At 28.2% G+C, this 144,179-nt stretch overlaps 9 protein-coding genes and 3 pseudogenes across 10 annotated transcripts in view; 7 read left to right on the forward strand and 5 right to left on the reverse strand.

Annotated features, from left to right (window-relative positions):
• Positions 1 to 12,179: 12,179 nt before the first annotated feature.
• On the forward strand, positions 12,180 to 16,247 carry LOC107170618 (RNA-binding protein squid-like). The gene is made up of 8 exons (XM_089216966.1): positions 12,180 to 12,325; positions 12,970 to 13,010; positions 13,081 to 13,208; positions 14,284 to 14,562; positions 14,620 to 14,728; positions 14,834 to 14,878; positions 15,978 to 16,064; positions 16,122 to 16,247. Exons 1-8 carry the CDS (start codon positions 12,180 to 12,182, stop codon positions 16,184 to 16,186), a joined length of 900 nt encoding a protein of 299 aa, XP_089073092.1. The 3' UTR covers positions 16,187 to 16,247.
• Positions 16,248 to 19,715: 3,468 nt separating this feature from the next.
• Positions 19,716 to 21,324, forward strand: LOC149059908 (uncharacterized; annotated as a pseudogene).
• Positions 21,325 to 25,095: 3,771 nt separating this feature from the next.
• LOC107170619 (membralin-like) lies at positions 25,096 to 44,079 on the forward strand. The gene is made up of 12 exons (XM_089217650.1): positions 25,096 to 25,284; positions 25,357 to 25,637; positions 28,406 to 28,539; positions 35,522 to 35,622; positions 35,686 to 35,785; positions 35,878 to 36,124; positions 36,218 to 36,308; positions 38,700 to 38,757; positions 38,867 to 38,947; positions 39,344 to 39,473; positions 41,588 to 41,687; positions 43,971 to 44,079. The coding sequence occupies exons 1-12, from the start codon at positions 25,096 to 25,098 to the stop codon at positions 44,070 to 44,072; spliced, it is 1,614 nt and encodes a 537-aa protein (XP_089073776.1). The 3' UTR covers positions 44,073 to 44,079.
• Positions 44,080 to 49,619: 5,540 nt separating this feature from the next.
• LOC107170620 (cationic amino acid transporter 2-like) lies at positions 49,620 to 57,692 on the reverse strand. The gene is made up of 12 exons (XM_089215698.1): positions 57,587 to 57,692; positions 56,446 to 56,683; positions 55,185 to 55,313; positions 54,163 to 54,318; positions 53,976 to 54,080; positions 53,725 to 53,880; positions 53,499 to 53,623; positions 52,294 to 52,391; positions 52,089 to 52,228; positions 51,736 to 52,005; positions 51,375 to 51,643; positions 49,620 to 50,360 (listed from the first exon to the last, which is right to left on the reverse strand). The coding sequence occupies exons 1-12, from the start codon at positions 57,632 to 57,634 to the stop codon at positions 50,124 to 50,126; spliced, it is 1,971 nt and encodes a 656-aa protein (XP_089071824.1). The 5' UTR covers positions 57,635 to 57,692; the 3' UTR covers positions 49,620 to 50,123.
• Positions 57,693 to 61,009: 3,317 nt separating this feature from the next.
• LOC107170621 (transcription initiation factor TFIID subunit 7-like) lies at positions 61,010 to 67,151 on the reverse strand. Of its 2 annotated transcripts, none has more exons than XM_089215923.1 (9): positions 66,844 to 67,151; positions 66,493 to 66,615; positions 66,265 to 66,345; positions 63,735 to 63,938; positions 62,936 to 63,047; positions 62,648 to 62,775; positions 61,751 to 62,012; positions 61,502 to 61,671; positions 61,010 to 61,421 (listed from the first exon to the last, which is right to left on the reverse strand). In XM_089215923.1, the coding sequence occupies exons 1-9, from the start codon at positions 66,904 to 66,906 to the stop codon at positions 61,392 to 61,394; spliced, it is 1,173 nt and encodes a 390-aa protein (XP_089072049.1). In that variant the 5' UTR covers positions 66,907 to 67,151; the 3' UTR covers positions 61,010 to 61,391. The 2 variants fall into 2 exon arrangements, with proteins under 2 accessions (XP_089072049.1, XP_089072048.1); XM_089215922.1 differs by having other exon boundaries at positions 62,903 to 63,047; positions 66,844 to 67,148.
• A 16,886-nt stretch (positions 67,152 to 84,037) lies between these two features.
• Positions 84,038 to 85,912, forward strand: LOC149059909 (uncharacterized; annotated as a pseudogene).
• A 5,378-nt stretch (positions 85,913 to 91,290) lies between these two features.
• On the forward strand, positions 91,291 to 95,947 carry LOC149059910 (putative small nuclear ribonucleoprotein Sm D1). Its single transcript, XM_089216020.1, has 4 exons — positions 91,291 to 91,611; positions 94,482 to 94,558; positions 95,408 to 95,611; positions 95,788 to 95,947. Exons 1-4 carry the CDS (start codon positions 91,598 to 91,600, stop codon positions 95,892 to 95,894), a joined length of 402 nt encoding a protein of 133 aa, XP_089072146.1. The 5' UTR covers positions 91,291 to 91,597; the 3' UTR covers positions 95,895 to 95,947.
• A 317-nt stretch (positions 95,948 to 96,264) lies between these two features.
• On the reverse strand, positions 96,265 to 97,293 carry LOC149059911 (uncharacterized). Its single transcript, XM_089226863.1, has 4 exons — positions 97,181 to 97,293; positions 97,066 to 97,105; positions 96,814 to 96,930; positions 96,265 to 96,410 (listed from the first exon to the last, which is right to left on the reverse strand). Exons 1-4 carry the CDS (start codon positions 97,187 to 97,189, stop codon positions 96,265 to 96,267), a joined length of 312 nt encoding a protein of 103 aa, XP_089082989.1. The 5' UTR covers positions 97,190 to 97,293.
• A 3,027-nt stretch (positions 97,294 to 100,320) lies between these two features.
• On the reverse strand, positions 100,321 to 103,521 carry LOC149059912 (uncharacterized; annotated as a pseudogene).
• A 22,499-nt stretch (positions 103,522 to 126,020) lies between these two features.
• Positions 126,021 to 126,782, reverse strand: LOC149059913 (zinc finger MYM-type protein 1-like). Its single transcript, XM_089226883.1, has one exon. The coding sequence runs from the start codon at positions 126,780 to 126,782 to the stop codon at positions 126,021 to 126,023; it is 762 nt and encodes a 253-aa protein (XP_089083009.1).
• A 367-nt stretch (positions 126,783 to 127,149) lies between these two features.
• LOC149059914 (staphylococcal nuclease domain-containing protein 1-like) lies at positions 127,150 to 131,390 on the forward strand. Its single transcript, XM_089226892.1, has 13 exons — positions 127,150 to 127,162; positions 127,340 to 127,365; positions 127,740 to 127,845; positions 128,196 to 128,314; positions 128,491 to 128,634; positions 128,709 to 128,873; positions 128,943 to 129,271; positions 129,376 to 129,562; positions 129,621 to 129,762; positions 129,904 to 130,202; positions 130,271 to 130,517; positions 130,589 to 131,007; positions 131,078 to 131,390. The coding sequence occupies exons 1-13, from the start codon at positions 127,150 to 127,152 to the stop codon at positions 131,186 to 131,188; spliced, it is 2,307 nt and encodes a 768-aa protein (XP_089083018.1). The 3' UTR covers positions 131,189 to 131,390.
• A 7,316-nt stretch (positions 131,391 to 138,706) lies between these two features.
• Positions 138,707 to 144,179, forward strand: part of LOC107172048 (staphylococcal nuclease domain-containing protein 1-like) — a 7,086-nt gene continuing 1,613 nt past the window's right edge. The window contains exons 1-10 of the mRNA XM_089215945.1: positions 138,707 to 138,824; positions 140,163 to 140,272; positions 141,725 to 141,900; positions 141,989 to 142,140; positions 142,528 to 142,695; positions 142,872 to 143,015; positions 143,090 to 143,254; positions 143,324 to 143,652; positions 143,758 to 143,944; positions 144,003 to 144,144. Of these exons, the coding sequence (XP_089072071.1) occupies positions 138,750 to 138,824; positions 140,163 to 140,272; positions 141,725 to 141,900; positions 141,989 to 142,140; positions 142,528 to 142,695; positions 142,872 to 143,015; positions 143,090 to 143,254; positions 143,324 to 143,652; positions 143,758 to 143,944; positions 144,003 to 144,144 (1,648 nt within the window). The 5' untranslated portion in view covers positions 138,707 to 138,749. The remainder of the gene's footprint in view (positions 138,825 to 140,162; positions 140,273 to 141,724; positions 141,901 to 141,988; positions 142,141 to 142,527; positions 142,696 to 142,871; positions 143,016 to 143,089; positions 143,255 to 143,323; positions 143,653 to 143,757; positions 143,945 to 144,002; positions 144,145 to 144,179) is intronic.

The following is a 144,179-nucleotide window of genomic DNA, read 5'->3' on the forward strand; positions in this document are numbered from 1 at the left end:
GTAAACTCTAGATACTTTAATTTGATTAAATACCAATTAATTTCATTCTCAAATAGTGTTGAACATCTTAACTGTTTTATGCCTTAGTCACAAATAAATAATTTATTAAATATTGTCTATTGATAAGATATTGATATTTATTACAATTGTATTTACTTTAAATGGATTAATAATACTTAAACAAATGCATTTCAATAAATAACATATTGAACGTTGAACAATTTAAGTATTCGTATATTTTTTACATGGGCGTACCTAGTTAGGAAATATTTTCGGAGGGGTTTTTTGTCTAAATATATATTAATATGATAAAATTAAGAATCATTTATTTGTATGTATTAAATAATATAATTATAATTATAATTATTTATAATATAAATACAATATTTTGTCCATATAATTTACAAATTTAAAAAAATAAAAAAAAATTATAAGATAAAACTTTGTTTTCTTGGTTAGGTTAGATTGTTTTATTTAATTTCGGGGGGTGTTTGAACACCCAAACCCCCTCCCCCCCATACCTATGTCCATGATTTTTCATTCAAGTTCATCGCTAAGCCTTTGGATTTACCTACTGTTTATTACAATTTATCGATAGGTAGTTATTCACAATTCAATGCCATAGGTAATAGAGCAGATTAGGTGCCAATAACTGGAAAAAACGCGTTATTATTATTATCTTTATTAAAAAACAACATATATAAAATTTTGAATTGACAAAGATATTATAATAAAATTAGTTACGAACAATATAAACTTCACATTCATTCATATAACAAAGAACATAATATTATGGGTTACCTATATAATTGTATAGCCATTATTAATTATTAATTAAAATTAATATCCATATTGTTTCCAACATAAGTATATTTGTAGTTGATGATTTTAAGTATATTTTAGAAACACTATTGGTTAAAAAACTTTTTTGTTTTATGGTGGGTTTGGTATTAATTCGAAAATTAAATCGTTCCATTAAATAAGGAATATCTTGGTATTGAGTTTTTTAATAGTTTTAATAAAAATGAATAATGAAGGATATTTCTCCTTGTATTTGGCGAATTAAAATATGATGATATTCCATTATAGGTAATCTGAATGTCGTTGACGTTTGACTATAAATAATTTAAATATTAAAAAACGAAAATAATTCTTATGGTATTAATAATTATTTAATAGTCAATAGTGTATACTTTACCCTACTGTAAATTAGTTTTTTTGGAGTTTGAGTAGTTTGACATCAAAATAAAAAATCGATTTTGTCGAAATTTCACTTTTGAAAACTACTAGAAATTTTACCTATACTTGTGCCAAGCAAATAGCAGTTAGCTGACATATTAACTAAGCCAACTCCACGACAAAGATTCTAGGAACTCAGCGAGATGTTGGGAATTAGATACGTATATTAATTCTTAATTAAGGTATTTGTTTAAGGGAAAGTGTTAAATGTAAACAACACACCCTATATTATATAGATTATAAGTGAATTATTCACACCGTTGTACATCAAACGCTGAATAGGCATTTTGTTTTACTATAGCGTATTCGTTCTGTATAGTAAGCCTGTAGGACGATTATAGTCGTTGATATATATTACGCATCGGAGCACTATAGTTATTCATATCAATTATACATATTATTTTATTATTACATATATCCGATCTTATTATTATTTACCTTTAGCTTCTGTGTATCTGTGTACTTCAACAGATACATATGAATCAAAACGTTTGTATAAGAACATGACACGAAATAATAGAAACAACTCAACCAAGAGTGGACTGAGTTCTTGAAGGCTAGAGTGGACGTACATTTTTTATCTCGATGAAAAAAATTACTTCAATCAAATTCTTATTAGCATCACTACAACTGGCAGTACGTAAATCTAATCATTGCAAATACTCGCCATACCTTGAAAAATATTTACTTAAATAGTTAAATCAATAAAAAAGTAGATAAAACTAAACTAGTTTATGAATTGGAACCTATGATATCGACTCATAGAAATATTATAACATTAGGTATATATTATTATATTAAAGGCTCGCTATCTACACGGTATATAATGACTGTAAAATAATTTTTTTTACTCGTCTGTCGGTAATATACATAAAGTTCGAGTTGCCCTCTTTATTTCACCTCGCGCGGTCTTCACCATTGCCACCCTTGCTACTCCGTCGTCGCCGGCTAGTAACCGCGTGACTCGCCCCAATCGCCACTGAAGTGGAGGTATATTGTCCTCCTTAATAACCACCATTGATCCCTCCTTTAGATTTATTCCCTTAGACTCGTATCCATTTTTGACGGCACTGCAACTGCGACAAGTACTCGGTTCACCATCAATGCCATATCTGCTGTGTAAGCTGCACGGTTCTTTGCCACCGGCGCAGTCGATTTGATGACATAGTTGATATGTCAGCTTCTGGTATACAGCTAAGAGAGCTTCCGATAAGGAAATGACCCGGCGTCAGAGCCTTTAAGTCCGTAGGATCGGATGAGAGGGGCGTGATAGGACGTGAATTTAGACAGGCCTCAATACGCACCAACACAGTATACAATTCTTCATACGTTAACATTGCGTTACCTTATATTTTGCGTAAATGCCCCTTTGCCGACTTTACGGCTGCTTCCCACAATCCTCCGAAGTGGGGAGCGCGTGGAGGAATGAACTTCCATTTGACTCCTAATTCATTAGTCACTTCTTGAAATTGCTGATTATGTTGATCAGTCAATAGTAACAGATTTTAGTTTTATGTTGTTATTTATAATATTAATTCGAATTTCGTTTACAATGATATGATATAATTTATCATTAAATTCAAATTTAATATAATCCATTATACAGAGACCCACTTGTAACCTACTGTACAGCAAAGCAACCTACACTTACTCTTGTTTTAATTTTAATTTTATCTAAGTTAAGTTACTTTTTTATATTTTACCTATTATAAACTTGTAAGAAATATACTTTTTAATATATAATAATAAGCGTAAGTATCAATTAATGTATTCCTATGACATATTATTATAACTACTTATAATTTTAACTAAAATTTCTGAACAATTTAATTTTTGATTACGATTAGTACCTTGTATATATATACATATATGTGCGTGTATGTGTGCTTGTCTATCGTTTGATTCGTTTGGTATAAAAATGAGTATGGAATATGGATGTACATTCTCTTACCTTGGCCACACACAAATTTCACTAATTATTTTTTGCAAATATATATTTAGTATAAAATGTGTATGATTATTTGTACAACTTCAGTTTATTCTCAACAAAAAAATAAAATTAGGGTGGAGCTGCAGGTTTCAGAACCTGCTAAAAGATGTTAAGGTGACTTTTTTTGCCATTATTAAAATTTAATAAGAAATTTTAAAAATTCTATATTTAAAAAAAAATTACCTATGTAATTCGTTTTTGGTGGTACGTGTAAGAAGGTAGAATGGAAACGTATGTAATTCACCATTTCTACTATAAATTATTATTTAACAAATTAAACTGTATTATAATTTATAATATTTAACTATAATAATATAATTTACAACTTAAATATCGTCTTAAAAAACCGAAGACGTACATATAATATTTAACTATTAATATATTATGTACAAAAAACAATAATAAATATGGATAAGGATGGTAATTAATAATTATTAACTACTAATTAAATGTATAGGTATGCACGTATGTATTTATTGGGTACCTATAGAATATAATTATTATAAAAATATTATATAGATATTGATTATACTTAAGTTTCATTGATTGAATAGAAATTATTTTTTTAACGTTCGAAAATCATGCACTTATATCAAAAACTTTTTTCTAATCCACATCAGTTTGATTTAACCAAATACATAGAACGTATTTAAAGTACAGCCTGTATTACAATCATATCTTTAGTGTTAGGCTGTAAGTCCATTTGTTGAGTCACAAATATGTTTTTTTTTCTAAAATTATGCAAACTTAATAAAAAATAAAAAAAAAATTTTCTAATTCACAAGTGTATGGGTTTTTCTGGCAAACCAAATATGTTACGACTAAAGGCAATAGAGGTAACAATGATTAGGTGGACAGTTGTGATCAGATTCACATGACAAAATAATTTTTTTTACAAAGGAAAGTAGCTGGGATTACATTTCAGCTCCCAATTTTCAAAGTTGGACAACTTTGGAAGGGGTTGAGCACAAACGAAGCACAAACGAATGGAGTTAATTTTGTTTTGAAATTCCAAAGTGTGGGGCTAAGCATGTTCCCAGCCTCCCGACTTTTCTAAGTTGAATAACTTTGGAAGGAGTTGAGCACAAACGACCAGATTAAAAGCACAATCGAATGGAGTTAATTTTTTTTCGAAATTCCAAAGTGGGGGGGGGGGGGGGGCGGAGACATGGAGCTCATGTGTCGTTAGTCATAACATAATTCCAAAAATTAATAGAATAATTATTTTCATAGCCACCGCGGCTGCAGTCGGATTGTCATGGTCCCAGTTGTTTTATTTTTCTAAATTGCTTATTAGGTAGGTACTTTCGTTTTCAGCTATCGTTAACAATTAGGACGTGGCCGTGGCATTGAAAAAAAATATTAAAAATATCATATAAAGCTTGAGACCCATACAAAATTTCCAGAGATTCTAGGTGGGTATGGCCACCAACCCACCCAGCATGTCCACACCTGAGCTTAAATTTTAAGACAATATAGTTCCTAGTTGTAACTAGAGAGTCTTATAGTACACGTGTATTTAGTAGACGCATAAAAAAAAAAGAAGTAAATAATAAATAAATAATACTTCAATAATAAAGTAAATACGTGTGTATTAAAAATAATAATTTTTATTATCAATTTGAATTTGAGTTAACACATTTATACAATTACGTATATATTGAGTTCATATAGTTGAAAATTCGAAATATATGTGATACTAAAATATAAAAATTAAATCAACGTTGACTTGAATGTTGGTACTTGTCCAATATTATATATCTACCGTAATTTTATGATAGTTTAGTATGATATCTACAGTATGTCCGTATGCTGTATATAATATATACTTATTCATTTTGTAATTGATGATTGATTCATTTTGTAATGTATATCACTGAGTAAAATTTTAAACAATTATTAATTTTAAAATAAAAATATAGAATTTAAGAATTTTAAAACTGTATTTTTCTCTACCAACTTTTCCCTAGATGAAAACGACATCCCTTAATTTGAGCTGCAGGTAATACATGTCTTACAGCAGAATGTATTGCGGATTCAAAATCAATTATGTGGACATAATATAATGTAGGAGAAAACAGGTAACCATTTGTATCACAATGATATAATACATGTTTAAATAACTGCACCTACGTTTCAGTGTGTTTGTTTTATAGTAAAAAATATATTAAAGGCACGTAATTATCATTATGGAGTCCATGAATTGTAAAAACTTGCATAAAAACTTTTGGAGGCGATTTAAATGTACCATCAATATAAATATGTTGTACTTTGCATAATACCTCTAAATTTGATATCGTTGAAAAACCAACCATGCCATTTTGTTTGTCATTCACCAATAAAAACTTGTGGTAAAAATATGGTTTTTATTTCATACTTACATAAAGAATCGTGTAGTTCGGTAAGGCTATTTGGTAGTTTTGGGTGAACAGATGTACGTGCATAACGAATATTTCTTTTGATTAGTGCTACATCACTAGTTGTTATTGTTTCTACGTCATTATTTTTTAATTCTACAAGTAAAAGTTTCGATGGTTTTGACGAAATATCTCTATAGCATTTCTTTTAAGAAAATTACTAATATTTTGTCGATTTAATAATTTTTGTTCTGGTTTTGGTTGATTATGCTCTTTAGATTATTCAATTATATTAAAATTATTTTCACATTAAAAAAAACACTTACAAGATTTTATACAGCAGCGCACCAACGTTGTATGTCATTTCTTAATAGTTTTTAGAATCGAAATTTAAAACCTTCAATTATAACTATTTTTTTATTTTTTTCACTTATAGAAAACTCCATTTAAAATTAATAATAAAATAATTAATTAAACTGTATACTGACGATTGACGACTGTGGACTGACGGACGACTGCTTGTCAACTGTATATGTTTGGAAATTTGAAATCACAAATATTATATAGTAATTATATGTTATCGCAATTATTGCCGTGAACGGTCGAATATAAATGTAAAAATATCTCATGTGAGATAAAATATTATTTAATTCTAGGATATTCCGATAAATGATATAAATACAAATAAAATAAAATAAAGGTTCTGCAGTAATATCGCTTAGAATGAAATATTTTGTGTGTAACATTTTAAAAAGTAGAAAGTAAGTGTCGGGGACGCAATTCACCTACTCGGAAAAAATATTGGGGACGCATTTCACCTACAAGGAAAAAACATCGAGGACGCAATTCACCTATCTGTGTATTAAAATTTTTTTTTGGGATGCAATTCGCCGAACCCAGACTAAATAATAAATAATCAAAATTACGGACAATGAATTCAAGGGCCATGGATTTTTGGTTTGTGTTGTAAGCATGATGGCATTTTAGAGAAACGATTTTTAAAGTTGAAAAGCTTGATCAATATACCTTACTACTAATAGAGGGCCTTAAAAAACAGTAAATTATTTTTCAGGAAAATTAATATCAGTACGCTATTTTATTTGAACGATATTTTTTATGAACACTATTCAACAAGACTTTTATTTAATGGAATTATTATATTTAGTGTGAACATAGGTGCAACTAGCAATTCAAAACTACTGCAGGCATAATATTAATATTTTATTTTAGTGTAGGTATTATTAATAAAGTTGAGAACACCGAACAATACGCATTTTTCCACCAGTTGTTGCTTTTTAGATCATTATTTATTGACAAAATAAAATGAAAATGAAACTTAAGTAAATGTATATCTTATATTTTTAAGTGAATATATTTGGGGGTGTGAGTTTAACGCCCCAACGGATCATATTTCATCTAATATCAGGGGGCTAAGCTCTCCTATAAACCGTCTTTGTTTAGAATCATTTTTCGTATACAATGATACCTATCATTGCATTCAAATTTAACCTACCTTAGTCAGAGGTCCACCCCACCTTCAATGTACAGCAGAGCGATACCCACTTTCCCGCTTTTTTTTTGTTTGTTTATTTTTTTGTGTCTGTGTACAGCATAACTAGTCGAAATAATGCTTCGATTTCAAAATTTGGGGGTGGTTTCCGATGTAAAAGTGAATATCTTTGGTGCACTATACAGGTCAAAAGTAATCATTTTCCAACAGTTGTTAAAAAAATCGAGAAAAACAACAAAAAAAATGACAGAAAAACGGGAATTTTTACGCAAAACCAGTTATAGACCAAATCGATTTTTTTATATGGTTATAATTCAAAAACTAATCATTATAAATACTTGACGTTTTCACCAAATGTTTATGTTAGCGATATCTATATACAGTTTAATTTTAAAAAATGTTTGACTATTTTTGAGTTATTTATAGACCACTGAAATTTTCGATTTTTTTTTAGAATTTTTTTTTGAAGTGTCGGTAAAAAATTGTTGAATGACCAATAAACCTCAAAAATTGAATACAAGGTTCCTTATAAGTTGTTCTTATTGTATGTAAAAAAAAAAATTAAAAATCGTTAGTCACAATTTTTTTTATAAGCGTTTATAGTTCAAATTTTTACGAAATCTGTCGAAAACGCGAAAATTTGCAAGTAATTTTGAAGTTGAAAAATCATAAAATTTTTTGTGTTTATAACTAAAGGTTAAAAATACAACTCTAAGTTTTCCATAAGTTTTTATTCAAGTAGCTATAGAGCAATTTCGAAGCATCATTATAGGAAAAATTTTAAGTGCGTTTGAATTCTAAATTTTTACGAAATAGCGTAACGACAACGATTTATCCTCAAACGAATTTAAACATTTGTTATTATTCAATAAGTATAAGTCGTAGATACTTGAAAATTTTACCAGTTATTTAGATTTGCATTTTCTTTATATGATTTAATTTTAAAAATATTTTGACTTTTTTTGAGATATTAATAGACAACTGAAAATTTTTTTGAAGGGTTGATAAAAATTTTTTTGGCCCTATCAAAATACTTGACATTTTAATACATAGTTTCTCATAAGTTATTCTTATAGTGATTAAAAAATTAAAAGAATACATAGGCACAATTTTTTTTTATTAGCATTTGAAGTTCAAATATTGACAAAAATTCGTCAAAACCATGAATATTTGCAAACTATTTTATAGTTCAAAATTCATAAAATTGTTTGTATTTATATCCAAGGTTAAATAATTCAACACTAAGTTTTCCATAAGTTTTGCTTCAAATAGCTATAGAAAAAATTTGAAGCGTCATTATTGGAAAAATGTTTTGAACGTTTGAGTTTTAAATTTTTATGAAATCGCGTAATGATAACGATTTATCCTAAAACCAGGTACATATATGATGTATATCTATGATAATTAATAATATAAGGTATTATGAATTATGATAACTACATGCAATGTTTTTGGAGAAATTGACTAACCATGCCTTATGCAAAATGCGTCTTAATTGAAAAATAAAATATTTGTTTCAAAATAGAATATATGAAAATATTTAAATATAATATATATCCTAGACTGATAAATCATCTCCGTTCAGAATCGTTTTTCGTATACAATTACAATGATACCTTATACCTATCATTGCATTCAAATCTAACTTACCCTAGTCAAAGGTCCACCCCTAATGTACAGCAGATCGATACCACTTTCCGGCTTTTTTTTAATAAATAATTTGTAATATAAGAATAAACTAGTTAGTTTTTGAATGCTTCATATAAACAATTCTGATGCAGTTCATATAATTAGGAACTTAGTGTTAAAATTATAATAAGTTATCGAATTACGTTGTACATTAATTTTACTCCAGTCACTACATTCAACATTTTTTATTTAGTATGGTGAATTAAATTTTATACTTGGTTGTTAACCGTTAAAAAAAATAATTGTATCATCGAATTTTCTAAAGGTTTAAAAAATTAATTATTTAAATTGTAATTGTTTTAAATGATTTATAACAATTTTAGGATTTGAGATTTTTAATTTGTGTAAAATACGGTGAGCAGAATAATAATATACGTAATAAAGAATTCGATATGGTATTGTGAAAACTATGATTATATTCTGTCACCAGCATAATGGTTTTCGTACTGACTATTTATAAACAGCAAGTTATCGGCCCGGTCGCGATATGAAATCCGGTTTTGACCTATGGTGAGGAATGGCTACAGTCTTGCGCGGGGTGGTGGTATGAACACTATTTCTGAATGCTGCCGCTATTGTCAGCAGAGCAGCACACGACGGCCATAAAATCTTATTTTTCTTACCGAAAACATGATTTCGTACTTCAAGTTTTCCTCAGCTCTGGTAAGTTATAGAAACATGATTTCTTCACTAAAATAAACGTGAGAAGTTCCTCTAGTTTTTGCCGAGCCAGATTTTTGATATCTATTTTTGTCTATTTTATATGATTTTTTAAAAATTTTGAAAATTTCAAATGCAAATATAATCGGTTTGAAAACAAATTATGCCGAAAATCCGGCATGACAAAAATTAGAGGAACTTCTCACGTTCATTTTGGTGAAGAAATCATGTTTCTACGACTTACGAGAGCTGAGGAAAACTTGAAGTACGAAACTATGTTTTTACTGCTGATTTTTGGTACCATAACGGCCTCTTAAGAGAAGAGCTTAATTGGCAGATAAATGTGTTAGGAGGTATATTTAATTCAACAAATTTGAGAATAGTGAAGTATACTAACCTTGATTATAACTTATAAAATTTTTTAAATAATATATTATAAAATATGTGTAGAAGTTACATCGGAAAATGACGACAATAACCATGATGCTATAGCCATTTATCAATTAAATAATTCAACAACCACGGATAAAAATGTGACAAATTAACATATCCCTAATAACATGGTCGTGCACAATTATGCAACCGGTGATGAGATTTTTGTAGTTGATTTTAATATTTAAATTTATAGCAATGGTACAATACAAGATTAAACAGTCTTATATTATTTATAAAACTGAATTTAGTAAATATATAATATTACATAACATAAATTTTATTAAACTATATTTTTTTTAGATTCAGATGGTTCAGAAAGATCGAGTCATGTATCAGGCCACAATGTAGTGGCAACAAGAACCACTTGTTTTGCTAGGTATAGTTTTAATACACTTATTTTAAAACGTATAACTTATATTCAAGAAATGCATTAATTTTGTATGAAAATTAATATATGATTCCAGAAGAAGTGGACCCAATTGAAACAGAATATGTGGAAATAATAGCTGCAGAAAGGGAGGAAGACAGATAGCATTTATCATATGCGCATTACAATCATAATGAACCATTGCAACCATTGCAATTAAACCACCTAACTTGCATAATTTGTAACTAAGCAAGTACACGTGTTATAATGCCTTGCGGACATAAAGTTGTATGTGGAAGTGAAGAATGTTTGGCTGGGATTCAAAATAACTATCTAATTTGTGCAGTTCTTCTCATTCTTATTATGAAAGTTTATGATTAATGTTAAGTAGGTAGTTAGTATTTTTTTTTTTTTTTTTTTTTTTGTATTAGGTACAGTGACAAATTATAATACAATTTGTATTATAGTGAGATTCTCAACGTAAAGTGGTAAACATATTTGTTGCATATTTGCCACTTAGTTAATTATTATTATTTAACTATTAATAACTATTATTATTTATTAGTTTTTTAGTTTTTAGTAAATGTGAAAAATAAATTTATTTTGTATTATCAGTATTTAATATTACCACTATAAATGATAATGTACAGCAGCTGGTTTTTGGTTATATTTTCCCGATTAGTACTAGGTATTCTGTAATAATATTTTCCTGAGAAAACCTATCCTGGAAAGTACGGTTCCTTCCCAATATTAATTCCAACAAATTTTATCCCAATTTATAAAATTCATTTAAATGATACTTCCAAGGACTTATCATTCATTCATCAAAGTTATTCCTTGATAAATTCTGTCCAGAATAGTACGGGCCCCAGTAATTATTATCCTGATTTTTACGCGGGCCCCTACCAATTATATTAAATATTATTGAACAAGGTACTACTATATATTCCGATAAATGCGGGGAGTGCGTATTCTACTTTAATTGAGCATAGTTTATTGGGCTTATCTATAAAATGGTTAATCATTCAGAAAATTTCATTGATCCAATAACTGGTGCTGATACCCAAACTATAGAAACTTTTTGGAGACACGTAAAGTATAAATATAACATTAAAACCCCAGAGTGACTAACATATTACCATCCCAACTTCAAGAAGAGTGGTGACGCTCGATACAAAAACCAACTGAAGACCTGTTCGAATCATTCTTCAAAGCGATCAGAAATGCGTAGGTACATAACTACACAGTATAAAAAAATGACAAAGAAGAAATTCTGCATTATAAAAGTAAGACAATTTACACGTAAATACGTGTTGATATCATATTTCACCAACATAAAATGACGGTACATAAAATATTTACGGTAGATAGCATACTAAACTATCAAACGTGTGGTAGATGGCATATTGAACGAGTACCCCTGAATGTTTAGTTTTTTTATCAAGTGAATATAATTGTTGTAACCACGCACATGCACGATACGATACACTAAGTACCTGTGAATGTGCTTTTTCTATTATTATTATTATATATGCCGGGTAAATACACAGGCATGTCTAAAGTGATAGTTTGAATTTACTCGAGACAGAAATTTATTCCCGCCAAATACATTCAGCAAAGAGGTTATAATTTTGTTTAGTGTTGTAGCCACTTGTTGCTGATATCCGGTATTGTGGTACGCCTTAGTGCATCACTCGGCCAGCTACAGATATTCCAGCTACCATTGTTGTTTTGATTACAAGGCACTATTTGGACTCGACTTGTCCATTGACATTCTATACCGTTTTCTCAGTCAGTTATCGTCTTTAATTTCTTAAATTATGTTGTCGTTCTTATTTTTAGAGGCATACATTTTTATTTAAAATAATATTTGTGCATTTTTATATATTATCGTTTTAAATATTTAAGATTTGTACGTATTACACGAAAATAATGGCTGATGAAAAGCTACAAAACAGCTCTCAATGGTTGAAAAATGGCGTCGGCGAGCGGCAGCGACAACAGCACCCCAAAGGTCCCACCAAAATGTCTACAACAAACAATTCTGAACAAGTTGAATACATCCGAGACGATGTTAGGTAAGACAAAAAAATGTTTGACGTTGAATATTTGAATGAATACTACCGAACCAACCTAGAAATAACGACGAAAGGTACCCTATTTTTTCGATATTGATTTCCGGTCTGTCTAATACTCATTTACGTTCGATAATTTTCCCATCACCATCTGTTTTAAAGTGTTTCCGTTTTTCTTTGGTAATTTTTGGGGCTATCAATGTTGGATTAGGATTCGAAGTGTGCTTCTCCCGTCGGTTTTGGTTAGAGTACATGCACCACTGGCGTTTCCAGAATTTTTCAATTGGTAGATAGGGGGCTAAACAAAATAAATCAGAATTGGATATACCTACGGATATCCGTACCTTTCACTATATCATTATTTCAGTATCCTATAAACCGTAATAGCCTCTACAAATAATTAATAATATTTATAATTTTTCTTCAATACAATATTCAAAAATATCATGGTTTATACTTTACTTCTCATTAAATAAAATGTATACCATAATACAAATAATGTGGGGCTAAGCCTCAATAGCCTCACTCTCTAGATACGCCATCGACTTCAACCATGTGTTTCTTTGTTACCCTGACGATGATTCGTATTGCGTTCTTTATTTTGGTAGCTGAATGTTTTAAAAACTAATTCTATTATTGTGTTGCAGAAAAATATTCATCGGAGGGCTTACAAGAGAAACTACTGAAAGTAAGTTTGGGGTGAACACCTGTTAATAGTTTGCAAGAATTGTAATCGAATACTGTTTTGTATGTTTTAGGAAATTTAAGTGAACATTTTAGTCAGTTTGGTGAAATCGAATTTGTTAATGTCAAAATAAATATTGTCACTGGTAGAGGCAGGGGGTTCGCTTTCATTGTTTTCAAGACGACAAAAGGCCTAGACAATGTAAGTATAACGTTTTGTTTTTATTAATTTAGGTAAATCTTAAATTTTAGCAAAATTTTTAGATCAAATGTTTGTAATATATTAGGATAATAAATTAGATGTACCTAGTTAATTATTTAGATGTTTTGTAGTCAATTTTATGTCGAGTTTCTATTTAAGTGGAAAGTTATTTTAATGTTAATGTGAAAATAGTATTCAGTATGTTAGCATGATATTGATTTGTTTATTTGTACACGACCATATAATATACATTAAAATTGTCATTGCTACTATATTACTACTACATCACTTTTCATGCTACGCCAAGGTAATCTCCATATAGATGAATAGTAATGATGGTGATATACTGATATTTGATAAAGATTCAAAATACAGATACATGATGTAAATTATATACATAGGTATATTGAAATAAGATTCTATTTTTCTAAATATTTTTTACTCATATAATACACAGAAACTAATTACAAGAAAAGGGTATTTAAGTATTTTATTGCTAAAAAAAGGAAATAGTTACAACTTTGTTAAGTTGTATTAATGGTTGATAATTTTTATTAATAATTGAATAAGTAGTTGGATTAAGTTTTTTTAAACTTACAATCATTTATTCTATATTAATAAATTATTTGTTTGGTTATTAAATTAATTCAACTCTCGACACCTTGATGCAGACCTTAAATGCAATCAAAATAAGTTAATATTGGTTTGATATTAAGCTTATTATGATTGGTGAAGTAATCAACAAAGTTCTATAATATCTGATATTTGTCTATGAATCTATGATAGATAAATTATATAAATAAATACATTGTTTTAAATAATATGAATTTTAGTATTTTTGTTTTTATTTATTATAATCTACTTTATTTAAAGTTAAATCCCTAAAATTTTTTATTTAATAATTATGTGTGTAAGTGATGTTCTATTTTTAGTTTTTGGTAAATAATTTATGATAATGAATAATCTGATCTTGCTATTCTATGAATATATAGATGCATTCAAATTTTATGTGTAGATCAAAAATGTTAAAAATTATTTTTTACTCTAGTATTTTTTATTTTTTTTTTTATTAAAGGCCTTGGCATGTCCTAATCATGTAATCAATGACAAGGAAGTTGAAATCAAAAAAGCTGTACCACGACAAGTTAAGTTATTTGTTGGAGGATTGTCTCCTGACTTAACTGACGATGACATCAAAGATTATTTTACACGCTATGCACCGCTTGTGGTTGCTGAAATGCCATATGATAAAGTTAAAAAGCAACGAAAAGGTTTTTGCTTTCTTACATTTGATAGCATTCAGGCAGTAACTGAAATATTAAAATTTCCAACACATGTGATTCAAGGAAAACAAGTAATTATTTGATACATAAGGTTACTTAGATTATTTTATTATCATTATACTTATTAGGTTCATGTAAAAAAAGCAAAATTTTTCAAAGATTATCGTATGAAGTTTCGTTCTTTAAGACCTATGAGAGGAATGCGAGGGCATTTTAGGGGCCGACGAGGTAGAGGAGGTAATTATGCATTAATAATAACTTCTAAATACATCATCGGAATAATAATTTTCATATATAATTTAATAGTAATTTATCGTTATATTATTTTTAATATTTTAACAGGTTTTCCACCTCAGTCTGGATACGCTCCTGGTTACTGCTATGAAGGTAAATTAATTTGTTGTCAACAGTTTATTGTAGGAATCAGTTATAACGACACTATTGATTGAGGAACCATTTTTTATTATGTTAAAATGAACTGTAAATTGTACAATAATTAACAATATATTTACTTTTTCATATTATCTTTAAAAAAGCAAGAAATGAGTAAATTGATTTTATTGAGTGATACAATAGATTTAAGCATGGACAAGAGCAATTTATTTAAAAAATTTACAATTTGTAATAAATGATTTTTTAAATTAATATAATTTATGTGTTAATACTTTACATATTATTTATATACATAGTTATTTTAATATATATTAAAATACCAATGAAATATTAATATATTTTATTTAACAAATAAATTGTTTACAACATTTATGATTAAGGCCTGGAACTTGATCTAAAAATATATAAAAAAAAATGAATAAAATATTAAAATGACGTAAACATTTTTAAAAATGACACGAAAAAATAATATTAAAAATGTATATCTAACTATAAAAGTTGATAAATATTGTTTTGATGCAAAAATTATTAAAATAAAAATATTAAAACAATTATATTATATTATTATTATTATTTATTACTAAAATTATTTTTATTTAACTAAATAAAACTATATGTTGAAAAATACTACTTTTAGTAAAATTGTTTTTTTTTTTGTTGAATTTTTTGTTTTTGCAACAACAAAAAAAAAGAAAGATAATGAATGTTGATAATTGAAAAGCTTAAAGAAACTGCATGTATAACTTTCAACAAGAAAAATGTAAATATATGTAAAACAAAAAGTGCAAAAATGAATAAAATGCACCAAAAGTCTAAAAAATGATCGTAAAGCATAAAATTCCCTAATAATTTAAAAAATGAAAAATAAAAATTGTACCAATAAATTCTATACTTCATGAATCAAATTTCTGTATAAGTAGACGAGAAACATAAAAAAAAAGCAAATGACTCAAGTTCTGGGCTTTATTTATGATTTATTAATCATAACAAGTTTTTTCTCAATCCGTAAAAAGTCATTATAGCCAATTTATACTGTATAAAATTATAAACACCAGCCCTGGATTTTACATTTATTTTTTGTTTGTTTCTTTAGGGTATTATCATAATCAATACATGGGATACAGACCTGACTACAGCTATACTTACGGTTATCCAGGTCATGGTACTGGTATAAGAGAACGTTAGTATTATAATTTTTATTATTTTATAAAGTATTTCATAATTATTTTTTTTTTAGGTAATCAGTATAAGGGCTATAAACCATCTGCACCTCGTGGTAGCCACAGAAATCAAATTATGTAATAAAAGGTAAACTGTTATTATTGATCCCATTTCCAGAATAATTGAACACAGGGTAAAATCAAGTATTCTTTTTTGAATTTATAATTATATTTTACAATAATTATCCACTTCTTATATTTATTTATTTTAATATATTAGGTACTATTTATTTTATTACTTACTTAACAAGAGTTAATTATTAAATAGTTTAGCTATTATATAATTAAGTTTAAAAATACATATTAATGTTCAAAAAGAATAGGGAATTACTTGAGATGACTTTAAAACTCAAACAAAAATTAATAAAAATAAATAAAGTAAAAATCAGTTACATTTGTTCAACTTAATGTAATACAGGAAATTAAATTTTGGTTGTAGATTAAAAATATCAAATTATTGTATAAATATATGTTTGCTCCAACATAAACTTCAATTTACATACAATATTAATGTGTTATGTTGTTGTGTATATATGTCATACAAAGTACAAGTTTAATCATAATCCTGTTGACATAGTTGCTCCTAAATTTATATTAAATATTTTGAGACAAATAAATGCAAAGAATATTAATTGATTTTATTTAGACATCTCAAAACTTTTAAATCTGTTCTTGAAAAAATTCAATTAAGTTATTTGTTACCTACTTATAGGCAGTGTTGAATCCAGGTATACTTCAAGGGGGCGTTTGACCCCCTGAAATTTCTTTCGCCGCCCCTGACAAATACAACTTTCTGACTTTCAACAAAATGTACTTATTTATTAAATGCACATACTAATACTAATTTAAATATAAATAATAAATAGGTTTCTAAATTATTTTTTAATTTTTTCAATATTTATAATTTCTGAATTCTAATAAATTCTAATAATACAATTTATAATATGTGACGACCTTAGATTAACCTTAGATTGATTTAAAAATGTAAAAATTAGTAATTTGTTTTATAACTTTTTAAATATTTATAATTTCTAAATTGCAATAAATAATAATAATAGGTACGATTTATAATGTGTGACAACCTGCTTAGATTGATTTAAAAATTTAAAAAAAATAATTTGTTTTGTAGTTTTATATACATTTGAAATGTCTTAATTATAAATTGTAATAAGAATAACTGCCTATTAATAGATATAATTCATAATACTAAAATGACGTATCACCAATGAAAAAAAAGTGAGTCCGCCCAAAAAAGTTGTCTGGATTCAACACTGCTTATAGGTAGGTATTTTAAATTATAATTGTTATTTCCTCCAATGTTCTCAATGTTGATACATAATTATTAATGAAAAAAATCCCAAAAAATTTTTTTTTGGTATTAGGAATATTGAGTTTCATAAACAAAAAAATATATTCTATGAAGGTGAATTCTTCTGGAGTTAAATTTGTAAATTGGTAAAAATCAAAGTTTTCCAGTGTTCATCTTTTAAAAATATATCTATGGACTATAGGTTTATAAATGAGAAGATGTTTATCAGCTAAATTTTTTACAAATATTGTAGTATTGAATGTTGGCTAAATTTCAGGGGATTGTGATATTGTTTTTTTTTTTTTGTCAGCAAAAATATGATTATTGAATTTCTTTAGATTTCCTCAAAGGAAACCTGTCTAGACGTCAGGTTAAACACCATAAACACCAATCACTGAGTCATTTACAGTTAACAATCATTTTATGTCATACACTAATATATAAATAATAATCCAAGTAATCCAAGTTTCATTTGCGGCTATCAGGTAGGTTTGTTTATTTAAATAAATTTTATTAATATGATGATCAATGATCATGCACCTATAGTAAGTAAGTATATTCTTTAATCATATTTACTTGCAATAATAATATAATATATTATGGTTAATTATTTTGAATGGTCATTTGGTCATAGTCAAAGAAAAACTTCTGATCTTTTTGAAATTGAAAGATTCATAGATTCTTCATAATAGATATTATTATAATCATATATTTTATACTCAAGCAGTTGATCATAAAATACATTTAAACATAACATAAAGGTTTAAAATAAAATAAAATAAAATTTCTGTAATATTACAATTAAATTCACATAATATATTATGATTGTGTTTGAACATAAAAAGTCACAATTTTTTTGGTACACTAATGAATAAATTATTAGAAGGTATTATATATTATTATTATATTTTATATTAGATATTATATGTTATAAATATTATTATATTATATTATATATTATTAATTATTATATTATATTACCTACCTATTGTAAAAATATTGATTGACAATTTAATAAAAAATAAATTGAATTTATCAAGAATTTTTTTAAATACCAATCAATTAAACCTCAAAATTAAAAAACTATTTCATTTAAAAACAAATATTATAATGACTTTTTGTTAGATGCAATATTATATGTCACATAAAATGTATAAGATTATTAAAATATTAGTATAACAGCATAATCATAATAATAATAGTTAAACATATTATTAAAAATAAAAATAATTTAATATAATATCTTAAGAATTATCTAATTATTTAGGAATCAAGGATATTCACATAACCATTAAAGTTGCTGTTCTGTGATCTACTAAAATTTAAAGCTATGAAGAAAAGTTCATTTTCCAAACAACATTTTAACTGTTTTGTTAAAAATCAGTTAAACGATTTAAACATGACATTCTAATATATTTTTAATTTTAGCATTGAACCTAAGAACAGTAGTCTAGTTAGTTCTGATGTCCCTTTATTACCATCTGATATTACTTCAACTAATTTGTCTCCTGTGCTGGACTCTAATGCAGATGACAATAGCCACAGTGTCAATTCTCAATATATGGAAAATATGCCTTGTGTTTGGAATAGTAGTGAATCGTTTTCACAACCATCTAGTTCTAGTGATGAAAGTATAGTAAATTGTGAGATGGATAAAAATTCTAATAATAATTCTAATAGCAAAAAAATGAATAATGAAACTTTTCCTGAAAAGCTCAAAAATTGGAGTATTGAATTTAAAATCAACCATAACGCCTTGCAAGTTTTACTATCAATTTTAAGGGAAACACCAACATTTCAAAATCTTCCTAAGGATCCTAGGACATTTTTAATGACACCTAAAACAACAATTATGCGAGTTGTAAAAACAGGGTTGTATTATCATTTTGGCATGTTAAATAGTTTGAACAATATTTTTAATAAACAATTATCTGTTTCGTCGATTAAGTTAGCAATAAATATTGATGGTCTTCCTTTAAGTAAGTCTTCAGGAAGTCAACTTTATCCTATTCTGGGAATTATTAAAGATTATAAGCCATTAAATAATATTGTCTTCCCTATTAGTATTTATCATGGCCAAGAAAAACCTTGTAGTTTTAATAACTTTCTAGAAGAATTTGTTTCTGAAGCTGTTGGTTTATGTGATGAAGATATTATGGTTGCTGGAAAGTTAACCCGTATTGAAATATGTATGTTATTATTTGATACAGTAGCTAAAGCAAGTGTGTTGTAGATAAAAGAGCACGCTGGTTACTACTCTTGCTCTAAGTGTACAGCTGAAGGAGAACATATAAATGGTAGAATGTGTTTTCCTGAAACAAATTTTACTAAAAGAACAAACAAAGATTTTAGAAATCAAACTGATGAAAACCACCACATAGCAGAAACTATACTGACTCAAATATCTGGTTTAGATTTAATATCAACAGACAACAGTACCCCTTGACTATATGCATTTAGTCCTTCTCGGTGTGGTAAAAAAAAACTATTAGTTGGTAATTGGATCAATGGCAAACCACCTAATAAATTTACCTCAGTGTTAGTAAACCAAATATCTGAACAATTACTATCATTTAGGCAATATATTCCAAGGGAATTTTCTAGAAAGCCCTGTTCGCTCAAAGAAGCTAAAAGGTTTAAAGCTACTGAATATAGATTATTTCTTCTTTATTTAGGGCCATTAGTCCTTAAAGATGTATTAGATACAGAGAAATATGATCATTTTATAACCTTACATTTGGCCATATCTATTTTAATATCAAATAAAGTATTTGAGTTTCAATATGTTGACTATGCTGAAAAGTTATTAAATCACTTAGTGAAAAGTTATGTTTTAATTTATAGTAAAAAGTTTATGGTTCATAATATTCATAATCTTTTACATTTATGCAATGATGTGAGAAAATTTCAAAATTTGGCTCATTGGATAATTTTAGTAATTTTCCTTTTAAAAACTAACCTAACCACTCTACTAACAGTCTAAAGGAGGTATTCTCAATAGATATGTTTAAAGCTTACCATAATCCAATATTTGACGAACCCATATCATTGCACTGACATTAAACCCAAAATTTTACAGTTTCTCAATAATTTGATGTAACAAATCTTGTGTCATTGGAGTATCATAACCATACATAATCGGCTGTTTCCAATTATTTACCAACCCTGTAAATTAATTTTACATTAATTTACTTATTATCTAGTTATAATAATTTTGATAGTAACATTATTGTATGTATCTCGAGCTATAACTGTTTGTACACATTTATGGGGCCCTATAACTCTCATTTTTTTTGTCAAAAAAAATTCTACTTGAAATATAGGTTTCATCAAAACAAATCACTGTTCATTTGTCAGCTGTGCTTATAAGATCTCCTTTCTTTAGACATAGGTACTACACAGTTTTAGATGACCTTTTAAACGGATTAGATAAACGTTTTAGTCAAGAAACACTTTTACTAATAAGTGCAATTGGACGTTTATTACAGTTTAACCTGCATGAACATGACTAAATTTTACTTTCCAATAGGTCTAATTTAAATTACAGTGAACTTGAAGCAGAACTCAGATTGTTAAAATCGTTACCAGAATTTGAAATTGGTAAAATTAACAAAACTATTTATCAGTGGTTAAATAATCTGTCCACTAATAATTTATGTAATAATTTTCAAAATATTTACAAGATATTAACTCTTTTTGTAACAATGCCAGTCAAAAGTTGCTCTTGTGAGAGATCTTTTTCAAAATTAAGTCTGGTAAAAACAAAGCTGAGAAGTTGTATGACGCAAGATCGATTGAAGTCAATGATGTTGGTATTTGTTGAACAGGAATTGGGATTTGAATTAGATCCAGAAGACATAATTGAAGAGTTCAAACATCTTAGCAATACAAAACGGCGACTAGAACTTTAATTATTTTAAAATGTTGTAACTGACACATATATATTATATAATATTATATTTATTATTTATACATGATTTTATTTTAATTATTTACATACTAACATCTATTATATGCCATCTGAAATAGGGACAACATTTTTTTTTCATATTAGTCATAATAATGACGAATTTGAAATTAACAAAAATTTTACAAAAAGGGGGAGGCTAAGGGGCTTTGGCCTGGTTGCACCCTCTGTGTCAAAGGTTAGATTAGGTTAGGCTATGGATATTTTAATTATTTAAAAAAAAATATATTGATAATATGAAGTGTTTTAAATATTTAATTAAGTATTTTATTACTTTTTATTTTTAATTTAAGCTCTATGCTTGTAAATAGTAATACTATAAAAATGTACTCCTAAAATGATTAGAATAAAAGAAAAATGTAAAATGAATAAAGAAAAAGATATGATACTTGAGGAAGAAAATAATGTTTAAAATAAAAAAATATTACTTTTGAAATGGACAAAGTAAAATATTATACCTAACAATTTTATAAATTTGGAAGATATTCGTTTAAAAAGTCACTTTGGTAATATATTATCACAACTCTTTACACCAACCCGAATTCAGCTTCTTCTTCATCCAAAAAAAAAGTTTTTCAATGGACCACAGAAGATATTTCTTCGGTGATTACTTTAAGCCCTTTTAGGAGTATATTATAAAAAACATTTTCCACTGCCAGGAAAATAATAAATTACTTATTGAGTTAAATAAATAAATACAATTATATGTTCTAAATATATTTTGAAGTCAATCTACTTTACGAACTTGGGCAGTAAAATTTCCAATTGACGATGGAATATTGACTAGTGTTTTATCTTTGATGAAATCTAAAGGTATTTTAAATTAAAATTTGTAAACAATTTTCTATGTATTTTAAGTATTGAAATATTTAAGAATATATTTAACTACAAAACAAAATAGGTACACAAAACATTTCATTTTTTTGGTTTTTTGTCAGAGGTAAAAGGTTGAATATTGTTGCTGTCAATTCGACTAGACACTTTTCTTTGTTTTACATTTGGTATCTCTATTTTTTGTGAACTACAAATGTCCAAAACTTAGTCAAATAATGTTGAATAGTTATCTTCATCAGTTCTTAAGTCAGTTAATAATTTCTTTAGTGCTTCAACAATTGATAAGGCAGCTAAGAGGTCTAGGTCTAGTGATTGCAACTTTGCGCTAACTATGCGAATTTGAATCAGAATAGGTTTTAAAACAGTTTAAGCAAATATAAAATTGAAACTTTTTAGATTGTGGATAAGTACATTTACATCATGTTGTCATATGGAGATATCAGTGTAGTAAATGAGTAATAATCGTTAGAAACATATACTGAACGCGCATGCGTCTAAAATAATAAGTTTGCAACTAGAATGAACTAGTGATCTGCCAGAACAGTTTTTAGCTGTGAAAAGTTTTGGTTTGTGGTTATTATCATTTATACTGTTAATTATCTAATATTATCTTATTAACAGCATACAAACACTAAAAACACTTTATAATTTCCTTTATTTCTCTTTTTTATAAGTTTGTAAAAATTTGGTTTTTATTCTAATATTAGTTTCTGGTGGTTATGTAAACTGTAAAATAATAATGTATAATGAATATTATGTTATTTTTAATTACCTTCAAATTATAATTTACAATGTATGTAAATTTAATTAATAGTTATTAAACAATTTAAACGATTAACTTACTTTATCACAAAAGGCTTTGGAGGATTTAATATTTATTTTAAAAGAAGTATGTACATTACTTTTGAAATGATGAACTATTTTCCATTTTATTCTCTAAACTTTGATCTAGAGATTGAATTTCAAGATCATCAAAAAGGTTAACTCTGTATTTTTCAGTGGACCTAACAAAATACAAAAAAAACATATTGTATTATTATTAAGTAGGTACTCATGTTTGTATTGTGTAGTTACTTATGGTCTGCAGAAGCAACAACAGGTTCACACAATTTTTCTATAAAAAAAACATAATATTTATATTATAATTATACTGTTAATTGAGTAATTTGGTAATAGATTTTATTGGCATTTAATCATACACAGAGAATTTTCCAGCTAAGGTGATTATTATAGGTTCATACAAACTATTTTTTTGAGGAGTAATAAACTCTTTAAGACACATATCATCAATTTTGCTATGTATACATAAATAAATACAATTTATAAAAAAATAAATGTATACAATACATGATGTATTTATGTAATTAAGAAATCATAATTTTTAAAAGCTTACTTCAAAGGAATAGCATTTGGTTTTAATACTTTTCTATACTTTATTCCTCAAGACAATATGACATTTGCAAAATGCTATGAACAAACAATCGCTAAATATAATTATTTCATGTTTGAATAAATATGAAATTCAAGTAGAATACTAAAGCAAATATTATTCCTAAAAATGATTTGTTCTTTACAGAATTAAAATGTATGGGTTTTCTATCTGCTTTTGTTTGTCCCAATTGTATTTGTTTTTCCCAGCAATCCCTTAAAATTGGAATTTTTGGGAATCGATGTAAAATAATCTTAGGATTTTTCACTAAACTTTTTCTTTTGCTACCAATATCACATCCAAAAAACTCACAAATTGGCATTTTGTGCGCGAAAATGTAAATATTATATATATATATATATACACGAGTATTTTACCTAGTGTATGTAAATTATTTTATACAGCATTAAACAAACACAATAAACTTATATGAATCTAGAATAAACAATTAATAACAAATAAATAACAAATTGATTGTATTTGTTTACATTACAATATAATACATTGATATTGATGAATACCATAAAAAAGTAATCACGTCAAACGTCACACAAAATAATGATAAAATGTAATTTGCCATAGTAAAAAGCTCGTATTATTCATAATTTTCAATCTCGTCGTGATATTAATATTACAAAATTGTATTTTTGGCGGGTAATTTAACGGCCAATGAAATGAGGCGAACCACAACTATGGCTGGGAAGCTGGGGTGCGCTAACCGGTCCAAAACTTGTATCAGTAATTTTGTGGTGCGCATTAAATGGCGGCCGGCTTGCGCGTGTTATTAATTATTCCATGATAAAGTAACGAATAATAACCTAACCACAAAATAGCTGAAATACCTGTTTACTTTATTATGAGTGCCACTACGAATTTTCAAGTTGAACCTGTTCATCGTTCTATCGTAGTCGTGTATTCGTGTTTCCATTTTATCGTTCGTCGAACTGATTGGCACCAACCTTATTATAATTATTCTGATTCCCCGAGATTAATGCGCTGCTGCCCGGCCAAATAGCTCGTTCGATTACCTACCATAATAACATCGCCGATCGTCGTCGAGTTCGGCCCATCCGTCGATAAGGGTGAGTAGGTATGCTTTTTTACTACTGATTTTTATAAAAATGTCTGTTGGCCCACCATTCACAGCATGAGTTCTGAGTACGTGACCCCTTCGCTTGTCAGGTTACCTGTAATATCAGTTTGTGTGTTAAGATCTTTAAATATGTGCTTGTCCATGACGACAAGTTCTATATTTTCGCCAGCCTTTCTGTTATGTTTCAATTTTGTTTTTTAGCTTCTAGTGGCATACAGTTGAAATGTAAGGCGATCCGAATTCTGTCTTTATAGAATTTATTGGTTTTTATTCTCTACCAGGTGGTGATGCACTGTATATTCGTCAACATTTCCTGCTGATGTTTTGTTCATTGCTGAGTTAAAGGAACTATTTTCATCATGCCCACCAACGGTCACGATCATGAAGAACTACCACCAAGTTCCTGGGATATGAGGACAACAGGAGTGAATAACAACAACCAGCCTATCTATGAAATAGACCAATTATTCTATGTAGTCTCCCTGGGGTATGCTTGGATTTTTCCAAGATTTTTTAGGAGGCTTATAGAATTTGTATTTTTATTTGTGGTAAACTTTTGTTCTATATCGAAGGTCGATGTTGAGAATTTGGATTTTAATATTTATGTTTTTTGATTTTAGGCTGTTTTGTCATTTTTTGTACTTGTTTATTCGCACATGAATTTCTTACAAATGCCGGCCAATTGTTTAGACCATGTTAAAGATGTTTGGCCTAGAGATGGTATACTCCGAGTGGAGATTATTCAAAGTTACCAACGTAGTCATGCAGAACAATCAGGAACAATCAACGAATTGTTCACGGTTGAAAAATCATATGAACGTGAATATAAATTAAAACCTCTGTATACAAGTGATGAAAATGCACCATTGTTTAACCAATACACTAAAACTAATAACCTTGAGTAAGTACCAAATAATTATTAAATATAATTATTCTAAACATGCAATTCATTTTAATACCTTTTGAAAGTTAATATTCTGACAATGTATCTATTAATTGAAAAAATTTATATATATTGATATTAAAATGTATAGAAAAGATCCTTACCTAAGTGTTAATTATTAATCAACTAAATATTTGTTTTTAAAATTAACGTTCTTTTAAACTGTTGAGTATATTATGTTTCTAGACTTTTCTTAAACTTTTGAAGTTATTTTTTGATAATTTGAATAAACTCAACAAACATACAAACAAACAAATTTATATTTTTCATACTTTTAATAAAATTTTTAGGATTGATATAGATACTATGATAAACTAAATATTTGAAATATCATATTGAACATAATTAATCATCTAAGTAAAGACTTTTTTAATATCTTTAAAACCACTCTTTAAGTGGACTTGATACCTGCATGCATTTTATCCGTCTTACAATTGTGTAAAATGGCAAATTGTATGCTCATCAGATCACATTTAGCTTCATTAGTTAAGAATTTAGAGTGAATTAACTACTTATAAAACTTAAATTAAGATTATAATTTAGTTAATCTCATAGAATTTGTATGTATCATATATTAATTTGAAAGCAAGTTATGAGTATTTTAAAATAATTGTAAATTGTTTGTACCTACATTTAAGATATTCATAATTTGAGTTAAAATTAAAATGTGACAAAAAGAGATTATTACCTAGTCAATACTAGATAATAATGTTACCTTTAAATTTTATGATAAATCAATTCACTCTAAATTTTAAACTAACTGAGCTAAATGTGATCTGATAAGCGTAAAAATTGCTGTTATGCATATTTTGTAAGACTGAGATAACACATACTGGCATCACAATCTCTGAATGTTAAATGCAAAAGTTGTATAGACAGGATACTTTTAATAAGTAAACTCTGTTATTTCGTATTGTATAAGAATTATACTATAAGCATATGGGGTGGTACTTTCAAAACTCAAACTCATCACTAAACATCAAAATTAAGTACTCTTTTAATAATATACAGGGTGATTTTTTTATCGAAGAACACTCATTATTTAAAAAAGTATGAGTGTATGAGTATGAGTGTTCTTCGATAAAAAAATCACCCTGTATATCTTAAAAAAGCTATTTCTCACTCCAACTAATGTAATATATAAACTGTTTCATGTTAATAATCTTAAATTACTACCTAGAATTCAAATATTATTATTATGTAAACATATCTTTAAACTAATGCATAATTTTAAAACTAGACTATAAGAAAAAAGTAATGTAAATCCCTCTATATGTAATAAATTATTTGCTGCAATGTCTCCTTTAAATATTGTTACTGATTTTTTGCATACTAAAAATATTAATACTGATTCTTTTTCTACATTTATTATATAAGAGGACGCACACCTACAAGCACTGTCTCCGTCTTACAAATGCGTGATGTGACAAGTTGTAAATTCTGAATAATCAATTTGATTCTGTTGGAGCATATTAACCTGCTACTACCAAATTTAGAAAATTATCTAGTTAACTTATTCATAGGTTTTTTTTTTACTATAATTTAAAAAAAAATGAGGTTAGATTAGGTAAGATAAAATGTATGAACACATTGCTTTTATTATTATTATTATTTTTTTTTTTTGAAACGAAAACTACAATAAAACTTTATATAATATATAACCTTCTTTATAATTATACTTTATACTATCATATTATTATGACCCACCAATTTAAAACAAGTTTACTTAGAGTTTTGGTTAGAAAGTATTTTGTTAATAAAATGCCTAATGTATTTAAATATTTATAAAATAAAGTACTATTATTATTATTATTATTTTTATCACTATGATTTTAGTTTTTTAACATGTGCTGGTATAGAGTTCTTTTAGTTACTTTTTTGTAATACGGTTACAACCATCAACCATCATAGCTAATTTAAAGTGTTGCAACACATCTTGGTAAATCTCAACTATTAAACTTTTGAACTCGAATTTGTAACTTATTTGATTACTGAATAATTTTTCCATTAATGATAGAAAATCTTTTTATATACAATTTTATTTTGAGTTAATTAAAAAGACGTTGGATAAAACCTATAGATAATTAATATTTAAAATAGTTTAGGTAACTTTTATTATTTTTGTATTTTAATATTTCAGTTAAAAAATTATATATCTCATTAATTATATAAATTATATAATATTTTTGCATGTATTTGATTTATTTATTTCTTATCAAATGTCTTTCAACATAATGGAAATACATAAAAAAAATTACTTAATAGAAGTAAGGAAAAAAAGAAAAAATATAGGTTGGACTTTAATTAATGTATTTTAAATATTGGATAATATAATTACGCAATAATTACTTATTAGATTATAATACATATGTAATAACTTAAGATTGATGCATAACGCAAACAATTATAATATAGATTATTAAACCATATTTAGTACGGAGGCTCATATAATATATATATATATATTTATAAAAAATGTCTTAAATGCCTTTTAAGTTTTTTAGAATATTTTAATTTTAAGTAATTATATGTAAAGCATTTTATAAGTTGCTATAATGTGTCTTTATCTATTATCTACATTTTTCTTGATTGTATAATTGTGTAAAAGTTGCTTGTCGTTGATTATAATAAATAAATAAATTTACACTAGAATATGTTTATTGATAATATCAAGTTTAAATTTAAACATATTTAAAATAACTGTATGACAAAATATTTTTTTTCAGGAACAAAGGAGAGATTGATATTGAACCATTTACAGAAGAGTTAGTTGAAAATAAATTTCAAGAAACATCTCAAAACAGCCAAAAACCGAGCTTATTTAACTATTTACCATTTTCAAATTACATAAACTTTGAAGGTAAAATATATTCCAAGTAAACATAAAATAAGAACTACACAATATACATATTTGTTGGTACTATGGAGGGGCGTCTCGATACCTTGGATAAGGAAGGGGGGGTGGTAAATAATAAAAACTTTTTTATTTATATTATAAAGTATAAAAGATCATAAAACGATTGAGCCTATACCTTTGTAGCAACACGATTGAGCATAGAGTATTTTATTATAAATTGATATATATATGAATTAATATAAAATTGGTGTTAAGGAATAAACAATGAAGTTAATTCAGTTGAGTTTAAATATTATTTAAAATTATAAATAATATTTCTAGATATTTATTTAATACTCCTCATTTCTCTAAAAATCAAATGCATATAAATTAAAACTATTTTTATTTGAAAACAATTATTCAAATCAGTTAATGTATGTATTTAAAAATATATTGATACATTAAACATTGGCGAATAAAATTGCATCTATGGATAATATGGATTTTATACTATAACTTATTGAAATATTTGTAGTTTTTTATAACTTATGGTTTAATACAGTGGCTCCCAAGTAGGATGAAGCCTGGGATGAAAACTTAAATTGGTTTGGGGATCTTTTATTTTTGTAAATAAGTACTTACTTTTCAATTTTAATGACTAATGATTGTGACGACAAATTTATCGATTATCTTTTATGCGAAAATCGAATTTCAATGCCTAGTATTAAATATCTGGAATTTCAAACGACTATTAATTTATAATTTCATTAAAATAAAAAATAACATAATAATGAAAAATCCCCGCTGCCCTAACATCAACATTACCCCCGGGGGTGAAATTATTTTTTTTACATGTTAAATTAAACAAATTAAATATAGCTTTGCTTTATATATCACAATCAGGGTTCGGATTTTATAGCATTTGCTACTTATTATAGGATAGAGATAAAAATAGCAGAGTGGGCTGTAAATTTGTTTAATGCACCACGGACTCTAAATATAAAATTTTATTTTGCTATTTTTTGCATATTTGAAGAATTTTAGAATCTTAGTGCTACTTTTAAAGTTTTGGTGCCATGTTTTGCTAATATTCTTAATTCAACGCTTTATTTTATATTTTTCATTAATCTCGTGACAAATGGTAATCATTAATGCGAATCAATAAAAATTGAAATTTTATTCTTATTTACTCAGATAATTTTGAATAGTTACGTACAAGGTACAAACGATGTCATAATTCAAGGTATCAATAGTTAATCAGTACATACAAAGTTTTTTAAATTGTATACGGAGATTTTAGTTTTTTTTATAAATATATGATTTAATAAAGATATATGATAAATTGAATAACATTTTGATTTGTATTTATTTTTATTTGTTGCTATTTTTGATTTTTTTAGGGACTATTTATAGAGCATAATTTACGGTTTTTTTGGGTCATATTATAGCGCATATTTTAGGATTTTTGATGCTATAAAATCCGAACCCTGATCATAATTATATAATTTGAAAGATTAATAATTTATCTATTATAATTTTGATTCTATATTGCTTTGAGCAGTTCAGTATAATATATTGTATGTATTTTCTAATTATTATTCTTATCTAAATTTTAATTCATAAAATTATTAAGAGGACGTTATACCCGCATGTGTTGTCTCCGTCTTACAAGTGCGTAACATTGCAAAAACTATTTCGCGCGGGAAAGAACCGAGAAAGCTACAGTTATAACTAAGAAATTAAATTTTCATCATATAAAATGGAGAATTTTGTCTATGCAATATCGTTTTTATTTTTCGATATCACTTAAACAAAAAAAATTTTTATTGTTTCATAATACATTAATTTTGTGTTTTTGAATTATGAATAACTTTTTTTGTAGTTTTGATATCGAAAAAATAAAAACGATATTGCACAGACAAAATTCTCCTTTTTACGTGGTGAAAATTTCGTTTCTTAGTTATATCTGTAACGTCCTCTTAAATCATATTTCAATTAAAATCCAAATAAGTTAAATTAAACTTAAATATGTAGAATAAATTTTCATATTTTAACATTGTGAAATCTAATAATGATAATCATTTTAATTTAAGTCTGAACACTAATTAATTTTTTTAATAATTAGATTTTTTTTTATAAAGTTAATTTTATTGCTCATCAATTGTTATCTTGATTTTCTATGTTATTTAAAATTTTATTGTATTCCATCTATTTTTGTTAAATTATTTGATACAAATATTTTAATTTGTTTTTTAAAATTAAGCCACGTATGTTTAAATATTAGTTCATTTCATATTTTACAATTTTAATTTCTGTGACAAAAAAACAGTGACAGCTTATATTATAAATAATCTTTATTAGTAAATAAATATAGGTACTATAGAAATTAAATATTTAGGATATTACCACTGGGTATCCTCCCTAATCACACGATTCATATTACTTACTTATCTGTCACTTATCAAACATATTCATTGTACAAAGATTATGTATAGATTGAAGATTTAATTCAATAAAAAAAAGATTTAAAAAAATTTATGATCTTAAGATTTATCACACTTTAGACTTCCAGTAACTGTGCATATTATACACCATGAGTTTTATTAATTAATATCTTCTTAAAATAAAATAAGTTAGATTATTATTAGTAAGTTTAAAACTTTTAGTTTTAAATGGTAAATGTTAAAATAAAATAATGATATATTTCAAACCTTTTATAAACTTACTGCCTCCAAAACTAGTAAATATAGATATAATCTAGTTTTTACAATTTAAAAAGAAATTCAATATGATTAGATCTTAATTTAGAAGTTCTCAACTTTTCATAGTACAACCGACAACCCATATTAGAAAATATTTAAATATGACAATTGCCAAATGATATTGTAATTAGTATCTAATAATAACATTGTATATTTTATAAAAAACGTATAATTATTTCAATTTCATTTTTTTGACCAAATTATTAAATATTAATTTTATTTCACAATCATCATCATAACAAATATTAATTAAAGGATATTACAAAAAGTATACTAAAATATGTTGTAGCACATATACATACAAAATATATTATTTTCTAATCATCTAAATATTTCTTTAACTTTTTTATCCGTAGAAACCCTACTTTAAAAATTTTTAATCAATAGTTTTTTTTAATTTAGTTTTTCAACAATAAGTTATTACAGCTTAACAATATTGTCTAATGTGTCATTATTAAATGTTAAATATTATTTATCGTCATTATTTAATATACAAACATTTTTCCCCCACTAGTTGCTACTAGTTAGACTTTTAAAAGTAATTTTCTTAAAAATTAAAAAAAAAAAAAAAAAATACTGAAGTTTAGCATAACCTTGAAGTGATCTCTTTGGAACACCAAGGTTCACACATTTTAAGAGATGCTGATCTGATATATGGTTAATATTAAAAAAAGCGGGTAAGTCGTGTATGTCGCTCTGCTGTACAGTAGGTTACAAGTGGGTTACTGTAATGGATGGAATTAAATTTGAATCCAATGATATTATATCATTGTATACGAAAAACGATTCTGAGCGAAGACGGTTTATCTGTCTAGGATATATTATAGATTATTAAAAATTTTCAAATCTTAGTTTTAAAAAGAAAAATTTTTATGAATTTCTAGTTTGAAATAATTTGCGAATTTTCGTGATTTTTATATATGTTGTCAAAATTCAAACTTTGAATGCTTGTAAAAAAAAAATTGTGACTACGCATTTCTTTTATTTTTCAATTTTTATTGTAAAAATATATTATGAGCCTTGTATTAAATTTTCAAATCTTAGATATAAAAAGAAAATTTTTTATGAATTTCTAGCTTAAAATAATTTCTGTATTTTCGTGATTTTTACATAATATGTTGTCAAAACTCAAACTTTGAATGCTTAAAAAAAAAATTGTGACTATGTATTCCTTTTATTTTGCAACTGCTATTGTAAAAATATGTTAGGAGCCTTGTATTCAATTTTCAAATCTTAGAATTAAAAAGGAAAACTTTTATGAATTTCTATCTAAGATAATTTGAATATTGCCGTAATTTTTACGTATTTAGTCAAAATTTGAGATTTAAATGCTTATAAAAAAAAATTGTGACTATATATTTCTTTTATTTTTCAATTGCTATTGTAAAAATATATAATGAGCCTTGTATTAAATTTTTAAATCTTAGATATAAAAGGAAAATTTTTTATGAATTTCTAGCATAAAATAATTTACGAATTTTCGAGATTTTTACATAATATGTTGTAAAAATTCAAACTTTGAATGCTTATAAAAAAAAATTGTGACTATGTATTTCTTTTATTTTTCAACTTCTATTGTAAAAATATGTTAGGAGCCTTGTATTAAATTTTCAAATCTTAGAATTAAAAAGAAAAACTTTTATGAATTTCTATCTAAGATAATTTGAACATTGCCGTAATTTTTACGTATTTAGTCAAAATTTGAACTTTAAATGCTTATAAATAAAAATTGTGCCTACGAATTTTTAATATTTTTTAACTTCTATTGTTACAATGTGTTAGAAGCCTTGTATTAAATTTTCAAGCTTTTCTACCGAACAAATAAATTTTTATCGATATTTATAGAAAAAAAAATTAATAAAGTTGAAAAATTTAAATGTCAGTAAACAGCTCAAAACAAATCTAAATATTTTGAAAATTTTATCAAATATATAACATGCCTATATAAACATTCAGTCGAAATTTCAAGTATCTGTGGTAATTTGTTTTAGAGTTACACCAAAATAAGGAAATCGCTAAAAGTGAAAATCCAATGTTGTAAAAATTTAAATTTCAAATGCTCATAAAAATTTAATTTGAATTTCAGGTGAAATTTTTATTTGTGATAAAGATTGAAAACTTGTAAGGAATCTTGTATTAAATTTTTAAATCTTAGATTTAAAAAGAAAATTTTTGATGAATTTCTAGCTTAAAATAATTTGTGAATTTTCGTGATTTTTACGTATTTTGTCAAAATTCAAACTTTGAATGCTTATAAAAAAAAATTGTGACTATGAATTTCTTTTATTTTTCAACTGCTATTGTAACAATATGTTAAGAGCCTTGTATTAAATTTTCAAGCTTTTCTGCCTAACAAATAAATTTTTATCGATATTAATTTAAAAAAAACTAATAATGATCGAAAATTTGAAATGCCTATGAATAGTTCAACCTAAGTCGAAAATTTTTGAAAATTGCCTGGTGGATAGGATATACTTATTTAAACATTAGATGAAAATTTCATGTATCTATGGTCATTTGTTTTAAAGTTACATCAAAAACCAAAATCGATTTTGTCGAAAAATGAGTGTGCGTAAAATTTCCCGTTTTTCCCTTAATTTTTAGTTTGTTTTTCTCAATTATTTAAAAAAGTATTAAGAATTTTGTACTTTTGACTCCCCAAAGTACCAACTAGATTCACTTTCTGATCGAACGAGGTACTGAAGTCGAAAATCGAAGCATTTTTACTGCCCCAAAACGTGATGACAGACACAAAAAAAAAAAAAAAAACAAAAAAAAAACACACATCATGGTAAAATCAATACATTCATCGCTCCGCTCAGAATCTAAAAAATAAAAATATTTATATAATTTTATGAGACTTATCAAAAGTTAAATAATGACACTGAGTGTAGGAACCTCTTTATTTAATACTTTGTCCAGCAACAAATAGTTTTAAGTACTTATCAATAGGTGTTTATTTAGTATTAATTTTTTATTTTTTTTTGTTTGGTATATTCAATCTGTTCCTTTAGAAACAATAAAAATATTTGATAACAGAAAATAGATTATATGATGGGAGAAGCCACCCAGTGGTACACTACCCTTATTTGAGATTTCATTTTTTTTTTTGTATACCAATAATTTAGGTTAAACAGTGAGAATGACTTGATATCATTTTCTTTTGAGTTCCTGGTATGAGAAGGAAGTTTTGAATGGAATCGTTTGTTAAAATTTGATGCTTCTTCATGGACTGTTTTGATTTTTAGATCGTTATGTAAAGTAAGTTTTGAGATGTAGGGTGGAGAATTTGTGATTTTATGAAGGATATTTTTCTGGAAGGTTTGAATTTTATTAGTGCTGGAGTTTTTGTCATTGCCCCAAAGCTAAAGACTATAAGTCCACATCAGCTTGAATATGGATTTATAAATTAAAAGTTTCGTATTTAATGGATGTATTTGTTGTTAGAAGTTTTAAGAATGCGAAGTTGAGCATTTAAGGTGAGTCTTTTAATTTTAATGTGATGTGACCATGTGAGTCATCAGTCAATTGTTAGATCTATATATTTAGCTGTTTGAGAGGAGGGGATTTGATTATTGTCTAGCTACATCATAGCACAAGGAAGAAGGCGAAAAGTGAATGTTGTATGAAGTGATTTGGATTAGTTAACTTTGATATGCTATTTTTTATACCAAACAGCCATGAGGTGAAGATTGAAGGAAGCTATATGTATTCTGGAGATATAATATCATAGTCTTGTCATTGGTAAACTCAGCAACTATTGTTTTTGGAGAGATGCATGTATGTTGTATTATAATGGAGAAAGAATGCCCCCTGTGGAATGCCTGCACTAATTAATATTAAAATAATTATATTTTTGTCAATGTATACTAACAATTTTTTCAAACTTTATTTTTAGTATAATATTATTATGTTCAATGGGAATTTTTCAGTAGAGTCTTAAGATGAAATTATTCTTAAATTCATATTCATTTTAAGTATAGAAAATTAATTGTTACTTTAAGTTATTATAAATAGTCCTTTACTTTAATTTTTCAAAAAGTTTCAAAAATTATAATATGGTTTTATTATAATTGAATAATTGACAGTCCCTATAAAATACTTATTCTTAGTGTTAAAGATTATTTTATCCAAATCAAAAGCTCAAAGGCTGTTCACAATTGGTATATCTAACATATATTTTCATAATATTTCATTTTATTTATATTTATTTTTTCTTTCCTGGTTTTTTTTTTTTTATTTAGATGAAAAAAAAGAAATTTTTAGCACTAAGGCAAATCGTCATACCACCAGTAAATCAAATTTTTCGCTAGAAGAAGACTCGGCACAATTTTGTTCTACCAAGGTACTTGTTCTATTATATTTTAATTCCCTTTTATAAACATAAAAATATAATAATCTTTTTCAGTATCCACTAAACAGTTCTATTAGAGGTGTATTGGGAATCAATAGTAGTTCATTATTCCAGTCGACAAGTACTGAATCACCTCCGATTGATGAAAATGACGGTATATATATAATATATATTTATTTTACAAGTTGTAAAATGAGCTTGAATGAGATTTTTCAATGAAAATGCATACATTTTTTTATTTTGTAGTAATATTTTATGAGAGTTACATTGTTGAATATTCATTGGATTGGAGATTCTTGTTTATGTCGCCCAACACTAGAAATCAATTAGGCATTCCTGTTATGCTAGTAACCTTAGAGCCTACTCAGAACAAGTGTTTTGGCGATTCAATTAGTCAGTTTTTCTTGAAATTTTACTATGGCTACGATGGTTTACTGATGTCTTCCGTTAAATCACTAGTTGAAAAAAATGAACAAAACAAAGGATTTATAAGGTAAAAATTCTCTCTCGAAGACCTAATGTTTTGTTGTAAATAATTTTAATTTATTGCTATTATGTAATTAATAATAATTATTTATCATTTCAGATACGTCATTACTGAGAAATATTACAGATTTATGAACATTGAGATGTCTAGAACGTCATATATTGCATCATTCTTTGTAATGGTTATATTTGTGAGTATAAAATTATTGATTTTTATGTACAGTTAACCAAAAAGGGTATGATTTTCAACAACCCTATTATGAAGTGGGGAATATTATTGGTATCGCAACAAGGTAAGAGATTGTGGTAGCAAAAGTAATCTTCTTATTACTTAAGAGTAAAGGTTCGTAAGTAAGGGTTACTGTAATGAATGAAGTTAAATTTACATCCAATGATATTATATCTTTGTATACGAAAAACGATTCTGAGTGGAGACGGTTTATCTGTCTAGGATATAATATTATAGATTATTAAAAATTTTCAAATCTTAGATTTATTTTATTTTTCAACTGTTGTTGTAAAAATATGTTTAGGAGCCTTGTATTAAATTTTCAAATCTTAGATATAATAAAAGAGTAATTTTTTATAGTATTCAGCTTTTTTAAATCACCTCAAACTACTACTGACTGGCACGTCAATAAGTAATTTATTTCAATTGAAAATCAATTTGACTCGTTTAATTACTCGTGTAAAGTATATAGTCGGTAAAGTATATAGTCAATATATGTGATATACTATGATCCATTTGTAATGAACTAATGAAATAATCGCAATATCTATATTTTGTTTCATTTTGCACTATTGGCACTCGTATAGTTTATTGCATTATTTATTATATAAACTAATGCAATAAAGGTACCTAATTGTATGAAGGTTGAACTTCTAAGTGAGTAAAAATAGAATTTTATTACAAAATAAGATTATAATTAATCATTTGTTTTATTCTTTTGTTTCTTAGGTTTTATAAGGTATCAATTTCCATATAAATGATGTTATTGTTGTAATCTAGTTTATATCATAAAATCAATATGAAAATTCTAAACCCTAGATTTATAGCCCTATATTCTACTAATCATATTTTTGTGTGTAAATGCGTCTAATACTTCACGTATGTGTACCTATACATAAACAAGTAATACTTAATATAGATTAGGTATATAAATTTAAAAAAAAATAATTATTAAGTATAATAATGTAAATAAATTAATATGAAGGTAAAACACTGATTTGGAAAAGAATTTAAATTATACATGGTTGACGAATTTATAACGTTACCGTAGTATCCGATAATCTAACGCAAATTTTGAATAAGGTTGGCACTGCACATTGTACTATCAACTAAAATCTTCATGGTTTTAATTAACTCTATAATATAATAAACTATCTATTCAGGTATTTATTATTATTTTTAGTTACCTGATTCGTTTAAAAATCATTTTTCAACGTTTTAAATCTAAAATAATTGATTATTTTTTGTGTTGTAAAAAAATTTGTATTCACAATTTTCAGTTACAAAATTAATTTTATAATTGCGTCTTTATTCCATAGATATATTACAGAGTGTCAGAGTAAACAATGAACTGGTGTGTAGATTCTAAAATTGTCCTCAAATTCGACAGAATTAATATTGTGTGTTATACTTTATACTACTGGTAATAGAATTATAAAAATGCTTGGTAAATGCATATTATTATTGTGTTGAACATTGTATGGTAGTAAAGTTATTGTTTATAATCATAGGTACTAGCATAAACATATTTAATTATAGCCGAGGCTGTTTATTCCCATGTTTTTTTTGTTACTTTAGTTTTGTTATCTTTAATCAATATCTTTTTTTAGTTTCCCTCGGTATGGTCATTCGATTTTAAATCATTTAAATGAGTATACATGTTTACAGAATTTTGGTTTTAAAGGATATTTGGAATATTATTACGTACTGAAATTAAATATTTCATAATTACTCGTACTTCGAGGACGTTAGATAATCTTTAAAATATTTTTGTAAATTTCTATAAGTATCATATTTTTTATTACTTATAGACTATATATATATATATATATTATATTATGTGATTTTATTCTTGAGTTAGATACCAAGGAAATGTGTGTACCAATATATGTATTATAATGTATTACTTATTTTTTATGATAAGTTATTTTTAGATTGATGTTCACTTTAATAGTGTAAAAATGTTTACCAATAAATGACAAAATATTAGGTATACTGCAGCTGGATGCTGGTATTGATATAGTTGTAACCTAATATACATACATATTACATACACATATATACACATACAATTATAGATTTATCATAATACGAATTACAACAAAGGTTAATTTGAAATTTTTTTATCACCTAATTCTAATAATTGCATTAATTAAAAAATAAGTAACTTTAAATTTAAAAACGTGTAGGTATAGTGTGATCTCATATTTTTACAATTTTAAACTGTTTTTTTGGCACATTTAATTTTTGATAACTTATTTGATACATTTATAATATAGTATAATAGTATATATAATATATATGTATGTATGTTTATTGAAATTAAACGGTTTGTATTTTTTTTTTCTTTCAGACTGCATTGATTTCAGTCCTCTCGAGATACACACACTATCATATATTTGCTTTACTAGGTAGGTAATTTATATTATTATTATGCCGTAAACAAATAAATATACAGTAACTATTATTACGTATAATTTTTTTACATTTTGTTTATTTATCGCTGCTTATTTTTTTCAGAGGATTTATGGCAGCTATTTATTTATCGCCGTTCGTTCACTTTCCAAACGGCGCCTTTTTTGGCCATTATGGCTCTGGTCGGTGAGTAAAATAAATAACGACAATAATGATAGTAATAATCCGTCCGTGTGATTTTTCGTCTCATCCGAATATTTTTAAAACATTTAAAACCCTGTCAGCTTATGCGTCATCGGAGTTAAGTGACGCTGCTGACGTTCGTTTCCCGAAAACATAATTTTATGCATTAACAATTAAGAACTTAGTCAACACGATAACACTGTGCCGTGTCCTGCACTCTTTCAGTGTGTATGCGGTAATAATAATAACGTGGATAGTTGGGACAATAACATGGGGGACCCCCACTGGGGGTTATCGTGCATAAAATAGCTTTAGATAATAGATGTCGGATGATAATATACGTTCAGTTCATTTATTTATTCAATTTATAATAAATAATATTATTTAAATTCACAACAGGCATAAGGTCCATGATGTTGACATTTTTCAACGACATCAACACGACATTGTTTGTCATATTGATCGTGTGGATAGCTGATCGATACATCTCCGTAGTATGCCATCCGATCACGAAAAGGCATTTGCGAAAGTGAGTACTTATATAATATAAAAGCTATTATTATTGTCGTCGTATCATATATACCTATATATCCTAAGGCAGGGGGTCTTAGTAAGCAGATTGGGTGGTTGGTACTTCAGAGAGAGAGAGAGAGAGAGACAGGGGGTATGGATTGGCGAAGGAATTACACGAGAAAGTTGTCTTGAACACGACTGCCAAGCCCGGATTAAGATAGTTTTGAGCCCGGGGCCAAACAATTTTAGGGGTCCATAGGCCATAACCATAATCAAAATTTTGGTGACCCATAAATAAAAATAATTAAGACAAAAAAAACTATATTTATTAATTTTTTAAATTTTTTTTAAATACCTACAAAAATAAAAAAAATTATGAGTATAAATAAGTTTTTATTGATTTTTGGGCAGCAAACTTTTTAATTATATCATCGGTATTAAATACCTCCAAAACATCACTCTCTGAACACAAAACCATAAAACTATTTAAAGTATCTTGAGAAGAGCTTGTTCTATATTTGTTTTTTATTCAAGCTAATTTAGAGAATGCTCTTTCAGACGAACAATCTGCAATAGGTATGCTTAGATATATTTTAATTGCAGTATATAAATTAGGAAAAGAGAGTAATAGATTTTTTTCATTGAAATGCTTCCAAATATCTAGCAGATAATCTTGTGTGTCATCATATGAAGGTTTACTGATAGACCAATATTTTTTGAATTGTATAATTTAATTTTGTATAGTATTGTCAATATCTTTTTTATACAATAAAATAAAATTTTCAAGACTCTTATTAACTTCTTTTTCTTCATCGTCAGTATCTTGTGGTAAAACAACTTGTAATTTTCTGATGAACAAAAAATTGTTTTTTAGAAAATTATAACTTATAAGCTTCAATTCGCTTCCCTAATTGTGAACAAAAACTATTTATAATAACATTATAAGTCTCTATTCTAAACTTGTCATAAACATTTAAAGATACGTTAATAATAATGATATAAGTTTATATTATCATTGAAAATCTTTGTATTTTATCTTGTATAATATTATATATATATATATTACAGTACATGTTTCTTTTGATTTACAAAATATACTGTTATAACTAAATCCAAATATTTCTGATTTAATAAAAAAAAGTACTGTTCGCCAGGGGCCCACTATTATTTAATATCCGTTATGGGCCCAGGGCCATGACCCTCCCCCCCTTAATCCGGGCTTGACGACTGCACCACAGTTTTACATGAGGTACGGAAAATAGGAGGAAGGATGAAAAAAGGGTCCATTGCATGATGAGGAAATACGAACGTGACACTGCAGATTCTACGGGGATTCCATTGACCGCCCGCCAGAAAGTGTAATTAATATATCAGAATTGCACTTCCACCCACTTTCACTCCCTCAAACAGGTATTTACGCGTGTGCGTAAGTCTGCCGGTCGTCTCTTAAGGTGCGTTTACAATGTTTACATTATAGTCTAAACGCGAACGAACACGAGCGAATCATATACCGAATTCAGTAGTGAAAACGGTTTGCCGAACGCTAGCGAATTGGCGCCGAACGATTCGTTCGCGTTCGGTGACGCTCGCTCGGGTGGCGGAAAACGCTCGTTCAATTCGAACGATATTCGACTGTCATTTCTGATTCATTCGTGTTCGTTCGCATTCGGACTATAATGTAAACGCACCTTTACAGAAGTATTACTCAATGGCTAAAAATAAAACTGTCTGATATAAATACAGCCATACAGGGTGTTCACACCCTCAATATAACTTATTTTCAATTTAATTTATAATAGGTACCTAATTTTTGGCGTTACCTGAACTCGATATGAAAACAATTTAATCTTTTTTTTTCGTGTTTTTTAACCGTGTTTTAGATAGCCTGATTTATTGAGTTAATTTATTTAGGTATTTTAAAAGTTGAAATCACTCAGCAGTTATATTAAGTATATCATTCAAATGATTGTGTTTACCTATAGGTACTTTTTGAAATTTAGGGTAGTGGTGGATAGTGTTTATACAGCTATACATCCTGTATAAATTATATTGTAATATTTATAGACGCATATGTATACTAAGTATATTGTATATTTGTATAAATGTAAATCGATTATGTATCTGTTCCAGGTTTTTCTATCTGTACCAATTTTCGTTCTACGCTTACCATAATCGGTTCGACGGTCAGAATAGCAATTTCGCACTCATCTGTTCGTCTCTTTTTACTCTGGTAATATGATATAGTTTTTTTTATTGTAATTTTTGCTTTACAACAGGTTTCACGATGGATTAGATAATAATGTGTTGTTGTATATAAACCATGGTCTATTTTACATTCTATTAGCGTTATCGATTGATTTTGGTTCGATATCTGCGGGTAATATAGTGTTGTTATAATCACTATAGGAGTTTTGTTTTTTTAATTATTCCGTTCAAATTCCAATGGGGTGCTTCACTGAAAATCAATTAATTTTAGATTCTGAACGGAGTGATTACAATGATGTGTGTTATTTTATTTGTTTTTTGTTTTTGTGTCCGTGTACAGCATAACTAGTCGAAATAATGCTTCAATTTCAAACTTTGGGGGTGGTTTCCGAAAGAAAAGTGAATATCCTTGGTGCATTATACAAGTTAAAAGTAAACATTTTCCAACAGTTTTCAAAAAAATCGAGAAAAACAAAAAAAAAATGACAGAAAAACGGGAATTAGTACGCAAAACTAGTTTTCAACCAAATCGATTTTTTTATATGGTTGTAATTCAAAAACCAATCACTGTAAATACTTGAAATTTTCAACAAAAATTTATTTTAGTGTTATCTATATACAGTTTAATTGATTTACAGTTGATTTTTTACCAATGAAATTTTCGATTTTTATGAGAATTTTTTTTGAAGTGTCGGTTAAAAAAATTTGGATGACTAAAATAACTTGAAAATTTAATAAAAGGTTCATTATGAGTTGTTCTTATTGTAGCTAAAAAAAAAAAATTAAAAATCGTTAGTCACAATTTTTTTTCATAAGCGTTTATAGTTCAAATTTTTACGAAATCTGTCGAAAACGTGAAAATTTGCAAGTAATTTTGAAGATGAAAAATCATAAAAATTTTTTTGTTTATAATTAAGATTTAAAAATATAACACTAAGTTTTCCATAAGTTTTCCTTCAAGTAGCTATAGAGAAAACTCGAAGCATCATAATAGGAAAAATTTTAAGTGCGTTTGAATTTTAAATTTTTACGAAATAGCGTAACGATAACGATTTATCCTCAAACGATTTTAAATATTTGTAATTATTCAAAAAGTATAAGTCGTAGATACTTGAAAATTTCTCAAGTTATTTAGATTGACATTTTCTTTACATGGTTTAATTTTTAAAATATTTTGACTTTTTTTGAGATATTTATAGACAATTTTTCTGAAATTTTTTTTGAAGTGTCGATAAAATTTTTTTGGCCATATCAAAATAATTGAAAATGTAATACAAAGTTCCTCATAAGTTATTCTTATAGTGATTAAAAAATTATAAGAATACACAGGCACAATTTTTTTTTATTAGCATTTGAATTTCAAATATTGACAAAAATTCGTCAAAACCATGAATATTTGCAAATTATTTTGTAGTCTAAAATTCATAAAATTGTTTGTATTTATATCTAAGGTTAAAAAATTCAACACTAAGTTTCCATAAGTTTTTCTTCAAATAGCTATTAAGGAAATTTGAAGCGTCATTATAAGAAAAATATTTTGAGCGTTTGAGTTTTAAATTTTTATGAAATTGCGTAACGATAACGATTTATCCTCAAACCAGGTAGGTATATGTATATATCTATGATAATATAAGGTATTATGAATTATGGTAACTGCATGCAATGTTTTTGGAAAAATTGGTTAACTATACCTTATGCGAAATGCGTCCTAATTGAAAAATAAAATATTTGTTTCAAAATAGAATATATGACAATATTTAAATATAATATATCCTAGACTGACAAATCTCCGTTCAGAATCGTTTTTCGTATACAATGATACCTATCGTTGCATTCAAATCTAACTTACCCTAGTCAAAGGTCCACCCCACCACCTAATGTACAGCAGAGCGACATCCACTTATCCGCTTTTTTTATTTAATCTTTTTCAAAAATTAAAATATGTCAATTTTTTAATTACTCTGTTTTAATACATCTTTTTATAGGATTTTGAGGAATAATATAAAGTGGTCTAAGGTTAAAGTGGTAGTGCGCCAGTAATGTCGGGTTTGACGCATATTTTGTTATGAATGTGATGTTAACGTCGTGTTATTTGCCAATCATATTTATACAGATGGTCAACCGTAAAATTAAAACCCATTTTCACGGCCTTCTTCACTTTTTCTGAGCGTTGGTGCACGTACTTTGATTATTTATTTATATTCTGCAGTATACTTGCGAGTTGCATAATCGTTGACCCGGACGCGTTTCTACAAAATATATGAAATTTTAAACATGTTTAAACATTTTTTTCCTGTCTTTTCCGCAGCATTCCCTGATTTACTTTTATCACCACTATGACCTGCCGTATGTGCTACAGCGAGCTCAAATGCAGCAGGCGATGTTCCAGCGGTTACAGCATCAACATTAGCACCAGCACCAGCCATCCAGTGGGGATCCATTGTCCCCAGCCAACCAACAAAACACTCCTTTACAGCCTACGCGAAGGCCTTCCACGACGCTCGACGTGACCAGAAATGTCGATTCGGAAAACGTTACAGCAGCGACGCCCACAACTCAATAGTGCGCTTTATACTCGCGATGAGCTGCCAAACTACCTATCACCTATACCTTACATACCCATTTTACTTATCTTATAATACTTAAATTACAACAACAGCAACAATAACAATGTTTATAGGACAATTGTTACTAATGTTCCTACTACCTACAGTTATTGTAAACAGTTTTTATAATGCCGAGCAGATTATATTTTATTATAATTAATAAATTTACGCCCTATAATCTGTGATACATGATACACGTGTGATAACGGTGGTGACGAAGACAAAGACAATTAAAACAATGTATATAATACATAAATATTTCAGGAATTGAAACGGCGGCGGCGTACGTATAGCGATCGTTTAATAATTTAATATTATTATATTGCTTTTGTTATTATTATGACCATTATTTTGTACTTTATGTTTTTTCTTCGGAAAATGGTTCGTGCGAGATCTTAATCCATCGTTTATACGATAAATAATAATTTATTATTATAGTGATAATATTATGTTTATCGTTATTCGTTTGTGCAACCTCGTTTGTGTGATTGTGGCGATGAACGTGGCATCGGAAATTGTAAGTGGTGACGGAGCCCGAGAACGTTTTTCTTATTAGTTATTTTAGGATTACATTCGTTTTTATTTTCACTCTACCTAGTTTGTAAATTACGATTGTATATATTTTTTTGTTCTATAGCATTTGTAATTAATATACATATATATACATATATTAATTATTATATGCCATTTATTATTTTAAAATATTGATATTATATAATTATAATACCGTTGTACTATAAGATATCGTGCAGTGTATATGTTGTGTATGACGTGTACGCAAGTTTTTCGGACATTTAATTATGTTATGTAAACATGTACGAAGTTTATTGTATTGTTCAATATGATTGTTTTCCATCTGCATGCTTTACACTAAGATACACTTAATTTCCTTGCCATCCACTCGATTTTAACATTAGTATATACAGTAAGATAATTGAATAAACTTATAAAATAATTTTTAAATTACATTGCATGTAACCTCGATTATCCGAACTAATTCAATCCCAATTGTGGTCCCAACCACACCGGTTTGGGATAGACGAAAGTTCAGATAATGGAAATTTAAAATAATATTATTTGTACTATGAATATAAAATTATGATTGCATATTATTATCGACTTATTATACGTAATTATTATTATACATTAGGTACATATTGTGTTATATTACTCATTATTCATGTAAGAATACTACTAAATATTATAGACTTATTATAAATGTTTGTATTATTATTTGCAACTGATCGATGTACATTTTTTTAATACTGGAATAGAACTGATTTTTCTATACCAAGTTTGACCAAGATAAAAACAACAAGCTTTAATAATAATTAAAGGAAATACTTCTTTAGAAGCCTTGTGAGCACGAAGTTCAAAATTTAATAGTAAGAGCGAAGGCTGGAATACACTATTGGGCACTGGCATAATTTAAACATAAAACTTTTATTGTTTCTCACGTTTGTTTATAAATATTTTTTTGTTTTTAATGGCAAAAAATAAAAATCAAGTGGTACGTAATATTGTTTACAATCACCGTGAATGGTATATTGTTGGTAAAAATGTTTCGGGCAATAAGTAAAAGTGCCGTCTGCTAATATAACTTCAATTTCATTATATAATTCACCATTATTTGGTGTGATGTTTCAATGTTTGATTCCTTTACCTTATTAAGAGCATCTAAGAGTGGCACAGGTCCGGGGAGCGTATTACCAAACCCTATAGAGCCCCAGCGCCGTATTTTAATCCAGCACTACCATTGGTCCGTTTGAATTTTGCGCCATAATTATATTATCAATATTAAATTAATATCAATTTTTAATGATAATATTATAATACTGTATAATATACAGTTATATATTATAATTTATAAGATTATATATTTATTTATATATTATATGTATATACCTAAATAATGGATTAACATTTTTTCACTAATTCATTAAGATATACTATACTATAAAATATTAACTCAATGATCATTGCCATGACTTTAAGCGTTCATTTTGTTATTAGCGACATTTGTGTTAGAGATTATGAGGATTATGAGTACCAAGTTAATGTTATGGGAGAGACTTGTTTTTTTTTTTATATAATTTTCTGATATATATATTTCTTTATATATATTATATGTGTATAAACAATGTGTGTTATACTTATAATTTTACTTATACACAACATTTGTAGATTTAAATAAATAATTCACTAATTCATAAAAATATTTTTGTCCTATAGACTTTATAGTAGTACAAGATTAAAATATCATAAATAGTTATAAGCTTTATGTATTTTGTAAACTGTAATACATTATTATATTTTAAGTAACATGAGTAAACTAATATGCAAATATAGTAGTAGTACAAGTGTAGTAGTTAAATTGTAAATAATAATAATGGACCAACTATTTAAAACTTATATTTATATATTAATTAAATACATAGGTGAAATACTTAATACCTACGTTCACTTATAAAAAATGTACACAGAATTACATTTTTAATTTTGCGCCACAATTATAAAATATTATCATCCATTACAAACAGGATTATAATTAGATCTTCATGTTTTTGTTTAACAATAACAATCTATTCTCAATTCTAATATTGATAAAATTTATTAGGTATGAATTTCACTTTTGATACTGTCTAGTCATCGGCTTTATAAGTTTAAAATACTTTAAACAAGTACAATAAACATTTAAATTAGGTTTCTATTTGTTTTAATTGTAAATCATGAAAATCGAAGAACTTAATGAAATTTTACAATCATTTAAAGATGATTTTTTATATTGTGTCATAAACGAAAAGGAATCATGCGTTGATTCAAATACATACATAATCCGAGCTGGTAATATTGAAGATGTTTTGTCTGCCAAAAAATTTATTCAACTGTTTAGTTCAGCATCTAACACCTCATATATATTGAATTTTGAGTTAAAAGATCCTAAAATGTAATTAACATTATACAGCCAAGCCAATAAAGTCAGTGGGTCAATATTTATTTATTATAGATTGTTTAAAAAATATAACAATTTTTATTCATTTTGATAGTGATTGTTCATGCCGCTGATGTCAGCATTTCCGTCAGCAGTTCACCACATCTTAATCGGCGATAGCGTCCGGTACGTATAATATGCCATCCTTATCTCCCCGCACTTCACCTTTTCTTCTTACTACGTATTCAACATAATCTATATTAACTGTTGTTTTGGAACGTTTTGTTTGTGTGTGTGTGTGTGTGTGTGTGTCAACATAACCACAAAACGTTAAGTATTCGTATTCGTATTATATATAATATATAATACATAATATAATATAGTATGATGAATTGTATGTTCATTGTTCAAAATATACCAAATAATGGTTCATAGATAAAAATGAATGTCCTTATTTTATTCAACGCCCTCCTCTACAAACATTAACTATTGCATAGGGCAGCGTAAATTAGATTTGCCTAGGGCGACAAAAAACCTACGGCCAGCCCTGCATGTGCGTATACATTGTCGTTCATTATTATAACAATCTTTTTCTAATCCCTTTGTATTCTAAATTATCTATTCTCGCCATTACGGCAGAATATAAATCTGTCTTGTAAATTAACTGTTTTCGCCATTACGGAAAATTCAGTCGGTGATTAATTCATCGTCGACAATTGATGTGCGCTGCCATTGAGGTACAATATACATACAATTGTATACATACATTGCGCCTGTGTTCATTCTTATACCATTTCGATTAAAACCTTGCCATCTACCTCTGCGGATAAGTACAGTAAGTACCACGTATTAGTTTCAACTTTCATCACCATCACCTTGGTGCAAACGTCGGTTGCTGCCTACCGGGGAATCTATCTATCGCCCGAGAATATCAGGTGGCAGAGAACTCAGCATAAGTCCGCCAGCAACCCAGTGTGTGTTGTGTGTGTGGCCGCCCAGGTCGTCCAGTTGTGCTGCTCACTGGATTGGGACGTCATCTACTGTATCTTTAAGTAATTTTAAGTTGGTAGTCTGTAAGAATGGCCCGATTTCTGTAAGCCTCGACGGTCATTGCACCATACCGGACCGACCACGAGGACCCCACCACAAATAATTAAACTGAATTTCCAATATTCCCTGTGTATAATCTGTTTCCGTTCCTTTGCGACATCTGCGTCTAGTCCTGTGTGGTTGCCGATTCAACGCCCACCAGAGATTCGCGATCGGACGCGTGCACGTTGTATTGCCTACCCAGTCAGTTACAAGGGGCATCAGTCGCTATGATCAAAACGGTCACCATACACAGTTCTTCACCCCACAATTGCTAACTCCGTGGTGCTCAAATCAAACAGTGATATTTCATATATATTTCATATGCCATCATTCTTTAAAGAATAAGAGCACTACTACAATTACTGAACGCAATACTAACTGTAAGGCAACCATAGATATATTATTATTAAAAAAAAAATAAGAACACCAGAAAAAATGATCCATACCTAAAACTATCACCACTACTCGGCACCACATAACGCTGTTATTAAAATAGTATGGAATCATAATCATCCAATTATTTCCTGTGGCACAATGAAATATTTAAGAACAAACAGTGAAGTATGATTTCTTTCAATTGAATTTAATACTTAGTTCACTAATTATAACTAGACTAAATATACTAACTTTGACAAGTTTAAAGCACCTGTAATATTCTATGTTTAAGACTGACAATACTTTTATCCAGTATTTTGAAAATGGGTTATCTCCTAATGAAGCAAGGCATTCTCGTGAAAGTAAACTTTTGTTACAAGAGAACTCATGCTCATTACTTGCAAATGCCGCCTTAAATCCTACAAAAAGGCATATATATCATGTTCATGATGAAGGGGGAAAAACAATTTTGATTCCATTAATACCCCCTTGCTTATGTTACAAGAAAAAATATCTACATATGCCAAAAGTAACTATAAGGGAAATATTATAATGGATAGGTGTTTAGTAAAACTTACCGGAATTAGTTTAATGGTAGTTCAATAGTTATAATAAGTATAAAGACATCAATAATAGTAACTATTTGAACTGTTCAAAGGGTTAAATATTTTACTTGTTCCTATATTTTGTTATAATAAAACTGTTAAGTTTTTAACTAATTAATTATATTTACGTGATATATGTAAATAGAAAGGTGTATTAAGGCTATTTAAAAAAAAATATTTATAATAAAAAAAATATACTTAATTACCTACATTTTTAAATATTGTTTTGAATTTTCACCAATTATAAGGGTTTAAACTGTTTAAAGTACTTTAAATTTAAATTTCTATTATATCGACAATTATATATAACAAACAATTACTAATATGAAATAATGAAACAAGGTTCCTTATATATTAACTTGGTGTACTTGATGTACTCAAAAATAAATTATATCAACACAAATACACAATGCTAAATGTTAATAGTCCATAATCGGTTGATTTGCATTTACGTGGGTGTACTTTGAGTAATTGATTGGTCTACTAAAATTACACACAAATAGCCGCCTTGATGGCTACAATGCTAGAATACATTCATAGAACATGATCTAGGATAATATTAGTAATAATGAATAATGTTAATCGATAAATCACTTAGCTAAATATCTAAAAAAAAATAATAATAATAAAATATTGGAAAAGTATAGAATTTTCGGGCTAGTGTTTCTCTTCAATTCGAATGTATTTGAGGGGGGATACTGCATTACATAAATATGAAAACGTAGAAAGGATTGTGATGGGATGGTAGTTAAAAACGTTCTGTAATGACTAAAGATCACCAGAACTTAGGATGGGCGTAATGACTCCCAGATTTAGACAAGATTGGGGAAGAGCAAGATGAGGATATTTAACTATAGATAACTGGTATATAACTCATGTATTGGCTCTGCAGATCTCGGTGAATTTATTTTCAGCTGTCTTTTTTGCTTCAGCCCCTCAACACTGTTATTCATGCCGTACAATGCGTATATGAATAGTCCGATCACCAACCAAATACTGAAACGGATCCACGTGATCATGTCGAGTTTCATCATCAAGTAAACGTTCATCAAGATACTGATACACGGTATGAGTGGAACCAGCGGGACCTACGAAAAAAAAACATAAGCTTATTTAAAATGTTTATTTTATATTTATTAAACAAAATAAACACCTACGAATGAATAGTAATCAATAATCTCAAATACTATAATATATTAAGTACATACTGGTTCAAAAACATTTTGTCCATCAATGTATTACATTCTAATCGAACCGATTTGTCATTATTTTTTGACAGAAGTGAAAATGCTTCAATTTTCAAATGTAGAGTGACTTTAATCAAGAGATGAAGTCCAGTCGAAATTAAAAGATTATCATTTATTTTTTTAAATAAAATATGTCAAAACAAAACAAACAAACAATTTGGGCGAGTGGGTAACACACTGCTGTAGGTACAGTAGATGTTGAGTAACGTCACTGTAATGAATGAGTTAAATGGATGATTTTATTGAATATCATTGAACTCAAATTTAAAACATTTGTGATACCACAGTAACCTACTCAACGGCTACTATTTAATTGGCTTCCAATTTCGAGTAAATTTGATGTCGACCTTTGAATTGGCTCCTGGAAAATGTATAATTTAATTGGCTCTCCAAACTTAATTTATTTTTATTCAACCAGGAGTTCGCATACTATATGCGTTTCCTTTTACGACGTTAACCTAACCTAATCAGGCAGTTTAATTGCTTATGAGAATTTTTATTTTAAATTTTCAATCTTCAGTTATAAAAATCGAACAATTTTTTTTGTTTTTCCCGCTTATGAAAACTTTTTGACATTTTCGATTTTGACCAATTAGAAGTACCAACTAGATCCAATTCACCTCTAGATATCATCCCCTAAAGTTGAAAAATGAAGTATTTTTAGACTATTTTTCGTGTACACAAGACATAAATAAAAATTAAAAATCATTGTCATACGATTTATAGTGATCATTTTTTTCTAAATCATCTCGGTTTTTTTAATACAATTTTTTCATAAACCATTACTGCATCTGGATAATTGTATAGGTACGTTTTATTATGACACTCAACAAAGAGATCTATAATGATTTTTACCTTGAACGAGAGTTTTTTTCTCGATTGGGGCTGTCTGCTCAGTAACAGCAACAGAAGCAATAGTCCTATGGCTAAAATCACGCTCGTGTACTTTGTGATGTTGTTAGCGACGCATGGTTGTTCAAAAGGCGTTGTGGCATTATAAGTGTTTATGACGCAACCTGACTGGAAGGTCGCGGCATTGCTGTCACTTTCGTCACACCATGGATAGATGATTACATCGCACTCTTGTTGTATGGTTACGAAGCTAAATAGCGCAGACACGCAAACTGAAAAACCCATTAAATTAATATAATATTATGATATATTTAAAAATTATCAATAATTGATCTTCGATGGGTTATCCTTTTTTGGCACATACTGTACAACACAGTGATGGTCGTAGCCACGCGCTCGGTGTCTTTGTTGGTGTTATCGATTTTGGACAGGTTACAGAACTTTTCCACCATTTTGACAAAACCACTAGTCTCTGGTTCGTCGTTGCCTAGATTTTCCACAAACACACCGCCATCAAAATCGTTTCTGTATCGTAACATCAGAACGCAAATGCACACGATCGTGTACGCCAACAACGTGCCGATCGACATCATATTCATCAGTTGATCAAGGTTCAAAAGTGCCGTGATAATACCTAACGGTTGTCGTTTATTAATCGCACAAGGTCAATATTGTAGTCGCTAATCATAAACCATGCAATCGTATTATTATATTTACCCGCAAAAACACCAGACATCAGAGTGGCAAACAGTGGTGTTTTAAGCTTCGGATGAATGATCGAGAACATGCTGAACATGAGACCGTCTTCGGCCATCGTCATTAGAATCCTTGGCATCGAGAACATGCTTGCTAAGAGACTGTTATGTTCATAGTGAATTTGCGATCAAGATATAATTTAGGTTATTGATAAAATTGTTCTTACCTGGCAAACATGGCAAATATAGCACCGAATGAAACAATAATGTTCAATGTTGTCCATCCAAGTTGATCGTAGACGTACGGGAATGGCGCGTCAATATCCTATAACGTGTGATATAATATGGAAAGATATAGTTTGATTGTTCTTAGTTAAATATTAAAAACACAATTTTAATAAAAACAGAGTTCGTGGAGTCGAAATATAAGTTAATATAGACTGTGGTATTATAATGATAGACAAAAATATACTAAGTATGTTGATAGTATCTATATTAATATTGAATTTTATGTACTTATACAATGCCTAGTATTTTTTAAATATTGGGAAAATAATAATATTGATTAATACTATGTGTAAAACTATTGTGATTTAGTATAGATATAGCCTACCTAATTCGCCATGTATAACGTAATAACATCAATACTTCAAAAAAAACATTTATGTGAAATGAGAGTCAAATTCTATATTAGTATAATATATGTCTTGGTTGTTGACTTAAATGACAAAAGAAATGAGATATAAATTATAAAAACTTAACATATTTGTTAAAAGAGAATTAGGACAGCCACCCAAAAGAAAATAAAAATGTATGAAAATATTCAATATAAATTAAAAATATTAACTGCTGAATATAATAATGGCGATAGAACCATAAATAACTTTTTACTTGCAATAAGTAATGTGATAAAACATTTAAAATAGTCATAATATACTATAATTATTTTATATTAGTTCTAATAGTTCCTCAATTTAAGTACTTTTTTAAAATTGATTATGATATTAATAATATTATTAACACTGTTTTATACAAGTTATTGCCGAATTATAATTATTTTATCATGACAAAAATGTTAATTTATGTAACTATTCAATTTTATATTATGATATTAATAACTATAAACAGATGTATGTTATTTTATAAAAGTTGACGAATTATTATTATATTATTATGATAACTATTATTTTGTGTAACTTTGTTTAATTTTTTTAAATTTACTCAAAATAATATCAAATATGAATATATACATTTTATTTTAATGTATACGTATTGATATGTTTTTAAAAATAATAATTATTTTTTCAATTTTTTATGTCAGATAGATATTATTTCCTTTGGCATTTTTTCCGTGGGTATTTCTTCCTCGGGTAATTTTTTCTAGATTCATAGTAAACGAAGGGTAAATTTTTAATATGAAATTGAACAAAACCTGATCGTAATACGGCCATAACAGAGTTAAAACCGAACTGATACAGCAATATGCAAACGTTATGATGATCAACGACAAAAAAATCGCCAATGGGATGTCACGTTTTGGTTTTTTCGCTTCTTCTCCTGTGTAAGAAAAATATTATTTAACTGATTTTATAGGTAGGTATGTATTTCTTATAGCTTAAAAATGCCATGGATTGTATTTTGTTCCATTTGATTCTCACCCGTAGTAGCTATGGAGTCAAAACCGATGAATCCATAAAAACATTTGGCAGCCCCCGTAGTCACTCCGGCCCATCCGAAAGGCATAAAACCACCTTCACCGCCTTTCGCGTTTCTCGGGATGTCTTGTTTTGGTACACTCCAATTATACAAATTTACTATAAAAGTGATAATCAAATATTGTATTATCGTACAGTTTTATTATCATTTATCAATACTGTTGATATATGGTTTACATAAAAATATATATTACTTTTAAATAATCCAGACACAACAACTATGACCACAGTCAATAAATTAACTACTGTAAATACGTTGTTGATCATTGTAGATTCGCGGACTCCCCATGACAGTATAACTGCAAATTAAATAATGATTTATCGTTAATATATTAGTACGTGAATTGTTGTGTTTCGTGTTTTCAACAATTTTCTACTTACCCGATAATAGTAGCACGAGGCTAAGCGACAAAACATCTGGGTATTCGGCTAAAAAACTAACGTCCATAGGAAAGAGAGAGGACATTGTGCTTTTTATGGGGTAGTCCAACAGGGCGTCGATGTAATTACTCAAAGCTTTGGCGACGCTTGCAGTACCTGTAATGCGCGTGTTTACAAAAAATTAGTTCATAATAGGTAATACTACATTTTAACACATTTCATAGGTATTAAAATTGTCTAACTAACGCGTGATGAAATTTGTTTTTGAAATACCTAATATATATGTAGAATACAAATGTATTATAATAATATACTTTTAGTAAACGTTTAAATAAATACATTTTATGGTATAGAATCTGTTGCAGTTGTCTTCAATTGTTGTGTCACGGACTAAGTTTGGGTTAGACAAGGTTAAAAATGAGTCACGAGTACTTATACTCAAAGCTATTAAAAAAGATGCCTACCTCGTAAACATTTATTTGGTTCACTTAAATGGAGAAAACAAATTTAATATATCAAATATTATACTACATTAATCACGAATTTGCACATTTTTACACATTCCAGTATCTATAAACCAATATTGATGAACAACAATTACGTATATAGAAATTAATTTCGGTGGGTGGCGGGGGGAGGGGGGCTACAAAAAATTAATATTTCAACACTCCCTCATCCTTAAATTCTAATTAGTTACGCCCGTACCAACTAAACATTTCAGGGGGATGGGGTGAAACCCCAAACACTCCCTCTCTAAATACACTACTAATGAACAATTAACTTTTTTATTCTTAAAACACTGGTCACAAAAAATAAATAATAGCGAAAATGGAGCTAGATAAGGTTGAAAACCACTATTCATTACTGTATGAATACTTTATAGTGTATTATATTATTTTTATCAACTCGCCAACGCGTTGGTATTATATCGTAGATTCCAGTTTTAAGCCCCTAATTTTGTTTCCTTCATCAGTCTAATATATCAAAGCATCTCATGGTTAATGATAAATAACATCACTCACCGATGACGTATTCGAGTATTAGATTCCATCCGATCACGTACGCAACGAATTCGCCCACGCCGACATAACTGTAAACGTAGGCGGACCCGGCTCTTGGTACCCTAGCTGCAAATTCTGCGTAACATAGGCCTGTGGATAAAATAATATATATATAAACATATGTATTATTATAACCAATTGAGTCATAATATTGGTAATTTATTGTGGTTTGGACAAAGTAGAGTGCACGGTTGTCCAATAGTATAGGTAGTACGTACTTTGATAAGAAACAGACAAATAGTCACATGCTTTGAACAGTAAGTCCTAATGCAATGTAATTGAAACTTCACAGTTTTCAGTACCTAAATCTAGATGCATAGGCTGCTTTTATTTTGAAGTCCTATCCTTACAAGGTAGCTTAAACATGAATTATTTCATGAAAGTACTAGAGTTCAATTCGTTTTAATTTATATTTCTGGTTGCTGATGGTTACACAATTATTATTCCTAAGTATTTTTAATAATTGCGATGTCTTGTACAACAATTACTTGTTGTGATCTTTTATAATTTATAAGAAAATCAATTTAAAAACATGCAATTAATGAAGTAATTAAAAAATATAACTTTATTATTTAAAAATAATAATTTAATTTAAATCCCGGGATAGTTTAATTTATAAATCAAAATTTATTTTAACGTTGCTTCCTTTCTCTTTAAAATCACTGATTGGATTATAGATTTCAACTATCGGGTAGCTCTGTTCTTTTGTGAGGTTCTATAAATAGTGCCAAAGATCTGATTTATATAGGTATCTAGACAATTTAACGAGTTAAAAAGAATATAGTGACGAATAATAAAAATGTTTAATTTGTTTCTAAGGAGCAATACTTGACTGTATATAACATTTTTGTTGTTTATGAGTGTTGTGTTTCCTTTATATCCAAGTGTAGTATAATAAGCGTCAACCATACGCTATGAATATGAGTATTTATATTTTATAGTAAAACGATGAATGTTACATAATATGTATGTAATTATGATTATAATTACATAATAATTTATAACATGTATATATATAATATAATATAATATAATATATAATATAATACATTATAATCATAATATGTAATTATAATTACATAATATGATGGTGATTTAACTTATGTCTTATTTTATTAGTGTTCGGTATATTTGTTTATGAAAATCCAACCAATGAGCCGGAAACAGATGTCCTATAATTCAATTAGTTTTTTGTTAAACATTTATTTTTATCTTGTATCACCTGCGACAACCGACGCCAAAGCAGCCAAAACGAATGACATCACGACGGCTGGTCCGGCATCTACTCTGGCAACGTTTCCTGGAAGCACATATACGCCCACGCCCAACGTTGACCCAACACCTAGTGCTGTCAAGTCCACCAGATTGAGGACCCTGGACAATTTCTTCTTGTCCGATTGGTCGACTTCTATGTCATCCTCTTTTTTCCGCCTGAATATCACCTGATACAGGGTTTCTCGCTGTAAATTAAAACCATCCATTAATTTAGATATTATTACAATATTTTGAATAGAAACGAAATCACGAAGAGTTAATATTATGAATTAAGTATTAAAAATCAACAATTAACGAGTTATTATTATTATTATTTATTGAAATTCGATAAGCTAGTTTCCTTTTTCACTACTGCTTGAAAAAACAAACTAATATACAACATGCGTATACTATAATTATTTTAATATATTATAAATTAGCATTTTCAGCATCGGCGTTTTCCTTTAAACTTGTTGTTAGTCAATAGTGATATCTATTATAAGATAAGTAATTAAAATGGATCATTAAAAAAGTAATAGTCATTTAGACTAACCATTACAAACTAAAATTTATAATAATAAATCAAAGAAGCATTAATTCTTTCAGTTTATTTATTTATGCCTAAAATTCTTTAAAACTATACATTTAAATTTCAAAATATTACTGTTTGACAAGTAATATAATTTTCTTTTTTATATCCAATATAATAATATGTCTAATTCGTCTATGGTCTATAATACAACTTTGGTAGATGGTAGTACCAGCTCATTGGTATTTATAAACAGGCTCATTAAAGCTTATACAAAATACTAGAATGTAATTCCGAAAAAATTAGTCATAATAATATTTGGAGTGCAATTGAAATCAATTATGTCAAAAATTTATATTTTTTCAAATTTTTTTTTGTTTACCAACGCTTTCTAAATCTAGGTACAGGGAATGTTGACTTTCCGAATGAACCAACTAGATTTACTTTCCTATCAAAAAAGATGCTGATGTAAAGAATCAGAATAGTTTACTACCCAAAATATTAATAAAACGAACAAAACTCATCATTAAATCTATAGCTTCACTGTGAATCTAAAATGTTAAATATTACTAGTTTTTACCTTTGTTGTTCCGCAAAGTTGCGTTACAGAATTTCCATACGATTCCATAGAGCTTTTTGTTGCTTGAATATTTTAAACAAAATATATCCTGTAAGTATCATGATTATTAGGTTATATAACATTTATAACAAATAATATTAGTATTACTGATTTATCAGCAACTTTAAAATAAAATAAACATTATATTTTTAAGATTGTGTGATAATGAGTTACAAAATTCCAACTATCTCATTTAATATAACTAGACACACTCATTTGTCATCTTAAATGTAAGTAATGTATTAAGTTGATATTTAAAAGCTCAAAATTAGCTTTATTAATTTGCAGTTACGCACTTGTATACTGAGACAATAAATCCGGATGAGCGGATGCTCTCTTAATTCTAAACATTTTGCAATAAAAAATATACCACTATAATTTTAGTCTTCCAACCTAACCATATAAAGCCAGGATCTAAAAATCTCAATAATTGTTACATATCAAAATAGAAGTTTTAAAGGACAAAAACTAAGGACTTATCAATTCGGTAGGTAACTAGATCCAATTCCTATTCGCTTCATATATTATTACAAACATTGATATTATAAAATAAGTTGTTATCCTATACAAATTTAAAAAATTACAAATTCATTTAAACAGACCTTTAAAATAGCCAAGTCTCCTAATTCAATAACACATATCCTTATGGGTACCCTGGTCGAGATATCAATGTCTCATATCATAATAATAACGAGATGGTTATGATTGGAATATTTTGGTGGGCAGATCCTTTGGTAGACACATAACTAGGCATAAAATAATAATAATTTAGTGACGATATGCGTTAGCAAGTGACATGTCGCGTAAACTTGAACTAAATATGAACTTTAGCGATCATATCATGTCACCTACGTATAAAGATACACCAACTGAAACTAGTATAAGGTCTATATAGTTGTAAACAGCATTTGTGCGTTACGTAATTGTATACAATTATGGTAGAGGGAGGAGTGCGTTTAGAAAAAACAAACAAAATATACAATGAGTATTACTGGAATGGGTAACAATGAACAATGTTATCAGAAAAATATTAGGTATACTTTATACCTTTTTTGTTTATGGCTAAAATCTAAATAGATATTTATAGTGGCTGCTACACCAACATTACAAAATTGTAAATTATTGTACTTTTTAGAAAGGATCATAACTCACTTTATAATTAAAATAATAATAATAAAAAAAATTTATGAGGTTTACTAGATAATATTCTCACTTCTAAATTTGATAAAAAGTCAACCCAATATCAAACACACCATAGTTGAGTAAATTATTTAGAGCGTGCAATTCGGTTTGTCAAGCGTTTGGTACACATCATTTTATGTGGGTGTAGGATCCTTTAAATAAAATAAAAAGACAAAATTTCAACATAGACACATTCATACTTACAAGATATTATCTATTTGGAAGAACAAATGCAGCTTAGTATCAGGCAGTGACATATACAAGAATACAATAATATAAAACACAGCTACAAGACACAAGCAACAAGTGCTTAATGCCCACAATACGACAACTGATAACGAACAGCAGACGGCAGGATATAGATAGTAAAATAGATGAAATCCAAAGAACTCGTTAAATGAATGTGAAATAGAGAAACGTAGAAATTCGTATACAAAACTTTAAGAGAAAATTAATTTTGTTAATGTAATAGTATAGATTAAGATAGCGGTACAGCGGCGTTCTGTACACCACAAGCGCAGCATATATTATTATATTATCGTTTGCCACCAAGCCGTTTAGCTATGCTGCTGCGAAGTACAAACACGCATCATTCAGCCATTGGCCCATGAGACGTGTAACCGACGCCAAGGATACCAGTCTAACCATTTGCAACATTTTCCAATGTATACATTTGCCCATAATTGTACTTACCTTTTACTTCTTTAAACCAAGGCTTACACATCCAGTACCATTGTTATTATTAGGTGATACCCCAGTTCTCCAGGAGTGATAAGAGTGGTTATGCGGCAGTTACCCTGTGGTTACAATGTGACCAACTTGAGGTGGTGTTGCACAGCAAGTCGAGGGGTATTTTCGATCAGCGGAGCGGAACGACGGCGCCAAGGAGAGTAGCGACGAGTGCCGCTAGCATGGCATCACTGACGTAACTTATTTCGTATTGGTGTCACTGCTAGATCCCTGGTATATGCTTTATCACATTTCATATCACACTCCGGGAGAACAACTAGTAGGTACCTTTATTATTATTATTAATTTTGAGTTGTAACGTAACAAAAGGACGCGCTACAGTAACGTCTGTAACAGCGTTACTTTATTTGTAAAGCTTTGCGTAATTTCATTGAATTATTTCCAAGTAACGAAAATATAGGTAATGGAAATTACTTTTGATAAGTAATAGTATATAATAGTAATAGTAATAATTTTTGTAGAATGAAATATTTAAAAAAATATTCTACTTTGGAATATGAAATTAAAAAAACGTGTTGTTTTTCAAAAGAGTAAGAAACTTAAAATTATTTTCCAATAATATTGTCTTATAATGACTCAACATTGTCTTAAATATTATCAAAAACATAAGTCTGAAGAAATAGAATCTTACGTTAAATGGCTTCCTTGTTTACTAGAAATTGTTATCGAATAAAACAAATGGGTAGGTATAAACTCGGTTAATAGAATAGTGGACCCTGAAGCAAATAATAAAAATGGACCCATCATAACTCATCAAAAATGTGCCTCTATAAATATTTTTCAACTGAATGTGTTACAGGTGAAAAACATTAAAAGACCAATGACACATAAAATAATGTTTAAAATACATATAAACTTATGTTAATCATATTTTTAACTAAAATCATCATTAAATTTGAATATTAAATTAAATCAATTTAAACAAATACATTATTTACTTCTCTAATTTAAAATAAGTAAATAATTTTGTATAATTATTATGATAGTCATAGACGTTTAAGGGTATGTAATTGTATACAAAAATCTCAGTTTGTTGATCAAAACTTTATGTAATCTGTTATTGAGAATTAGGAACAATACAAAAATAGGACTTCTCAAAAATAGAGAAAACAAAAAGCTTCTGCTGTAAAATCAATTATTTTAGATAAAGAAAATAAAGAAATAGTTCAGCAAGATAAACAGAATAAAAATTAGTTTGAAAAAGTAATGTCATGTTGGTTTCAAATGAAACAATTTAGCATTTGTAAATTAAATATTGTGAAGATAGATTGAATTGAATGATACAAACAGATAAATAAACTGTTCTGCTAACTGTTTTTACTAAAATTTCATCCAATAGCTTTATATATTAGAACCTTGTCTAGACTTCGATTCAAAAAATGTATATATGCGTATATAACACATACATTTCTATTTAAGTATAAATATAACAATATATAACATGTGATTAAATAAATAAAATAAATATAAGTTTATTGTTTAATACTATAAAGACACAGAAATCTCTAATTGTATTATTCTTTTCTTTGTCAGATATGCCATTAATACATTTTAAATTGTATAAAATAAACTTAAATATTCATCAAATTTTTTAAATTACAAAAAAGTGAATATTTGACTTTTATTTAAAATAAATGATAAAAATTATAAAGAATTGTTTATTTTGATATAAATTGATAAATTTGAATGTGAACTGAACTTATCAAAATTAAAAAAAAAATAAAATATTATTATTGTTTATAACATTGAAATCTATAGTCTAAAAGTAAATAATATTACATACTATTATTGCCCAGTCAAAATTAAAATTATTTTATACAATCAACAATCTGAATTAATGAATAAATGATTGAAGTTTTTGAACCTATAACAAATTAGTCAAAACATGTAAAATAAATCAGTAAGTAATAAATTATATTCAAAAATATACTTCATATAGCATACCTGTTGTTCTTTTTCTAGTTGCTCAGTAAGTAAATTTTTAGATAAACCAATGAAACGTTCTTTTAAATTTATATTTTCAATATTTGCAATTTTCCAATCTTGTTGTGATTTACGTTCTCTAAGATCTTCAATTTCTTGTTTTAACTGATCAATTTTATGTTTTATGTCGTCTGAAATAAATTCAGAGTTTGATATAAATTATAATATACATAATATATCTCAGATTTGTTAATTTGTTCAATAACTTACCAGTAGACACATTTCCCTCGTTTAATGTTGACAAGACAGGTATATCACCAAGTTCATTATCATTGCTAAGTTCTAATTCAGACTTGCAATCCACACCTAAATCATATCTATAACCTACATTTCCATCAAATGTGGAATCCATTTCATCTTCTTTCTTTATTCCATCCTTTATTCCATCGAAAGAATTATCATTAGAAATAAACATTTCTTTAGAAAACTCTGTAATAAGCATTTGGGTTCCAGAAGTCGATGGTTTTTCTTCCTAAAATAGAAATTATTATTATTTAATATATTATATTACTCCTTTTTAGCAATATATTTTTTTAGGTACCCCTTCTTAGTTTAAGTTGGAGATAGGTTTATTGGCGACCGGCTTTTAAAGCCTACAGAAATGAAACACTGGAAGCAACTACATAAGTAGTTATACTATTATGACTAGTAGACATGGCATTGGCTCTAAAAAGAATGCCTATGCATTTTTTTTTTTCTCTGGCCATGTGCAGCATTGCAAATTTTACAATTATAATAACGGTAATCATCATAATAATTTTTAAAGTTAGGGTTAAATGACCTATTATCAAATTTAAAGGTTATTTTAAGGTTAACATTATCTAGGGCATCTCATAGGCTTTTTATTGTACTTCGATTTTAAAGTGAGTAACAATTATGTTAAAATTGGAAATTGCATGTACATCTGAAAATACTCATAACTCCCTTATGAACTAGTAACATAGAGACTCCACTCAGTATCATTTTCTTTATTTAATGATTTATTGTTGAATTTAAATTGATTACATCTACTACAGTGACTTACTAAATGACCAGTTTTAATAAAACCTACTATACAGTACAACTTCCCAATTAACAATGGAATGATAATTTAACTGAAAAATTTACCATTAATGAATTACTGCAAGATAAACGGCTATTGTCATTACTCATATCTTCATCTATATCCATTATATTTATAGTTTTGCTTTCTTCATCTGAATCACTTAGAGCTTCACCAAAAATATCTCTTTCGGCTGATAGAAAACATATAAATAAACATAAAGGTTGTAAAATAAAGTAAATAAATCGACTACCCTAAGAATATTATATTCAAAGAGTGAATAATATATAAATTAAATTAGATAAAACTATAAACAATACCAATGTCTTGATTTAAATTATTATACAGTTCACCTTGTATAAAAGGTTCTTCTTTAATTTTTCTATTGTTTTGAACCTCTGTTTCGGACACTACTTCCCATTTTACACGAAGAGCTTCACTATCACTTTTTAAAAGATATTTAACCTAAGACAATATAATAATACTCTTAATCATACTAATATTATAAGGAGGAATGATTTGACTGTTTGCATTAAATAGACTCTGAAACTACTGGAGTGATTAGAAAAATTCTTTCACAGTTGAGAAGCTACACTATCTCTGGATGACAAAGACTACATTATATTTTCAAAAAAAATTAGGGTTTCCTACTAAAACTTTAATAATACAATCCAATGGGTATTATATTTATTTATTTATATTTATTATTATTATACTATGTGAAGATGTAAAGTATGTGAGGTTGTAGTGGGTAATCTCTAGATCTACTGAACCGATTTTGAAAATTCTATAACCAATAGAAAGCCAAATTATTTAAAGTGTCATAGGCTATATTTTATCTTGATAAGAGGCCCTTGATGTTATTATTGAAAATTTTTAGTTTTATTATAAAAATAATAGATATAATAATAATAAATATAAATATATTTTTGTTTTTATAGGATTGTTATTAATAATACAATTTAATATGGATGAATAAGAAATTTGAAATTCGTATAAGGAAGTTTTTAACATGACTAGTTGGGTATTAAACGACGAATTAGGTATACACACTTTTTGAATCATATAGAGTTGGTATTTTTAACTGCCTACGATGAGCACGGGAATCAGCTATGATAAGTGACTTTTAAATAAAAATTTGTTAAGCAATACCTCTTTTTCAATTTCTGGAGCCTCAGCTTGTTTTCTAAGGATTCGACGAAATCTTCGTTTTCGTACATTTTTCAATGGTGGCGTTACACCATGTGGCCACAAATATTTTTTATCCACTTTATTAGGTTCTTTTTTTTTACAAATTTTCGTCATCTCATCTTCGTCAGATAGAAAAAATTCTTCATTTTCTTTGCATATTATCATCTAATAAAACAATTACACTAGTTAAACACAAAGAAAATGCATCATAAAGTAATGATTAAGAAATAAGAAAATGTTCAACAAAATATTGAAAAATACATTTTAAATTGCAAAATAAACATTTTTAGGTATTAACTACAGAAATATATTATCCTCTCTTTTCTTTCCGCTATAATAACAGCCAATTAATTATGATTATGATATTTACATTTAATATTATTTCTGTTACTATATACACTAATATTCCGTTCTGTTTACTCTTATCTGACATCATTATCTTATTTATGATTATATCATATGCTCATTATCATTAATTACCAATTATTACTTATTGTATCACTGTATCTATCAATATTGTAATTGTTGAACTATAATAGTTATACTGAGTTCTTAATAAAAAAAAAAAATCCTCAATTTCAAATTTATGTTGAATATGATATAAATTAAATGCTACATTTAAATGTTTTATGAATTAATTAAATGCAAAATTATAATCTTTAATCACATTCACAAAGTAAATATTAATAGAATACAAGAAATTTGAAAACATAATTTGTCAAATATCATGATCGGTAAATTAAGAGTATACTCTAAATGATTATCTCGTAAATTCGAATTTTTGGTTGCTGTATTGGACGACTATAGCCTCTACTTCCAAATGAACCATAAGTTCGGATCTGATTTTCAAGGCATAGAAAATGGTTATGTGCAGGTTGATATCTTAGTAACTATCGGGATACCTTTCAGCATATGACTGTTCGGCAAGGTGGGAATTTCAGTGACACTCATTAAAAATTAAAACCATCTCCAATTTTTCAATGTGATTAGCCATTTTTGTATATGAATAAAAAGCACACAAGTAGTAGTAAGTAGTAAGTTAAAAAAAAATTGTAACCCAATGGCTGTTGCTGAGGGTAGATTTATGTTAATAATAATATGAAAATGAATAAATTATAACTCGAATGATCATGTACGAGCATATAGCTTGTCATAACTTTTACTTTTTAAAAACCACATTTCGTCAAATGCTATATTTTATGAACAGTTATTAATAAGCTTATATGAAAAAACTTATTTATTGTATGGTTTATATTATGAACACATATGTAAAGGTAAAAAATACTATTCTTATCACACAATAAATAATATTTAGTTTATTTAACAAAAATAAAATAAAATAATCTTAGAGATTAGACTACACTAATCTAGTGATTATTTCTGTGATTTATTTTTATTTTATATGATGTTAATTGGTAATATTTACTAAATAATAGTTAATTATATTTAACTTTGACTTAATTTAAATAAACTTAACATTCAATCATAAAATATTTTATTTTGACAAAATACAGACATTTTAAAATTTTTAGATAATTGAATAAAAATCTTTTTTGTTTCATCTTTCACTCACTGTAAGTGAGTCAATTTATGAGATAAGAGAAAAATGTAAGCATAAAAGTAGCTTCATAAAAAATTGGTCTATATGAATCTAGTGTTAAAAATACCTGTTATTATTTAGAAAAATGCATGTTGTATTGCGCATGAAAGAGTTATAAATTTGAAAATTATCAAAAAATGTGTATTTCAGTATTCCATATATCCCATTTCAGTCTGACGTAACTGAGCAGAAATATTTAGTTACTATTTCAGTGAAACAAACTGTGTATACACTAAGTTCTTGATCCACCGAATAGGGTGGTACCACAAATTGATGATTGAGAGTTTACAGTATATATTATAATATTAACAAAGTTCACCAAGCTCATAACATGGATTAACGTTCTGATGTCTGTAAGTGTATACCTTAGATATAGTTTAATTACAAACATCTAACAATGTGGATATTAATTACAAAAATTTAATCGGAAAATGCAGCTAAAGGAATAAAATGCACAAACTATTGAATAGCCACAAATTAAATTCAAACATATCTATCAGGAATATAATGATGGTAGTAGGAATATTCCGAAGTTATTAAATGTTATTGATAATTGTAAAAGAAAAATAATGTAATACAGAGGATTTTATAAATTTACATTTTAACTTTATATCATTTGACTATAACAACATTTCAAAATGTTCGCGGTTAGTTATAAATACGTTTTACTTTTAAATTAGAATATTTTGACCAACCGTTTAACCATCATTGACAAAACAATATGGCAATATATAACATCTCAATTTTTCTGAATAAAAATTCAAGTAAGCATATAAAGTATAAGTTCTTAGAGATAAATTACAAAAATTAATTGGGACTACATCTTTCATCACCACATTTAATAGGTTTGTATTAAGTATAATTTTGAAGATATAATATTATGATTTTTACCTGACATATATCTGCAGTTTTATATAGAGTCTTGTTGTCGATTGTTTTTTGTCCCTCAATGATAGTTGGTAAGTCAACAACCTATATACAGGTAAAAAAATAAATAAATATAAAACACAAAAATAGGCTTCTTATATGTTAAAATGTAATAACTGGATTATACTACTAGGCTTTGAAACTCAACATATATAATAATTAAATAAAGTTTGTCACACTAAGTAAATAAACCTTTGCAAATAGATGATGATTGCCAATGACAACTTCACCTCTGCGAATATCATTTTCTAATTTTATACTTAGTTGTTCATTGGAATCATTATTTATTATCTCTCTTAACGTAGCAGCAGCTTCCTAAAACACAAAATGTGAATAAAAATGTATTATAAATTATAATCATAATTTTCAAAACCAAATATTATATCGTAATCTAGGTAGTATAGAGAAAACTAAAGCATTATATAATATATATTGCTATCTATGTAAAAGCACATTTTTCGGATCATACAAAATTCATATTTATTTCAAGTAATGACTAACAGATGTTGATAAACATGAAAATTTTAATATGAATTAACATACTGATGGAAGTCTTAAAATAACTTCGGTTTCCAATTCAATAGTTTGATCCGATTTTTCTTCCATCCTTGGACCTTATAACTAACATACAAATTCACGATGTAAATAACAACTAATAACAATTAATTTTCTATACGGATAATTTTGGTATTAGCATGAACTACCATACACATTTTAAAACATATCTTAAATCATGAGATTTAAAAAAAATACGGGTAAAATAAAAAAAAAATAGTATTCTTTGACGGCGCGCACACGGTTATTGTCATAGGTATATTCGTAATAGTCATACTGAATTACTGAATACTCGTAAAGTCGTAATGTCGTTACTCGTTTATCATTATCACCCAAAGATAATATATACACGACGATCCGTTCGTGCGTCGCGTCGCATATTACCATTCTGCACACGAAATAAAACCCATATGAAAATACAGCTTTCTCATTGGTTCTACATTTGGCGGGATAAAATATTTAAAATATTTATTATTATTATCATTATTTTTTTGATTCTAATTTAATCTAATTTATTACTATGTATGTATATTGTATCTAATTAGTATGTATGCTATTTTTTTTTGTTGAATAAATTATCATTGTTATCATTAGATAATTGAAAAAAATAAGAATATATTATCTTAGGAATCTCTTAGTTTTTTTGTTATACTTTAATTTAAAACGAATTCTGAGATCATTGAAATTGTAATGCTATAAGCATTAATATTTCTATTACATGATGCAAAAATTTATTTTTATTTTATTTTAAAGCCACTAGTATACAACTATGATAGGTAACTTAGTTACAAAGTGACAGTTACAAAACAATACAAATTAAGATTAACAATAGATTAATTCTAATATACTAATATATTATATTATAAAGCCAGCCTCCAACAAAAATAATATTAATAAATAATAAATATTTCTATTGCATGATTATGAATTAAATATTTAAAATATTTAAATATCTTTTGTCTAGATTACATTAATATAATTGATCATTGATCATTTTTTTAATATATTAATTTAAATAATAACTATCCAATTCATTACTTGATATAGTGTTACTTTTTATACAAATGTAAAAAACATGTCATTAGTCATTATTATTCGTCATCTCCATCTTACAAATACATAAAATACCTGCAAATTGTATGTTCTTAATAATTCACTAAACTCTGTTATACATTATGTTATTCTATTTAAAAGTAAGATTATAATGTAATGGATGTCATATTTTTAAATTTTTATTTTAATGCGAGTTATAAGTTATAACTCTATTAACTAATAATGTAAAAAAGTTCAACCAATCTACTCTAGAAAATTTACTTAAATTCAAAAATAGATTGGATAAAGTAAAAACAGAAGGACAATTTAATACATTTTTGGCAACAGCTGGTTCTACGACAATACCATTTAGACATAAAGATGGTGCTGCTATTAAAGTACAGCCGACTACAATTTCTAGATGAAGACCAGAGATAACAAGAGGTAGCAAGCGTTTACCATCAGGTAATTTATAATAAAATAAAGATAAATTAATAATATTATGCATTAACAAATTTGATTGTGTTATAGGTCGACCGGCTTTAAGTGACCATGGTCCATCTAAAAACACCTCCAGAAAACTATTACAAAACATAAAACTTTGTTTAACTAACAGAAAATCTCATTGATCATTTGTATTTTGCAATATTAATTTAAATAATAACCATTCAAATCATTACTTGATATAGTGTTACTTTTTATACAAATGTTGAAATATATGTCAATAATCATTATTATTTGTTGTTTCCATCTAACCAATACATAAAATAGCAAATTGTATGGTATTAATAATCCACTTCCACTAAGCTCTGTATAGGTACCTACTTAATGTTATTGAATTTAAAAGTAAGAATATAATCTAATGGATGTCATATTTTTGTTTTAATGCGAATTATAAGCCTTACAATTTCAAAGTTCTCAGAATTCATTTTAAATTAAAATATAAAAAAAACTTATGAGAATCATGAGATTATATATTCTTATTTTTCTTAATTGTCTAATGATAACAATATTAATTTATTCAACAAAAACAAAATAGCATACATACTAATTTAAATCATAATAATATGAATTAGAATTTGTTCGCACACATAATTTTACTAACATATAAATAAGTGTTATAGATTTTATAATTATATAACTTACAATGCATTTTTAAATATTGTACACAATATTTGTAACTTTCATTTTTTTAATATGAAAATCTATTTAATCTGAATTTGTATACACTATATTATAAAGCCAGCCTCCAATTATTATAAATAATAATATATTATTTATATATATTATTTTATTGTAATATTTATTATTTAAATAATTTAAATATTTTATCGCGCCACATGTTGAACCAATGAGAAAGCTATATTTTCATATGGGTTTTATTTCGTGTGCAGAACATAGACATATAAATATTTATATGTCTATGGTGCAGAATGGTAATATGCCGTCGTGCCAGCATCTTTTTATCGTGTTATCATCATATTGTTATCAGTGCGGGATTAAATAAATTATATTTAAAATTATAATTATTTTATAATAATTTGTCTTATAAGTTAATAGTTACCTATGCTTACAAAATGGAATCACGGTTGAAATGTTTTATTTGTGACAAATCTTTTGCTCAAAAATATCATTTAAATGAACATCAGTGAAAAATTCACAAGTACGATCCAATCACTGCAAAAAGTTTTACCTGTTCATTTTGCAACAAAAAATATACAAGCAATAAATCATTGCTTGCACACACCCAGAAATTCCATAATGCAAATGGAAACATCATAAAAAGGGTGAATCAATCCAGAATATTCTATCCATATGAAGATTGTCAAGAAGTATTAATGACACTTGTAAGACTGCGAATGCATTTAACTGAAAACCACGGAATTGAATCTGAATTGGAGGAAATTAAATTCAATGATGAAACAGGTAATTTGTTTTTTACCTTAGAGTTATTTTGAATCAAAATAAATGCTAAAGAATGTGTATTATAGAATTTCGGCAGTGGAAATCTGAAATGGAACAAAAAACATTGATCATGTATGTTTGTGATCGTGAATAATGGACATTAAACGATGAAAGTATTAAAAATATCTACTATTGCCATTGTTCAAATAGTTATATTTAAAAGGAAAAGATATTCGGCTCATAAAATCTACAGGAAGTAACAAAATTGGTAAATTTTGTCCATCTCTTATAGAAACCCTACAAGACAATAAAACTGTAAGTGTCAAGTATTGGAAAACTCATTGTGGACATGGGGTCGAAGAACTTGGTCGAATTAAACTTGACACAGAATCAAGAATTCAAATTGCAGGTACTTACCTACCAAACTTTGTAGTTTAGAACAAATATAACTTAATCTTACTTTTATTTAACCGGTTATAATAAATTTAAAATAAAATGTTTTCATGTTTTAATTTAATTATAAATATGTGCATGTACCTATATCAAATTCACATAGTTATACCAGTTTGTCTGAACACGATCAATTTATTGATTTATAACTTATTGTCTTTGAAAAACTTTTAATTGAAGCATTTTTTTTTATTACTTTGTGAAACTGATTTTTTGATGTGTTTTTATTTGTTCAGCAAAGTTGAAGGAAGGAGTTAGCTAACCTGCCGTCGGCAGCCTCTGGTTGAATCACTTGAAAACGATAACGAATGGATCTTCATTCTTCGCACTTTTTTCGTATGATCCATTTCCTTATTACACTTATACCATGGTAATGACCAAGTTCGTGGTTATTATTTAAAACCACATCACTTATCACGGTATTATCATAGAACAGTAAAGTTGTATTATATCAAGGTTAATATAAATGTATATATTTATATTAACCTTGGTATTATATGTTGTATATAAATTGTGATTGTAGATTTATTAATTGCTGCCAAATGTCATGATTTTGGCAGGGAAATATGATTTATACGATTACCCATCAATGTATTTCGTAAGAGACGTAAGACATTAAGAGCCTGTTTTACAATCATAGTTTAAACCTCGGTTACGCTTGAACCACTGATTTTACCGGCCGAATTCGGTGGTTTAACCTGAGTTCAACTATTGTAATACGGGCCCTAATAATAAGAGTAATAAGAGGATAGCCAAAGCAGTTCACGCCGCCACTGGTTCTTACCATAAAGTTACATAATAGGTCGATTCACTGTAATTTTAAACTAAAGAAGCTACAAGTGTTCTGCTGAGCGTAAATTTGCTATATTACGCACTGGTAAGACGGAGACAACAAATACCACCGTTTACTGTTACAGTGTTACGTACTGTCACAAATATTTTAATATAATAATTAGAGCAAGGACTTTCATGCATTTGCATATTTTTTCTGGTTAACTTTATTGTATGCTTGTTAAATAAAAAATACATTTCATAACGTTTATGATGAAATACTCAAAGTTTTTAGTGCATATTTTTGCATATTTGGACATTTTTTGGATTAAGGGGCATATTTTTGATTATAAGAGCATATTTTAAGCTTTTAGTGCATATTTTGATGGTTTGTCAAAAATCAAGCTCTTTGGTGAATATTTTTCATGAACTAAGGTTAACAAATATGCACCGATCACGTCAGTGGACGTCGAACGAAGTTTTTCGCAATATAAGAACCTGCTGACAGATAAAAGACGTTCTCTGCTATTTGAAAATATCAAAGAAATGTTAATAATTCAGTGCAATTCTAATTTAGGTAAGGTAAATATTTGAGAATAATTCATCAATTATTTTAAAATACCTTTTTTGTTTTATTAGGTGCAGAATAATAATTAAAAAGAACATTCATCAATCATTCAAAACAGATTCCAAATCAATTTAATAAATAATAATATAAATCTAGTTAAAACTTATATAGAATAATAATAAAATTAATTTTTTTAAGGGCATATTTATAACCGCATATTTTTAATTTTTTGATGCATAAGTGCATATTTTTAAATGCATATTTGATGATTTTTTAGTGCATGAAAGTCCTTGCTCTAATAATAATATAGTACATTATTGCAATTGTGTTACACGGCGTTCAGTGTATGCAATACTGATTCACTCTTCGACCATATAAGCTTATATGGTCGAAGGATACACCCGATCGATTAATATTACCATTGATAATATTATCTATATGATTACTACAATAATAATAAAATTAAAATAGATAATATGTTATGTCGTTATCTACATATATTTCGGCTGAAATAAGTGCAATTACACCTTATCGAGTCCGTTAAAGCTAAAAGGAACACATGATTTCTGATCGCTGATAATATTAATAACATTCCATATATTGCAGGTGTGTTTCCATTGAATTTTAAACGGTAATAAGTAACTTTTTTAAAGAAAAATGATATAGCTTTTATCTTGAATTCAATACCTAGTTCAATCAATTATTGTATCCAATTTTGAACAAAATATCCATATAGTTTCTTAATATGTTTGGCCATTAATTACAGTCGTGGGGTGCAGATTTATCTAATTTAGTCATGGCGGAATCGTATACAACAGTATATGACGTATATTATGTATATTTATACAAAAGTATATTTTTAAAATCCCGTTTGTATATAGGAACTTTTAGAACCAAAAGTATCATTTTCAACTGAAAATACTCTTCAAAAGTCTATTAGTGTTGATAATGAAAAATGTTAAATACAAATCTGGGCGATTGTTGAAAAATTTAGTTTTATAAACGATAAAGCATATATCTTTTAAAGATAGTTCATCGTTTCTATTTTACAGAGATTCTTGATTGATGTATGTACTCAAACGTATTATCTATATAGTGTAAATGTACTCGAAATAAATGTTTCAATCTTGTTCTGCAGGTGATGACTAAATGAAAATTATGAAAATTCTTACCGTGAAATTAAAATTGAAGTTTCAAAAAAATTAAAGGCCACCCAACGAGAGATCAATATAATCCTACAATATTTAAGTCGAACAAAAGTTACCACATTACGATGTAATCTTATCGAAATCAGTTGACTATATAGTTTTCAATAGTCCTTGGTAAAAATTAAAACAACTTAATAATAAACATAATGATTATTTTATATTATATATAAAATTATCCATGACAACAAAATACTAAATTGTCATTAAATAATTTATGGCAAAAACAAATTATTACTAAATCAGTTCTTTAAAAACGTTTTATAATCTACAATCACCAGTTTTTGAAGATACCTAAATATGATGAATAAAGCAATTATTAGTTGTATGTGGAAAATATTTGCATTACGCTTGAAAACAGAAGATTTTGCGGTAAACAAATTATAAATATATCGAATATGTTCACATGTAATATTTATAAGCACTGTGATAATGCAATAATTATTATAATTTACAGATGGCGACTAAAGAAAGAATCGTTATACTAAAGTCATCTGAAGGCACAAGGGTACTTAAACTCAAAGAATCATTCTACATACGTAATTGAGACGAAATGAATCCATGATTGATATATTATAACTTACAAGTATTATTAAAAGTTATATATTATATAAGATCTCGCGCTCAGAATCGATTTTCGTATATGAAACGATTTATCATTAAATTAAAATTCAACAGATCCATTTCAGTGATTCCAGAACTCAAAGTTCACCCGACATCTATATAGTACCTATCACATATTATTGTCCAATTTATTAAATACATCATATCTCTCAGTATAATACACATTGTCTTTTATTTTCTTTCATAATAATCCGGAGATCCTCAGCAAAGTCCGCCAACCAAGGGCCATATACTTTAGCCAAATCATAATTTATGATTTTATTAACTGTTACCAGAGTGCAATGCAAGGAAGCGTATACGGGTTGCACCCCAATTGTATAGCGGATGATTCTTTTATCATTGAACACTCATTATTTCAAAAAGTATCAATGTTTTTGAAAATATTTTTTACAGAGTTTCATGTTAAAAAAACAACGTTTTTTATTAAAAAATTATATGGGGGTAATCCCATACCACTCCACTCTGCCAATCTAAACTTTAAATACTTATAACTCAAAGGGTAATTTAACACAGTAGATATCAATGTTAAATATATTTATATACCAAGCCTTTTCTACTAGCTATAGCCATGTTTATATCATAATACAAACGTTGAATTTTGAAAGTATTTTATGAATATTTAATGTTTTACAAATAATTATTTTTTAAAATAAATTATGATCTGTATAATATTATTATGAAAAAAAAAGATTTGAAAAACATTAATTAGTTATAAAAAAATTTCAAATGCAACGTTCGTATTATGATATAAACACTACCTATAGCTAGTAGAAAAGGCTTGGTATATGAACATATTTAACTTTTATGAATTCGAAATGTATGAAATTTTATACTTAAATATCGTAAGTTCTGAGTCCAAGGGCGCCCATAGTACAATTCTCAAGGGGGGGACAACATTTTAATTTTTCAATCTATTTATAAAAAGGAATGATCACGAGGTAGGAAGGGGTTTACAGTTTTACATTATATCCAGCGCGACGGTAGTGGCGCGAAGCTAAGTAAAAAAAAGCGAAGCGGTCACTACCGTAGTACATTACATTATATTTTACATTATATATATCAAACTGGAAGATTAGAAAATAATTATTATTTATCCAATTAACCATAAAATTAATTTATTGAAATTTGTATTTAATTAATAATATAAATTGGACACTTAAAACATTAATTATATTTGTTAAAATATTAATTTACAAATAAAAATTGTAAATTTCTTTATATTATATACATGATAATTTATTTAAAAAAATAATTATTTGTAAAACATTAAATATTCATAAAAAACTTTCAAAATTCAACGTTCGTATTATGATATAAATCGTTTCATATACGAAAATCGATTGTAAGCGGTGATGGCGTATATATTATATAACTTTTAATAATACTTATTACATTTTATTCATATTCTTCAAAATAGCAATAATAAACATTTATTATAAAAAAGTAGGTAGGTAAACGACGACGTGTGGAACGTGTAGTATTTGGATTATTACCTTTTATGGGTTGTTTCTTTAGACATGCACATTTTTTGATTGTTTCCATAAATATGTGGAGATTCCCGCCAATCCGACTGATTTATGCATATTTATGTATCTTAAATAACGTACAAAAACTGCTGATTGTAGATTATATACTAATATAGTAATATATCACAGCAGTCTACCGAAACGTTTTTTAAGTAACTAATAATAATAACAATAATTAGTTTTTGCCATAAATTATTTAATAAACAGTTTATAATATTTTGTTGTCATTATTAATTGTTGTTTTCATAATATTATTTGAATAATTCTAGTCAAATGTTATAATTTTCTGAACATTGATAGTTGATACCTGGATGTCAGAACATTTTTAAATATAGTTAAAAATAAAAACATTTATGATTTTAGATTTGAATGTGGTTTGTTTGTATGTAATATTATAATACAATATCTTATAATATTTAATAACGAATCATTACAGATACTAACCAATAAACTAGCTGAAAACTTAGGAAATCTAGAGAACAAAGACGATCAAGACAATTTAATTTCCGGTGATACAACATCTATTCTAGACAAAACAATAGATAGTAAAAACTTCAATATAAATCAAACAAATTGCATAGAACCGACTAAATTAAATAATAATTATAACAATAAAACCGAACCGGAATCAAAAATGGAATTTAAACCAATTATCCATCAACCACAAACTTTTTCAGGGAAAATGGGAGAAGACGTTGATTCTTTTATAGAAAATTTTGATTTAGCCGCAATAATAAATAACTGGAGTGAAACAGAAAAAATTACGTTATTACCATTATATTTGAAAGATTCGGTATCAAAATTTTTTAAATTAATAAAAACCAAAACACCAAATATAAACTGGGACCAGACAAAAAAACAAATCAAAGAAAAATTTTACTATTATTGGGAATGATAAACTACTTAGAATACAATTAAACCAAAGAAAGTTAATGGAGAATGAAACTTTAGATGAATTTATAATAAATATGATGGAACTTTGCTATAAAATTAATCCAAATATGATAGAGGAAGAAATTTGCGAGAAAATATTGGCGGGCTTACCAGATGAAATATACAATAAAATAGAAATATTAGATAACACTAACATAACTAAAATATCAGAAAATTTAAAAAGATACGAATTAGCAAAAATGGTTAGAAAAACTGATGTAAAACAAAATTCAAGTATAGATAGATTAAATGAAGAGATAAACATTTAAAAAAAACACATTCAACAATTAACCACAGATAAAAGGGAAAAACCAGTACAAAATTATACAAATAGAACTAATTACAATGGCGAATTTTATAATCAACAATTTCCAAGTCAATATTTTCCACCGTATTTTAATCCGAACCTTCAAAACCCTAGATTCACATACAATCAAACTAGCCAAAGTATACCAAATACATTTACACAACAACAAAATCGGTATCAAAACTATCAACACGGGAATACTCCAAGGCAGATACCGACGTGTTATGGATGTGGAAAAGTTGGACATATTAAAAGAAACTGCCATGACCAAAAAAACTAAAACTCCTGCAGGCACCTGGGTCTGTAAAGGATATACCTCAAAATACCAGGAATAACAATAGTATTATAACCAATAAAATAAACCAAGTATTATATAGTTGCTATAAAATAAATGAACAAATAAAATATAAAATTGAAATATTAGGAAAAATTAACGATAAACCGACATTGCTACTGTTAGATACAGGAGCTAGCGTGACAGTTATAGATAAAAAAAACTACATTAATTGACAATATTAAACCAATTAACGATATATACTTGGAAGCAGCCAATAATTCAAAATTAAACATTTTAGGCTCTACGATAATTAAAATACAAATTACATCAGTCATAGTACACCATCAGGCAGTGGTAGTAGATAATTTATGCGCCCCAATCTTATTAGGTTTAGATTTTATGGTAAAACATGTAATGATATCCATATATCATACACAATGAATATTTTTTATAGTCAATTAATATGTTATTGTAATTATAATTCACTAATGTATAATTTAAAATCTAAGTACAAAATGTCATGATATAACCATTATACATATCAAAGTACTATTTACAATTTAAATAATCTATAATCACAGTAAACATACTTTGTTCCACAATAACAGTTATTATAATAAAAATAAAAATACGATAGTGACTACAAAAAAGCAGCATAAAACGCCCTTCCACTGGCTCTTTACCAGCCAGTCCTCTAGCGTCTTACACACGTACACTTTCAGTACGTAAATGTGTAAAGGACGTCCATGAAGGCGGCAGTTATCATTTTTTCAAAGTGTGGTCACCATCGTAGTTGTGTTTTAATTCAAAGAAGTGTGTTCTGTTTCTTTTCTTATAATTATACTCAAATTCTATCTTCTCTTTACCCCTGGAAATCTGTCGACTTTCATCATCAGTGCAGCGCGAAGCAAATACACATTCATCTTCGCAAAAGGTAAAAGGTTATATTACTTACAAATCCGATCTCTCTCTATATTGGCAATTTAGTTCTAAAATTCAATCATATATATTGGTGAGTTTCATAAGGTATTTTATATTTATATACATAATTAACTAGGTTCATCAGAAGAACAGTTGTGTTCTTCATAGATAATTTTGTAGTTACTTGTAATAGAATTCACGACCCCAACAATAATACTTCCTCTAATAGGAAAAGGTAATTAAAAAAATATAGGTATACCTTCCTACCTCCTTATTATTTTCATTACAAAGTGACGCCCAACTCGTTGGTTTTTTTTTTAAAATTCTTATAAGTAAAACAATAAATAAATATTAACTTCACACATTTATGTAATTAAATTTAAAGTCATACACTCATGCACATATTTTATAAACATATTTTATTAAAATACACTGTGTATTTTTTTTTCTCTCTCCCCATTTAACCTGACGTCGTACCTATATTGCGATTTGTTAAGAGTATTTAATAAAATAAAAATTTAAATAAGTAAAACATGTCATATTTTCAAATAAAAAAATAAGAAGGTCGTGTTTTATTACGACTCAAATCAATTTCTTATCCTAAACAAATAGACAGGCACATAAACTAAAATCTTATAAAACATTTTTATACCTATAAAAAAAAAAACACGTTCATGTCTACTCCAATTAAAGTTAATAATCTTAATAACGACTCTCCACAAAACTTAACTCCCTCAATTACATCAGACTCTATTGACAAACTAGAAAATTCTCAATTGATAATTGAACTAGATAAAAGAGGACTAATCACCACAGGTACTTTTCCCGAGTTAAAATTAAGACTTTCGCAGTACTTAAGTGGAGTATCTCTACCATCTGATTTTACTGCTCTCGTAAAACAACATTTTTGGCCAGTAATAAATCAAGAAAAAGTTAATAAAATGGATAGTAAAAAACCATATATTAAACCAGATACTTTTTCTGGATCAACCTTAGAAAACATAGATTCTTTTCTAAAAAAATATGATAGGGCGGCAAAAATAAATGGGTGGACAACTGAGGACAAAGCTCAATATATAGTAGCGTTTTTGGAAGGACCCGCATTAACTTTTTACGAAAACTCACAGCATAATAATATTGACATTCCTAAATGGGAAGAATTAGAAAAAACTTTTCGAACAGAATTCGAACCTATAGCCCAAAAAGATTTAATTCGTAGTATGTTAGAGAAACGTAAACAGTTAGACGACAAACAAACAGTTGCATATATCAATGAAGCAGAGTCACTATGCTGACGCGTAGACCCTCTTATGACACAAACTGATATGGTACGAAATATCATGAAAGGGCTTAAACCAAATATTGCTAGATATATAGGAATAATGGAAAATTCCACAATTAACGAACTTAAAAATAACATTAGAAAATATGAAAACTTAGAATTCATAATAACGGGCCAAACTTATCAATCTCCAGCGGAAATAAAAGAATCCATTTTTAAAGAACAACTTAATCAATTAACCACTCAACTTAATGACAAAATTAACATTTTAAATGAAAAAATAGTAAAACAAGATGCGGAAAATGCAAAAATTCGAACACAAAATTATACACAATTTCTCGACAATGATAATCCTAGATTTCGAAACAGAAATAATAATAATCTCCCTTTCTATACACCACCTAGACAGCCAAATTACTCACAACGTAAAACAAATAATTTACCTCAACAAAATTTAAATAACCCTCGAAACAATTTAAATTATAACTCTCGGCCATATTTTAATAATGTCATAAAACCTCAAATCGAAGGCTGTTTAAAATACGGTCACATAAAAAAAGATTGTCGAATAACATTAATAACCAAAACAAATATAATCCAGTTACATGTCAGTTATGTAATAAGGTAGGCCATTCTGCTCCTACATGCTTCCAATATTTTCCAAATCCAAAAAACTAATAAATTGGTCAAACAGCTCGACAGACAACAGCTGTTCCCCTTCATCGTCAAAAAACTCAAATAAAAAAATTAATTATAAGATAAATAACATACCCGAAGCATTAAATATTCAAGCTAATTTCAATAATAAAAATATCACAGTAACTATTGATACAGGAGCTAATATTTGTTGTATTAGACACTCCCTTGTACCGAAAAGTCAAATATTAAGAAAAGAAAATATACAATTATCAGGACCCGATAGTGAACCTTTAACAGTATTTGGATCCACTATAATAAACATAACTATTAATGACCACAAATTTCACATTCTAGTGCATGTAGTTAAAGATTTATCTTGTGCAATAATAATCGGAAATGACTTCTTACACAAACACAAGGCTAATATAAATTTTGAAAACCAAACTATTATTTTAGATAACTTTATAATCATAAAAACATATAATAACCACAGAATCTCAAATTTAAATAATATAAAAGAAAAAAACATAAACTTATTCAATGTAGATCCTTCCTATTCTTTAGCTCACTGCATTTCAGCTGATTTAAAAATGAGTAAAGGAATTGCCGCCAATATAAAATCCATATTTGGAAATGCAGCACCTATGTTATCTCACCTAAATCCTAAAATAGGTGAAACAATACCCATAAAATTAAAAACCCGCATGATCTATTTCCTAATTACAAAAAATAGATATTTTCATAAGCCAAAAATTGAAGACATTAAAACTTCTATTCATAGACTAAAACTTGCAATGATAAAACATCAAGACCATAAATTAGCTATACCTACTATAGCTGCTGGTCTAGATAAATGTAATTGGTCAATAATTAAACAATTAATATACTCAGAATTTCATAACAGCAATATCAATTTACTTATATGTTATAAAAACAATACTGAAATATCAAATAATTGGAAAACCAAAGAACACAATGATTTATTGAATATTACTAGAACTTTTAAACAAATACCTATTCAAAATAAAAAATTAAATAACTTAATAAGTAGGGATAATGCCTACACAATCTTTAGTAACTATAAACCTAAAACCAGGAGAAAATGTTCTCGGAGACGGTAATTGTAGAATTTATGCGATATGTAATGCCTTAAACGACGGAAAATAAAATAAAATAACTTCGATTTCACAAATTTTAGATATTTTAAACTTAACACGACTACCAAACTATTATTGGTCAGATGACGAATTAGCTTCAATCGCCAATTACTATAATCATAATACATACATTTATGACGACACTAATAAAACAGGCATTATATATTGTAATAACAATAACAGTACTAGACCATCGATCGTATTACATAATGTAAATAATAACACACATTGGATACCAGGTACAAAATCCACACAAAAATCACATAAAATTCCCATTAAATATATCACAACTAATAACTTCATTTCTCTTAAAAACATAATAAACAAAATAAACATCTTCGTTAATAATAATTTAAAAACACCCATTACGGTAAACGATACAGATTGTCATAAAAACAATTTATTTAATGGTGATAATATTAATTATAGAGTGAATAAACAAACAAAAATATTAAAAAATGATTTCATTCATAACAAAAATACATTAACTAATAATGATAAAGAAACAATTACAGATTGTGAGGGCACTCCTATAAAAATATCTCCCAATCTTAATTCAAATCAACATAAACAAGTTATAAAACTATTAAAAACATATATTCATTTATTTACGAGTACAAGCGATACCTCTAATGTTAAACCAGCAAACATTGATCCTTGTGAAATAACTATGAAACCTAATTATACGGATCCGAAGTTTAATGCACCACATAGAGTCTCTCCATTACAAAGGGAAGAATTAAAAACTCAATTAGATAAATTACTAAATGCAGGAATAATTCGTCCAATAATTTCAAAATTTGCAGCTCCTGCCTTTTTAGTTAAGAAAAAACAAAAGGATTCTTATAGGCTCGTAGTTTCTTATAAGGAATAAATGAAAGAGTTGACACAGATCAGTACCCAATACCAAGGACGACAGATCTATTAAGAGCTTTAGAAGGATCCGAATATTTTACATCACTAGACTTAAACAGTGGATTTTTTCAATTACCCGTTAAGCTCGAAGACCAATATAAACTCGCTTTCACATCAATCCATGGCCTCATGACTTTTACAAGGTTACCACAAGGATTCAAAAATAGTAGCGCCATTTTTCAAAGAAAATTAAATGAATCTTTTTCCTCTCTATTATACAAATCATTAGTAATATACATAGATGACCTAGCATCGTATGGTAAAGATTTCAACAGCGCACTATTAAACTTAGAAGAAGCTTTTAAAATTCTAAATTCTATCAACTTTTCATTAAAAACAAATAAATGTTATTTCTTTAATGATAATATAGAACTGCTTGGTCACGTAATATCACGGGAAGGTATAAAACCCATAAATACTAATTCCAAAGCAATAACTGAATTTAAACAACCTAAAACACAAAAAGACGTAAGATCATTTATAGGAATGTGTTCGTATTATAGGAAACATGTTAAGGATTTTGCCAAAATTGCACATCAACTTACTGAACTAATAAAGGGTGATAAAAAAATGATATGGCAAAAAGAACATGAAGAATCTTTTAACAAATTAAAAATATATTTAACTTCTGAGCCTTTACTTAAACATTTTAATGATGAAAAAGAAGTTTATCTAATTATAGATGCTTCAATCATGGGGTTAGGAGCTTGCCTAGAGCAGCCATATGAAAATAATATTTTACATCCAGTAGGTTATGCATCTATAAAATTACTAAATAATGAAAAGACGTATTCTTCAACTACTCTTGAACTATTGGGACTATGTTTTGGAATTATGTACTTTTGAGAATACCTATGGGGTAGAAACTTTACTATATTTTGGGACAATATTAGTCTACAATATTACAAAAATTTAAAAATTCCTTCAGCTAGAATAGCTAGGTTAACGCTTAAACTTTTAGATTTTAATTTCAATATATTACACAAAAAGGGTAAAGAAAACAAGGTCGCAGATGCTCTATCAAGAAACGCGATAAATTTTATATCAGAAGTAGATAACGAAAATGAAAACGAAATTATAAATCTAAATTCTTATGACATAAAAATATTACAACACGAAGATCAATTTTGTAGTGATATAATAAATGCCATTAATAACAAAGACGTAGAAACGAATATAAAACGAAAATCTAGGCAATTTTCAATAATAAATGATATATTATACCACAAACATTTCTCGCCGCCAACAAATTTTAAAAACATATTAGTAGTACCAAAATCATTAATTAATGACATACTCAAATCATACCACGAATCACCCATGGGAGGCCATACAGGGATAGCCCGTACAACTCATAAAATACAAAATAAACATTACTGGCCGACCTTATCTAAAGACACGACTAATTTTATAAAAACGTGTCATCAATGCCAAAGTAACAAAAGACTAATTGGAAAACCAATTGGCCAATTACAACCAATTATCACTTCTAACAGACCTATGGACAGATTAGTCTTTGATTATTTAGGACCATTACCTGCTAGTAATAAAAAGAAGTATGTGTTAGTAGCTGCCTGTAGTAACACTAAATACATATTTACTAAAGCCGTAGAAACTGCTACGGCCCACTCTACTGTTAAATTTATTATACAAATTGTCTCTCAATGGGGTTCTTTTAGACAATTCTCGTCAGACAGGGGCACCCATTTCAAAAACAGTACGGTAACTGAGCTACTCAATAAAATAGGTATAAAACAGACTCTTTCTACTGCATACTTTCCGGAAACGCAAGGATTCGTAGAAAGAGTTAACGGAGTTTTATGTAACTCTTTAAAAAACTATCTAACTGAAAATAATCAGTCCAGATGGTCTTACTTCTTACCATATGTAACACTTTCATATAATTCAACCCCTCAAACCACAACAAAACAAAGCCCATTCTTCTTAATGCATGGGTTTGAGCCTTCCTTTCCTATAAACAATAAAATAATTCCACAAGGTATTCCATATGATATAAATAAATCATTAATGGAATTAAATGATGTTAGAAATAAAATTCCAAACATAATACAAATCGCGCAAAATACACAAAAAAAATATTATGATAAAGCTCATAGAATCCTAAATTTTAACCCGGGAGACTTAGTGATGGTTAAATTCCCATTCGCTCAAATTGGAAAAACTCCTAAATTAGCATCCTCATATAGAGGTCCTTTTGAAATTTTAAAAAAAATATCAAATTTAAATTACAAAATTAAATTAGTACTAAACAATAAAGAAACGGATGACGTCATTCATGTTAGAAGACTAAAACCGTATTATTCTAAATAAACCATAATCATTATTTATTATATTTTAATTGTTAAACGATAATCATTATAACTAAGATTCCTTGTAATTAATATACGGTATTTAAATTTTAAGTGATTTTATTTATTTTTTTCTCCACATTGTTTATTTATCATTATATTTTATATATTTATGATAAATATAAAATAATTTATTATTATATCATTTCTTGCCATTACAAAGTTTAAAATAGATATTTTTTGCTACAATTGATACAAAATATTTAATTTTATGTTAACTAAAAAAAAAAAAAAAAAAAAAAAAAAAAATTGTAATACAATTTCAGCTATTACAGATTGACAAATCAATTCAACAATAAAAATGAAACTTCAATCTACAATCATATTCCTATTAGCATTGTCAAGCGTATATGGCTTCATAGCATATGACTGTTCTGGACCCAAACTTAACATCACCTCGTTCAACAGCCTACATATTGGTAAATGTCAAGAACAACCACCCCCAAGAACAATTGAATTACCAAGAATCAAACTTCTACAAAGAGCTGAAGTCCGAACAATTATATAATATTATAAAGCATGCTTCATATCAGTAGATTATATCATCACAAAATGCTCCACATTCAATGGTGCTCAAGCAGTTGAAGGAGGATTTTTTTCGGAAATAATAATGCTAGGCAATGCACAATGTTCTGAGATACACCAACGATTGGTATACAACTTCCCCAATGGAGGGATAGTACTAGGATTAAAAATCAATCAAACTACATACGTAACCCATACATTAGCTGGAAGCATAGACAGAGATGGAAACTGTCAAGGATCCACTTTTGCATCAGATAGAGGATCTTGGAAAAAAGTCATAGTTCAAGGAAACTATAAAATACATTTAAGCGAGGGCATCGCAAATGCTATTAGCAAGGATAACGAATTAGTTCTACCTACGGGTACAAAACTAAAACTTTCCGAACTTTATGGGTTAGACACACATAAAGGAGAAATAATATGGAACAACAATCAATTTCACCATAGCTGCGATGTTCAAGATTTTGATGTGTTATACGATGGACCTGCAACCGTAATGATCTCCTAACCACCTCATTCAACTTCTGAAGAAACTCAAACCTTCCTAGTAGAAACACAAATCATAGTATTTGCATTAAAAAAAATTAAAAAAACTTTTGCCTGTGAAATACCAGTTATTCTCACAGAACACCCACAGTTATTCATTCTCATGGACATTTCTTTTATGAATCACTTTACTATAAAAAATATAATACCTCAGAATACAGACTTGATGGTCTACGTAAACACAAAATTTGTGTATATCGAAAACTTCCTCAAAACAACGTTAATTTTATTATACTCCGATTTGGTCAAAAAACAGTGCGAACTAGAGAGAAAAATACTATTGCAACAACTTTCACTAGCAACTTATAGCTTATCCGAATTTGCTTATTCAATGGGCGAAGGTCCCGGATATATCATGTTTTAATGAACTTCCTATAAAATATAAGAATAAAACACACTTTATGGCGCCAAAAACACATACTTTACAAACATACGGTACCGAAATGGACTGCAACGAACTTTTACCACAAGCGTTCCTTCTCGACGGGGAATGGTTCGGGTTTGCTCCGACACCAAGGGAAATAAAAGTACCACAAACATTAAGACCATCCACGACCTGGACTTGGACATACAAAAGTCCAGAAGCTTTGATGATTGCAGGAATTTATACACAAGACATAATGACTGCACTTCAGAAACATCTTCTTTTCCACAAGAAATTGAGTCAGACCAAAGAAACATCGCAAGACAATCAATGGGCTATAACTTTGTAGATCAAGGACTAAGACTAAAAAGTCTATTAGACGAAGATACTATTGGTAAGATGGTTGAAAACAAATTACAAAAAATGTGGGGATGGTTCACTTCTTTTGGAACTTTTATATAAGGACTGTTAGGAATATTTGTAATTTGGAGGGCATTCACTACAGCAATAAACACGGGTTTAAATATATTCATACTATATCAAACTTTTGGATGGAGTATAAAATTATTAGCGGGCATATTCTCAAGTTTAACACAATATGTTATGCACAAGGCCCACAATAAACAACTTTACAAAGAATTAAGCAATCCAATAAGCAAGTCACCTAATACAACATTATCTGAAATCCAAAACAAAACCTCAACACAGCATTATCCAAATATCAGGACAATATCACTTTAAAAGAAAGAACTCATATCAGCTATAGACATAGTACAATTGGCAATGCTAATATCAACTGTCTCATAATATCTACATTCAACATCAACCATTATAACTGTAAAAAAAAAAAAAACTATCATATAATATGCATTGTAATGTATTATATGGTTAGCTACAATACTTCATTATATGATACCATATTTCATTGTACAAATCAAAATGTACCTTTTATTTGTATTTCTAATTATATTCCATTTTATTGCATGCTAATACCTAGATTCTAAACTATTATACAAAAGCGTTATATCTTATAGTTATTTCACATTATATTCTACTATACTCTTTATACATTATCTTAATATTTATTTACTCAAAATTACACGATGATAACTTTTTATTTAACCCCTTAATACAACTATTTAATCTCTAGATTATTAAATCTAACAATGTACATTTTTATTTTATTACTAAATTTCTATTAATTACAATTTTATATTTCTTATTGTAAAATTATTTATCTCACATATTTTAATATTATATACATTCATTTTTTTTCCCCTTTCGTTCACATGTATAACTACATGCACCGTTATGAGGGCATAACATAAAAAAGACCGGGGTGCATGTAATGATATCCAATATCATACACAATGAATATTTTTTATAGTCAATTAATATGTTATTGTAATTATAATTCACTAATGTATAATTTAAAATCTAAGTACAAAATGTCATGATATAACCATTATACATATCAAAGTACTATTTACAATTTAAATAATCTATAATCACAGTAAACATACTTTGTTCCACAATAACAGTTATTATAATAAAAATAAAAATACGATAGTGACTACAAAAAAGCAGCATAAAACGCCCTTCCACTGGCTCTTTACCAGCCAGTCCTCTAGCGTCTTACACACGTACACTTTCAGTACGTAAATGTGTAAAGGACGTCCATGAAGGCGGCAGTTATCATTTTTTCAAAGTGTGGTCACCATCGTAGTTGTGTTTTAATTCAAAGAAGTGTGTTCTGTTTCTTTTCTTATAATTATACTCAAATTCTATCTTCTCTTTACCCCTGGAAATCTGTCGACTTTCATCATCAGTGCAGCGCGAAGCAAATACACATTCATCTTCGCAAAAGGTAAAAGGTTATATTACTTACAAATCCGATCTCTCTCTATATTGGCAATTTAGTTCTAAAATTCAATCATATATATTGGTGAGTTTCATAAGGTATTTTATATTTATATACATAATTAACTAGGTTCATCAGAAGAACAGTTGTGTTCTTCATAGATAATTTTGTAGTTACTTGTAATAGAATTCACGACCCCAACAATAATACTTCCTCTAATAGGAAAAGGTAATTAAAAAAATATAGGTATACCTTCCTACCTCCTTATTTTTTTCATTACAAACACAAATAGTCATGAATTTAAAAGACAATATAATACTACTCAAATATGAAAATCAAGAAGTTAAATTACCAATAAAAACTCAGGAAGTAAAAAAGGATATACAGGAAACCAAACCACAATACGTTTCCCACGAAATACAAAACGAGTATCAACAATTTTTATTGCTTAACAATAATGAACAAAACTTTAACCATAAATATCAGGAAATAACTGGCGATTTGTTCAGTGATCAGTCAAGTGACGCCATCGCTCATTGCGTCAGCGAATGCCTAACAATGAATCGCGGTATCGCTTTACAGTTTCGTAAAAAATTTAATAACATCGACAATTTAATTTTACAAAAAAAAGGTGTAAGGGAAATCGCATTCATTAAAAGAGAAAAACGATGGCTATTATACTTAATTACAAAAAAATACTATTACGAAAAACCAACGTACGATAACATATTTGCGACATTACAAAACCTGAGAACATTTTGCTTAGAACAACAAATTAAAAGAATAGCATTACCAAAAATATGCGCGGGACGAGACGAAAAAGAATGGCCCATTATTTCCGGTATGCTGAGGTTCATATTTCGCAATACATGCATAACAATATCTATTCATAACATCAAAAAGCCAATATTAAATTATAACGAAACCACCAACACAAATAAGTCAATATTAAATAACAATGAGTCTACCAAAAAAATTAATAATAATGGAATGGAACTTGTTTTTACCGACATTATTGACCACACACTGATGGAGAGTATTTTATTTGATGCGTCACACTTAAATAAAATCGAAGAAGTACCTTCCGACGGTGATTGTGGTGCACATGCAATACGTGTATGTTTGAGGGAAGAAGGGCTAGAGGTATCCACAATAGAAATACTAAGAAAAATTAATATACCAAATACAAAATCGGGATATTATATGACAGAAGATGACTTGGCATATTTAGCAGACCAATTTAATAATAATCTCTAAACACAAAACACAGATAATAACGTATTAAACACTGCTATAATATATTGGAAAAAAAACCGACCGACGATAGGAGTAATTCATGAAAATAATCATTGGACTCCAGCATTAATAAATCAAGAGTCATCACCACTCACTTTACATAACACATGCATGTATACAGTTATACCCGATGTAAATATTATTACAAAACATACAAATCGGTACTTAGACGAATGCTACAATCGATTAAATTTATCTAATCTTAATGAAAAAAAATATGAATATTCTATTAGGAACAACAGATAGGTACAAATTAGCATTTATAACACCATTTGGGCAGTACGAATGGACACGATTTCCGTTTAGTTATAAAAATTCACCACGACAGTTTTCAAAAGCAGTAACAAAAGCTCTCGCCGGATTATTATATGTTGGAACAATTAACTATGTTGACGATATAATAAATTACGCAAAAACATTTGATGACCTATTAATAGTACTAGAGAAATTATTACAGCGAATAAGAGAATCAGGATTCAAATTAAAAGCTACAAAGTGTAAATTCGGATATTTTGAACTTAAGATACTCGGGCAAATAGTAAATCAGAACGGAGTTAAACCAAATCCTGATGGTCTAGCTGCAATAAAAAATTTTCCGACCCCCAAAACAATAAAACAAACAAGAAGTTTCTTAGGTTTGTGCAATTTTTTTAGAAAATTTATCCCTCGATTTGCAGAATTAATTTCACCGATAACTGATCTAACTCGGGGACATTATCCCACCAAAAAATCACCCATAAAATGGTCCATATTACATCAAGATGCATTTGAAAATCTAAAAAATAAACTAACCAGTCCACCCCTTCTAAAACACTTTAACCCGGGGTTACCTATAATAATATGGACAGATGCAAGCAAAATCGGTATAGCAGGAACTTTATTGCAAAAAACAGAAGAAGATAAGCAACTGCACCCTGTTTATTTCGTATCCCGGCGATTAACCACAACAGAAGAAAAATATAGTGCAGTAGAACTAGAATTGCTAGCAATAGTATATTTACGTTAGAAACATTCCGCACATATGTATATGATGTCGAAGTAGAAATTTGGACAGACCACGCCCCGCTTAGATATCTAGACAGCATTAAAACTCTATCAATGCGAATTCAACGACTAAAAAGTAAAATAATTGATTTTGACTTCATAATAAAATATCGAAAAGGACTTTTAAATCAAGTGTGTGACGCGATGTCAAGAAACCCGGTATTTGATCCACCCACGTATCAGTGGCGGTTATAACTGACTTTTAAGGGGGGGGGGCGGAAATTATAAAAATCATAGGACAATAATAAGTCGTTGGAATTTTTCCCCAATATTTTGAAATAATCCAAAATAGGTTCACCTTGTACTTACAATTAAATAAAAAAAAGTATAGTCACAGACAGAGCCTGGTTTACAAATTTTGGGGCCGGGGATTTAAATAAAAAGAGGCCTCATATACATTTATTAATATTATAATAATATATAAAACTAGCAAAACTTTTGGGGCCACTCCAAATTGGGGCCGGGTAACTAGTCACCCTGGTACCCCCTTAAATCAGGCACTGGCAGAGCCTGATTTACAAATTTTGGGGCAGGGGATTTAAATAAAAAGAGGCCTCATATACATTTATTAATATTATAATAATATATAAAACTAGCAAAACTTTTGGGGCCTCTCCAAATTGGGGCCGGGTAACTAGTCACCCTGGTACCCCCTTAAATCAGGCACTGGTCACAGATGCACAGTTAATCAACCATTTTAATAATAAAAATCTACAATACAAGCATATTATGTCTTTTTTTTTTGTTTAGCAAAACGTGTAATAATATATGTGAGTTTATGAGTATAATATAGCGTTTATTATATTTTTAGATTTATACATATTAAGAGGACGCTACACCCGCATGTGTTGTCTCCGTCTTACAAGTGCGTAACATTGCAAAAACTGTTTCGCGCGGGAAAGAACCGAGAAAGATATAGTTATAACTTATAACTAAGAAACGAAATTTTCACCACATAAAAAGGAGGATTGTGTCTGTGCAATATCGTTTTTATTTTTTCGATATCCGAACTACAAAAAAGTTATTCATGCTTAAAAAACACAAAATTAATATATTATAAAACAATAAGAATTTTTTTTGTATAAATGATATTGAAAAAATAAAAACGATATTGCACAGTCAAAATTCTCCTTTTTATGTGGTGAACATATCGTTTCTTAGTTATAACTGTATCTTTCTCGGTTCTTTACCGCGCGAAACAGTTTTTGCAATGTTACGCTCTTGTAAGACGGAGACAACACATACGGGTGTAGCGTCCTCTTAAAATTATCGTAATATCAGAATGGGAAATCTATCACATTATTGAGATTATTCCTAGCAGCCATATATATATATATATATATATATATAAACAATGGCACGCAACTTTCCGAATAACATATTACGTAGGTAGTCGTACATATTATACTATAATAACAAAAATTAATAAAATGTACTACTAAGTACTACAATTATTTAAAAATATACCGTACTATATTGCGCAAGACAACTTTACAAATTGCTGATACTATTTCTATAAATTAGAAACACAAAAAAATAGTACCAAGATTAATACTTCTTTCAATAATTTATTATAAAAAAACACGAACCAGGGGGGGGGCGATCCACCTATCGCCCCCCCCCCCTTATAACCGCCACTGCCACGTATGAAAAAGAACTGCAAAAGGATAATGACCTAACCATTTGTCACGTGCCCGTATGTAAAATAATAATTATTGCAAAGATTTCTGAGTCCGTAATGGATCACTGGATTGGTACGTTTCGCTGGTCACCGGCTGGTGCCTGGTGTGCCGCGCACGAAACGCCACGAAACACGCAAACGTATCGCTCGATCTCACACCGATACGTATCGATGGACTAAAAAATTCTTCGTCGAAAATATTGATTCGGCTTCTCTGGCGGTCGTCGGTCGACGAATTCGTTCATCGTTGATAACGTCACAACGTACGTCCGTGTCCGTGTATCAAATTTTGAATTCCACATTTATTTTATAATTCCTAGCGTTTCTGACGCTTCTGATTTCTGAATACAAATGACCAGAATTTTCTAAAGGATATTATTCTTATTCACTGCAGTCAAATACTCAAGTATACAACAGCGCTGAAGGCGTACGCTGTTCATCTGTTCAAATTTGTGACTTGTGGGTAATTTAAGTTTGGTTCGATAAAATACATCATAATTGATAATAATTTTAGCGTACAATAGTCTAGCCGAGCAAAACCATCATGAAGTTGGTCAAGTAAGTTAAATAGTTTTGATTAGGCAAATACTGATTATTGTATTTTTCTCTTTCGTGTACCCATTTTCATTATTTATTGTTTACACAACTAGCTTAGTGTCATGTTAACTATTTCACATAATTAATTCATTTTTAATGATATGCTCGTGGTTTTTAGTGATCAGTGAATAAACAAAGTGGAAAGGTAAACTTAAGCTATAATCTTTGAATAATAAATCTACTTTACCTACCTTTATAAATTTGCTTAAGCAAAGTTGTTGAGAAGTATTTAATTTAAAACAATTAAAAATAACCAAATTAATGAATAAATACATGAGAAAATAAACTCTTAAATACCAATATATATTTACATAAAAATAAATATCAGAAATGTCAACACTTTTTGTACCAATTTATGGGAATCTGAATGGCGTCGCACACCCAATAACAAATTAAGAGAAATAAAAAATTCTACCGAATACTGGCCTAAACCCCATTCATCAAACCGTAAAGATGAAATATTTATCAGTAGACTACTTATAGGTATGTGTACCAGACGTACTCTTTTTTGCAGGACAGTACTCTTTTTTTTGATGTGTGTCCTTAACAATAGTGTTAAGTACATGAAATTGTACTCTTTAAAAAAAAAAATATAAGCTAATATGTGTTAATGTGTTTTTACTGTTTTTTTTATTTTGATTATTACCACCGTTTAGATATTTACAACAATGGACATAACCAAATAACTAACATAACTGAAGATAATTTTAGAAAATTTTAGAAAATTTTACACTTGGTATTTTTACCTTTAAAAAATAATTTATACTTTAGTTTAAGTTTACTTAAAAAATTTTAAATTTTAAGTATTTTCATCTTAGACACACCCCAAATTAGTTGACATAATTTCAAATAATAAGTTTTAATTGTTGATTATAGGAAAAAAATAATAGAGTAATCAGATAAAAAAACAAATTATATAAATGGAGATGACCCATGGCCGCTAATATTTATGTTATGGGAAAAATGGGTAGAAAAGTACACACATTGGTTAATTATGACAGAGGAGGACCTAAGTTTTAAAATGTACTTTTTTTTGGATTTTTATATCTGGTCACCTTACGTATAGGTCACTCAAAGGTGTCCCATGTGCCTAACCTGCGGAGAATCTCTCACAGTTAAGCATATCCTTATCCACTGCCGTATCCATATAGATACCAGAAAAAATCTAAAATTGCCCGACAACCTCTTTGAAGCCCTCCCTACCCTACCTATGACAACACCAACAAAATAATTACATTTTTAAAACAAATTGATATTTATAATCTAATTTAAGAATCTATTGTATAACCATATTTTACTATGTACTAAATACTAATTTTATTACAAGCTAATAACCAGCAGTTGAAGCTGTACCATGAATAAAAAAAAATAATAATATATATATATATATATATATATATATATACAGTGAGTGTAAAAAGTATTCGTACACTCCGTGTTTTTGAATAAATATACACTTTTCTTTATAATATTTTATTTTTATCAATAAACCAACATTCACATAGTAATTGATATATTACTAAATGTATTTAAAAAAAAATCATGACGACAGTAATAATCATAATAATAATACTCATAATCATAATAATAATAATAATAAATATTACTACAATAAATATTCGTACATCCAATGATTTTAACTAAATAAATATTTTTAAATCATTACATAATCCTGTTTAATATTTTGTAGGGTAGCCTTTGGACTTTAATATAGCCTTCAGTCTCCTAGGCATTGAATCAACCAGATGAGATGTTGTTTCTGCAGTTATTTTATTCCATTCCTCTTTTAGAGCGTTTTTTAGAGTTTCTTTGTTTAAAATATTATGCTTTCGAATTTTTTTTTCCAAATGGTCCCACAAATTTTCAATAGGATTAATGTCCGGAGATTGTGGTGGTGTAACAAAGTATTCTGTTCATTACAACCAAGCCTTGACTTTTTTTGCAGTGTGCTTGGGATCATTATCTTGTGTAAACAAAAAATCGTCCTTGATGCCCATTTTTTCAGCACTTGATGTTAGATGTGACTTCAAAATATTTAAGTATATGTCTTGGTTCGTATATGCCGTCAATAAAGTGCAAGTTTCCAACATATAGCACTCATACAGCCCCAAACCATTAAGGAACCTCCTCCGTATTTAACTGTAGGTTGTAAATTCTTTGGTTCTATTTCTGCATTTGATTTTTTCCACACAAAACGTCTTCCATCTGAGCCGATAATATTAAATTTACTTTCGTCTGTAAATATTACTCTATTCCAAAAATTAATAGAGGGATGAAAGTTGCCATTTGCAAAAGCAAGCCTTTTTTTTATTCTATTTTTTTTATTTACAAAATATTTTCGTTGAGCTATTCAACCATAGTAACCACTGTTTTTCAAACAATTTCTAATTGTACATTCACAAACATGTACTCTAGAAAAATTTGCAAGATTTTGTGCTATTTTAAGAGCGCTAATTTTTGGATCTATCTGAACTGTTCGTATGACTATACGTTTGTCATGGTCCGAAAGTTTTTGTGGCCGACTAAGCCGTCGCTTATTTTCGTGAATTTTACTGTCGTCATGGTTTTTTTTTTTTTTAATACATTTAGTAATACATATATAAATTACTATGTGAATGTTGGTTTATTGATAAAAATAAAATATTATAAAGAAAAGTGTATATTTATTCAAAAACACGGAGTGTACGAATACTTTTTACACTCACTGTATATATATATATATATATATATATTATATATTAAGAAAATAATTAAGATATTCGATTCTTAAAGGCTTAACATTTTATTGACAATTTTTTTCTTTTATCTGATTATTTCATGTATATCAATAGGTTTTTGATGAAACTAAGTCATGAAACAGTAACGTTAGAACTGAAAAATGGTACTAGTGTTCACGGAACCATTACAGGTAAACAGTAAACAAAAAATAATTAAAAATGCAATGAAATTCAATTTTACATTTTATTTAATTGCTATAGTTAGAAAAAAATTGAACTTATGTGAATTTTTGTCTATACCAAAAGAGAAATAACCAGATGGCTACCAAAAATTCATAGATTTCTAAGCATACATTTTCTGCTTAGATGATTTCAAATATCTACAATTAAAATGGATCACAAAATATGATTATAATATAATATTAAAAAATAAATTCATTTTAGTAATTTTTAAACATAATTTCATTATTAAATAGTATAAATAACATTATAAAATGTATATTATACATTTAATGTTTTATTTTAATAATAAGAAAAGAACAAAACAACACTCAAGATGAGTTAAGCTGATATAAAGAAAAACTTTAGTCACACGTAAAATGATAATAAAATTCAAAAATTGAATGGAAATTTTTCTTAGAATAGAGCTATTAAACATAATTTATAAAATATATTACATATTATTTTTTATTCATTTATTACATAATTTTTCATTTACTAACCAATCTAATGATATTTTATTATAGTTTTTATTTTCTCCACACATTCTTAACTAAACTACTTTCATATAAATCTATATTACTTTAATATTTTTATACTCTAAAGACTGGTGCACACAAGAGCTATTTGCATGATATTCTATCGCAAGTATATTTTAAATCTAAATAGATATTACATTATATAACCTTACCTAGTATATAAAGATATAAAATATTGTATGTTGAAAATAACACTCATATATACCGGCCCTTTATAAGCATTATTTGTTTGAAACAAAATAACAACAATATTACCCAGATGCTAAAAAATGTATATTTTAGGAGTTGATGTTGCGATGAACACGCACTTGAAAACTGTCAAAATGACTATGAAAAATAATCAGCCAATACATTATGATACACTTAGCATCCGTGGTAACAATATACGGTACTTCATTTTACCAGATTCACTAACCCTTGAAACATTGCTAGTTGACGATTCACCTAAGTCAAGGGTAAATCGTAACGGCCGAGGAATTCGTGGAGGTTTGTAACATAATTTTTCTATTATCAAAAAGGCAATATAAGTAATTTATAAAACTAAATAAAAATTTATCAATATTAAATAACAACTAATAATTCCTATATTTCACTTTATAGATTAACTAAAATTTTAAATACATTTAAGATTATTTATTTAATGTCTTATTGTTTTATTTTAGGACCCGGAAGAGGTCGTGGACGTGGAGGTCCAAGAGGGCGAGGAAGTCGTGGAGGACCTCGGGGAGGTGGAAGTCGTGGACGTAGTGGTGGACCACCTCGGCGCTAAAAATATAATTTTCATGTTCCTAATATATAAGAAAATATTTTTAATATATTATTTTAAATATTTTATATTTTTAGTGCATATAAATCCATTTTCCCTTTTTGAAATATGTTTTCTGCCAATGTAAATCTATCTTCTGCTTATTGTACAAAGTACTCAAGTAATAGAATACGATTTTTGAAAACATGTCTTAATTCATCAAGAAGTTTAGTTGAAAAAATTTATTCAATGTTACAATCATCTGAAGTTATACATAACACATAAATATTCACCTGTTAAATCTGTCAACTTAAACAATAATTTTATTATTTATTGATATTCAAAAAAAGTATTAATCATAGATACTTGAATTTTTCACCATAATACGTTTATTTTAATATGAATGATTTATCATCATATCAAAATAGTTTACAATTATAAAAAGTATAACCAATAATCCAATCCATTGTGGGTAGAATGTCTGTGGGTTTGACCATTGAGAAATGCCAACTGACATGGAGCAGGAACCCGCACAGTACCCTAAGAATGAAAAACATTATATAGGTACAATAAAATAAAAATGTTTACCATTACATTTGAAGAGAAAATTTTAACATAATGTAATAACACTTATTAACAACAGACGTTATTGATATAATTAAATAAATTAAATGCGGGTAACTCAATCAATTTTACAAATATTATAATATTTTATGTAATAATGCTAGTAAATTTATTAGTATAGTTATTCCATTTAATCTCATTTCCCAAGTAGATGTCATTGACTGTCTTAATAGGTATATCTGATCACAAATAACTAAAATTATTTGAAGCATTGTTTTAATATTGTTTAATATTATTGATTAATATTATATTAATTAATTATTGTTTAATAATAGAGTCCTAGAGTATTTTTAAAATATTCATTTAAATAATACCTTACCTTGTTTACCAATTTCACCCAATGAAGATACAGTTCTTGGTGACCCAAAATTTTCAAAATCAATTTGTCTTCGACCTCTTATAGCTCCACTCCCTATCGGTACTGGAAATACATCTCCTAAAGAATTATCCAAAATTAATTGAAAATCTAATACAATTTTAAATTAATGATAGTTGTAATAATTACAACTATCAATGTGTTAGGCATTTTATCAACCTAATTTAGATTTGAGATAAATTATATATATAATACCTGTGTCTGAAGTTTTTAAACTTTCTGTAACTTGTTGTACCTTGAAAAAAAATAACACATCATGTACAAACTTTAATACATGTAGATATAGTATGAAAATTCAAATAATAATTACCTTCGCCATTAGGTCGTTTTTTGAAACTATCGGTTTTTCTTCAAGGTCCAATTGTCGGATCCATTTAATAATGTTAGATAACTATAATAATAATTTTAATTTATCAAAGTAAGAATATAAGTAAAAGCCAAATAAACGAGCAATAACTGTATTCTTATTTCTTAATCATTAAAATTGGAATGAAGTATGAAAATAATTAAATTACCATGTGTTTGAAGAGGCTTTAAATATGGAGGGTATAAAAGTATTTAGAATTACATATAACTCAACCAATAAATTGAAACCCAAAATTTAAAAATTTAAATAAATTATTGAAAATACATTTTAAAAAAAAAATCTGTAAATAGCTATATTTTCATTTTTTTCGAATAGAGTTAAAAGAATGATACCAAAATTAATATATAGAATTAGTTGACGACAATTTCCTTGTCGCTTGTATAAAAGAGAAAACAAATATATTTTTAAATAAAACTGCCGCCACCGGGCTTAAAAGAAACAAAATGCAAAACCACGTTTTCATTTCTATTTCAATTGAAATAGACGCTATAAACAAATATATAATGCAAATTAACATACCTTAATAATATACCCCATGACTGGTGATAAACAGACGGAAAATGAAACGAGCTCGAATGAAGAAAATCGTATTGAGTGACACAAAAACGACTGACAATGTGAATAGTGCGGCAACTCAACCCTGTACCTACTATATTACCTACAAAGCTTTGTCGTCGACGAAATACGGTTAAGTGTTAGATTAATTTAGGTTAGGTTAAACGTGACGACGACCATAATCATGTGTGTTGCCAACATAAAAAACTAAAATTCCTGGGTTTAAAACTCAGACTCACTATTGCGCTGAATTCTTAAATCGTATTTTATTATTTATATTATAAAAATTAAAATTAGTAAAGTTTATTAATTAAATAATATGTGAAAAAAATCGTAATCTGTTTCCTATGTCCAAATATATATATATTTTGATACTAAATATTTGGAGGTTAATTTCATCATCATAGGTTATGTTTCTGAAAGATCTGCCCCCACCTCCTAAGACACCCTAAGAGTTTTGTAGGTTTAGAGCAGCGTCATCGCCACAGACTAAGATAGTATGGACTGGAAACGAACTGCAGGTGGGCGAGTGACGGGGAGCAGGGCCGCTTATGGAATTGAGTAGGCTTGTGCGAATGTAGCGCTATCACGGACTAGAATGGAACTATTAGTTATTACCATTATTATTTATTTTTATTTAATATTTATAATTTATGCAATACATTTTTTATGTCGTAAATGGTTTTGAGGGAAAATAGATTCTGGATTTTTAAAACGTAGGGTAGATGTACACATTCATAACAAAAATACGCGATTTATTTAATTACCCAAAAAATATTACACTACCTACTTTAAATTTTAATTATAAAAATACAGACGAAACAGTAAGCATTTTTTTCACTACCTAAGTCTCCATTTCAAAATTCTGTTTCTGATTGTATTCTCTAATTTGATTAATATTTTAACAAGTTTTGAATTCTTCTTTTTCTTTGCATTATTTTTTTTTTTGATCATTGTTTAAAACTTTTGTATATTGACACATCCTCATCTTTACATAATATGATATTATAAAAGTCAGTACTTCAATTTTAAGCATACTACATGGAAAAGTGTTGATAAGTTTCAATTTTTTGTTAAAAAAATCATCAACTGTCTGTTGAAAAACATCAAAATCATTGCAAAATTTTTGAAATGATTCCTCTACGTTTGTCAAAAAATTGAATAAAAATGTGCTTGGATGAATTAAGCCTCCTCTAGTTTTAATATTTGTGAGAGTTGCTTCAGCCATATCACAAAATTATGTTTTACCTAAAATAATAATTTTTAGTTAAGGAATTAAATAATCTAATAATTTCTTTGCTTTACCTTGTACTGCAATTTGACAATTGTTACACTTAGTGTGTTTATTAATATATCTTGTGACATACCCACAAATGTAATATAACACACATGATTCTGTATCTGATTTATAATAGTCATGATCACTAAAAATATCAGCTTGAAATACATTGTCTACTTCTATGTCTTGAGCAACTAATGTATCTAACCTTTTCTTCAAATGATCAATTTTTAATTGTCTTTCAGATGTGTAATTTTTACTAAATATATCTTTAATATCCTTTATACTTAATTTCGGTGTTATTGAATCCAATATTGTGCAATTACCACTCTTAGGAGGCTTTATTATGGAATATACTGATAGCAACTTGTATACCTGTAAGAATGTTGGACAATTGGGGTGATCATTCGGAACAGTTGCCTGTCTTGCCATACCAAAAAATTGCTGTTGATGTAAAAAAAAATTATTATTAGAATATATTAAATTATCTATGAATGTTTTTGTTATAATTAGGAACATTTTAACGACTTACATTTATTTTACCTCTAGACGATCCTGGTTCATTTTTGAAGTTAAGACATATTTAAATCCGCATTCTTCCAAAAGATGCTTGGATAACTCTATTACTGATTTCATGGTAACACGTAGACCTTCAGCAGTCGATTTTGATAAAAATTCTTCTTCAGGAATAGAATGATTAAGTACATGGTCTTCCCATAAATCTAGCCATACTAATGTATTTTCTAATACCTAATTATAAATTATAAATTAATCAAAATAGTTGGATGTGTAATAATTTTTTTTGATTTATAAAACTGTATACTGGTAGCATTTTGGTATTAATTATATAATTTTACTCACATCAAAATCATGACTTTTATGTTTTATACCCTCGGCTGGATACCTTCGGTTTAATGCATCAAACAGTGTTTATTCGTTCTGTGAATATTTGTGTAGGTTCACTGTTTTTTAATGATTTGATTTTGGCATGACACCGGTAATATTCAATTCTTTTAGCCATCGAATTACTAAAAACCTGTAAAATTATTAAAGAACAGTCATATTATTTATTAGATAAAATTTATAAAATAAATATATTACCTGGGTAGCTAATTTGACATTCATCTTACTAAAACTGTCAGGTGCCAAATGTCTGTGAGTAATTTTCGTACACACTCTTAATGGTGCAATATAATCTCTTTCTAAATCATTTTTATGTACCTCCACATAGTGCGACCATCTAATATAATTAGAATCTGGTGATTCCTGTAAAATAATAAATTTTGATAACAAATTAAATAGTAAAAAAAAAACATTTTCATATTTACTCTCAATCCTTTTTTATTGAATAATCTATTCCGGATATTTTTTATAAGGCGAGGTGCGTCCGAGATCATAAAAATGTTTCTCTTATTATTTAGAGGATGTTCAAATGAATTTGTGACTTTTTCTTTTTCATCAGTCACACCTAATTCTGACCAGAGCTTACGATTTGTTGTTGCTCCATCAGAGACAACTCCATTTACTATTACTCCAGATTTTTCCAGTAAACAAATTGCTTTGATTACTAGTTGTGCCAAAACTAAACCTGATATAATTTAAATAATATTTTTTATATTAAATTGTAAAAACTTACAAAAATTGCATTTACAATGAAAACATCACATATTTACCACAGGCATAATTATAGTTTGCAATAATTTAAATAAACTACTTAACAGTTACTCATAATGGTTATTGGTAATACTAAATATTATATACTTATCTAATTTATAAATTCCAAGATATAAACTTGCATTTCCCAAGACAGGCAATGATCAAATCATGCAACATAAAATAATATAATACACAAATTATAAAGGTTAAAAACAAAAATAGGTAACTACTGAATGTTAGATATTATAAGATTTTAATTGACAGGTATTTATACATGTTACCTTTAACAAGGCCGTTTGAAGCAAAAACTCCAATTGGTTGTGTGAAGTTTGCTCCAAGACTTTGAAAAAGAAAAACTAAACCATGGTTGGCTTTTAACCCCGAACTTTCAATTTCCCCACCAAAATTCTCTAAACCCAGAGTATGTTAGGGTTTGGGAATTCACTTGCAAACTTTCACGCAGGAATATCTCATCAAAAACTAACATACCTAGCTTTTGTTCTTTATTTAACATGGATACTTTCTTTTTGAATAATAAAAAAAAAAATGTTCATCAAATCCACATTGAGTATTAATGAGAGACAAATACTTTCTAATAGTGCGTGCACATGGTAAAGGTAGTATTTCTTGTTCTTTAAAAATAAATAAGTGGAAGATGATCTATGGATAAATTAAAAATTAAAATTTTCAAAAGTAATTGGATTTCATATTATACTTGTGTTTTAAAAATATTAATATTAGTAATAATACCAACCTTATTTTTAGTAAAATGCATAACATAATCCAGTTTTCTGAATATTTCCAATTGTTTGGTTTTAATACTTTGCGTGTATTAATTATTTCTTGGATTGTAGATTTTTGTGAGTTATTTAAGTTATTTGATGTAAATAAAGTATTCAATGTACTGTCTGTTAAAGTTGCAGTTTTATTTTGAATATTAGCTAATACTGAATTCCACTTGCTAATGCTTAATTTAAGTCTAGAAATATATATTTTTAGTTAGGTTAAGAGTTATATATTTACACTTGATTGTAAAATAAATTTGATTTTTTAAGATTTTTCTTTTTACTTAATAAATTATTGAATTCACGACGACGAATGGGAGTAAGTGTAGCACCAATTGGTCTTGAAGTTTTTAACAATACAATTTTCTGGTATTTTTAAAATATTGGAAATAAATAGTCACATTTTAGGCATCTTTTTTTTTTTTTTGATGATACTAAAACAGAGCATTTCTTATGACGCCATAATCCATTATTAAGTTCGGCTGTTCCAATAGATACTCCTAAATAAACAAAATATTAGTCAAAGCCAAATAGTATGTATGAAAATTTAAAAATGAAATATTTAATATTCTAATAAAATAGAAAACATAATATAGAATGATGCATTTATTACCGGGAAAATGTATTGCCATAGGTCCACCTTGGCACACTTGTTTGTAATTAAATGAACTAATTACTTCAGATATATTTGAAATATTTATAGAATTAGACGGCTGAATCAAGCCTACATTCGCAGGCTCTATTATTTCATTATTTACAAAACAAATTATATTTTTGTCATCAGTGACAACTAATTGTTTTTCAATGATAATATGATTAATTTTAAATACAGGATTATAGAAGACTACCGTTTTTTCATTTTTAAAAGTGCACCATCCAAGTGGTAAACTTATTGAGTTGACCAATTCATTAAGAAACACTGGTTTCTGTAAATAAAATTGCATCAAGTCAGAAATAAAAAATAATGCATACCTATAAACAATTTAATTAATCGAGGTTATTAAGTTTATTAAGGTCCTATTTACTTGTTATTAAAATAATTATTACCTGTAAATCCACTAAGCAAATTTGTTTATAAGGTGTATCTGTTACTGCAGGATAAATACAATCAATATTTCTTTTTAAAGTTACTGTGGAGCCTTAAAATATAAAAATTAATTTCATGTATGATATTAATATATAGATAGTAAAAATAAAATAAAACAATTCAAATTTTAATATCACTTTTACTGGAAAAAGTTATTTTCTAAATGACTCGGCTGTCAGTGAGGATTTAAAGATATTTTTTTGTTTAATTGCAGATGGAGTAATTATTTTTTTCAATTCATACAATTCTCTTGTATCATATGCCTTGAAAAAAAAAACATTAAGAACTGACATTCTATTAGGTAATTGAATCATGTATACAAATTAATACTGCATAAATTATTTAACTCTATTTTAGTGAAAACAAGAGGGTATATAATATACTACATCACCAACAAGCTTAGTGCTTATATTTTATAATTTACATTCGGCATAATTACATCAGATGTGTGAGTTGATGGTTCACAAGCTGACTCAGCCGTTGATAAAGGTTTAGAGATATTTGTTTGATCAAATACAAATGGAATAGATCCTTTTTTCAATTTGAACAATGTTCTTTTATGATATTCCTTAAAAAAAAAAAAACTTAAAGTACTGGTATTCTATTAAGTATTTGAATCATGTATAAAAATTAAAACTATATAAATTATTTCCCTCTATTTTATTAAAAACAAGATAGATATTGGGTATATTATCCACTATATCACTCACTAGTTTCATGCTTATATATTATAATTTACTTTCGGCAAATTACATCAGATGGTGTTTGTGAATAGTTAGTAGGTAATAACATCATCAGGTGCAAAGTGTTTAGAACAAATGTAGTCCAATGGTTTTAATTGATTGTTTACTGTATTATGTACTGCTGATTCCCAAGCTACTTTGTTACTTTCATATACTTTGAACAGAGTAACATTTGTTAGCCATTAATTAAAGTATTTTAATGTTTTTTTCATTAGAGTTATTAATTAAATTCAGGGCCAGCGCTACTTTTTGCGAGGGCCTGTGCAATAACTATAGTTATCTATAATTTATAGACTATAGGTGTAATTAAAAACGAAAAATTATCAAAAATACATGTCCCAAATAAAACAATGTTTTTAATAATTAAATTTAACATATTAAAGAGTTAAGCTCTTCCAAAATGTTGACCCTAGTTACATCTATGATGTTTAATAGTATTAAAAAATACTTTAGCGAAATAGCGTTTATCAATTTTCAACTGTTTAATGATTACTTTTAAACGTAGAGTAGCCTGGGGTAAGAGTGCACATGAGGTAAGAGTCCAATTTCGCTATTATCAATTTAATTTTCAATATACGGTCAAACTGTATATTATCAATGATTATTTTATCATTTCTCCACGATCGTCCGTGCGTTTGCACATGGTTGGAACACTATTTTGTTAATTATGAGGTAAGTTAAATTACTCAATCATCTGATGTAATATTCTAGTTTTTTCTAAAGTTTATTTGTAACCTAATACCGCTTGTAATAGGTATGATACTGTTAATTAAATGTTGTAATATGTTGTAAACTTTATATTACAAGTGTCGTATAATAGTATTGTTACACAGATAAAAAGATAATTATGAATTAGTTAAAAATGTTCGTTTGGGGTAAGAGTACAAAATTAAATTGGGGTAAAAGTTCGCAGTACGTACTCTTACCCCGGGCCAGGAACAATTTAATTTTCTAATTACTATATTTTATTGAATACCTGCCCTTTATAATTTTCATTTTAGAACTCATGTAAGAAAAACGAATCGTGTCCCAATTACTGAAGTAATATATAATGCTGCAAAAAATTTAATTGATAGTGGAGTATCGGTTCGTAGTGCAGCAATGCAATTAGGGATAGGAGAGTCAGCACTAAGAAAAAGATTAAAAGTTGGACATGGTGTTTCATCATTGGGGCGTTTTAAAAGAACATTTAATGATGAACAAGAAAATGAGTTAGCAAAACATTGTAAAGACTTAGACAATAGATTTTATGGGATATCTTTTAAAAAATTACAACAGTTAGCATATCAGTTTGCATTAAAAAATGACATTGAACATCGATTTAATGAAGAAAAACAATTAGCGGGATATGACTGGGCAAATTCTTTTATTGTAAGACATGATTTATCATTAAGAACTCCTCAAAAAACAAGTGTTGCGAGAATCATGGGATTCAATCGTTATCAAATAAATCGATTTTATGATAATTTAAAAACAGTGTATCAAAAATTGAATGTACCACCAAGTCGTATATTCAATATGGACGAAACAGGAATACTTACAGTACCAAATAAAGTCCCAAAAGTGATTTCGTCTAAAGGAAAAAAAATAGTAGGAAAATCTGTAGCTGCCGAACGTGGTGAATTAGTTACTGCAGTTTGTTGCTTCAGTGCGAGTGGTATTTATGTACCCCCTATTTTAGTTTTTCCGCGAAAAAGAATGAAACAAGAATATTTGAATGGTGCACCCCCAGAAACTTTAGGTTTTTTATCTGACAGTGGTTACATAAATTCAGATTTGTTTTTAAAGTGGTTAGAACATTTTAAACATCATGTTAAACCATCTGAAGACTCCCCAGTTTTACTTATTTTGGACAATCACACCTCACATATTAATATAAATACAATAACATATTGCCGAACTAACTTTATACATTTGGTAAGTATACCACCACATTCAAGTCATCGTACTCAACCATTAGATAGATGTTTCTTCAAACCGTTAAAAGACTACTATGCCTACCATTATGATATATGGACAACCACACATCCTGGAAGAGTGGTCACTTTATATCAACTTGCAGAAATTTTTGGTAATGCATATGGAGAAACTGCAACAATGAGCAAAGCATTAAATGCATTTCAAATGTGTGGAATTTGGCCACTCAACCCAAATATTTTTAGTGATGATGATTTTCTACCTTCTACAGTGACAGATCAGACAGTTTCTGAAGATCCTCAAAATGATCAGCCATTAGACATTTTAAATATGCCAATTGAATTTGTTAATGATGAAGTTCAATTAAATCAAACAGTTGAAGAGCAATCTACATCATCGCTTATAGTAATTTCTTCTAATATATTTACAGAGCCAATAGAAAATAGTATACTTCAAGCCTCAACTTCAAAAATTATAAAATCCCCAGTGTCACCTGCAGATATAATACCTCTCCCGAAAATATCACTAAAAAGAAAGCGTCGTGTCAAAGGTAAAAAATCTGAAATTTTGTCTTCTACTCCTTATAAAATCCAACTTGAAACTTTAGAAAAAGATAAGGAAAATGCAAAACTAATTTCTGAAAAAAAAAAAGCAGATAAGAAAGCAAGAAGAAATTTATTTGAAACTAAATCAAAACCAAACAAGAAAAAAGTACTTAAAAAAGCTGATACCTCTGAACAAGTAAGCACACCGGTTAACGCTGAATCAGCTACAACAGTAACTTACAAAGAAAATTGTCCAGCATGTAATGAAAAATATGAAGATCCACCAACTGAAGATTGGATTATGTGTTGCAAATGTAACATTTGGTGGCATGAAGCATGTTCATACTATGAGGATCCCCATAAAGACTTTGTATGCGATTTATGTTCATAGAAATAATACTTCAGTTACATTTTTTAATGTCAGTTTTTTTTTTAAATTTGTATTTTAAATATCTATTTGTTAAAATTGACAAGGTAGTCATGAAAAAGAGGTAATTATTTTTTTTTTAAATTTGTATTAAAAGTTTCTATTGAAATTGACAAGTTAGTTATGAGAAAGAGATTATTTATTTTATATTTTAAACTATGCAATTTAAGCATATATTGTTTTATTTTTATGTTTATAATCATTAATTAATATTTTAAGTGTTAAATAATTTATTTTTCCATTCAGGGAAAGATATTGTTCAAATGTTTAATATGAGTTAAATGAAACAAATTGTCAAACTAGTCACGATTATATGTTTTTTTTATTTTTTTTATATTGATTGTATTATGCAATTTAGTTATAAAAGTTAATAATAATATTGGACTGTAAACAAGGTAACCAAGTTCCTTATGTATTTTAAAGATTATAATATTTAATATTGTTAAATATAAAATATATTTTGATTAATAATTTCTAATAAAGAGTTATTCTACACAACTAAGTCTATATTAATTTCCCATAAGGACTTTTACCCCTACCTATACGGAATTTTACCCCACGCATGGGGTAAGATTCCCAATTTTTATTTTTTTCATTTTTTGCAAATAATTATTTAAAGGTATATTAAAATAAAGTTTAATCTATAAATTTAAATTCCTTATAAGTTTACCTTTTGAAAAAATATCACTTGAGAGCATATTAAAATGTTTATCACATTATAAAAACCAAATAAATAGAAAACGCGCACTTTTACCCCATGCTACTCTATATGTAATACGTCAACTTACATATTATATGAGTAAACAGACAACTTCCAAAATATATAAAGGTATACAAAGGTTTTGTAATTTTACCGCACCACGTTGCTTTTAAAAATATTATACATATTTAATATAATATTACTTATATTCTTGTTTTATTTTATTGCAAGATTTCTATACAAAATATATTTAAGCACGAGGCCCTGGACAAATGCCCCGTTTTGCCTCCCCCTAACGCCGGCCCTGATTAAATAATTTATTTTACATTTTAATGCTAAAACATTCAAACTTGGTAAAATCATGACTAAATAACATGGTATGACAGCAACTCTGACGATATTCAGTTGTTACGCGCATTCATTGTTATCACTTGTAAAATGACGTCAGCCGGTCCCACGATGTGAAATACTATTTGGCGGGAATTCTTATTATTCTAATATATTGTATTGAATTAACATTTTTTATAAATATACTATATTATAATTATTACTGCTGCATATTTAGAGTGATTATAATTCATAATGTAGAGTAATGGAAAAATGGAACATATTATAATCATTGTTTGTTATTACTTATTGTCATTGTTTGTTGTTTTTTTATTTATATTTTTTATAATGCCCGTGCGCGTAGTAAAAAATTGTACGAGTGGCAGTCGTACACCAAAAATTTCCCAAATCAAACCAATCCTTCATCGTTTTCCTAAGGAAGAATATCTGCAAAAATTGTGGATTGAAGTTAGTATAATTATGTCTGAAAAAATTAAAATTTCTTCTGGTTAGTAAACTAAGGATTGTCGTGTATGTATAACATGGTACCTCGAAAAAATAACCAAATTGCAAATTAATCTAATTATTGGTATTATGTCATAGCTTAAAAAAAATACAAAATGTATGACATAGGTTCGTACAATTTAATATTACTAGATAAAACATAACATATATATAAATCTCTATATATAAAATAATGACTTGTCCTGAGTGATTCATCATCGACTAGCCTGACCGTTGAAGCTATGAGTATGAAATTTAGTCGGTAGTTTCATTTAATAAAGCGAAAAACTTTGGGGTTTTCGGGGTTATTTTTTAGACAAATCATTAACATTTATATATGGTCATATATTATACACCTACATGGATACATAGTATAATAAGACAATAACTATAGATTAATTTGTTATTTAAGTATATAATTATTTTAATTTACCCAAAATATATGTAAATGTTATAGCACGAGTATGCTCATTACATTTTGATTCATCTGATTATGAAAAACCATTGATCCAAAGAATGTTAGAATATTCTCCTAAACATCAACGAAAACTTAAACCCAATGCTGTACCATCAAAAAATTTGGTTGGTTATTATTTTTCAACAAAAAAAAAAAATCAATTAAATCTTTTCTAAATCATTTTATTCCAGCCCAGAATTCAAAAACCAACAATTCATTTTAAGCCTGTAAACACACATACACCACACTCCATACATGATAGTTTATTCCAATCTAGTTTTCAAAGTTCTAAAGCACCTAAAGAAAAAATTGATCCATTTACTTCAAATTATAAAAATAATTGTTTAAATGATCTACCTGATTTTGGAGTACAATTATTAAGTGAAACACAAGATGCTGGTATTCAGTGTGAAATAGGAATGGTGTATAGACTTCCAGTGGAAAGAACTGATGTTAGTACACAGTGTGGTGATGACTTGAATGAAGTTGAGAAGTATGAAAAAAATACAAATAGTATAATGTATAATTCAATTCTATTTATTTTTATGTTTTATTTAAACAGCCTTAAACAACATTTATTGGATCTACATTTAAAACTAAAAAAAGAAAAAGAACTAAATTTAGAATTACAAAATACCATTAAATAACAGAAAGAGATTATTAATTCCATACCAAATAATAAATTAAAAGAAAAAAATGAAATTTAATTTAATAAAGTGTTGTCAGGAATGTTTACCGAAACACAAATAAAATTACTTTTATATCCTAACAAAAAAGTATATAAGTGGACAGAAAATGATATAGCCAATGCTATATGCAATACGTTGCTAAAATTGACAGTATCGAATCTACCGAACACGTATTACTTATCATTAATTTACCATGCTCAGGTACCGCAATTGGTCTACTAAGTAGATGATTTCCATTTTTCAAAAGTATTACAGGAATTATAGATCCCTTTTTATTGAGGTTCAAAAATTCAAATCCAGCCTGTCGAACAAGATATGAACGTGACGGTCGTGAATTCTGTAGTTTTCTTTTTCTATTCCAACTTTCTGTCGCATTATTTTCAGCTATTGTTGAGTTCTTCTTATCACAATCAAGACAAATTCTCGGTTCACCGCAACCTTCATTCGTGCCAGGGATCCTGATGGAACAACCAAATAAAATATGAACAGCTTTATCACACTGTGAACACTTGTGAAGACCCGTTGGAAGATTCCCAATGCTGCATGCTTGACACTGGATAATATTTGAACTGGAATCAGAACTGGAGCTGCTAAAAGACGGTTGTTGGTCGATCTCATCGGTGGCAGTGTAGGAACATAATGATGAATCGTCAGTTGAACTATCACTAACATTATTTTGCTCATCAGACTTAAAACTGTTACCATTACACAAGCGTTCGATTTCGCGTGTCATCAAGTCATCATCAGTGTTCATTTGGAATGAGTTCACATTATTTTGATCCACAACAATATAATGGCTATCACTACTTAAGTCATCATTCAAATTTGATATTAATTCATCATTAATAGGTCTATGGGATATGCTTAAATTGTTTTCATCTTCAAATGCGATGTTATCATTGTTATCGTGCGAGTCTTCATCGCGATGCGTTATCAAATGATTATCGTTTTCTCCTTGTAATAAGAGATGATCACCTCTATAATATGATATGAGTTGTGCTACAAATGAATCTACTCTCAAAGGTAAATTACTATTCTTGAACACACGATTTTTAATATGATTAAAATTACTTTCAATCCGGCTACTAGAGGCAGTTTCTTCCCAGAACCCAAACTTTTGTCTCATTATTCCGGACCAACGGGGAAATAATTTAAATGTTCTTATTATAATTGGCTGAAGCGCAAGTAGATATTGTGCATTGTCAGAGATTCCCTTTACTGATTCAACTTTTGACCTAGACTTGTCAGCAATAGATTGGGCCCAATCTTTGAAAGATGTATTGGCGTTATATACGTTTTCATCATCAGCATCGGAATCTTCATTGGTAAGGATTCTATTTGAATTTTTCAGATCTTGTTCATTACCTTCATCAGTATCTACTAAATCTAAGACACTAGTTGTTACTAAGGATTGCAAATATCGTTTAGCTTTATAACAAGGAGTCCACGCGTCTGTGCCCTCAATATTTCCATCGAATTTACTTAAAATTTATTGAATAATGCTTCCAAAATCATCTCGGTATCTTTAATTGATGTACAAAGAACAAGTAATGCCATTGTTCTGGTTATTATTTGTTTTGTGCTTGGATAAATAGAATTTTTATCGGACACCATTGTGTCACAAGATGTATAAAATGGTTCACATCATTTCGTATATAACATGAAGGTATTTCTACGTCTTCATTTTTAATAACCAGAGAGAAACATGCACTTAAATATCCTTCGAGAGAAGAATATTGTGTAAATGCTTGTACTAGGCCAGACATCAAAGCCAAAGACTGGTCACTAATCACTACTTTGGGAGGTTTGAAATTACATCTTAACCATCTTTTAAGCCATACAAATATAGACAAATTGTCATGTTCTTCCGAGAGCATCGAAAGGACCGTAAAACTTCTTTTATTTAATTGCATAACACCTTCGTACAAAAAAATTGGACCAGATTTATCTCTTTGAATTTTTTTGCAACATCCACCAGTAGCATCAAAAGAAATTGTAGGCGTATCAAGTTCTTTGAGACATTGTCTATAAATTTTCAATTGTAATGGGCTCCAAACATGAGCAAAAAATTTATCTAGACCAATACCGTGAATTGATGTTGAAAATGGACCATTGTCTTTCATCAATTGTAACGCCTTAATTGGATCAGTATGAAGTCTTGTTGCTGCTACTGCTCTAAACTTAAGAACTCTTAAAGCATCGGAAGTAGGTATTTGAGCAGGTATATCGTCACCTTAAAAATGAATAAATCATTTTTTTTAGAATTTGCAAATAAGTGCTAAGTTGCGAATAGATTGTCCAATATTATATCATTGTATACGAAAAACGATTCTGAGCGAAGACGGTTTTTTTTTTATTGCATGGTATTGGTGTACAACAAAAAGTAATAACGGAATAAAATAAATAAATAAAATAAAATAAAATAAAAGTGATAACAGGTAAATATAAATAAATAACTAAAATAAACTAGATAAATTAAATAAACTAACTACAAAGTGACAACTATTAAATGCTATAAGCGTATGGAAAGATTACACAGCCAATCTAGCGCTTCCTTGTCGCCATTATGTAGACCTGATGTTCCCCCACTGAACTTGGTTTCCGGGCATTCCTCAACAATGTGCCTAATAGTTTGGATCTGGCCACAGTTACAGAGTAGAGAGTCCACCATTCCCCATTTGTGCATCAAATAATTGCACTTTCCCTGTCCAGTTCTTACGCGGTTTAGGGCAGTCCATGTTGCACGAGGGAATTCGAAACCGGGAACTAATTGGGTTGGATCACTTATGAGGTGGTTATTTGGTGCTACTACGTCCTTCCAATGTCAATTCCATAAGTCCCCTTCTGTGATTGTACTATTTTTTACCGTCCATATAGGATTTCTTGACTTTAATCTTTTGTTTGGTGCGTTATACAAGTCATCATATATTGGAAGGCTTGGAGAGTTTTGTATTTTCTCAATCATCTTTTGCTCTGCTGCTTGCCTACGCACTTCTGGGGGAGCTATGTGTGAGAGCACTGGTAGCCATTCTAACTTAGTTGATTTGACACATCCTGATATAATTCTCATTGTACGATTTAGTTGTGTGTCGACATTTTTAGTATGCGTGCTCCTAGCCCATACTGGGGCGCAGTATTCTGCGACACTGTAAACTAATGCCAAGGATGAAATTCGTAGGACGTTTGCCCTACAACCCCAACTTGTTCCAGCCAGTTTACTGATGATATTGTTTCGTGTTTTCAATTTGTCTTTAACCCCTTCTAGATGTTGTTTAAAGGTTAATGATCTGTCAAGCGTAATGCCTAGGTACTTTGGTGTATTTTCGGTTGGTATAGAATTACCATCCACTACCAGATTTAATTTCCTGTTCGCTTCTCTATTGCTTAGGTGGAAAACAATTGCGGCTGACTTACTCGGGTTTAGAGTAAGGTGCCAGGATTTAAAGAAAGCGTGTATTTTGGCAAGGTCCACGTTCAATATATTTTCCACCTCTTCGAAAGTTCCCGCTTGGGCTACCAACCCCACGTCGTCTGCGTAAATGAACTTCCTTGATATAGTTCTTGTTATATCAGCGGTATAGGCATTGAATAATATTGGAGAAAGAACCGAGCCCTGCGGGAGACCATTCTGGAGGTATTTATATCTGCTAACATTTCTGTTTAGATGAACTCGGAATTTCCTGTCTGCTAACATGGATTCAATGAGTCTGAGGGTCATTTTGCAATTCAAAATGCTTGCTAACTTCAGGAGTAACCCACGCGTCCAGACCGTGTCGTATGCACAGGTCAAGTCTAGGAATACTGCTCCCGATTTCTTTCTTTCTTGAAACCCATTTTCGACGTGGGTCACCATTGATAGAACCTGTTCACAGCAACTTCTATTTTGTCTGAAACCCACCTGCTCTTTAGGAAGGGTGACTTCAATTTTCATTTGTATCCTCGCCAAGAGTACTCTTTCAAATAGCTTATACACAACGGACAGCAGGGAGATAGTTCTACAGCTTTTTGGATCGTTTCCTGATTTACCGGGTTTCAGGATTGCAATCACCTTTGCTTCCCGCCATGCTTTAGGTAGAGTAGATGTGTTTTTGACGTATGAGAAAAGATTGGTGAGCTATAATTTACCCTTTGGTCCTAAGTGCTTTATGAACTCTGGTAATACCCCATCTACTCCAGGGGCTTTACCATTTTTTAAGAGGCTCAGGGCCATTTCTATGTCTGCAACGTTGAAGTCAAGCATTATTTCCGATCTTTCGACACAACTATTAAGTATTGTTCTGTATTCGTACTTAATCTTTGTTTTTTCACACTCATTAGGTTTTATGTTTGAGGTTTTGAAAAGGATGTTTGAGACATCATTCGGCGATACTTTATTATCTGTATACGAGGGCTGCGCGGCACCCAATTTCCTTAGAAGAGACCAGCTTTCTCTGCTCGAATGGGTGAAATCTAAATTATCCATGGCTTCTAGCCATCTCTTCCTTCGTCTAAGAGTCCAATTAGGCGGTTTGCGTTTACCTCGGTCCCATCCTTTTCATACTCACTAAGTAGATCATCACATTCCTTCGTCCAGCAGGGAGTATAACTATGCCTGTGTCCTCTGGGTATAGATTTTTTAGCCGTTGTTTTTAGAAGTTTTACGAATCTTATGTAATTATCCGTCTCAGGTTTTATTCGGTTTATGTTTTCCTCGACGTATTTTGAAAAAGCAAACCAATCCGCTTTTCGCAGATTCCATCTTGGCATTGGTGGCTTGTCAATCGTCGGTATTATAATTCCTACGGACACAATCACTGGGCAGTGTTGACTTTTGGGAAACTTGTTTTTTATTACACGATTTACACTGAGTGGTAGGCCGTCTTGATCTTCGGACACGACACATAAATCCGGAGATGTTTTCGTGCCCCATCTTCCGGATTCAAATGTACCCCCCTGCCCAAGCATCGTAAATCAACTTAAATTGGTTTATGGCAGCCCAGTTTGAGAGTAATTCTCCATCTTCATTTTCAGCCGTATATCCCCATTCTGTGCTGTGAGAGTTAAAGTCTCCAACATATATTGAGGGATGCTGGCACACTGGCAATACCGACGGCGTCCAGTTGCACGATGGGGGTTTGTATACATTGTATATGGTTAATTCACCTATACGGATACCACGCGAGTGTTCGTTTCCATCAACATTTATGGCGTTAAGTGAGGATATCTTCTTCTTGTTAATATAAGTGGCCAACCCATGCCTCCTGTGTCCAATGTAGTTTACCATATGGAAACCGTCTATGCGTAGTCGGTTTGTTTCATCTTCTGGTACATGGGTCTCTTGAATAGCTAAGACGTCTGCATCAGGGAATAGCTTGTATATTATATCGGCTTTGGATCTAGTTAAACCTTCCACATTAATTTGTACTATTTTTATATTGTTATCTATGCCTAGCTTGCCTGTAGTGTTACTTAGTTTACTGTTGTCTTGGTATTTTTTTGATTTTGAAATTCTCTTATTTATTTTTTTGTTTTTGTTTTTGTTTTTATTATCCCGGGTCTCATGAAGAGCATGATTGTCATAGGGATAGCCCTGAAAAGGGCTTTTTTCACCAATAAGGCCGGAAGGAAAATTTTTTATGAATTTCTAGTTTAAAATAATTTGTGAATTTTCGTGATTTTTACATAATATGTTGTCAAAACTCAAACTTTGAATGCTTGTAAAAAAAATTGTGCTAATATATTTCTTTTATTTTTCACCTGCTATTGTAAAAATATGATAGGAGCCATGTATTAAAATTTTCGAGCTTTTCTGCCCAACAAATACATTTTTATCGATATTAATTTAAAATAACTAATAATGATCGAAAATTTATAATGCCTATGAATAGTTAAACTTAAGTCGAAAATTTTTGAAAATTGCATGGTGGATAGGATATACTTATATAAACATTGGGTGAAAATTTCATGTATCTATGGTCATTTGTTTTAATGTTACATCAAAAACCAAAATCGATTTTGTCGAAAAATGAGTGTGCGTGACATTTCCCGTTTTTCCCGTAATTTTTAGTTTGTTTTTCTAAATTATTTAGAAAAGTATTAAGAATTTTTTACTTTTGACCCCCCAAAGTACCAATTAGATTCACTTTCTGATCGAACGAGGTACTGAAGTCAAAAATCGAAGCATTTTTACTGCCCAAAAACGTGATGACAGACACACACAAAAAAAAAAATACACATCATGGTAAAATCAATACATTCATCGCTCCGCTCAGAATCTAAAATATTAAATTAATAAAACTAATGAACACAAAATTATGTATATCGATGATCAATAAAAAATAGTAAATACAATATTTAAAAAGGTGGAGAAGTGGATACCACTCTGATGTACAATAAAATTGTAAATTCAAACCCTAGTAACTAATTAATGTTAGTTTCCGATAAACTTTTATTTATTGATTAAAGTAGAAAAAATTTAGGGAAATCTTTTATTGAAATTTCTTATATTAGCTATGATAGGAAATCTTTTATGAATTTCGACCCTAAAAAAAAGTTTGAACATTTTCGAAATGTTGATGAATTTTGTCAAAATTTTAACATTAAATGCATATTATGATAAATTATTATGGGCATGGATTTTTAATATTTTTGAACTTCTAATAATGAAACTTCTAAGGAATCTTGTTTTGAATGGTCAAGCTTTTTAACAAAGTGAAAACAATTTTATCGAGGAGAATTTTAATTACATATTTCTAAAAGTTTCTAAAGGCTATAACTAGCAAATTTAGAAAATGTAGAAATTGAAACAATTTTTATAGCAATTTGCTAAATATTCTGGCTGGTTATTCTCTATTAATAATTCAATCTCAAATGATCATCAAATAAACAAAATATAGGTACTTTTTTACAAGTTCTTTTCCCATTTTTCCAATTGCGTAAGTATACAAAAATGTAGACACTTAAAAACTGTATGTTAGTTGTTAATTGTTGATATATTTATTTATAAATTACCTTCTCTCATAAGGGTTTGCGCTTGATTCCTGATGTAGACGGATGGATCAGTATGCTCTTCAATCATAGATTTCAAAGCACTTGATTTATTGGAGCCCATCAATCTCCTTTTTCCAAAATGTCTATCTCGAAAATACCCTACGTATACGCAATCCATAATGACTCTATACAATTAAAATACAACATTATGCATAAGATCAGGTTATAATTTATTATTGTACATAATGTGAATCAAATACATATATCTAATTTATACCAACCGAGTGTCTACGGCTGGCACCGAGTCGATAGTTCCTTGAAAATAGGATCCACACTCTGAACACCGGCCATTTAATGTCAAAAAATTTACTTCAGACAAGGTGATATTTGCTTTTTTGAATGAAAGGCTGCAAGGTAACCGAGTATGCAGGAAAAAATGGTCTTGAACAACGTTACTCCATTCAAACGGTGTTATTAGGCGTGTTTTGGCGGAGTAAACTGTTTAATAAATAAGTTTATGGTTATAGAATACGGTTAGAAAACGTTTACTAGAACGCCAAAACAATAATTGCTTGAACAGGTTTACTGAAATATTTGATAATACTTATCATAGAAATACCGGGCATACAAAAATACAAAATACAAATTTCTAAAATCAAGTTCAAGTATAATAATCTCTACTTGTGTATAAGTTTTTATTTTTTACTAGTGTAAAGAAATTTGTACAATACTTTATTTTGTGAGCATGGGTTTTTCACGGAAGAAGTTGTCCCTGATTTTAATGATGATGAACGACATTGTAGAGTCTGATGATATTGTTACTAGCAATATAGTAATAACGAAACCTAAATGTAATTTTAAAAAATTAACTTTATTAAGTACAGTAATTCGGAATAAGCATTTTCGTCCAAAAGCTGATATTGAAGACTGGATCATTAAGTATAGTGCTCATGATTTCCATGTTAACTATATGATGACCCAAGACACTTTTTATAATTTACTTAATTTCCTACAACAAGTTTCACCAGAATTTTGCCAAGAAAATGTTGTGGGTGGAAATACACCTATTTCAATTAAAAAAAAAATGCTTATTGCTCTGTGGTACTTTGGAAAGGAAGGGTCAATGCAGGCAATAAGTGACCACTTTGATGTAGTGAAATCTTCGGTTTACAATATTTTAAATGATTTCATGAATGTTATATTTTAAATTTTGAAGCATTTATCCATTGGCCAAGTAGACAAGAATGTCTGGTGATTGAAGAAAGATTTAAGTTAAAAGGAGGTATTTCAGGTACAATAATAAAACAATTTTGAACCTATTAACAGTTTAATAATTATTAAATTAATAACAAGTTTATTAATTTTTCTGTTTTTTTCTGGAATAGGTGTCATTGGGGCTATCGATGGTACACATATAAATGTTAAAGCTCCATTGAAACAAGCTGATAGTTATACTAATCGTAAACTTGGTAAAAGTATGATTGTACAAGCAGTATGCACAGAGGGAAAAATATTCACCAATATTTCAGTAGGATTTCCTGGCCGCATTCATGATGCAAGAGTATTGGTTAATTCAGAATTATATAAACAAGTAACCGAAAATGGGCCAAGTTCTCTATTTTACAATAAATATCATCTGTTAGGAGACACAGCATATCCTAACCGAGAATGGTTAATCACTCCATTTAAAAATTATGGAAATATAACACATCGAAAAACCAAATTCAACTACCTCCATGCAAAAACTAGAGTTGCCATTGAATGTGCATTTGGCTTATTAAAAGGAGAAAGATTGGAGCTGGAGAAGATTATTATATTTGAATAAAACAAAGATTGAAAATGCTCCAAAAGTCATCCTAACTTGTTGCTTTTTACATAACTTTTGTTTGGTGAACAACGATACAATGAGTGCAGTTTTAACAGACTATCAAAAAATGCAAACACCGCAAGTAGTTATTAGAGAAGACTATATTGAAAGACAGCAGGGGAATTTTAAAAGAGACAAATTGTTAAATTTACTGGTACTTCCAAATAACTAGACCTTCAAATAAATATATATAATTTTATTCTCTCTTTACATAATATTATTCATAGTTAACAATCTAATAATGCTACTTTGCAACACTTATACACTAATAAAACAAAACAATAAAATCCATAAAATAAAAACATAAATTACTCCTTAGTAAAAATAAATAATGATTTTTCATAATAGTCTTATATACCTAGTTAATAATCAAAATAATCAGTCTCGCATGTTTGTTACTTTACAAATACATATGCTTATCAAAAAATAAAAATAAAAGTCCTTAGGAAATTAATTAAAAAATAAAATGAAAATACTAATATATATCTTATGAATATTATGAATATACAACTAATCAGATTCAGATGAGCTTACATCGTGTTTTCTTTTTTTGGCTGGTTTTTTGCTCAAACTTTTAGCAATTGTTTCAAAAATTCCAGCCATCTGGGCACGATATTTAGTTAGTTCATTAAGAACTTTCATAAATTCTAAGTGTTGGTCTTTCTGGATCATCATCATTTCTGAATGTTGTTTGTTTATGGTTTGAATAAGTAAGTCAGATTTATTTGTAGGCTTTAGATTCGTTTTAGGATTGTGAAGTATTGATGGTGGTAAAAGTTTTGGTTCTTCATCTTCATTATCAGAAAGGTCAGTAAATAGGGATTTTTTGGGGACTGGCGATGAAACTGATGATACCGTTCCAACGTTGCTATTTGGAATACATTTGGACATTGTACTAGTGTTAGTTGATAATGTATCTAATACTGATGGTGGATTAATTTTATGTTTAGATTCCATAAAGCAGTGCAATATATCATAGTGGGGAGGAGCCTTCATAAAACCATTACCAGTTTTTAATGATCTAGCTTTATGGTTCTGATAGGATTTCTCCAAATTTCGCCACTTCTGGAAGCATTTGTTTCCACCTTCTTTTATGTTGTCTGCTACATTATATCCAGCTTCTTTCATTTTAGAATATACTGTTTGCCAGACTTTGGTTTTTACTGTTTTCTTGTCAACCATTTTTTTTTGTACTTCCTCACTTATTACAATAGAAATGAAGGTCTCCGTCCCTTCGTTATCCTTTGGTGTAGGCCGTTTGCTAGACCATATAAACCCTGTTAACAACTATCATGATTATAATCTTATAATTTATATAAATGTATTAGTTTTGCCTACTGATAATAACTAACTAGTTTAATAAATTAAATTTCTAAAGATTTAAATATATAGACACCAAAAAATTATTAACTTGCCTAAAAAGAAAAAATACCTACATTATAGAAAATATTTTAATTATTTTTGACATAAGTATAATAATATTTATACATTTGTACCATTATTTCTTACCATTTTCAACAGAATCTTCTACTGATTGGTTTTGGTTGGCATCCACTGGCTCGCTTTCAGATGTATCTAAAACTAAAAAAACATAAAACCAATAATATAATTAAATACTCCTATTATATAAAATTTAAATGCATTAAAATACAAACCTTGATCATTATTAAATTCAATCGGATCTATTTCGCAAATTGTATTCATATCATCTTGTGACAAAGCACCAATTCCATTTAGGTATTCGATACCCACAAACATTTCATAATTTCTGCCATCTAAAACCAAGTACACATTTATGTGATGCTCAAAGTATAATTACGTAGTATAATGAATACCAACATCCTTATAAAGGAAAATACGGTTAAGAATGGTACCATTAAAATAATAGTTGTGATGAATAGGCAGTGTCGGTCAAATGATTTTGTCATGTGAGGGGATATGGCTGATATTTTAACATCTACTATTATAAATATTATATCAAACCATTATTTTGACTACTTATCGTGTATACTCTCAAAAAAAAAAACAAATCATTGGAAAATTAGTACATTTGTCGCTCCGCTCAGAATCTTAAAAGGTCAAACCCCCAATGTTAGACGCCACTGTGAATAGGAGATGGGCTGTCTTGAAAAATTCATAAAATTAAATTTGTTTAATTAAGGCAAAGACCAATACCGTGCCCACTGTGCCCAGCTTGAAAAAATATATTGTAGTTTATAAAATTGTTTTTCATTTTATGAAATTATTTTGATTGCCTTTTGAGAGGTTAGGTTTAAGATCATTTATATTTTTGGGTAGGGGCCCCATTTTATATTTAACTTAAGGGCCTCCAAGTGTCTAGTTGCACCGCTGAGTGTAGGTTATAATTTAAGGTATTAAGCACTACCTATCTATATCATTAATCTTATGATTATTATACTCGGAAAATAAATAACTTACCTTTGTCCAAAAGTTTGCAATAAACTTCCCTGTTTTTTATTTGTATGCATTCCTGTTCGTCTCTGATAAAATCAATGAAATCGTAATTAGTACTTTCCATAATTAAAATTATTAAAATGTACTAGTGTATTATATAGGCAAATCTACTATTGGTTTTAATTATGTAAAATTACTTAAAGTAAATTTATGAAATTAATATTTTATTGTTATCACGTTTTTATCATAAACTTTTTAGTAACCAAATCTCAGTAAACCCTCTTACCAGGTCGAAATCGACGGTTACAAAATTCACTAAACTCGTTCACGAAATTAGTTACCCGGTTACAGTAACCGTAATCGCGAAAACGATATCAGTAAACAGTTAACTAGCGGTTAGCGCCGGTTACACCGCCAAAACACGCCTATTATATTGTATGTTCTTGGTCCTCTTTTTTCATGATACACTTTTTTTCGAGGATGAATTAACCTCCATTCTTCGATTGAAAATGTAACATTAAATGTCAGCTTTTCTTTATCACCATGTTCTTCCTCAGTAGAATAATCTGCGTCATCGTATTCAGTGGCTTTTGAGTAATCTGGAAATAAATAATATATTATTGATACTATCATTAAATAGTTAATTATAATATTATATAAATAGAATAACGATAACTTACGATTAGTGGGATTTGGGTGCGGCAAATTTGTTTGAGCAGTTTTATTAAATAACTTTAAACCAAGTTTATTTTGGATATCCCCATCATTCCGAGAAACACGTATCCGGATTGATCCTGGTGTTACAGCATTTTCTAAGCCAACACTAACTTCAGCAGAAATTTTTTTCCATACATCTGCGCTCACACCAGCTATCCCTATGTAGAGACGTTTATTTATTTACGATAATTAACTAAATAGAAAAGACAAAAACCATTAAGCCTATTCGTGAAGTTAGCCCCCCACTTTCACCCAGAAACTTCATACCTCTTTAGAAAAATGTTACTTTTTTGCTAGTTTTTGTTATGGAGCTATTAGCATTTGCATTACCTTGGTTTTCCTAGGAAAAAAATGTGTAACTTGGAACCTATAAGAAATTTTAGATTCTGAGTGGACAATATATTAGAAGTCTTGTATCAAATTTTGAAGCTTTTTTACTCAACGAATAAAATTGTATTGTCATTTATAAAAATATAGCCACAGTGAATATTGGGGTCTGATAAAACAGATTCCCGTGGAAAATCAATGGAAAAAATTCTAGACAATAATAACCACCAAAGCTCTGAGTACTATCAGTTATAAGTATTTTAAGTTTAGACAAGCGGAGTATTTTGTTGGGTAAAATGCTAATAATGATATGGTTTTTTTTTTTTATTTTTAATTAATTTATAATTAATTATTGATACATGAAATTTTCACAGAATGTTTTTATAAGTATATTCTATCCGCCACGGAATTTTCAAAAAATTTTGACTTATGTTGTACTATTCGTAATTATATGCAATTTTTGATCATTATTAGTTTTTAGATTCAGAACGAAGTGATTCAGAACGATGTGTGTTTTTTTTTTTTTTTGTCTGTGTACAGCATAACTAGTCGAAATAATGCTTCGATTTCAAACTTTGGGGGTGGTTTCCGATGTAAAAGTGAAGATCCTTGGTGCATTATAAAAGTAAAAAGTAAACATTTTCCAACAGTTTTCAAAAAAATCGAGAAAAACAAAAAAAAAATGACAGAAAACGGGAATTTTCACGCAAAATCAGTTTTTGACCAAATCGATTTTTTTATATGGTTGTAATTCAAAAATTAACCACTATAAATACTTGCAATTTTCACCAAATGTTTATGTTAGTGATATCTATATACAGTTTAATTTTCAAAATTTTTTGACTTTTTTAAGTTATTTATAGACCACTGAAATTTTCAATTTTTTTGAGAATTTTTTTTTGAAGTGCCCGTAAAAAAATGTTGAACGACCAAAAAAACTTGAAAATTTAATACAAGGTTCCTTATGATTTGTTCTTATTGTAGCTAAAAAAAATTAAAAATCGTAAGTCACAATTTTTTTTAATAAGCGTTCAGAGTTAAAATTTTACGAAATCTGTTGAAAGCGCGAAAATTTGCAAGTAATTTTGAAGCTGGAAAATCATAAAAATTGTTGTGTTTATAACTAAGGATTAAGAATACAACACTAAGTTTTCCATAAGTTTTCCATCAAGTAGCTATATAGAGAAATCTCGAAGCGTCATTATAGGAAAAATTTGAGGAGCGTTTGAATTTTAAATTTTTACGAAATAGCGGTACGATAACGATTTATCCTGAAACGATTTTAAATATTTGTTATTATTCAAAAAGTATAAGTCGTAGATACGTGATAATTTTATCTGTCATTTAGATTGGCATTTTCTTTACATGATTTAATTTTAAAAATATTTTGACTTTTTTTGAGATATTTAACCATATTTGATCACTAAATTATTCATTATAAAAGTATGAATTCAAATAACTATGTTCAATTACTTCAATGTGTAAGTCGAAATCAGGTATCAACAGATAATACAAAAACATTTTATGAAGCAAACATTTATTTATATCGAAATAATAATTAATTAAAATAGTTATATGTTATTGTATAATATATATGTGTTCAATATAACTTATCTCGAAACTAGTTTAACTAGTGACCACTAGAGCGCAATAAATTCAAACCATTGCACGTTATCTATAGTTTATGCCCTATGTTGGTCGTCGGTATTAATGGCCAGTTGTACCGTCTCTGATTAAAAATTAGGGCCCTTAGGGCCAGTTGGTACCGTCTACGGTTAAACTTCTACTACGCTTAATCAGCTGATAACAGATATTTTTAACAGAAATTCGGCCGATTAAACTCCGGTTAACTTTAATCAGAGACGGTACAACTGGCCCTAAGTCTATGATGTATAAAAAAACTACTAAAACTCAAAATGTATGTCTATAAAAATCTCAAAATGAGTTAAAATATTTTTCAATTAATGCAAATAAAATTTAAGTGAAATTCCACAATAATTTGTTATGATGGATTTTTAAACGAAATTTACAAATCGAATGAAGCTAACAATATAAACGGTATGCTAGCGCGGCGTTATCGGCACGAGCGACGAGTACGGGGATAACGAAAAATTAATTATTTGAGTCTTGAAAATTATATTTAGGAATAAATAGTTTAATAACAGCGTGATAGAACATTATGAATAATTAATTAATTAGTTTTAAGTACAAAATATTATCATAAACATGATTATAACAACAAAGAAGTAAATATTGAGTGTTAATAAAATGGTTCAAGCTATATGGGAAACAGTCACTAAATTTATTCTTTGTTCATTATGTTTGTTTTCTACACATAAATAAAAAGATACTTACTTTTACCGTCATCTTTTACAATTTCAGTCTGATACTTAAGTATATGAGTTTCAAGAATAGATGCATCAACTTTTGGTTTACGACCCATCTTTAGCATACAATTAAAACAAAATATTTATTGTACTATTATTATTCATAAAAATTAAAATTGAATAGATAAAAGAATAGACTTACCTCATGAAATTTATTCAAAATCTTAATAATACGATTTACGTAAAATATTACTTTATAGTTTATACTATAAAAGTCTAAATTATAATAAACACGCAGTCCGCCACAACAAATCACAGGTTAGGTTAGGTAAGCAATTAGGAAATTCGAATAATTGTAATCGAATATCTAGCTATCAATCATCACTTGCAAATTTTTGTGGGATATGCCGAATATGTCATCCACGTATGGCGGATTGCATGCATGTCCCGTCGCATGCAAGATGTAAGCGGAAATCGGGGCCTGTGGCTTTGAGTGGGTACCGATTTCGGTGCAAGCTTTTTGTGATAAGGATTATAGATAAAGCTTGGCGGGAATGTTTAAAATTTGAGTCTAGCAATCCGTCATTAACGTTCTAAATGGATAGACTGAAAATTTGTTACGTTTGTCTGCTGCTTTTGGTTGTTAAAAAGTGTAGAGTCGATAGCTGTATTTGATTGTCTAGCTATCAGTCATCAAATCACTTAGGTAGTGTTGTAACGTGTCCGCTTCAGCACTCGAATTTGTATTGGAGGTATAATAAAGATACACAGATTTACATTAACATAAAGTATTTTTTATTAATAACCAACGGCTAATCTCTATATTACAAGTATGTGGTCGTCTCGTCTCTAATAGTAATCCACTCCCCGACTTACTCTTTGACTTCCCTATTTATGCTACGTGGAGTCCTATTGTAATCATGACGTCCGTCTAATCAAAGGTGTATGCTATTTCCAGTTTTCACCTTTGATCTACACTAACGCTTTCCTATAATCTGGTTATTTCAAAGTCGATGAATGTCAGTGAATATAAATACATAACTATATAAATTATTTTACATATTAATAATAATGAGGATCATTACATTCCTCCATCCCTAGAATGAAATTATATTTGAATATAATAAAAACTTAATTAGTGCAACTAAACTCTACTACAATTATAATTTCATACAAAATTAAACTTCAATCTACTTCACACTTCAGTTACTCTAAGAGTATCAAAATGTACTGGATTATAATCGCGTAATGGAATCGGAGGTGGTGTTGTATTCCTACAAATTTTATTAATCAAACAACATATAATTAAGAATATAAACAGAATTACAATGCCATAAAATACATAATTATAATTCCTATGTACTTCCCGTACTGTTTGTTTTGTCAATTGATAATCTATATCTTTATTTATGTCATCTAAAGAACTAGATATAGAATTCAAATCGTGTAGTTTTTCAATTTTCCCAATATTTTTAAAAGAAGGAATACTAATTAGACCATCCTGCCCTAAATTTTGATCTTCCCTAATTATTTTAGTTGCTGTTATTATATCTATTAATTTTGAATTTTGAACTGTTGTCACCAGGTGTAATATATTCTGACTTGCATACCCTTTACATTGGTCTAAAATAGTTAACAATCCTGTTCCTTCTAACTCAATAGTTTCCGTTTTCTCGTCTACTCCACATGTTAATACTACGTTCTCTTTCTCTGTTGTAAAGATCTATGTGTTCCTAAACTCTAATTTATGAAATATACTTCCCAGTAACTCAAAATATAAATATTTACAAATTTGCGTTTTTTTTTTTTTTGTTTCGTGAATAACGCCATTTCACAATTAGTATTAGAATTTTTAGAGTGCAGTACACTTGAATAGCATAACAAATAAAGTAATTACGTATTTGTTTGCATGATTTTAATTGTTGTGGTGTAAAGGTCGTAAAATATTCATTTGATGGGCTTATCGCAATATAATCATAGGTGTTTTTTACGTTTTTAACTGTTTATATTTAATTTTAATCGGCATCGGTATTATATTATACAAATTGAAACTTTGTTGATCTACAATGGTATTTTATATTAAACATAAGTAATTGATTTTGATAAACAACACTGACCTCTGACAATTTATATAAATTATATGGTTCAATACAGGGCCGTCCTTAGGATTTGCGAGGCCCAGGGCGAAAATTTTTGTAACACTGTTTAGCTACTATACGAGTATATAGGTACCTATAACCATATAAATACATTAATATTTTTTATCCTGCGAAGCTCATTAATTAAAATTTAAAACAAGAGTTTTTTTTATAAAATATTATAAATAAAATAAAATAATTGTGCAATAGAATTAAATACATGTTTTTTTTTTATTTAATCATCTATAAATCATTAACTTTTGATATTCATACAAATTTGCTTTAATTTAATAAAATACAAATAAACAGATAAATAAAAATACTAAAAATACAATAAAAAATCGTTTCACAATTAAAAATTAATTTTTCTGGCTTTTATTTCTACGAACTTATCAATAATATCGTTATAGTCTATATTTTCACATAAATCTCGTTCTATTGAAATCATCGCTAAATCAGAAAGTCGATCTTGCAACATTGCTGTTCTCAAATAGTTCTTTATGATTTTTAATTTTGAGAAGCTTCTCTCAGCACTTGCAGTAGTTATTGGAAGAGTTAATAATATTCTTAATGCAATAACTATGTTCGGAAATGAACCACATGTTGATTCTATTAAATTAAGACGCTCAATAGATGTCTTTGGTTTGTTCAAAATTCTACAAAATATTTTTAACTCGTCAAAAAGTTCAATTCCATTTAAATCACAATTTTCACCATCCTTTAATAATATTTCTAAATCCATACAATGTTTTCGTAATGTTTCATCTTCAAATAACTTCAAATTTTCAATATTATATAAAAATCCAAAGTTTTCTGAATGATGAGATAATAGCTCAAAGCATTGATTAATTGATACGATTGCTTGATCTACCACTGTCAAAAAATAATCTTGATAAAATTTTTGTTCATTAGAAACTGTACGTGTATCATTACTTTCATAACCAAACTGCTTACTTTTTTTTAGAATTCTAGATTGTTTAAAAATTGCTGGAGTTCCAATGTCTTCACATAATTTTTGTGCAGTTTTTTTTGATAACTGAAACCCTTTTTCTCTAAAATTAGTAAAAAAATCTTGAAGACCACTTAATAACTGAACAGCATTACTCAATTCCATACTTTCGCTCTGAAGACTCTTACTAACTTTATTAATAGCAGATAGTAGTTAACACCAAATAACAACACTTAAAATAAAATCATAAGGAAATTCATAATTTGCCAAAGACGAACTTTCACTTTTTATTTTAGGATCCTTTGTTAATTCACTGACTTCTACTAAAGCATCGTGTACTTGGTATAATTGAAAACGAATGGGTTTAATTGATTCGATCCTAGATTCCCATCTGGTATCTGATATTGGCTTTAAAGTAAAATCTGAAACGTATTTTAAAAGAATAGTCCATCTTTCAGAAGAAGCACTAAAAATTGTATAAATTCGTTGAATAACGCCAAAAAATGTCATAGCAGCCGGCACAGACGATGCCATGTCCCCGAGAAGTAAGTTAAAGCTGTGCGTAGTGCATGGTAATAAAAAAGCTCTAGGGTTCTCTGAAATAATTCGTGATTGTACTCCCTGTTTTCGGCCTATTATATTTGCCCCATTATCATATGCTTGGCCACGGCAATTTTTCTAGTCTATGTTCATTAATTTTAATTGTTGTTTTATTTCCTCAGTTAAACTTAAACCAGATTTTTTTGAAGTATGTATAAAGCATATAAAATAATCATTTATTTCATACTTCAAATTTTTCGAAATTTCTACAATACGTATAAGAAATGTAAGCTGCTCCTTATGACTTTTATCGGGTGTTCCATCTAATAAAATCGTAAAGTATTTACTCTGTTATTGGTTTTGTTTTATGTCATCAACACAATATACCTAACAGGGGTAGGTAGACACCTGACTGGAGAATGAATAAAATAGTGGACTGAATTGGTAAATCTCTTTTTAATTATAATATAGGGACAATTCAAAAATATTTTTGATTTTCAATCGTTATTATTTTTTGTAACTGCTTCATAGTTATATCCGTTTAAAATATTTATTACCTTAATCTTTTAACTTATTATACAGGTGAATTCTGGTGATTCAATCACTATCCGCGAGGAAGTGTTTAATGGCTATCCTAAAGAAAAACAAGTTACACTGAACTACATCATTGCTCCCAAATTGGGCCGTCGTGGGTGAGTATTTGATTGTTATTACATTTTATATTTAAATAATTATTTCATTTATTTATTCACTTTTTTTTGGTTAGGTTAGGTTATCAAACGAGTTATACACTTGGTTTGAAGATAATTATTTTATACTTTGTTCAATTTAAGAAACGTAGTCGGTGGTGATTAGTTTTCGCTGAACTGCAGTCAGACAAAATAGGCTTGTTGTTCCATTGAGTTAATTACATCTATACCTGATTTTGTAACTGTACTTAAATATAAAATGTGTGTTTTCCAATCATAAAATATTTTTCTCTTATCTAGAACACTGCAAAGATAAATAATTCGATTGTTGATGTTGATGCATTCATAGAGAAAAATTCTAAAAAACGTATGAAGGCTATTGTCGAATCTGTTATTGACGGGTCCACCATCAAGCTGTTATTGTTGCCTGAAAGATGCATGATCACTCTTTATCTTTCGAGAATCAAGGTAAATTATTTATTTTTTTCAAAACGTGTTTTTCAATGCATACAATATTGTAGAATTTGGCGTACATATAATCATTTTTCTAAATGGTATAATATTCCATATCTCATATGTGTGGTAAATAGTTGGATTGAATATTTACTTATATCTGATATAATATGTACTAATAAATTGTGTAGTGTCCGGAAGATTGGGAAGAATTCGGAGATGAAGCAAAAGTGTTTGTTGAAGTTCGTTTACTCCAAAAGGACGTCGAGGTGACTTTGGAAAGAGTGCATTCTTATGGTAAAACTCCGTCTTTCTTTGGAACCATCCATCATCCGGTAAATTTTAACATTATCTTTTTAGTCTTAATTTATAATATTCATTTTATGAAATCATACTTTTTGTCTTAAAGGCTGGTGAAATTGCCATTGAACTGGTTAAACAAGGATTGGCTACTTGTCAACATCGTAGTATGAAATACTTCGAAGGAAGTGCCGATGAATTGATGGCAGCGGAGAGACAAGCCAAGGAAAATAAATTGAGGAAATGGAAATTCTACAGACACACAATGACAGTGGTATTATAATTAGCTAAAGAGATGGTTTATAAGAATTATTGTTTAGTTGAGAATGTTTTTTTGGCTTAGATTGCTGAAAAAGAAATAGTTGGAACTGTTATTGAAATTGTAAGAGAAGAAGCATTATTAGTTAAGACTTCCCACGATGAAAAGCCGAAAAAAATATTCTTATCGAACATCAGACCAGCCAGGCTAGGAGTTGATACATATAGACGGTATTTAATTCCACATGCCATCTCGGGTAAACAATTTTTTGAAATACCATGGGCGTATGAAGCACGTGAATTCTTAAGGACACGTTGTATTGGAAAAACAGTAAATGCTTCTGTAGATTATATACTATCCAAATCATATATGTTTGAAGAGAAAATCTGTGCCACTGTCACAATTGATGGAATGTAATAGTTTTTTTTTTTTTCATCAAGCGAGACATTAATAGTTATTTTAAGTTTTTAGCATATTTATAACTTAATATGTTTTTTTTTTTTTTTGTGTATCTCAGAAACCTTGCTGTAGAATTAGTAAAAGAAGGTTTGGCTACTGTTATTAACAACCCACGAGACGACCAAATTTCCCAGTGCTTTGGTGATTTGAAGAATGCAGAAGATTTTGCAAAAAAATCTCACAAAGGGCTTTACTCTAAATCATCTCCCCCTATACAACATATCATTGATTGTTCTAGTGCTGCAGTAAATAAATTTAATTTTGTTTGAAAATAAATACATTTTTTAGCAATATTTTGTTTAGGAGTCTGCTCGTGCCAAGGCTCTTTTTCCTAGTCTTCAACGTTTTCCAAGGTTTGAAGCTTTAGTCGACTACGTTGTTAGTGGTTATAAAATCTGTCTTTATGTTCAAAAAGAATATTCACTTATTAACTTCCTTTTGATGGGTTAGTATATAAATAACATTTTTATTGAACTGATATTATATACGATGCATGTAATTAATGTTCCACATATTTATTTTAATTAAAGCCGAGTCCAAGTTGCATTTTTGTAATTGTGCTATCTAATAAAACTTATATTTTTAGGTATTGTTTGCCCGAGTGGTGAACGACCAAACCAAGGTGAAGCACCTTCAGAATATGAATACCATCAAAAAGCATTAGCGTTTACAAAAGAAAAGATAATGCACCGTGAAGTAGAAATTACTGTTGAAAATGTTAATAAGGTTGGAAGCATGATTGGATGGCTGTTTGTGGGAAATGTTAATCTTTCCTTGGCTCTAGTAAAAGAAGGACTAGCCAAAGTACACAGGTCGGCTGAACGTTCAGAGTACTTCAAGCTTTTGCAACAAGCCGAAAAAGAGGCTAAAGACAAAAAAATTAACGTAAACATAACAATACTTAACGAGTAAAATATTATGTTCTTTTAAATACCATATGGTTTTGTACATAGCTATGGAAGAATTATGTAGAGGAACTAGAAGAGGCAAACAATAACACCAACAAACATGTTCACAAAGAAGTAGCAAAGGAAAGAAAAACCAACTATGTTGAAGTGCTTGTATCTGAGGTCAGTCCTGAGTTGCATGTTTACGTACAACTTGTACCTGAAGTACCCAAATTAGAAATTTTTAATCACAAATTAAAGAAATACTTAGATTTTAGTCCTCCTATTGCTGGTTCTTTCAATCCTAAACGAGGTAATTTTTTATATAATATTATGTATATTTGAAATCTTTTTAATGTGTATGATTAATAAATACGATTTTAGGAAAAATGTGTATAGTTAAGTTTAACAAAGATCAACAATGGTACCGCGCTAAAGTAGAAAAAGTTGCTGGACCGAGCATACATGTTTTGTATATTGATTATGGTAACAGAGACGTAGTGACTGCTGAAGAGTGTGCTGATTTGCCACTTGATTTTAAAGATGACCAACCGTATGCCAAAGAATATGGATTTGCACTTGTGAAGCTACCCAAGTTTCCTGAATATCAAGAAGAATCCATTGCCGCTGTACGTGATGAGTTCATTAACAAAACAATCAACATCAATGAAGCATACACTTACAGCAATCTTACTCACGTTACCGTGAAAGACGCAGACAAAAAAGAAGATCTCGTCAAGAAATTGGTCGAAGAAGGATTCTTGTTGGTTGAAAGACTTCGTAAAAAATATTTGCAAAAATTGGTAATACAAGTAACATTTAATGATTATTTATCTTTGTATTAAATTAAACCATTCGATTTTTTCCATCTAGTTGACCGAGTACATTGAGGCTCAAGAAAAGGCTAAGAAGGATCGGTTACATATTTGGGAATATGGTGATATCACAGAAGATGACGCTAAAGAATTTGGTTATGCTAAATAAATGGTCTTTATCTACTTCCAAAACACTCGATAGGTATCTACTGATCAGGCCTTTTACAGTGTAAAATTTTATTATTACTTTAAGCTTTTCTTTATACTGAATCTAAACCTTAAATAATTTGTAAAATACTATTATGTGCTATGTATGACCTAAAGACTGTTTGGATAGATTATATTATCGTTTCCATTTATTATCATCTTGATCTTTGGTATCGATATAGTATACATTATACAGACATTCTATGTTTTAGTCTAATTCAAACATACATTGCATATTCTTTTATGTTTTTAAGTTTATTTGTAAAATTAAATGAATTTGAATTACTATTATATTATATTTAATAAATGCAATAACCACTTTAATTATGAAAAAATGGTTTAGTTATTAAAGTTTATGACATAATGTTGAGTTGAGATTTCATTAAACAATGAATATACTGGGATTAAATAACAGTACCTATATATGCATTGTCAGCCATCATTATTACAATAACGAGAAAGAAAATAATATAATATTGTAATAAATAAAGCAAAACATTATCTACTATAAAAATTACCAAAATATGATGAAAGAATTGTTGTATATTTAATAGTTTTAAAACTTAAGTAATAATATGAATTGCAACTATTTTTTTAATTTTCAAGTTTTTGTTTATCTCAACGCCAATATATTAATAAATTTGTTAGCAGTGTAGTATAATATGTTTTAAACAAACCAATTAAGCTTTTGAAAGTTTATTTTATTTTTAAACTTGATTAATTTTTAGAAATTGACACTTAATATCCATAATATACTTTGTGATTCAGGTTTTTGTCAAGTTATAAAAAAGAATAATTTAGTATGCATTCAAAAAAAATCTAATATATGCCTTCAAAATGCGTAAAATCGTAAAATAATAATATGTAATAATAACATTTTATTTTTGCAATATTCTACGATTTATTAACTTCGTAACAATATAATGGTAAGACATTACGTCGTGCAACTACACAAAATTATTGAAATATATATTTGTTAATTCAAATAACTAACCCCACATTTCATATAAAACTCGTAACTTTATACTATAGTTAGGTGTATACTAAAACTGAGTCTAGCTTTACCTTACTGGAATTAAGACATCAATGAAATTGAACAATCTAGTTAAAATTTATTTTGATATAACTCGTCTAGCTCATTGTAGAACTCGGCAACAGTTACAAAAAAATTATAAAAATATCTGGTTCCAAAACTATAACATACATATTGGAAAAAATAAAGTTTGTGGTTCATTCCTTTTTTTCTAAAAAATTAATTTACAATGATGAGCAACTGAGTGCCAAAATGAACTGGACAAATTAAATTTATGATGCTTTTAATTTCCTAAAACCATTTTAATTTTATAATAAAGCTAAAAAATTTAGAAAACTTATTACACGAAATAAAAAATATTTTGTGATTACAACTTATTAACCATTTACTTCGCAACATATATTTCATTCTTTCATACATAGCATAAAATAAATACAAGTATATTTAACTTCATTAGGATAACATTTTTCAGACATCAATATTTGAAAAATAATTAATTTCCATCTTTAACCAATACTTTGTTTGAAATTGCCTAATTAATTTAAAATTGTGTTTTTTTCTCGTACCTAATACTTTGGCTGCAGCTTCAGCATATGTGTTGAATTTGAATTCAATGACAATTATTGCATATTAATAACTACTTTGATCAAAGACAGCCTTCATTACCGTCTACCGGGTATTATATTAATTATATTTAGTTATTACCTTGTTAATAACGCCTTGTATATGTTACGGTCAATGATGAAAATTGAATATTTACGTTATCAACCGGTCATTAACGTTAGAAGCCAGTTCGCTAGGTTATTTTCGTTATTTTTTTATTATTAATAATGTTACGTAGGTACCCTATCAATATTCAAAACATAGTGTAAGTTTCTACTATGAGTAGTGATATAACTAAGTAGGCAATTAATATAAAATAACATGCTGAGGTCATTGTAAAAAAGGCATAGATAAACTACAAAAGCATTGTCACACGTCTCTTCTCGGAAAGTCACTGTTACTAAGAAAGGATGTGAATCGACTAGAATAACCAATTACCCCAGGAGACTCAAATTCTGCCTTATGCCAGATTTCACCACCACGTACGATCACCTACTCCTACGGATACGAGCATATATAAGAGAGACCACGACAAAAGCTCATCAGACGGTTTTTAAAATGTGAGCCAGACGGGTTTTTCTAAAATGTGAGCCAAACGGTTCTTAAATTTGAATCAGACGGTTAGGGACATTTAAGACACTTAGAGGCAGGTCGTAAAACCATCACTCATTGTCATTTAAAACAATATTTCAGAGTAAGGTCGTAACACCGCTCACCAACACCTTTATAGCATATAAACTGTATTTTTGTATCAATTGTTAATAACTTGTGAAAATAAAGACATTATTACATTGTAAACATCAGTATTTCATCTCTACGTTGATGTACGAATCGACGTTCAGTCGGGACGTAACAATAATATATTATATTTATTATTTATTATTTATTTTTGCAAGGCATGCTGTTGTGACATTTGGAGTTACACAATATTCCCACTGATCGACAAATGCATTTGTTCTGCACTTTAGTTTTGCAATAATTGCACCTTCTGTAACCTTGTGATCCAGTGACACTATTAAAACCTGCAGCTTCTCTCAGCGTAATTTCTTTCTCGGTATTTACAGATTCCGAGCGAATCAAGCGATATGAAACGAATACGATGTCTGCAACGAAACTGAAATAGCTAAAATACTTTATGGGGGAAAAAAAAAATGCAATAAAACAAATTACCTACCTTTGATAATTTGTTAGATAAGCACGGCATTATTATTAACTTAGCCATCAGCTATATATTAATATTATTATGGTTTACTCGAGTAACTAACGCTGATTATCGGTGATATTTTTATAAATAATACATACTAATACGTAGTACCTAACGTGTGTAGATAGATAACTGACACTTAACAGTGACCCGTATGTTATAAATGTATAAGTTACAACAACGTCCAACAGGCGTTGGGAATTGCCGTGAATAATAAAAAAAATACCCGTGTTTACAACATTAACCATTATGTATCGCCATTTACGTAAATTACCGGTCATTTACGTAAATTTGCATTGCACAAGGTAATTTTCGACATTGGCCGGGCTTTATAATGTAAGTATCAAAATTTTCGTCATTGACCGTAACATATATAACATTTAATATTTATATCATATATTTTCGTTATTAACTTTAAGTCAATAACGACTTACTATGAATCAAAAGTTGGTATAAATAAGCAATAGCTAAATAACATAAATTTTTTAAATATTTTATTGTAACATTTTGTTTTTGAATATAAAATATAATAATGTACTTAAGAGGACGTCGTTTTCGCCTATGTTATCTCTATCTTACTAATGCATTAATTAGCAAAATGTACGTTGAGTACTTTCATTAAATTTAAATGTAAGAACATTAGTTTTTTACACTATTTTGATTTTTAAGTGAACTACGAGCGTTCTTTATTTATAATATTTTACATACTCATAGATCATTTAAAAATTTAAATATTGTAAAAAACCAACGAGAGAGTACAGATGATATCATACTCACGTTTAAATTTGATATTAGGTAAATTCTTTCTTGATTTAAATTAACGACACAAAATTGAAATTGCTGGACGTAAATTTTAATATGAGGTTTTTAGATGAACCCAGTGTGCATTGAGTTTGGATATATATTCATCAACAATAAATCTACCGTAGATTTTACGGGGATTTTAAGTAGGTATTTTCCCAATCGAATCAACACATATTCTAGTATAGGTACCTTTACCATATATTTTAGTGTATGTTAATGGTTGATTTTAAGTCGATTATAGTTTTATTTATCTACGAATAAAAATATACTGCAGATATTCAATATTTATTGAACTCAATTCGCATTGATTGTAATTGTATAATATATATAAGTATTCATCAACGATAAATCTACAGTATTATTATGTTGATTTAAAGTGAATAATGTCTTAGTTGAATCAAAATGTATTCTACTATTTTTTCAATAGTATTAATTAAACGTATATTAAACACACGCGAAATCCATGAATATTCCACATTCATATGCAACACGCATTTCCCAACAGGAACTTATTTATAGAATTCGTTATTGTCTGTTTGCTTTTAAATGATTATTGATAATAATCTAATAATTATTATGATAACGCGAAATATATTACAATAACATGTTCCCGCTTGCCGGACGTTATTGAATACCTACCTAATGAAAATTGTGTTCGTTTTGTTTTTAATTACCTATAATAGGTACCTATAATATAATAATATCGAATAGTCTATTATACTTTGTATACTATATAATATGCATAATATACTCTAGTAGGCGTAGTGTAATTATAATAAACAGCAAGTAAGTACCCACTCAACATTATTATTATATTTTATAATTAGTTTATATATTATAGTATTTGTGTTTTGTGTTTGTTATGACTTCTAACCTTCTTATAACAGTTACTTCGTAGTTATAATAAGTTATTTAGTAATAATAAAGTATATTATGTACCTACATATTATAGTAAATTACAACCATTTATAATATCAGTTACCTACCTATATATAAGTTGGTAGGTACAGTTTAATATACATGCATTCATGTTTATATGTATTTATGTAGGTAAAAATGTAGCTACTACATATAATTTGAGACATTTTTAGTATATAAACTGTCATCAATATCTCATTAGTTGTAAATTATTGCTGCAAACGTTCTATATTATGTTCATTGTGAAATTGAAACAATAATTGTTTATCTTGAGATAAAAAAAATTAAATTTATCAGTCTTAGGTACCTGTCTGATTATTTTTTCGTAATATCAAAATCTTTAAAAAAGAAACTATTGACTGCCGATACACTTTTTAAATAGAATTATTTGTATATTGAGGATAATCAGTTTTATATTTACAGATGTAAAAAATTCATACCTATATTTTAGATACATATTGACAATTTTAATCGACCATAATTAATTAATAATATAAATAAAAGTTGAGTAGCTTACATTTTGAATAATAACGGATTCATAAATACTTGATTGCTTGTTAAAATTATATATATTTGAATATTCTTTCCCACCTTTCCTTAATTATTTGCAAACCAAGAGTGTTTTTAAATATGTTACTAAATTTACGTTTCATATTATAGATTTTTGTGATTTTTGTTGTTTAATTAAGTACTTGTATCATTCATATTCGCAGGAAGTTTTCATTCTTTAATATGTTCATAATTATTGAACACAATTATTGTATTGATACTTCTGTAATATTTAGTACTCAGAATAAGTTAACATCATATTTCTTTCTTCTTTTTCCATTCAATATTTTTTAAATTAAAATAAGGTGCTAAAAATGCTAAAAATGCTTTAGAAAACTTATCAATTAAGTACCAAATATTCTTTTATTATTATTAAAATAAATGAATATTTCATAATATTATGCATTACATAATATCAAATATCAATTATTACTTTTAACCTTTTGTTATGTGTAATGATTGATACAGTTTCTAAAAAAATCAAGGGGAAATTTCTAAAGGTTTTACACATCACATTAGATGTTTTTATGTGATTGTTATCAACCTATTTTAGGCTTTGTAACATCAAGCAAGGTAAAATAAAAAAATATATACCAAAACTTGTATTTAATAATTACAAAATATAAATATAATAACTACAGTCTACAAGTATTAATAATAATCATGTAAATCAAATACATTAAACTTTTTATTCACCCTAGGTTCTTCTGTATTATTTGAATTACTAATGTTGAGGTTAACCAGCTAGTCGAAATCTTTTAAGTATTATTGTTTAATATTCCTAAAAAGTCTGAAAAAACTATAATTAGTTTGTAAATACTAAGTAGATAAGTTTTTGGTAGCAAATTGTATCTAGTTGGTATTTCTGTGAGGTCAAACTTAAAAGTTTGCATTGGTTTTCAAAATAATAGGTAAATATAATTGCTCATTATATGTATTTACCTAATATTTTGATTATAATGAGGAATACAAAAGTTCTTTCACAAAACTAGATTACCAAAAAATTTAATTTATTTTTATTTTATGGTTAAAAATTTAGTAATCTGATGAGTTATTTTTTGATAATTAACATAATTTGAACTCTGTTTATGTGAGTTATTTTTTACAATGCTTATGAGTTATTATAATATTATAAGTTACCTATTATTTAATAGTATTGGTATTGGACTATTAAGATTTAAGTGTCACCTAATTTTTGAGACTAATTAATAGCATTATAAAATATAAATAAAACAAATGATAATTATTTATTTAAAATATCTTGACTCGCTCATCTGATATATTTATAAATAAACATACCTACTTTATATTGATAGAACAAAACACACATAACGTTTCAAAAAAGTCATAAGTTAGTACCAAAATTTTTTAGTTAAAATACTCGCACATTTAAATTTCATTATAATGTGTACTATAGGTAGACATCAATGATTTTGTTATTTCAATCAAAATGTATTTATACATTAAACTTACATAGTATAAATATAATAACTACAAGTATGAAATATTAATAATAATTATATGAATAAAATACATTGAACTTTTCATACTACCTAAGGTTCTTCTGAATTTATACTATTTGAATAACTAATGTTGAGGATTACCAACTTGTTAAAACGTTCAAGTGTCATTGCTTGATAATCCTAAAAACCCTAAAGGAAATTGTATTTAGATAATAAATAGTAGATGAGTAAAATGGTTGAAAAAATTTTACTTCTGAAGATTATGAAGTTTTTGAAGTATTTTCAGTATAATTTACTTTTGGATTTTGATAAGTTGAAAAGCTAATACTAGGAATTGGAGAAGAAATAATGATTATAGTCTTTTTAGTACCTTGTCTGTATTCATTGAAAAAATTCACAATAAGAGGATAATTATCATTTACAACACTGTTGTGCCTGAGTTTATTATATTTTGTATATACTTTATATAACTTTATAATATATATATTATATATTATTATTATATTTAAAAATTAATAAGGTAATATATTTTATAATATTTAAAAATTTAGTATTTTAATAATACAAATTATACTGACTGATATTTACGTTTTATGAAAAAAATAGGAATCCTAAATAAACAAGTGATTTAAATTTATTATTTTAAAATATTGGGGACCAAACGTCCTATCTCAATAATCGACAGGGACGAAACATCTGCGATTTTTGCGGTTAATATTTATTCTCCTTGACTTATACAATTGATCTCTTTAGCCACTCCCTCGACGCCAAATGCTGTGTCATCATTGGCTATTGTCCGTAACGAACTTGTTTCCTCTGTCGAGTCGTGCGGGGCGTGAACAGCTCGTTTTTCCCTCTCATTCTTCTGTTGTCTTCTTGTACGTACGGTTGACTAGTAGATTCATCTTCATTTAACAATATTATCCTTCAAACCATCAATAATCCCACAATGACAAACCTGCCGTCCGGTGCCGCGTCCTTAGCAATGGAGTCCGTCAGGGTTTTCGAGGGAGTTGTAAAACAGGTACGTTGTCGCGACACCGATACGAGGACACGCACGACTCGTTTTTTTCTTCTTCCATCTTGTGTCATACTTAGTGACTAACTCACAGACTTATTTCGGCTATCGAATATCCAACCAATTCGTCTGCAACCTAAGTTCTGAAATCTTGGTTAGGTAGTTAGCTGGTATTAGAGATATAATTGGGTCGGACCTCTGTTTTATTTAACATAAATTATTTCCAAGTGCCTACTGGATGTGTTCAGGTTTGATTTTGTACAGCAATGTAGGTACTGTGTATGCAAATGTTACTTAGGTAGGTACTACAACAATTATTAAGCTTTATTTCAATGGTTGATTGATAGGTATAAATACAATTGGTGGGTAGTTAGATAATATTGATATTTGACAGTAATAGATTGTATACTATTGTTAAAAGCATGATTCTGTTAATATGAGGTATACAATTTCTAAAGTAGATTTTCTCCTAGGATTTATTCATTATTTAATTTCCAACAATTGCAACAGGTGTGGAGTGAAATACATTAGGTACCTACATACATACTGGCAATTATATTTTTCCTATTTACAGTTAGATATAATATGTAGGTACATTCATTTTCAATTTTGTGAAAATAATATGTCAATTTCATTTCCTTATTTTTCAAGTATTATTTTGATGATGAATATCTATTTTTAATTATTTGATATAAAAGAAAAAATTGTTGCTAATATTGATTGTATCAACTGATGTCAATTTAAGTATTTTGAAATAATTTCTCATGATCGCAATGTTTTTATGAATATTTGTTTATGGCTTGTTTTATGATTCTAATTCTTATTGAATTCTGGATAGGTTGGTATGATAGTTTAAAAAACAAATTGTATATCAATATCTACTCTACTTCTCTATCTAGATTGAACATAACAGGGTCAAAAAATATTGGCATGCTCTTTTTTGACCTATATATATTAACATCATAGATAAATACTATGCGCATGTTATTACAAATTTAACTACATATTGAAATTGTTATAAATATGGCCCAACTGCATAAACGGATGTCTTCTAGTATCTATTTTTTGCATTAATAGAAAGCATTCTGTTTCAAAATAGAACATATTAGGTGGTTATTGGTTTTGTTTTATGTCATAAACACAATATACCTAACAGGGTTAGGTAGACACCTGACTGGAGAATGAAGAAAATAGTGGACTGAATTGGTAAATCTCTTTTTAATTATAATATAGGGACATTTCAAAAATATTTTTGATTTTCAATCGTTATTATTTTTTATAACTGCTTTATAGTTATATCCGTTTAAAATATTTATTACCTTAATCTTTTAACTTATTATACAGGTGAATTCTGGTGATTCAATCACTATCCGCGAGGAAGTGTTTAATGGCTATCCTAAAGAAAAACAAATTACACTGAACTACATCATTGCTGCCAAATTGGGCCGTCGTGGGTGAGTATTTGATTATTATTACATTTTATATTTAAATAATTATTTCATTTATTTATTCACTTTTTTTCGGTAAAATCTGTTTGAGGCTTTCAAGTAACTTAATTTTTTTTAAATTTAGCCTTAAACAATGTTAATATGCACTTTTGAACTAACTGAGTTTGTAGATATTATCTGGATGTTATATGGTTTTTGTAAGTCAATTATAAAAATGTTTCAAACATTTCATGAATAGTCACGAATAAATATATTTTTATGACCATTTCCAATAAAAGTTTAAAGTTATTCTGAAACTGTGTAACCAGTTATGAGATACTAGATTCTTTGATGTAATATAACTGGACACAAGATAGTTTCACAAAAAAAAATCATATTTATAACAAACTTTTCAACAGTATTTATACACAAACTTCAAATTCTTTTCTTATTCACATCATTATTCTCAGGTGTACTAACTACTAACTTTTAATTTTCACATTAAGTTACAGGAAAATGTATAACTAGTTACAAGTTAGAAGTAACAATAGTAACTGATTTACATAACTTAGTTACATGTATTTAACATATTATGCCCAATACTGGGTACAAGTATATTATTATTTTCAATATGTGTTCTTCCGTATAATACCTATTAAAAAGCTTAAAACTGATATAATCAAAGACCGGATTTTGCATAAAATGCATGTTGCTATTTTCAACATCATATACATGCAGTCAATGAGTGTCCCCACAAATCATTACTGGATTGATTAAATATCAAAATTTTATACTGCATATTTTTGCATATTCTGACGTTAATGCATGTTCTGCATATTTTTGCATATTTTAACAAAAACCGCACAAATATACAAATAACAACACAGATCATAGGCACGTTTATATAATATTATAATATCAAATATTTTAAGTCTCAAAGAATATTCAGACGCTAAAAATAGTTCCATAGGTTGGTTGTACGGGTTTTATAGTGGAGACATGACTTTACCTATTTTATCTAATCTTGTTGATAAAATGCCCTAAACGGCATAATTTGTACAACAACATATTATATTACAATCACTACTAAGAAATTACATTTTTGTTCTATATTATACATGTTACTTTTTGTTTATGAAAAATGTAATAAAATTAATAAATAATTATCACTGCAAAATTAAAATCAAATATAAAATTGAAATTTTATTTTGCACGTTTTGAATTTTTTCTTTGCATATTTTGACTTTTTTTTAGTGTATGTTTGCATGCATATTTTACAATTTAAAATGCATATAAATCCGGTCTTTAGATATAATAGTGAAAAAAAATGATTATTAGATTTTTAGAAATCTTTATGTAGGTACTTTGTATATTGTTGTCAGTTTTTAAGAGTTTTCAATATTAAAAATAAAATATTGTGTCTGTAAACATTTGTATAAACTTGAGTTATATATTATATTTTGTTTTTATCATTTGTAGAAAGAAAAATAATCCAACATCTAAAGATACTGTAGATGAGCCATTTTCTTGGGAAGCTCGTGAGTTCCTTCGTAAAAAGCTTGTTGGAAAAAAAGTATTTTTTAAAACTATAACTAAAGTATCTAGTGATGGAAAAACAATTCGAAACTATGGTGACATATTTTATCCAACATTGGGTAAGAAAATTTACTTTTCAATGTTGAATTATATAAAATATTAATAATAATTATATTTAATAATTAATCAAACATTTTATATATTTAGAGGACAATGTTGTTTATGAGCTTGTTGAAAATGGTTTAGTAACTGTTAAAAATTTAAAGTCAAATAATCCAAATCCGGAAGTTCAAGCCCTAGTTGGTCTTCAGAAAAAGGCCAAGGCATCTAAGGTTGGAAAATGGGACCCTTATGCAAAGGTAATTTTTTTATTATTTATTTATTAATTCAATTTATAAATTTATAAAATTTCAAATTGTTGTACAAGCAAATATCTAAATAAAATTGTCGCGTGAATTGGGCCACTACTGGGAATTCGGATGTTTTCCCGGTGGGCGGCTTCTAAAATAACTAATATATGTAGTATTTTATATCAAACGAGTTATACACTTGGTTTGAAGATAATTATTTTATACTTTGTTCAATTTAAGAAACGTAGTCAGTGGTGATTAGTTTTCGCTGAACTGCAATCAGACAAAATAGGCTTGTTGTTCCATTGAGTTAATTACATCTATACCTGATTTTGTAACTGTACCTAAACATAAAATGTGTGTTTTCCAATCATAAAATATTTTTCTCTTATCTAGAACTCTGCAAAGAAAAATAATTCGATTGTTGATGTTGATGCATTCTTAGAGAAAAATTCTAAAAAACGTATGAAGGCTATTGTCGAATCTGTTATTGACGGGTCCACCATCAAGCTGTTATTGTTGCCTGAAAGATGCATGATCACTCTTTATCTTTCGAGAATCAAGGTAAATTATTTATTTTTTTCAAAACGTGTTTTTCAATGCATACAATATTGTAGTATTTGGCGTACATATAATCATTTTTCTAAATGGTATAATATTCCATATCTCATATGTGTGGTAAATAGTTGGATTGATTATTTACTTATATCTGATATAATATGTACTAATAAATTGTGTAGTGTCCGGAAGATTGGGAAGAATTCGGAGATGAAGCAAAAGTGTTTGTTGAAGTTCGTTTACTCCAAAAGGACGTCGAGGTGACTTTGGAAAAAGTGCATTCTTATGGTAAAACTCCGTCTTTCTTTGGAACCATCCATCATCCGGTAAATTTTAAAATAATCTTTTTAGTCTTAATTTATAATATTAATTTTATAAAATCATACTTTTTGTCTTAAAGGCTGGTGAAATTGCCATTGAACTGGTTAAACAAGGATTGGCTACTTGTCAACATCGTAGTATGAAATACTTCGAAGGAAGTGCCGATGAATTGATGGCAGCGGAGAGACAAGCCAAGGAAAATAAATTGAGGAAATGGAAATTCTACAGACACACAATGACAGTGGTATTATAATTAGCTAAAGAGATGGTTTATAAGAATTATTGTTTAATTGAGAATGTTTTTTTGGCTTAGATTGCTGAAAAAGAAATAGTTGGAACTGTTATTGAAATTGTAAGAGAAGAAGCATTATTAGTTAAGACTTCCCACGATGAAAAGCCGAAAAAAATATTCTTATCGAACATCAGACCAGCCAGGCTAGGAGTTGATACATATAGACGGTATTTAATTCCACATGCCATCTCGGGTAAACAATTTTTTGAAATACCATGGGCGTATGAAGCACGTGAATTCTTAAGGACACGTTGTATTGGAAAAACAGTAAATGCTTCTGTAGATTACATACTATCCAAATCATATATGTTTGAAGAGAAAATCTGTGCCACTGTCACAATTGATGGAATGTAATAGTTTTTTTTTTTTTCATCAAGCGAGACATTAATAGTTATTTTAAGTTTTTAGCATATTTATAACTTAATATGTTTTTTTTTTTTTTTTGTGTATCTCAGAAACCTTGCTGTAGAATTAGTAAAAGAAGGTTTGGCTACTGTTATTAACAACCCACGAGACGACCAAATTTCCCAGTGCTTTGGTGATTTGAAGAATGCAGAAGATTTTGCAAAAAAATCTCACAAAGGGCTTTACTCTAAATCATCTCCCCCTATACAACATATCATTGATTGTTCTAGTGCTGCAGTAAATAAATTTAATTTTGTTTGAAAATAAATACATTTTTTAGCAATATTTTGTTTAGGAGTCTGCTCGTGCCAAGGCTCTTTTTCCTAGTCTTCAACGTTTTCCAAGGTTTGAAGCTTTAGTCGACTACGTTGTTAGTGGTTATAAAATCTGTCTTTATGTTCAAAAAGAATATTCACTTATTAACTTCCTTTTGATGGGTTAGTATATAAATAACATTTTTATTGAACTAATA

The sequence above is a fragment of the Diuraphis noxia genome, unplaced genomic scaffold, assembly GCF_037042655.1.
Source record: "Diuraphis noxia isolate RWA-SAM2 unplaced genomic scaffold, SU_Dnox_SAM2 contig0001, whole genome shotgun sequence".
Classification (NCBI taxonomy): Eukaryota; Metazoa; Arthropoda; class Insecta; order Hemiptera; family Aphididae; genus Diuraphis; species Diuraphis noxia.

What these genes read in the sequence shown, in the direction of transcription:
- LOC107170619 (XM_089217650.1), top strand. Translation starts at nt 25,096, where the DNA reads ATGCCCACCAACGGTCACGATCATGAAGAACTACCACCAAGTTCCTGG. An exon ending in AAATTACATAAACTTTGAAG is followed by an intron (nt 28,540 to 35,521) that starts GTAAAATATATT and finishes TTTTTTATTTAG; the next exon opens with ATGAAAAAAAAGAAATTTTT. An exon ending in GTTCGTCTCTTTTTACTCTG is followed by an intron (nt 41,688 to 43,970) that starts GTAATATGATAT and finishes TCTTTTCCGCAG; the next exon opens with CATTCCCTGATTTACTTTTA.
- LOC107170621 (XM_089215922.1), bottom strand. Translation starts at nt 66,906, where the DNA reads ATGGAAGAAAAATCGGATCAAACTATTGAATTGGAAACCGAAGTTATT. An exon ending in CTTGCAGTAATTCATTAATG is followed by an intron (nt 62,013 to 62,647) that starts GTAAATTTTTCA and finishes TTTCTATTTTAG; the next exon opens with GAAGAAAAACCATCGACTTC. An exon ending in AACTAGAAAAAGAACAACAG is followed by an intron (nt 61,422 to 61,501) that starts GTATGCTATATG and finishes AATTTGTTATAG; the next exon opens with GTTCAAAAACTTCAATCATT.
- LOC107170618 (XM_089216966.1), top strand. Translation starts at nt 12,180, where the DNA reads ATGGCTGATGAAAAGCTACAAAACAGCTCTCAATGGTTGAAAAATGGC. An exon ending in TACATCCGAGACGATGTTAG is followed by an intron (nt 12,326 to 12,969) that starts GTAAGACAAAAA and finishes ATTGTGTTGCAG; the next exon opens with AAAAATATTCATCGGAGGGC. An exon ending in CGACAAAAGGCCTAGACAAT is followed by an intron (nt 13,209 to 14,283) that starts GTAAGTATAACG and finishes TTTTTATTAAAG; the next exon opens with GCCTTGGCATGTCCTAATCA.
- LOC149059910 (XM_089216020.1), top strand. An exon ending in TGTTCACGGAACCATTACAG is followed by an intron (nt 94,559 to 95,407) that starts GTAAACAGTAAA and finishes TGTATATTTTAG; the next exon opens with GAGTTGATGTTGCGATGAAC. An exon ending in CGGCCGAGGAATTCGTGGAG is followed by an intron (nt 95,612 to 95,787) that starts GTTTGTAACATA and finishes GTTTTATTTTAG; the next exon opens with GACCCGGAAGAGGTCGTGGA.
- LOC149059913 (XM_089226883.1), bottom strand. Translation starts at nt 126,782, where the DNA reads ATGGAATTGAGTAATGCTGTTCAGTTATTAAGTGGTCTTCAAGATTTT.
- LOC149059911 (XM_089226863.1), bottom strand. An exon ending in TTTAAAAACTTCAGACACAG is followed by an intron (nt 96,931 to 97,065) that starts GTATTATATATA and finishes ATAATTCTTTAG; the next exon opens with GAGATGTATTTCCAGTACCG. An exon ending in GGGTGAAATTGGTAAACAAG is followed by an intron (nt 96,411 to 96,813) that starts GTAAGGTATTAT and finishes TTTCATTCTTAG; the next exon opens with GGTACTGTGCGGGTTCCTGC.
- LOC107170620 (XM_089215698.1), bottom strand. Translation starts at nt 57,634, where the DNA reads ATGGAATCGTATGGAAATTCTGTAACGCAACTTTGCGGAACAACAAAG. An exon ending in AACTTTGCGGAACAACAAAG is followed by an intron (nt 56,684 to 57,586) that starts GTAAAAACTAGT and finishes TTTAATTTACAG; the next exon opens with CGAGAAACCCTGTATCAGGT. An exon ending in ATATTTGCCATGTTTGCCAG is followed by an intron (nt 52,229 to 52,293) that starts GTAAGAACAATT and finishes TGAACATAACAG; the next exon opens with TCTCTTAGCAAGCATGTTCT.
- LOC149059914 (XM_089226892.1), top strand. An exon ending in TTAAACCAGATTTTTTTGAA is followed by an intron (nt 127,366 to 127,739) that starts GTATGTATAAAG and finishes CTTATTATACAG; the next exon opens with GTGAATTCTGGTGATTCAAT. An exon ending in TTGGAACCATCCATCATCCG is followed by an intron (nt 128,635 to 128,708) that starts GTAAATTTTAAC and finishes TTTGTCTTAAAG; the next exon opens with GCTGGTGAAATTGCCATTGA.